General features: G+C 38.5%; 1 protein-coding gene and 1 long non-coding RNA gene across 11 annotated transcripts; one reads left to right on the top strand and one right to left on the bottom strand.

Annotated features, from left to right (window-relative positions):
* Positions 1-61318: 61318 nt before the first annotated feature.
* flrt2 (fibronectin leucine rich transmembrane protein 2) lies at positions 61319-130723 on the bottom strand. Of its 9 annotated transcripts, none has more exons than XR_009711364.1 (5): positions 96064-96477; positions 74213-74281; positions 73933-74145; positions 73513-73639; positions 70615-72466 (listed from the first exon to the last, which is right to left on the bottom strand). XR_009711364.1 is itself a non-coding variant. In XM_061270117.1 (4 exons), exon 4 carries the CDS (start codon positions 66323-66325, stop codon positions 64343-64345), a length of 1983 nt encoding a protein of 660 aa, XP_061126101.1. In that variant the 5' UTR covers positions 66326-66757; positions 73933-74156; positions 74213-74281; positions 96064-96334; the 3' UTR covers positions 61319-64342. The 9 variants fall into 9 exon arrangements, 5 of the variants coding, with proteins under 5 accessions (XP_061126101.1, XP_061126100.1, XP_061126102.1 ...); XR_009711366.1 differs by having other exon boundaries at positions 73513-73596; positions 96064-96476; XM_061270117.1 differs by lacking the exons at positions 70615-72466; positions 73513-73639 and adding an exon at positions 61319-66757 and having other exon boundaries at positions 73933-74156; positions 96064-96334.
* LOC133146870 (uncharacterized) lies at positions 112271-126827 on the top strand. Of its 2 annotated transcripts, none has more exons than XR_009711444.1 (5): positions 112271-114731; positions 114839-115021; positions 118788-118882; positions 125600-125677; positions 126753-126827. It is a non-coding gene; the product is annotated as an uncharacterized LOC133146870 (long non-coding RNA). The 2 variants fall into 2 exon arrangements; XR_009711443.1 differs by having other exon boundaries at positions 125835-126827.
* Positions 130724-144179: the final 13456 nt, after the last annotated feature.

The following is a 144179-nucleotide window of genomic DNA, read 5'->3' as shown; positions in this document are numbered from 1 at the left end:
CTAATCTGCTTGAATCATCGCCACGAGTTATGTCACTTATCCTCTTGGTTATGAGATAGTGAGTGATATGCTCACTTTCAACTCATGCGGCTACGCTCGCCGCATATTCCGCAAGTGAAGTTAGTGAAGCTTTCTGCGTGCGATACATCAGTTCTATCTGTCCCCAGCTGAGAAAAATGGAGAGCAGAGGAGAAAGATTGGATTTCGCCTCACTGACGATGTGCCACTACAAAGGCGATATCTCTCCTCCGTGCTTCGATTGCTATCTCTTATGGGACAGACGTGGAATACTGTATGAGACACCTTGCGACCATTTTTGGCTGTATTATTATTATTCCAGTTGAGAGTCGAATGTTGGAAAGACGCGGAATACTCATTTGCTCATTAAGAGTTTCATTGATGGGAATCCGTTTACAATCTTGACAGGAGATTTTATTCTTTTTTGATTGGAGAAACAATTGACAGCAAATCGGTTTTGGCACGACGGTGGACGAAATGTTAAGGAATGGGCAGAGGTGGACGGTTGGAGAAGGTAAGGGTGGAGAGCGGCCGTCACATGCTGAAAACTATTCTTTGAGGACAGTGGATGGGGTGGAGGGGTTGACCGTCCTGGAAAACAAGCAACTCCCAAAATTCACAATGTCCACCACGCCCCTGCTCCAAGGTCATCCATTAGGCCACGCCCTTTAATGCAGTCCATTGCTTTACATTCACTTGTATAATGCTTAATTTAATATCACAAAATTTAAAATGTCTTATTTTTCTTCTTCTATAAAATTAATAAATATCTATATTTATTCTACTTAATTTATTATATATTTATATTTTTTATTATATATATAATACATTTTAAATTTTTACTATATAATAAATATTTAAATTACATATATTTAATATATATTATTTATTGTATATTTATAATATAAATAATACAAACCATTTTTTTTCTATTAAAACATAAAAAACTTGTTTTCGGAAATGCTCCGCACATGTTGCCACCTTCTATGTAAATCCTTTCAAATGATGTTTATCGATTCAGCTAGTTTTGGACCAACGATAATCGATTTTTGCTTGGTGAAACACATTACAGTGGGATTACAGCTCTAATCCAGTTGCCTCATAAAGTTACCATCCTGATTTCTATTTTGATCCCATGTCGACTGCATCGTCTTGTATTTGCCAATCGAGAATGCCATTCAACAATCAATGCACGGCTCATAAAGAACAACACAGATAAGCCAGTCCATTATTGCCATGAGATTCATGTCAAAACCTCTGACCACAAGTACAAAACAAGCTCTGATACTCTTGGCAACATCCGCAAGCTTCAGTTGAACCTGTGTCGGAGTGGTCGGCGAGACTCATTAGCTCCCGCCTCTGTGGTTCATACTGTTTCCCCGCAGGCATTTCCAGCACCATTCACTCAGTGCGATTTCAAAATGCCTATGCAGACTGATGCCTTCCAAACTAAAGTGTGCTCCTTTCTTTAATTAGCACTTTCAAACAAATTTCCCTCTGGCCTCACAGGACCAAAACTCTGCCGAATTAATTATTAACGTCCTTGCTGTCTCCCGCTTTCATTTTCTCTCTCTTTTGAAAGCTGCGATAGTTTCCAAGTTTCTACCTCATTGGATATGAATGCAGGTAGAACATTCGGTGACAGTTCTCGCCTCAGGTGGGCTTTGACAGCAAATGTTTTGTGTGCACAATTATTAATTTTGACCCAGATCAAGCAAATTAATTTATACCCGCAAATATTTGGAGGATCTGAAACCCACTACTACCGTATTTTCCGCACTATAAGGCGCACCTAAAAACTTCCAATTTTCTCAAAAGCCGACAGTGCGTCTTATATATATTGACCAATATGGATTTGTGGATGATGACTAATTTATTAAAGTAAGCTTTACGTGTTTATTTTGAGGGATATTAACGTTTGAGCAATGTTGAATTATTGATATACTGTTATTGTTTTCACTATTTCGAGTGTTACTATATTGTGATTGCATTAACATTTGAGCAAAGTTGAGTTATTTATTCTATGCGCCTTATAATCCGGTGCACCTTACATATGAATGAAGTTTTCAAATGGGCCCTTCATTGAAGGTGCGCCTTATAATCCGGTGCGCCTTATAGTGCGGAAAATACGGCAATTTGTTTTTCTGTGTTTCGCATTCTCTGTAATTTCTTTCATTTGTGGTTAAATATATAGTGGAAACTGAATGAGTTCCTCCAGGAAAATTCCCTCAGGTGTGGAATATAATGTCATATCTCTCTTTGTATCTGTCAATGACAGACTGTCATAAAAAGAAGCTAAAGTGAGGCCACCGACTTGAAAGGGAATGGATTCGAGGCACAATACGGTTGAAGAGATAAACTTGAAAGGGGGAGAAATGAACCTTTTTCCTCCTTTAGCCTTGGCTAGCCCCCCATGACAGACGTGAGGGAATAACAAAGGCTCACTATGACCACTGCTTTCACATGAGTATGTCAAACACACCACCTCTTGAATCCATTATCATGTACATGGGCATAATCTCATCACCCGTTGTGCATGAGGCCTTTTTTAATTTAGTTGTAAAATTTGACAAACTGAGTATCTCCAAAGAAAACAATGGGAGCCCATAGAGAGTAATAAAAGCAGGGTTGAATTTGAACATATTTTATTGCCTTTTTTTCTAATTCTTGGAATTGTCAACGTGACACTGATTTAATTTTGTGTCTGTTAATACTAACAACATAATTATGCCGAACGTACACGCTGAATTGCTTTAAGTGATCACATTAAATAAAAAAAGTCTTTGATATGCTAATAATGTTTCTCATTAAAACTCACTTCTCATGTCCTCTGCGCATCCAAAATGGTTTATTGTTCATTTGTGTTAAAAAAATGCCCCCTGTTGGTTATCTTTTTTTTTTTTGTGATTGTGTTTGAAAGCAATTAGAAGTGATATTATAATGTTAACGGCGAAAGTTTATATATTTCAAACCAGTTTTGTCATTCACATAAAACATAAGTATACAATTGTAAATAAATCAGATGCATTTTGAAATATTTAAAAAAATAAATATTAAGGTTCAAATATTCCATATAAAAACAAGTATTGATATCAACTGAGACATGTTGAGGTATTTGCATATGCATTTAATTTGCAGAGGCTTGAAGTCATTCCAGCAGGGAGTGAACTCTTATTCCTTTTAGCCTCAAAGCTCAATAAAGATTCATCATTCAAATCATCCCCTTGGAGAAAAACTGTTAAATCACAAGAATGAGTCAGATTAAATTCACTCTCATTTTACATTTACCCAAAATTGACCTTAACTGGAATGACTTGACAAAGCTTGTGAATAGTGTAAAAGTATCTTTTCTTAGCAACGCTGTCCTGTTCTGCAAAAAAAAAAATATTACTGGAGCAAATCTGTTTATTAAAAAATGACAATTGTTTAAAAGACAATTGAATGCCCCAAAACTTTTGAATTTTGGAAACAACCAAACATGCTCCCAAAGTCAATAACTCTGGAAAAAAAAAACCTTTTCTCAATCCAACAAATTTACTCAACCACAGATGGAAAATTAAATAAATTATGTAGGATCAATTTTGATCCACACAATGTTTTAAATGTAAACATAAAACATAAAATGATAATTGAGAGTCCAACTCCACTTATAATAACCATCTGTAAAGTCATTAGTTTTCGTATTTGTTGAGTCTTTTTTTTTTCCACTGGTGCTCTGGTTGTCATGAGCACTTTTGACATTTGTCTTGGATTGTCAAACCATCTGTGAATTTGATTAGATTACCTCTTGGAATTCAAATTCAGCCTCCAAGGTAGGGAGATTATCTACCATTGAGCTTTAGCTGCATTCTACCCATTTTTTCCTCTAGTTTGGCACATAAAAACATAAAAATACAACCAAACTCACTTTCATACGCTGAGCTGGTCTTTGATGCTAACTTAAATTGGACATGGCAGTAGAAAGTCATCGATTATTTCCTGGGTTGATAAAGGTGTAGCTTGAATGTGAAGAGAAAATGGATTTTGCCCGCTAATCTCTCTTATATCACCATTTCGATGATTTACTCTGAAAGATGTGAGCGTAATCTGCTGGTGGAGCTGTGCTGCTCTCCGTCAGGCGAGGTGTTCTCTTTGATGCCGTACCAATAAGGAACTTTTGACTCACAGGCTTTTTTGCTCAGCACAGAATGTGTCATATTTCCAACCCCCCAAAGATGTGAAAATAATGTAATTGCTTACTCCATCCATGCTGCTGGCTACATGTGGATGTGAAGAATGTGCTTTTGGTTTGACGATGGAGGTCAAGAGTCTTTGCCTGCCAAATGTGGTTCTTGGGACATGACCAAGATGTCTCCCTGGCCAGGTGTTCTGTGCATGTCAAACCAGGAAGAGTCCCGAGAGCAGACCTGGAACAGACTGGAGCTAATATGTCTGACAGCTGGCCTGGGCCTTAGGTGGGACTGGGGAGCTGGCCGAAGACAGGGCCGTCTGTCCATCCGGCCTCCATAGCCACTTATTTTGATATTTGTTAATTTTATATTTGATGTTAGACCGCATAAAATATTTCGGACACATGCGGCATTCGATTTTTTAATCTGTGACTATGTGCATTAGGTCTGCTGACAAAAGTCGGAGCAATCCTTTCATTTAGCACCGTCATCCATGACATAATCATAAAACTGCTCTATGTTTCATGTGAAGCGCAATATGCACTCTACTTAATTAAATGAATTGCAAGGCTGACCACTTGGATGCTTGCTTTTCAGCCTTTTTATTACAGGCTTCGGTAAATTAATTGGGTGAATCCCCTCATTCCACTCGGTTGGCTACAGTGACAGTCAAAGGGAGATTAAAAAATATCATTGGATCTTGTCTGATGCAGAAATGCTTGTGCTGTGATTTGTTCATGAAAATAACTCAGCCTTTTACTGTTATAGCCATAAAACATATTTGTCAATCAGATTCCTCTTTTAAACCTCAAATCAGGATTTTCGTTAGCCTCCTACAAGTCACGACGAGGGGCAAGTCTTGTCTTTCAAGGGTGTTTTTATTCTTCCCTCACAGAGCCGTCTCCTCTACATTCACTTCCTTGCGTTCCTCTTCCCAAACGCAATACTTGCTGGGGTGCCTTTAAGGGCAGTAGGAGAAATCAACGCTAACAATAAATACATCCAACCTAGTTTAAAAATGACCAGAAAAATCACCATGACGACGATTGCGAACACGCAGAAAGATAATAAATAAATGGAACATCACTGATATATCGGTGAGTCTGTTGAAACTCTCACATATGGCCCAAAATGCTTTTTAATCTTTTATGCACGTTAAGCCCCTTTTAGTTTCGCTCAGTTCAGACTTTCAGACAAGGGCACCTTGAAAATAGGCCAAGATGGGTTAAAATCAAGAGAAGCCATCTTTCCGTTTGAGTAACAGCGGCTTTTCTCCATAAACAAACGGCAGAGTTAGAGGTGACTGGCTGATCGCTGCCCCTTGAAATGTATTGTACAATCAGTGAAGCTTGGTGTCGAAAGATCAACCTGCAATATTTCAGGCCAGCTTATACAGGCAGGGACATCATATCAAGCTTCAGATCAGAGGGTTCAATAATGGCTTCACCTCATCTTCTCAGAATGATGTGGCAGAGATGGAAAGAAAATCTTGGCCTTTAAACTTTGAGGATACACATGGCCAAGAAGATTTTTTTTTATTATTGAAAGACCACAGAAATAGAAGGTAAGAACTCTCACATTGCATTGATGTCATTTGAGCCATTTCTTACTCAAGTCTTGTCTTTCAAGGGTGTTTTTTTTTTATTTTCCAACTTCTTTCACATACAGAGCCGTCTCCTCTATTCAGAGTCAAATCTCACTTAGTTCTGACATTTTAAAATGCTACAGCGTGGAGGGAAATGGGGAAAAATACAAAATCTCTTCTTAGGTCTGCTTCCTAAGCAAAAAAAAAAAAAAAAGTAGTCCCCACTACTTCATGATTAATAGTCTGAAAATGACTTGAAAGTAAAATTCATTTTCATACCGCTGTAAGAAGGAAATTGGTTAACAAGCCTGGACCTCTATAAACTAACATGCTGTCTTGTAGGACATTGCAAGATATAAAAGTGCACAGGCAGGCAAAGACGCATTGATGTACAACACAATCAATGTCCAGTCAACATACTCCAACACCCATTGATGCAATGTGCTTCAATTTGTAGGACTTTAATTGCTTTTCCTTTTCTACTCTTCTCCTATCTACTGATGACATCCTTCCCTTGTGTATGTTTTTGTTTTGTCATTTACTTATGTTCCTGGAAATTTCCCTCAGGATTAATTAATCTATTTATCTACTGTATGTTTGTGATTAAGTGTTTGTGCGTGTCTTGCTGGTTGCAGATTATTGGCTGCTGCTTCAGGTTTACAAATTCAACTAAATGTTTGCTCAATTTTAATCAGCCAAATGTCTATCCTTGTAATAAGTATGAATACAAACGAAAATATATTTGCTGATTTAGTTTTGGAGTTCGTTCTTTAGAAATGAAGCATGGCTAGATGATTTAAATGAATCGATTAATCGACGACAAATTGATTATTAAATTAATTGCCTTGTACGGTGAACATCAATCTTGTTTGAATTTGCATAACTGTTGTCTAGTTTAAAAAGTTCAACAATATTTTTTTATACACTTTAATGCAATTAAAATTGTATCCAATTATTCGATTGATTGATGGAATAATCCATTCTAAAAAGATTCACACCTAAGCATAACCCATATTTTCTATTTTATTTTTTAACCATATGAGCTGACTGAGTTTTTACTTCTACTGTAAATGTTACTGTTGAAAACATTCGACATCCATATAATAAATTTGTTCTTCCTATTTTCTCCTGAAATGTGAGATGGAATTTCTGGACCATGTTTCTATTTAACATTCTGCAGTGTACTCAATGCTTGAACCCATATCTGACTTTGAGCTTGTATAAGGCCACGCAGAGTCATTTCAACTCAATTTATGTGCGACTTTGTCTGATTCCTGTCTTTGTATACGTCAGACATTTTTTTTCCGGGTAGGTTAGAAACCTGTCATAAGCCTAAAGAGGAATTATATAATTTCCTTCAGACTCCTACACGTTGCTTTGAAAGGTAGAGCATGTGAGAGAGATGGAATGTGTTTGATGGTGCAAACTGTTGAAATTCAAGTTATCTGTCTCGACTTATCCAGGCTAGTGGAAAAGAGCCAGGTGACTAAATGTGAGAGATCAAAGTTCTCGTCACGCATGTGCTGTGTGGAAGCCTGAGCGGGTAGTTACCAAGACTCAGGATTTGTGTCCATCAACATAAGCCTTCAGCTGCTTTCGTAGCTCATAGCCGACTTCTGTAAACAGACATTTGCTCTTTCTATATGTTACGATACTATTTGAATCTACAATTTATTGCTTTATGGATCATGACCTTTGAGGTCAACTTGTCCGGGAGACCCAAATTGTAGCAGAAAAGTTTTTTTTTAAAGAACAGCTGCTGTCCAAATTATAATGGATGGAAGAGATTAAGGAAGGATCTTACTTTAGAAGTGGGAATAAAAAAAAAAAAGTAATGGAAGACAATCTATGGGCTGCAGAACAAACAACAACCAATTCTCCTCATTCTCAAAGTGCATGAAAATGATATCCCCCACCTCCAAAAACTATACACATGGATTCAACTCTCTGCTAAGCTCAGGGAATTTGAGCCCACTGTGTGAGAAGGAGGAATAGGCTAGAAAGAAAGACGAAAAAATAAAAAAAACCTCCCCATAGCCTGCCTGACTAAATGATGGTGTTGGGATTATTGGGGGCCACCAGTTCACTGAAGCAGAAAATGGGAATATGCTTGTGAGGGCACACCCCGTTTACTCCAACGGGCTCCCGGAGAGACAGATGAGGCAACCTCAGCAAAACATTCCTGCTGAATAAAAACTACGCCTGAGCTGCGAAGGAACGTACTAAAGCTAATTACAATTCATCACCGCCATTTATGCATTGCAACACCTTACTGAATCCTGATTTATTACCCCCCCCCCTCAAATATGTTTAAAAGGAATGAATTGACAAGAATGAAAACTAATCACGTGTATTATAGGGCAGTAATTATTTTCCTCACTCCATCTTGGATGTGTGCCTGCTCCTGTCTCTGTTCTCCAACAGAACACCAATAATTGTCTTTGGTTTGTACAATAGAAGTTATAATTAGCTTCCCTCCAACTGCCAACCGTCTCACAAAGGGAGAATATAATAATTCACTAATTTCATTATAACATTTCTTTTTTTTTTTTAGCCCCTGAGTTACTCGTATTCAAAAAAGTTTTATCCCAGGTCGCTTTAAAACGATTAGAGTGAAGTACAAAGACGCTAATGTGCTCACGGTTAGCTAAAATGGAAAATAAGCAACAGTTTGCATTCATCCATGAAAACGCGTTGTTTGAAAACAAATATTGTCTACATATCCAAAAATGGGTGGTTGTCATCCAGGTGTCTATCATCTTTGGCAGAGGCAAATTCCCTCAGGATGAGGCACACAAGTTCAAACGCCCGCAGCAACAAAAGAATAAAAGAACCTAAAGCGTTTTGGATTGCCGCAGAGGAAAACCACGCTCCCCAGCTTCATTAGTTTACTGTTCTAATGATAAAAGGTGTTAAGTCCTCATCATCCTCCCCGCTGATGCCTCCGGGCAGTCTCGGCATGACTATTTTATTTCCATCAGCTTCAAAATCCTGTCTGCCTCACCCTTAAGCTCCCATCCAGGGTATGAAACCTGAAAGAGCAATCTGCAATTATCGATTTTCACGTGTTTACATTCATCACTGATTCAGAGCACATGTAGCCTACATCATATTTTCACTCTAAATGACTGAGAGCCGACAAGGAAGGAGGACAATTTTGTGACAACAAAGACTTTGCATCAGATATTTAAGCAGATTGTCAGTTTGGTTCTTGGTGATAAAAAAAAAAAAAAGAATAGCGAAACATTTCTGCACCGTTGTGAACATTTAATTTGCTATCGTGGAGCAGGAAGACAAAGATTATCACAATTAGTTCTCTAGTCCAAATTGCCATGTAGGTAATTTGTTCCGTGTTTCTGATATAACTCATTAGGTTTCTCCTAATTTAACACTCCAACTAATGGTAAGAGAAACGACAACTAAAGTGCTGTTGAACGCTTCGACAAATCACTGTGTGTATATATATGTGTGTGTGTTGTATTTTAACCTTGCATGGGCAGTTGTATAGACAAATAGCTATTACAAGCAGACTTTATTTTAAATTGTAAAATGTACAAATACAGTTTGTGCATTCAACTTAATGTTTTGCCCAATCTTGCATAATTTTGATTTTCGTTGTTACCGCCAGTTTGCAATACTGGAGAGGCAAGTGCCCCACCAGATCCAGCAGGTATAGCGGCAATGAAAAGGCTTGCTATTCCTATTGTTATCATTTCTTTCTCAAGGTTTATATTCCACTGAGACTCTTTCGATATAGCCTTATTTTCTCAAAAGGCGCTTCTTTGTATTGCACACTAACCAAGAACTCAAATGACCTGTCCAACCTTTTTTATTTTATTTTACTGCAATCATTTCTATTTGAAAAAGCCTAGAAACTCGGTCCTGTGATTTGATGTTATTTCCATGCACCAGAATTTTCTTCTTGTTGACCACAAATCAGATCATGTAATCTTTCCTTATGGTGTTCCCCAGGGATCCATTCCTGTTCCTCTTCTGTTTCATATCCTGACCACTTAAGCCCACTTCAAGATCTCTTCTAGTGTATTAGCAATGTCCGGCACTGGCTAATTGAGAACGATCTTGTGGATTTAAGCAAAGTAACATATCTGATTAACTTTTATTTCTGAAAAAAAAGGTTCATGCATTCAACTTGTTTACTGAAATACTTTTTTTCTTTTATCAAGCACTTCAAAAACATCAACTTATTCAAAATACTGCAGCTGTAATTATATCAAAAGGTACGAGGCCAGTTTAAAAGTCTCTGAATTGGCTTCCGGCTAAGAACAGAATAGTTTCATTGAAATGTAATCTCTTCTCACTTAGTTGCCATTGACATTACCCAGTTTGAAACCACGATTGGTATGATTCCGCCGCTCAAGGTTAGGATATCACGGACAATGATGGCGGACGTTTCTGCAATAGCAAAACTCAAGTAGTAAAATCTACTTTCCATTAACCGTAATTTTCCACACCTACACTGGCGCTTCCTTTTGAATTGCACAGTAAACACCGTAACTGTTCTTTGCGGACTCCATAAGTATGGCCAGGGGGATTTGTGAGACGTACACATATTTGCCCCCTCCCTCTCCAGATACATATTTTCCAACTCAGTTCGCATTCTTTTATACACCGTCGGCAGCGGATAGGTCCATGACGTCAAAAACAATGGATGAAATCAGGATTTAGAACTACCTGGGGAAATGTTCTTGTGTGGGCGCGACAATAATGTGTGATCACGGACATAGCCTCACTACTGCAATGCTATTTGATCGCTACTTTCTAACTAAAATTAAGGTAGGCGTATAAACTTTTTTTATTTACCGTATTTTCCGCACTATAAGGCGCACTGGATTATAAGGCGCACCTTCAATGAATAGCCCATTTTAAAACGTTGTCCATATATAAGATATATACATTTGGCCCGCGGGCCGGACTTTGGACATACCTGCTGTAGTGGCTCAATATTGGTGGCGCACCTGATTATAAGGTGCACTGTCGGCTTTTGAGAAAATTTGAGGTTTTTCGGTGCGCCTTATAGTGCGGAAAATATGGTAATCAATCTGTGGTTTAGAAACATTTGTTGTAATGTAGTTAGTTGGTTTGTCTGCGTTTCACAAAGTGCATTATAGATAGCACAGTGTCCTTTTCGACTTTGTTCAGGAGTCACGTGCTTTAATTCTCATAAGTTCTGGTCTCCTCCAGGTGTTGGAGCATCCTGCTCAAACAGCGGATTACAAACATAAATCAAATCCACTGATACTTTTTCTTGATTTCTTTGAGTGACAGATACACTAAATCTTAGTGAGGGTAAAAAAAAAAACATACGAGATCATTGTTGAATCTAGAATGGCTGTGCCGCAGTGGTCCCTATACATCATAGTAAATAATTCACAGAAGTAAAGCTAGCTTCCTCAGGCAAGCACACGCTTGGGACAATATGTGCTTCATCATCCTCAGTGTGAAGGTCCCCTTAAAAGGTATAACATTGACCTATGGCGGCCATTTTGGGCACACATTGTTACAGGATGCCCATTACTCCAAATCCTCTACACGTCGTGTTGTATTGGGTGACAAAAGTGACGGCGAAATGCGATTATGTACGTTAGCTATCCCTCTGTTGATAATTTGTAAAAGTCTCAGGTGATTTAAAGGTCTACCCATTGAAACCCCATCATGTCCTTACTGTTATTTTTATCACAACCTTCCATCGAGGAAGAGGTGATTCCAAAGTAAGATGGATTTTCAAGGCTGTCGGAATCAAGATGAAACATCCTAAGTGTGTGCACACCGACTTTTGACCCAGATTGGATGACAGTGGAACATATTTTAAATACCGTATTTTTCGGACTATAAGTTGCTAAGTATTATAATCATTTTGCATATGAAACAACTTTTCTGTATGTTTTGAACCCGCTAGGCATGAATCATTAGAAATGTGACAGCGTTTTTGCTTTTGCTTGTGCAAACAGACTCCAAAAGTGTCAGAGTGAGAACCCGTTGCCTTTCTGTTCGCAATGAAACGAAAGCCAGCCATGTGCACATCACTGCTTCTTTCGGTGATAAGGCCAGAAGTGTTTTTTTGTTTGGTAGTGTGCTGTGATATTTTGCCTAAGTTGCTGTGTAGCACTCAGAGTATGGTTATTGACTTGTTCAATCAGGCATACTGGTTGGTGAGCGATCGCATCATGACCCGAGTTTGCCCTATGGTTTCTTGGTGATGTGGTTTTTGGTTGTCAGGGTAACCGTGAAAGCAAAAATGTCAAGTTTGGAATTGAATGCATCGAACGGGCAAAAGTCTGCACTTATATTTTACGAAGAAAATACTAACATAAGGAGTAAAGCAACATAGTTCTGCTTTTTGGGGTTTATAAAAAATTGATTAACGCTATGGATAAAACATTTGGACTTCTTTAAACATGATAATTTAAAGAAGATCAGAAATAAAGTCACCATCAGTCACATATGAGTTCATGACACTTGAGTTCAGGGTGTTGATCTTTAATATGTTTTTGTTTTTATAAGGCCGCCACGGAAGAATAGTATTGATGGGCATAAAAATGATTGATTGACAATCAAACTCCCACAAAGCTTCATTCATATTCTGATGTTACCTGCTGACGGGCGAAATAAATGTGCCAATTTATTATCCAAATAATAAATAAATTTTTAATCTCTTAGGGGAAATTTAATTTTCACTCTGCTATATACAGTATACACATTTCATCACATTTTGAAAAAAATCTTAAATAGATGGATCTGGTATGATGACAAATTACAGATGGCAAATATAAATTAAAAAAAAATATTTACAACTTTGGCACAGTTTTGATGAGACTCCACACTTTTGCGCCCTTTTTCATCATATCATTGTATTCCAGATGCCAAAATAACAATGGAAGCTCGAGAAAGTCTCAGGGCCAAAGTTGATTTCATTTGGGTTGGGTGCGTACTCATGAAGAATGATCTTTTCTCAATCACATTACCGCGAGGAAGAGGACGCTGCGAGGGGTTGTCATGGGGGCAGTTTCAATAGTGAAGCATCATTTTTAATTCAGGTGCCCTAGACTTATTTTATAAGCTCTCGGGCTTGCTGCTGAGTAAACATTTTTAAAATTGAAGTTGAGAAAAGCCCCTCTGGTTTTGGACATAAAAAATGCATCAGCTGTGAGAATGGAAAGCCGTATATCATTCCTTAAAACCCGCTTAACACTCCACATAACATACCGGTTCTTGGCGGGTGTAAAGCCGATTCAATCTGTACATCAAATTTATGATTCACACCTTTGCCTACATAAATAACTGGATTTCTTTTGTGTTATTTACCTCACCATTTGCAAGGTGAAATAACTTTATGCTTTACTCCTTCGATCTTTTCACAGACATAAACTGCTTGACTTCTATTGATTTGTCCAATAGCAACCTGTGCTGTGGCCTCGCACCAAAGCCCACATGCTGCTTGAGTGATGACACCCTCAGCCGACTGCCCCCGATATCAAACATAGTGGATGTGCTCAGCCGTAAAATGCCACCTTTTGTGTTTTAGTCCAAACATTGGAGACCACACGCTCACACACAAATACATGGTGGGTAAGAATTTGTTGTCAAAGGGTGATGTGCTGTGAGCTACTTGTCTCCATTTCTTGTTTGGTTGAAGTCAGGGCAAGTCAATGTGTTTGGACTGGGGGCGTAACGATACATCTATTTAATCGATGTATTGTGTGTCTGCCCCGCATCGGACGGCGCCGGACAACATCGTTGTTAGCGATGGATTGTATGGATAGAATTAAGAAATTGATTTCAAATTCCTCAAGCGCTTATTTTCAAATTTATCTTTGAATATTATTTTCAATCAACTATTTTTTTCAGATCAATTTGATAAAAAGGGTAGATATTGGAAATATTAAATGTTACAGTATATCACAGTAAGTTCCTCTGCAAATATTTCAAAAATTAAAACTTATTTTTAATATTAACAATTTTTATCGAATGTACAAAACAAAAAAATAGAACACAATTGAAAGAAAGAAAGATCATTGTTATAAATTAGCGATCAAGTTCGATATAATCAACAAATTGATTTTCAACTCAAAATTCCTCAAGCGCTCATTTTCAAATTCATGTTTGAATATTATTTTCAATCATTTTTTTTCGTTTCAGATACATCTGATAAAAAGGGTGGATATTGAAAGTATCAAATGTTACAGTATATCACAGTAACTTCCTCTGCAAATATTTTTATCAAATGTACAAAAAAGAAAATAGAACAAAATTGAAAGAAAGAAATTGTTACAAAATCCCTGTAAGACTCTCGTTGTTTGTTCACTACCTCCCAGTGGTATTCCAATACTCCCATCTACTTATTCATTGTTTACCTGGGGGAGAACACCATTTATTTTTGGTGTCAGAGCAACTACAAGGTTAGTGTTCCCCCGAGGGGAAGCTCACCGTCCCACATTTTGAAAATCCCGTATTAGTGCATTTTGCTATAACAAATGCCCGTATTAGGTATTACTCATAAAACCAATAGAAAACTGATTCCCTATGATGTCATCTCTTTCCCTTCCCTATATCTCTATTTTTCCGATTATTTCTGAATTGTAAAAAAAACACATTATAGTGCACAGGCCCAACGCCAGTGTAATCTCAAACCGGCCAGGAAGTGATATTTTAACTTTACAACAACCGTAAAGGTTAAGCTAGACTTGATTTTGCTGAAACATCCAGCAAAGCCAAGGACACGCTCTCCTTTTGGAGCTTAGCTTTGAGCTGACTTTCAGCTGACACCAGCGTGCCAGTGATCCATGGCAGTGATAACTTGTGGCTGTTTTGACAGGAGGGGACCAAGATTGTTCTGCGTGTGAGGGTGTGAGGGCCAGTCGGTCATTGGAGCTGGGGGGATTCATCACTGCATGCTGGCTATTGATTTACAGCCAAGTGCAGATCTATCTCCCCCCCCCCCCCCCTCCTCTACCTCCTCGCCCGAGCTTTGTGGCCTCTGTTTGATTCCTCGAAGTGGCATTGGGCTCCGTAGGACCTTCTAATCCCCACAGCTCATTTACTATAACCCTCTGTTGTTGTAAAACTGTGATTGCTTTGTAATAACAAGTGCACATTGTGAGCTAGGCCAATGCGTATTTGCAGCAGTAACAATTAATTTTCTTCCCCCCCCCACCCGTTTTATTCCTTTGACGACTTTGAATTATGACACGATAACTCAGCTCAGTGCCATGCAAAAGTATGTTCTGCCTCGGGGGAAATATTTCTAGATAGTGTTGGAAAAGAAACTTCACTGTGTGTGGTGTTGTGTGTTGATATCGGAACATACACACAATACCACCAAAACTAGTAAATTTTTTGTTGTCTTCATATCACAGATAATGTGTGTACTGGGGCTTATATTTTGTTGCATACCCTTTGGAATATTAATAAAATATAAATACATTTACATATCAATAAATCATAAGAGTACATTCTAATCAAGAAAAGTCATTACTCATGTCTCCTTTCTTGTGGAAAAAATGAGTAGGGGGCTATTAATGATGAATAGAACCCACATGTGGCCTCTTATACTTGACTGACCAAAATCTGTCAGTTTATGCCACCAGCAGTTTGGAAGAAGACCTTGAGGGATGAAAAAAACTCCATCCATTATTTTTCATGGCACTTCAATATGGTGCAGTACTGCGAACAGTGCTCATGTGCAAATACGATATGAATTATTGTTAGTTTGATCTGCGAGGGATTTTTCCATTCAGTCAGATAATGGAACTTTGTGTTCTGACACTATGACCCCTGGAAATGTCAATATTTATATTTTTAATCATATATTTAGTGGTTGGATGGTTTTCATTTTCAATAATAATAATCTGGAAATACAGTGGTGGATAAGACACAGGGCTTTTATTGAGGCTCGTTTGGGTATTTTAAAAAGGAAAAGCTCCTGTTAAACTTTGTAAATGAGACCTTGAGCCTTTTTTTGTGCATTTTGTTATGATAAGCAATGATGACACAGAGGCCATTTCCAACTCTACCATTTAGCACTTTAAAACAACCATTGCTGCATACAATTAGCTGGACATAGAATCAAATTTAATCATACAATAATAGACTGTTCGAAAAAATATCAGTTAGTGAAATTCAAGATATTCAGGCCATCCAGGCCTTGATTTCCTAAAAGCAAAACAGTGGAACTTAGATCTCACTGTCATCTACATAGCAGTGGAAAGATATTCCTTGTTTTCTTAAGATGGAACCAACAAGCAGCAAATGGAATGAAAACAGCAGGGGCCCCAAAATTGAACCCTGTGGAACACCAGATGACAGTGAGGCATAGCGGGACTCCAAGGCTAACACAAAAACTACTGTCTCATTACGGGTCATGGTCTGGACCCATAAAATACAAAAACTGGTGAGTTTTCAAGCATGTTTCGACCCCTTCAATGAGAATCACAATAAATGCACCAGTTCCAAAAGCGCCTTAGCACAATCTGGTACTCAGGCCCTAAATATTGGTAGGACATGTAGTTCATGTCTGAAAATATAGTTGGATGGCCCAACTTTGGTTACAAACCAAAGCTTTGTTCTGTCACCTGTCAGATAGAATTACTGCATTATCAGTTGCCCAGTGAGGTGACTGCGGGGGACCTGGGCCGCGTAGGCGCCAAGTACGTAGCCACGACGTCTTATGGAAACGTCAGGGGGCCGAGTAAACCTGCTGTTAGGTCTTGTAGAGACACTTGTACAGGTCCATGATCACACTCATGTTATGGCTATAATCCAGAATGACACTTTAAAAAGAACACATTGGCTCTATTAGTGTGGTCCTATGGCCTGCTGATGGTGATCCCTCATAGGCTTGGCAGTGAGGAAAACAACTTTAATCAGTGTCTCACAGGTACTCTAGTCGCCAGAGATACTTCACGAAAGAAAGCGGACCAAAGGACTAATGGTGTCCCGTTGCGCTAGTTGGCCTCTACGATTCGTTTCACTTCCAATATTCTGATTTATCGAGTTGAAAGAGAAAAAAAATGAAATGAAAATTGGTTACAACATGTTTTGGAGGGAATGGTGTCACGTTGGAACAATTTTTGGATTTGTTTTGTCATGTATAACAATTGCTGTGCTTTGTAGTTTTAAACTTTGGAAACTTGTTCAAACTACTAAAAATAAATTATATGAAGAATATTTCATTTTTTTTTCATTTTTTAAATGTGAAATAGTTACTGTAAGGGTTGCCAGATTGTAAAAAAAAATATTTTACACAGGCTCGCACATTTTTTTTAGGCCTCACTGTTAGGGGCTGAACATAAAAACAATTGAAATTATATATTTATCTTAAAACGTATTATTTTCATATTGTTAAAATATATTCAGATTATTTATTAGTTTATTAAATTACCAATATTATTTTGAAACATCTGTGCTATGAATAAATGGCAGAAAAGAATTTGATGCTCAGAATCTCGCCTGCCTGGCTAATTTTTAACAGAATGGGAATTCTGTTTAATTTTATTTTTATCATTATTATCATTATTATTATTGTGAAATTATTATTATTATTATCCATGTCAAAGCTTTTTTTAATAGTAATTTAAAAGCCTTTAGTCCTATAAAATCTCATGATAGATTTTGTAACCCCCCTTTTTTTTTCAGCTATTTTATTTCGCAAAAAATAGTACAAAAAATAGTCAGCTCCAAATCCCTAACCAGAATAATATGGATGTACTCAATTATGCTTTTACAGCAATACAGTTTTACAGTTTAAATTTTAAACTACACAATATATGTCTTTAAAAAAAAAAAAAAACTCAATCAAGGATTCTTCTTGGCACCAAAGTGTGGAAGCTCTCGTTTTATTTTGGTGAGAATTACAACTTGACATCTGTATCTTAACTGAAAAGAAAGAAAGGAATCTATACCTCTCTTTTCTGACATCCTATTAAACCTAATCCACATTTAAATGACGTTCGAAAAAGCTCATCCAACACTCAATTATTCCTTCATTCAAAGTAACATTTAAACAAAGCATCGGAAGGTCTTTTTTTTTTCTTTTTCTTTCTACTGCGGTTGTAATAGATTCCATTTAATCAGCCTGTAAAAGCTTGCCGAACCTCAGTTTCTTATCTGACGATTTTATAAGATAGAATTATCTTTTATTGGATGTTGATGATGTTAGCTGTCCGGGGCAGGGCAACGAGAGGTAGACCGCGGGAGGGGAAGTAATGCGGAGAGAAAATGAGAAAGATTTAAATGAGAAAGGGTGAAATGAAGAGCAGCGGAGTATTAAATCTGGAGATCAGGACTCTGTGTGGACAGTTATGTGAAATCGACGTTCTAGCTGGACAGCACACAGAGGTGCTTTGTGCTCCGCTGGGCTTGGGACTCTCAAATGTTCAGGGTCATTGCTGCCTGGTATGACTCAGCACTTCCTGTTGTCTTGACTTGGGGGTTTTAGAAGGCCATTTCCCTGTCTTGAGAAGCCTGGACAACAACCACAGAGCTTCCAAAAAACACATTTTGAGTTTAGGACAAGTCAATCATAGTTCACAAGTGTAGGGAAAGCCTAAAAATATATATTTTTTTTCCCACTTATTGCTTTTAAAAAAGATAATACTTTTACTTAAGTATAGCATGAAACCACTTTCAAATGATCAATTTTAGAAATAAATTTCAAATCAATTTAATTTATTTTTCCCATTATACTGGATTTTATTCATCTCAGTATTGATTAGGTAATCAAAACTAAAAATGAAACATAATAATCATGAAATAATACAACTAATAATAAAATAGAATTTATTAGAAATGAATTAGAAAATAGAATTACATGTTAAATAAATATGCTGTATTAAAAAAAATACAGCAAAAAGCTGACAGTGGAGCCAAAAAATGCACAGATGGTTGGAGTGAATTTGCACTGACTGTGCAACCGCAGTTGTGATGAAGAAATGGAGGACAGGTCTTGAGTTTCACAATGTTCAATTGACAGCAGAATAGCAGCAGCAGAGAGAGCAGGCATTTTTAAATGGGACCGTTTGAGTGATTGGTCAAGTGTGTCATCTGGTGATTGAAGGAAGCAAATGGGAAATGGAAAACATCTTTGAGAAAATTCTGCGGAATATATTCCGTGAAAGATTTTCTAAAAACGTTTGATGCACATCATGATAGATAAAGGCAATATTATTCACTTTATTCTAAATAGTGAAGGAAAAGCACAGGCCCTTTTTCAACAAACCATCAGAGGAGACACTTGTAATTAAAAAGTACTCCTTAAAAAAAAAAAAAAAAAACACGCCTGAAGCCAACCTATCTGTTTAAGCATTCTATTCTGATCTTTTCCTCTAGATTGGTAATTGGAGATGACTTCTTTTTTTTCCAGGTTCCTTTATTTGCATGCATTACTTTGACCTTCCTTGAACCTCAAACTAGAACGTCATGATTAAAGAAACCACAAGTCAGAGGAAAAGTAAGGACACGTAGACAGAAAATGCACACAATGGTTTTCACTGAACTTTAAGTACCGTATTTTCCACACTATAAGGCGCACCGGATTATAAGGTGCACCTTCAATGAATGGCCCATTTTAAAACTTTGTCCATATATAAGGCGCACCGGATTATAAGGCGCACCTTCAATGAATGAATTTTAAAACTTTGTCCATATATGAGATATATACATTTGTACACGCTAGCTGTAGTCGCTCAATATTGGTCCATATATAAGGCGTACCGGATTATAAGGCGCACTGTCGGTTTTTGAGAAAATTGGAGGTTTTTCGGTGCGCCTTATAGTGCGGAAAATATGGTATTTGTAATTTGGTAGGGAAAAGTCATCATTATTGATCACGTGACACTCACGGTTGTATCTTATTTGCTGCATTTGTCATTCACAGAAAAAAAACAAAAAGCAATGACAAGTCTGGCTAGACAATTTTTTGGATGCCATGGGCATACAGTACAAAACATCCTTTCAAGCAATCAATACAAACAAAACACCCCATCTTCTTCCCATTCCTGTTTGTCTATCTCCTCAACTCGAGTCGAAAATTGCATAGTTTCAACTAAACAATGACTTGAAGTTGCCAGTTGTCCCATTGAACAGAACTATAATTATCGAACGCTCCATCTGGTCATGTGGTATCCCGTGCCAGGAGTGTGCCTCCTGCTGTCTGCTGCGTGAGCAACGCCAAACAGAGTTAAGCTTCTCAAATGAGGTCAAAGGAATGGACTTGGCACCTCTCAAGATACAGCTTGGACATTGACGTTTCAAATCGTAAGCATGTTGGCCAAATAACTCTAGTCCCTTAGCTCATGCTGCAATTAATCTAATTTGTTGTGATTTGGAGATATTTGGAGCTCCAAGCTTGAGTGTTTGACTAAGAGTAAGCATATGCGGCGTGGAGAAAATGTTAATGCAAGTGCAATTAGGAGCAAATTCAGAGGGAGGGATTGATCGTAGAGACAAACAAGTAGAGAAGGCAAACGCAGCATGTACTCTAATATATGTATATTGGCAACCTTAACTCTATGACATGCTTCTTCTGGGAATTGTGATTTCCGACATCATGAGACAAGCCGAACGGTTGTTGTTTTTCCGCGTTTCTATTCAACAACTGAAGGTGACGCAATCTTAAGTGTTATTGTTGTTTATCCTTCAGATCATTTTTTTTTCCCCACACATCTATTTTGACCTGAAAAAACCCGCACACAGATACGACTTTGGGTAGCCCTTCCTCACTCTGCATGAAAGTCAGTGTTGTTCCTCAGTCAGTCATTCACTGACTGTTTAAACAAGCAACCTCTGTACAAACATGTTAATCCACCTACTTCATCCTTATTCCAACCAACGGTCTCTTGCCACAGTTTGCTTCTTCTGCACTCCTTGTTTGTCTCATGAGCACGTGCATAGCATCAGCACTATTTAGAAGGCTCTTTACGCTAACATGGCCTTTTTCCATATTCAAGGGAGGTGAGCATCAGATAACACTGCTGAGACTGAGAAAATGGTTGATTACAATTGAAATAATCGTGTCATGAGGTCAGTGGAGGATTTTGTTGTTATTGAATGTTTTCTCCTGATAATGATGAGTAAACATGCAGGGATATTTCATGAAGATTACCGTATTTTCCGGACTATAAGGCACACCTTCAATGAATGGCCCATTTTAAAACTTTGTCCTTATATAAGGCGCACCGGACTGTAAGGCGGACCATTAATGCATCATGTCAGACTTTTAATCCAAATCAAATCATTCTCCATTTTATCTTTTTGATTTCAACTTCAGACGCAACAAATTACTTTATAATCACACAATAATTATCCATAGTCTTTTTGATTCATGATTCAGAGTCTTCAGCGGGCCACTTATGATTGATTTCATGACAATGCTTCAGGCCAGTTTAGATTTAGGAATTTGGTCCATATATAAGGCGCAGCGTACTATAAGGCGCACTGTCGGCTCTTGAGAATATTTTAGGTTTTTAACTGCCCCTTATAGTCCAGAAAATACGGTAATTCCCTGAGGGCTTTTAGGCTGTTTTCCTTCTGGTTTTATGTGAGTCAATCAATCAATCAATCAATCAATCAATCAATCAATCAATCAATCAATCAATCAATCAATCAATCAATCCCCTGCACACTGTGATATTGATCATTGGGTCAATGTTATATGTGCTGTAGTTTCAAAGGCTCAATTTTAAGAGAGGTTGACTTCAAAATACAGCAACCATTGATTTTTACATGTCCGACCACTAGCCCGTTGAATGATGATGACCTCTGCAGGACTTGAGACTTTTTACAAGTCGGCACAAATGTGATTAAAGTCAAATCGACTAGCTGCTGATGATATTATTGATATTTTTTTTTCAGTCCAGTGCTATACTTAAAAAAAACTAACATGTGCTTGCTGTGGTGTTTTAAACCAGAGCAATTAAAAAAAAAAATCCTTTTGTTCAGTGTGATTTTCTTATGACAATTTGCTGCTAATTATAAAGAAAAATCATATCCATAAATGTATTGACACCATTCATAAATCACAATTCTTTTTCCACGCTAACCCGTTCTGCTTTTACCAAGGGAAGCTGAGCGACGATAGATTTGAGTTTGTGTTGTGGGTGTTGACGCTTTGAGGCTAAAATTCCCACCGTTGTGTAGGAGGGTCACAAGCCAGATTTAAGAGGAGCAGTGACTGATAGGAATATCAGTCTTCTAGTTCACAGTATAACTGCGTGGGTTTCTCTCAGTGTTTAAAAAAAAAAAACAACCTTTGGTCAGACATCGACTGCCTACTTGGCAGAGTCTTTCACACCATATGAAAAATGAGGGTAAAAGAAATTTCTAACATGAGGGAGGAGGAAGTTGTCACGGAACGGAGGCGAGTTTGTCAATAAAGAATAGCGAAGCTCCCAACTGTGTGACCTTGTAGTCATTTCTGCTGTGGTTTGAGTTTCTGCAGTGGCTGCCACCGAAGACAATCATTAAAAATAGGCAGTCCCTGACATATTATATCCAGCCATATCAAGAAAAAAAATATTATTAACAATAAAGGCAACAGCTTCCTCGGCAAAGTCCTCCATTGATACTCAAGTGCAATTAACCGGTAACTGTTTTTCGGACATATTTCAAATGACAAGCAAATTTGTTACCTGTGAAATTATGAGGTGTTTCAAAAGGTAGTTGTGTTCTTTAATTATCTGTCAGTGGAGGGTGTTTAATTTATTGTTAGAGGTAAGGGATATTTTGTAGCGAGCCGTCCTTGAGAAACATGATTACATTTGCTTATGTGAGCCGCATGCAATTAACCTTTCAGCATTGAATATGGCAACGTTCTGCCGGCTTCATACACTGTCATCTTTTTCTCATCAGACATGCTGATGTCACACTGCCATCTTGCCTTGCCTCATTTGCATGTGAATTATTAAAGCTCAATAATGATATTTTGAGCAACCTTTCTCTGAACTAGATGCATTATTTACAAAAAAACTACGAGAGGCTTGATTAAATAGTATTACGATGAGATGAAGTCAATGTGGTCTCACAGAATTTAGCAGGAAAATATTTGAATGTACAAAAAAAACACAAATACTGCTACGCGCTCAACATTACTCGATTCCTGCAATATTTATTAAATTCTTCATCAATAACAACAAACAAGAATCTCATTGAAGTATTTTATGAAAACAACAGATTATATCTGTAATCCCTGTGTATCTACTGGATGTTTACAATACATTTTGATAATCCTGCATGTTTCTCCTCGCATATATTAGAGAGACCTGTAAATGAACCGGTAGGATCCTTTTTCTTGAATCCCCACCCCACTAAATTAGCTTTAGGCTACTCACTTTAGCATACACGTTGCTAAGTGTTAACACATTGCAAAATGTTAACGCTAACATGACATGACAAGTGTTTTGTCATGAACGAGAGACCTGTAAATGAACCGGTAGAATCTTCCGTCTTGAATCCTCACCACACTGGTTACTAAATTAGTATTAGGCTACCGTATTTTCCGCACTATAAGGCGCACCTAAAAACCTCCAATTTTCTTAAAAGCCAGCAGGGGCCTTATAATCAGGTGCACCTTATATATGGACCAATATTGAGCCAGGGGTGTCCAAAGTCCGGCCCACAGGCCAAATGTATATATCTTCTTCCACCTCAGAAATATCTCCAAACTCCGCCCCACACTTACCCTGACGGATGCTGAGAAACTTGTCCACGCCTTTGTCTCCTCAAGGATAGACTATTGTAACGCACTCCTCATCGGGATCCCTAGCAAGAGCCTCCAGAGGCTTCAGTACATTCAAAACAGCGCTGCTAGGATCCTGATGGGGGTGCGGAAAAGCAATCACATCACACCCATCCTCCGTTCTCTGCACTGGCTCCCCATCAAATTCCGAATTGATTATAAGATCGCCCTCCTCACTCACCATTGTATCCTTGGACATGCTCCCCCATACCTCAAAGAACTCCTTGCCCCAAAACCTGCCACCCGAAGCCTCCGCTCATCCAATTCACACCTTCTCCACGTTCCTAAAACCAAGCTGCGCACCATGGGCGACCGAGCCTTCTGCTATACAGCCCCTACACTGTGGAACTCCCTCCCCGACCACCTAAGAGCACCCCAATCCACTGACTCTTTCAAAACTGGACTTAAAACTCACCTTTTTACCTTAGCATTTCCGTAATTTTTCCTCATATCTTGGTTGTCGTCCAGTTGTTCTAAACTTGTCCTTGTTTTGTTTTCTTGTTTTTTTATCTGCCATGTAGCACTTTGAGATTCCCCCAAATGTAAAGTGCGTTATAAATATAATTTATTATTATTATTATTATTATTATTATTATCTTAGATATGGACAAAGTTTTAAAATGGGCCATTCATAGAAGGTGCGCCTTATAATCCGGTGCGCCTTATATATGGACAAAGTTTTAAAATGGGCCATTCATTGAAGGTGCGCCTTATAATCCGGTGCACCTTATAGTGCGGAAAATACGGTACTCACTCTACTCACGCTGCTAAATTTCAACGCCAACATGACATGCCAAAACACTTTAGCAGGTGAACAGCAAAACTAAATGCTCATCCATTTTGACTCCTTCATACTTGTAGGATGACAAAGTAAACGTTATACTGAAGCTCGAGTTTGAATTTAGAAATCTAAAAGTGTCTGTTGGTTCACAAGGTGGTGTATGCTTTACTTTGTTTGTCCCAAGCTGTCAGTGAACGAAATTTTATGTCACGTACACTACCACCAAACTTGAACGAAAGTGAATTCTTATCACAGCCATTATTACATTTTATTTTTCAGATATTGCTCCTTTTTGTGCCCCTTTTATACTTCAACGCCAGGTATGGGCTCGGCAACCAACCCCAATTTCTGACACAATTACCCCTTCGGACCCCGTGTCGTCTCTGATATTTGGCTGTCCTAAATTTTACGAGCCCTTCAGGCCAAACCGCATCAAGTGTCTGACGTATCTTAGAGAAGCCCATTCCCAGACAACAGTGGCAAGATAAAAGACAAATGAAGAATAATTGACTCACAGCTCTCGGCCAAAGGGATTAGTTTGACTGAACTCCAGGGATCTCTTCCACTTTCCTCGCTCTCAATCTTTGTCTCCCTCTCTCCATCTGTCTCCCAACAATATCCCCCGTTCACCATTGGGGCTCTCGGGCACTGAGCAACACCCAGTGTTCATTAAAAGCCAACAGAAAGAAAAAAGTTATTAAAGACATCAATAAACGTCATTAGAATCAGAAGGGAAGGCGGTGACCTCATTTGAAAAGGCAACTCCGAGTTTGACGGCGGGATTGCCCTGTTCTTCTGTTGCCTTCTTTTGTTCTCCTCGCTTTTTCAACACCACGGGCGTCTTGCATGCTTCAACAACAGATGCACACAAAGGAAGAATGCAAGTGAAAGAAAAAGGAACATCTGACACAAATAAATAGAATTCAAGCTCATCTACAGAGAGGAAGAACAACTTCTTCTGAACTAGTTCTTTCTTTTTTTTCCGAGAGTAAGAAACCTTAACAATGGATGTTTTAACCATCTTAAACTGTTCTGAACTCAGATTTTTTGTAAAAAAAAGAAAAAAAAAGACAAATTACAAATTGGATTTCAGCTCACTGATGGGCGAATGTTTGCAAAGGTAGAAAATGTTGCCTTCTCGTCAGGGTTCATTCTCCACACTTCACACTCTCCAGACACCTCTGTTGTATATTTAGTTCCAGACGAGTAAGAGTTTGAAGATCTTGTTTAACAAAAAGGCATTTGGAGAAAATGCTCATTTAAATGTTGACATTTCCAAGAATCAGCCTGTTAACGAGGAGCCGTACACCTCAGTCTTCACGGGGTCATGAGGGAGACGGAATAAATCCCACCGGACATCCGAGTTAATTGTCATTAATCATAGAGATAAACTACTTGCGCTCACTTTCACATTTACAGGCAGTTAAGTGGGCGATTACCCAAATTGCACACGCATGGTCAGTAGCCAGGAAAAAACAAAACAAAAAAAAGACAAATGAAAACCACAGCCAATTAGACTTCAAATCATATCAGATTTCTATTATTCAGCATTATTATCCAGAGAGACCAAACTGCAGTGGCAAATGTGTAGAACCGTCCTACAAAAATGAAAATATTAAATCGGTGTGATAATTGGTCGTACTCAAACTAATTGACATCATCAGATGTCCAAGCTGACACGAGGAATAGCATTAGCATAACATGGCTTGTCAGTCAAAATAATATATGGAAGGAAATATGGTCCTGTGTTTTTATACCCTATTTTCCAGGTGAGTGCATTTACGGGATAAATACATGCCCTTTTCTCAGTAGCCCAGTGCCAAGAAACACAAGCATTAATAATCCGACTCAATAAGATTTTCTAGCTCCATCATGCAAAACCAAATATGAGTGTTCAGTGCTTGGTATTCATATAAAATATGCTACAGAGGAAATGAAACTCCTATTTACAAAACAAAATAAGGCAGGTAGTGACTGAGGTAGGATGCTAATAAAACACCAGACAAGCATCCACACGCTTGACATGAGCAAGTTGACTGAAGGATGGCAGCCTTGCGTGTCTCTGTTCCATGCTGTCAAACCTGCCGATCATTCAGGCAGAAGGTGCTTTGGAGAGTCTTCATGAGAAGACTGCACATCTTCCATCAATCAAATATTTTGATTTGTTTCTGAGACAGTGTAAAAATAGTTCTGGTGTTTGTGCATGGAAAGTATTAATTCATATTTCCAATATAAGTACAAAACACAAGGGGGGGGAAATTAAACAAAATTAACCATAACAACGAATGACTGCATTTTAGATCTCTGTCATTTCTGACTTTATATTTATCGTACATTGTCTATGTCGTATGTAACTAACTTAATTTTTGCACTACCGTATTTTCTGCACTATAAGCCGCTACTTTTTGCACAAATTTGCAGTTCAATCCAGTGTGATTTATCTATGGATTTCATGACAAACAATATTGCATGATTTGCCCATATTCTCTTACATATGGGAATTAAACGTTAAAACACCTTCAGCTTATAGTCCAGTGCGTCTTATATACGAACAAGCTGGTGCGATTTATATTTAGGTGCGGCTTATAGTCCAGAAATTACGGTAATTGATCATACATGGTGTCATTTTAAAATTTCTCTGCCTTGCATACATTTTTTCCATTCCATATATAAAATGGCAGCAATTCTTATAAATGCACACACCCTTCTCCATCTCACCATCAACCATTAGAAAGCATTAATTGTGTAGTCTTTCTTGCTAAATGTTCCAAGTGGCCTCACGTTTACCCCCCTTCCCTCCCTTCGCTTTCAGCACTGGTACACCGTGTCGTCTCTCTTCGGGGGTGAAGCCCATCTGTGTTCTAGACAAAATAGAAAATCAGTGTTGAGTACCTTGCCTGCATGCATGGTCCAGGTTGAAGGGGATCAATGTAAGGGGTGTGGATGAGTGACTAAAATGAGCATTGATTGCCAGGAAGCAGCACACCGCCAATAGAGAGGGGGAGGGGGGGCAAGGGTACACGGTACCCACTGGGCTTCTCTGATCTCCCACTTGATGCCAACACTGTGAAATTGTGTCCTACAAAACCACTTACATTGGTGTTTTTGGTGTGAAATCATAACTGGATAGCAGAAACAAATCCATTGGATTCCAACATGCAAAAATTACAATTCAACAAGAGCCGTTAAACATGTCGCATGGGTTCTAACAAGCTCCCCTGTTTTTTTTTCCATGGATTCCAAAGAAGCTTGCGATACATTCTATACCCCCTGTGTGCTATTCTAGAGTGGCGAATCTCATTATTTCTCCCCCCTGCTGATTTTTAGGACATCACTCGTGCTTAAAAGACATTTAAACCCGTAGCATTGGGGGTTTACTTGCTAAATGGGAACAAACGTGACCCAGAGCTGCTATTTGTACAACTGTAGCACCTAATTAGGCTTGAATATAAAATCATGCCAATGATTAATAGATTATCCGATATGACCTATCGCCAACTCTGCGGATTTGCCATTGGCACAATGCTATCTAAACAGAGTAAAAACAAGATAACAGATTGAAGATTGCTTTGCCTTCACAAAGCTTCTTTATTTTCAGGGCCACTATCACAGCCTCACCGCCTCCATGTGCTCGCTGGAATGTAACTTGTGTTATGAAAGGATTTTCACTCACTATTAAGGTTAAGGTAAAGCTTGTTGCGTAAACCGCTGTGTGCTGGTCGATTTAACACCCGGTGTTGCGTTGTGTGCCAAAGCATGAGTGCTGGTGCATGCTGCTGGTGCGGTGGTACTTATACCGAAAAGCTTCAGCGGTTTAAAAGAAACTGTAGGTGCATAGTTACAGTGCATTTTTTGCCTTCATGGCTTATCAAGACAATAAAATGTGATTGAATGTGTTCTTCACTGCATGGGGTATGCACTCAAGGTGCAATTGATTCTGAAGAAAACCCAGCCCGGGATAGAAATTGAAATGTTCACAGTAAATAAATCTTAGTGGTTGTCAGGATTAATGTGCATTTTTTTTTCAAGGTCAAGTCAAAGTTATTAGTTTAGTGAATAATATTTGATATATTTTTTTTTAAATATTTTCACTTCCACAATTTCTCCATTCGATCAACTATTTTAAGTCACAGAGAATTTCATCTGCATACACAAAATATACAAAATAAAGTTAATTAATTTAATTAATTTATCAATTATGTGTATTAATTTTGCGTGACTCTTAAATCTTATTTGATGCAACCAATCTGATGAGATCATTTCAAACTACTGGAAACTCAACAAAAATAGCTCCATTCATGTGTTCCCATAATGCCAATCTTTCTTTTTTTGGTGCAGAGCTACTTGGTCAGATTTTATTGACACAAAATAAACTCAAAACAACAAACCTGACATGAAGCTACATGGCACAACAGCAATAATGAACCAACACGACTGAACAAAAGCAAAAATAAAAACGAGCCACACCTCCGCAAGCAATCGATGGCTGGAGGAACCTGATTCACACAAAGACGCAAAGCTGACCAGACCGTGACACAAAATACAACAAAATTAAATCTGATCAGTCAACAAAAACCCCGATCATGACAAATATAGTTTCTTCAAAGCTTTTAAACTGATCAATATTTTTCCCAAACAACAGCAGATACTTCCAGAGTCAATCCTCTGTATTATCTTCCAATCATTTTGATTCTGGCTTTTATTTCTCTTCTCTCACTGTGTGGCAGCACCGCTGTGCTGAAACAGTCCGAGCACATCAAGCATGCAGCATGAATACTTTATAAAGGCAATAAAACATGTATTTATGGCGGCTGCAATTACGGCAAGTCGTTCCCCTATGAAATTCCTTGCTTAAAATCCGGAATATTACCACCATGTCGACTAATTTGTCTTTTATTATAAATGAACAGTGACGATCAGCTGTGGTGCTTTTATTGATTTTTTTTTTTACGTCATGTTGGGGAGGTCTGACCTCGTTTTGATCTTTATAGGACGCATAAGCATAGTAGAGAATGTAGGAATCTGCTGCAGCTGTCAGCATCTTTACATGCTCCACAAAAAGCTTTTAGAGCTGTGTGTAACACGTGTGAGGTTATTAAACAGAATATAAAGTTTGCACTGGAAAGGATTTTTATGAGAGGGAAAATGCTAATTGTATCGTGTAATATATATTTTTTAAGATCGAACTTTTATAGCGGCCTATAACTGATTTTGTGTCAATTTGATATATACTGTATATGCTGATTATTGGCTATATAATGATACGATATAATTAGATTGAAAATGAGCCTTAAAGCAGAATTTGTGGCCATTAAATGAATTGTGTTTTGTTTCTTTGAAAGTTTTCTCCATTACCTCAGAAACTATAACTTTGATAATCGATCATCGAAATACACAATAAGAAACATGGGATCGCTGCCTCAGGGAGCATATTTGTTTTGCTTCTGTTATTGATTTTAAGGTTTTTTTTTCCAACCACAACTTGTATTGGAAAACAAACACAAGTAACCTCACAGGACCTTATCAACAACAACAAAAGAAATTCACAAACTAAGCTGTCTGATGTTTTCAACAAGTTAATGGAGAATTTGAGATATTAAAAAAAAAAAAAAATGGAGACAGGAAGCACCGTGTGAGAAATGTGTTGAAAGCATCTGAATGAAAACAGCAACGACACAGGTGAGAAATAAAAGGCAAAGCACCTTAAGAAAATTGCAAATGCGGGAGAAGGGATTCAGTTTAAAGAAAAAATAAAATAATGCAAACCTAAATGACGCATTTGACTCAAGACCAAAATAGGCTTTTTAAAATATAAAGATCTGTATCACACTTATATTCTTGATAAGATAAATACATTTAATGAATATATTGTATAAATATATATATAAAGTATAAAATAATATAATATATATATACATTTATACATATATATTCTGATGTAAAAAATGAACACTTTTTTAGAATTCATCTAATTAAATTGTGACAATGTGAGTTTTGTCCTTTCGGAAGATTGTCCTTCAGTTTGGGCATAATTAGTGGGAGAAAACAATTGAGGCACATCAATGTCAAAAAAGTAATAAAACCTCCCCTAGTAAAGAGAAATAAAGGATTTAATTTTGCAGAAACATCATTTGCTGAGGTGTATTCCCAATTCCACACTTTATCATGTGGGAGGATTATGAGTGCAATGTACAGCCCATTGCTTTCTAATAACATCTTCTAATCTCTTTCCAGGAGGGGGTCGCTGAGGTTGTCCACTCAAAAAAACATTGCAACTTTTCACCTTCAATAGAGCATCGCCGTCCCCCCTCCCGCTCCTGTTTCACTTTCTAACTGGGAGTGAAGGAGCACGAACCCTTCGCCATTGGAGAAATTGGATAGGGTTGACCCGGTGCTCACGTCGAGATGAGGAGCCCAATTTTATCCATTACACTGTCATCTTGAATTAACTGTAAAACGCCAACGACCTCCGTATCAAACCTCTGCTGCCTCACTGTCAGCATACAGTAGTTCTCTATTTGCTCCAAAGTTCGCCCAGCTCCCGATCTCTATACATGTGCGACTTGAATAGCCATTGAAAATATGTTAGCATCTTTTCTCCTTTAGTGTCATATGTTAAGCCACCCTTTCATTGGGCTAATAACTAAAAACCCGACCTATCCTACCCAGCGACATTTAATCTCCGAGCCTTCTCAGGGGTTACTTTGTGTGTTTCATTCTCATTGCTTTCATTCCTTATTACGCTGATCTGTCCATTAGAAGTTTAGCCTACTCGCATTTGTATTCATCATTTTTTCCATTTCGCCGACAGTCTCACCATGATGCCGCATAATTGCTTGTGAGCGTAAAAGATGTTTTTTTTTTTTCTCGATTAGAATGGGATTCATTTTGTCGTATAGACAGCCAGTCATTGATTTAATACTTGGCTTTCGTCCGGGGGAGTTGAAGGTTCAGCCATATTGGAGAAGGCTGCCAGTTGGCAATGTGTTCACCTCCTGATTGCACATTCTCCCAGGTTTAGTGCCGGTTTATGGAGCGTGATATGAAATAAACCTTCCCTGGTCCACCCAACAAAGATTGGTGGGACAACGAGCTCTCAACTCTGGGAGCTCCGCAGTCATGGATGACAGGTTCTGGAGATGTGTTTAAGGGAAGATGGGATGGCACAGGTAAGTGGGGCCATGCTAATTTATAAAAACTAAATACAGTATGTTAATGGGATAGCAAGAGTGGATAAGCAGTATTAAAACTACAAACAAGATTTGAAGGTACCCTTGCATCACTAATCTTTCTCTACTTGTACCGTATTTTCCGGACTATAAGGCGCACCTTTGATGAATGGCCCATTTTAAAACTTTGTCCTTATATATAAGGCGCACCGGACTATAAGGCGCACCATTAATGCATCATGTCAGATTTTTAATCCAAATCAAATCATTCTCCATTTGATCTTTTTTATTTCAACTTCAGGCGCAACAAATTACTTTATAATCACAAAATAATGATCCATAGTCTTTTTGATTCTTGATTCAGTCTTCAGCGGGCCACTTATGATTGATTTCATTACACAATGCTTCGGGCCAGTTTAAATTTAGGAATTTGGTCCATATATAAGGCACGCCGGACTATAAGGCGCACTGTCGGCTTTTGAGAAAATTTTAGGTTTTTACATGCCCCTTATAGTCTGGAAAATACGGTAGTCTCCGCCCAAAACTAGGCACTGTGACCGTCGGAAATATCCGTAAAATTCTCCCTAGCGGCCATTTTACAGTATATCTGGGTCGTTTGAACCGTGTGACAGCAGGGAGTCCTCCCGACCCGTCGACGATTAACTTTCGTAGCATTAATTCTTCCTCTAGGTGTAAGCCTTCCATTTATTTCTGTCCGATATAAAAAGCTTTAATGGACAAGAATTTCAAAGTAAACCTTGATCATAACAAGTGCGATTACTATTTATAGCGTCACTTTCACCCCTCCCAACCCGCATTTTAATGTCAACCTCTTAATTTATAGTTAATAATAAAAGCCGCTGAGACGAAAAGCATTCAAAATGCAAATTATTAACTGACCCCCCAGCCCCCTTCCATCTCATACACACACATAAAAACACACAAGTCAATTTACCACAGCCGCATTTTTAGCCTTGATTAGATAGAGATCAATTTGCAAAATCAATTTGAAGCGATTCAAACCACTAAAGCCAAAAGTCAAAATGCTTATCAAGGCATTATTTATTAAACGCACGTTATAGAAAATATTTGCCGTTTATACGTTTCCCTATTCCAACACACCTGATTCCGAGATCAGCAAGCTCTGCACAACCCTGATTATAATAATTAATCCTGATCATTTGAATCACAACACTGAATAAACCACAATCATTAAACTTTGCTGTTTTGATTTCACATGAGTCACACTTTGATAAGTTCACACACGAAACTATCAACGTCCTTTCAGAAAGTTGCGTCAAATCAACGTCACCTTACATTTTTTGCAGTTGGGATGAGACTCAGTCACTTAGCAACTTATCATGACCTTGCCTCCCATTTTAGCATGCATGAGCAATCTGCATCCCCGATTTTCTTATTGGCCATCTCTCGCTCTCATCCATGCATGAGCAACCTAAAGATTTCCTGCTCGGGTCAATCATATGGAATTGGAAACTGATCAAGTGTGACAAGCAGCTTTCCTCACTGACCGGATTTGAGAATGTTTCACCTGAGCCGGGTGCGGTCACCTCGGGCAAGCGCAATAAACTCTGAGGTTAGCAAAGTGATTCCTTCCGTTGCTCCCAAGGAAGTACATTGAAGTGATCTGCATGTAGATTAAAGCCAGAGGCATGCATTGAGAACTTTAGCCTTGGTCTTTTAGCATTCATTGCCACAACAGGGCTCAGACAGAGTTTGGGAAACAGAGCCAAAAAAAAAAATGCTAGGCCTCTCTAATAGTTAAGAACATGTTTTTGGGAGAAATCTTCAAAGCTAAGGTTTCTTAAACATAACCAAAATGTGTCCCAAATATTTGTTTTTATTGGGTCACATACTTCCAAAATAAAATGTTATTGATCATACAACATCCAGGTACATTTCTCTTTTTTTTAATTAATTCATTCCACGATAATTAGTTTATATGTAGTACCAAATAAAATAACAGCTAGCATCATCTACTTCTAATCTGGATGTCCTACAGCTTTTCAGAGCCGGATTTCAGCTCTACATTACATTCTTCTATTAAGTCATTGTTGAATTATTAATAAAGTTGCAGTAATTATCCCCGTGCTGAAATGGCAACATCGTTGTGTATGTGTGGTCAGCAACGGAAGATGGATGATCGGACGTATCACCGCCATACACAAAATCAGCTCTAATCAGCTGCGTCATTGACATTTTGGAGCGGTGTGGGATTAAAAATATAACTCTTTTCAAGTGAAAGTAAAATGTCAATACACATAGGAGCCTGATTACAGCCTCCTAGTTACCGTATTTGCCGCACTATAAAGCGCACCTAAAAACAAGTGCGCTTTATAATCCGGTGTGCCTTATATATGGACCAATATGGATTCGTGGATGAGGACTAATTTATTAAAGTAAGCTTTACGTGTTTATTTTGTGCGTTGTGTGATATTAACGTTTGAGCAACGTTGAGTTATTGATATATTATTATTGTTTTCACTATTTCGAGTGTTACTCTATTGTGTTTGCATTAACGTTTGAGCAACATTGAGTTTTTTATTCTATGCACCTTATAATCCGGTGCGTTTTATATATGAACAAAGTTTTAAAATTCATTGAAGGTGCGCCTTATAATCCAGTGCGCCTTATAGTGAGGAAAATACGGTACTGTTGCTAGCGTTTTAACATTCTATTTTACCACAACATATCTGCCCTAATGTTCTTTGAGAGACAATATCAAACATCAGCGTGCAGAACACAAAAATGACCTTTTTTATTATCAAACTCACAACGTATGGTGAGGATGATCATGTTCTCATCAAAATATGCAGATGAACTACATATCAAACACATTGCCAGATGTTCACATCCAATCCAAGAGTCTATTAACTTGTAAATGAGCAACATTATCACTATTGTCACGGGAAAGGCTTGTCGAGTCACGGCAAGATATTTTTCCATCCCTAGTAGGTACTTGCTTTAGTTTGTGTGTGTGTAGGACCATCCGTTATGATCTGTCTAGTGATATTCCCGACATCAATAGTCTGATTCTTATTGACTGTGCAGACCTGATGGACCTTTGTAGCATTATTAGAAAATTAGAAAGATATTCCACATGGGGACACCCAGCAAAAGGTCAAAAACTTCACAACTTGAAAGGCCACCTGTCTAGTTTTGATGTACCTCAGATGGATGATCCATCTTATTACTGCAAACATTGTTGCGCTTTTCTTTCATAACACATTATTTAGAAAAACTTGTTGTGACTTGAATGCTGCACAGCTGGTATTTGATGAAGAAGTGTCACATCATTCCCGTTTGCTTCGTTGACAAACAAGGAGAAGAGGATGCCCGTGTAATAGTTATTAAACAGCGCAAAGTTTTAAATGTATTCATATTGTATTCAGTTCATGTCCCTTATGTGAGGCATTGCGATTCTTATATACCGTATTTTCAGCACTATAAGGCGCACCTTCAATGAATGACCCATTTTAAAACTTTGTCCATATATGAAAATTGGAGGTTTTTAGGTGCACCTTATAGTGCGCAAAATACGGTAGATGTGAACAAGGCAAAGTCAATAACCGGTTTTTTTCCGTCGATAACCGGAAGTGGGGACAGCAGAAAGAAAAATGAACGAAAGCCACAAAATGAACAAAACCGGAATAATATTCCGGCTGCCCAAGTAAATGTAAACACCCACAAAAATCTGAAATTATGAACCATAAAGTCGTCCGTGCCAATTAATCACAATTATGTTCTGTATTTATATCGGGGCAAACTTGTATTTTAGTACTTCCATAACTGTGACTAGTGATTAAATGATTTTTTTTTCTTTAGAAAATGGTGTTTGCAGCAGACATCAATGCAGAGATGATAAAATGAGACCAATTAAATGTTGACTCGCTCGTCTGCGGCTGCTATCACAGTTTGAGTAGCTTGCTGAGCAAATGGAACGCTGATGTTTTATTCATAATATCAGCTGAACTTTGGCCTGGTTGAAGCTTGCTTGAAATGAAAACGGAACACGTTAGCCATTTATTGCATGTTAGGACAAGACATGGCACTCAAACACTACAACGACTTTTTTTTTTTTTTTTTAAATTGGAACAAAATTGCAAGTGGACCATCTTGATGCCAATCTTCGAAAGAGGTTCACCGTAATGTCCTAACCCCACATGGGAGTCATAAAAAAAAATAAAAAAAGCAGCATTTCATGGCAAGATCCATATGGAGCCTTTCTGCCATGTTTATAGTGCATGCTGAGATATGACTCATGTTTTGGTGAGTCAGATCAGATGTTTCTGTCAAATTGTTTATTGATTATCTTTGCATTAACTGTCACTACAAACAAACAAACAAACAAATTAAACAAAAACAAACAAGTGAGTCATGCGCTGGAAAATCTAAATTACTGCAGTGGAGTAAAAAAACCCCCCTGAAATCCTTCATAGAAAATATTCTCAATTTTTAGTTAAATTATAGGAATAAATACATTGATTTAAAATTTGTTTGTATGGTTCAGTCAAGGAACACAAACTTGGGACAACTTGTTTTAGAATGATGCCAGAATCAAGATGAATGATTAATGGTGTTTTGGTTACAACGCCTATAAGCACTGTGAGGTTAATTATTTGTAATTGAGATTTTTCCTAAAGGCATAGAAAGAAAAAAAAAGAAACAATAATAAATTCAGCCCACTACCCCAAGTCCCCTGGCTTAATAAGCTTGCCTGATGAAATTGGACTACTTCAGCTTTTAGTTCATTTATGACCAAATCAAGGGCTCAGACATGAACAAGATCAAACTCATTTTTGAGCATGATTCATTTTGATATTTGCTTCCAGACACAAAAACAAAAATTATTTACTCCCTAAATTTAATAGATAACAACACAGGCACGGACAGCTAAATGATTTTCTTGCTGGGACTTGAATCTAATCAGCACAAAATGGAGAAGTCCGAGTGGTGTAAAAAGTAATCATTGACTTCCTTGTAATTTTGCTTCATGGATGTTGTTGAAGACAGTCCAAACAATATAACACATGGTTGACGGTGTCGACCAAATTTGTGAAATCCATCCGTTGTCCTAGCTGCCAATTGCTCCAGGTTCCCCCGAACATTCCAGGACTAATGATGCCCGATGAGACTTGAAACTGGCCCCGGTTCCAAACAGAGTCAGCCAACTCGGAATCAGTCTTGAGATAGTACTAATTTGCTCATCCATTTGTAATTCTTGCACTATTTCTACATTATTGGACACCCAGGACTGGTCGCCAGACCAATCCCAGCCTGTATACAAACGACAGACATTCAAATCAACCCTATAGGCAATTTGAAGTTAATCTAGATCCAAACTGTTTTGTTTGTTGGAAACAAAATTGCGATTATGTCAGTAATTGTTTTCATCCTTCTTCAAATCACAGATTCTGGAAAGTATATTTTAGTGAGTATTTTTTTTCTCCTGAGGGCTAGAAAAAAAATTCATTCATTCTGAGAAATGTTCAACAACTGTCTTTTCAGCTGGGAGACATGGGGAGGGCAAATTTCTTTCCTTTGCAGTCACTTAAATCTTCAAAAATTGCTGTTATTTCCCCTTTTTTTCTTTTCCCAATTAGATCGGTGCTGCTTCCCATTGTTTGCAAAAGCATGTGTGGGCACTGTGATTTCAACACGGGATTTGTTGAAGTGCTCAAAATGGACTCCATCTGCATCTCTGCGGCACGCTTGCTTCAGCCTACACGGCATTCCATTCCAGCTTTTAAAACATCAAAGTCAAATTCCAGCCGAGCCAAGTGGTTCGAACTGCAAGCTCCCTTCTGTCTAATTGCGATGTGGTTTATAAAAAAAAAAAAAAAAAAAAAGGGTGGGGGGGTGAAGCTGCCCAGATTAGATTGTGCAGCAGGAAGGAGAGTTGCTGCAACATGAGGGAAGGCGAGACAAAGAGAGACTCAAGTAGGATGACAAGATGGGAGGTTGGTCGTGAAAGCTCAACAGAGGGGAGGATACGCTGCGCCAAACCTGCTCCCGACTGCAGCCAGCATTTCATCCTATTGTCCCCCCCTACTTTTTTTCAATGAGCTTTCCCAGTCACACTCCATTGCCTAGATGAAGCTTTGGGCCACTAGTTTGGAGATGATAAAATGCTATTTGAGAATAGCCAAGTGCCATGTTTGCCAAACTTACCAGAGTTTGTTTAGTCGGTGTTGTCACGTTTGAGCACACAAGAGTGTAATTTCCTTTTTTTAGAATGTTCTGGCATTTGGTAAATTCTGATTTATTAAGGCTAGCGGAGCGTAGACTATAATAATACTGGATCTGCTGATGGAATCCATGAAGCATATATTTTGGAATTCAGGATTAGTAATGTGATCGGCTGGCGACCAGTTCGGGGTTTACTTACTGGCCCAAATCAGTTGGGATAGGCTCAAGCGAGACTCGAGAGGATGAAGCGATTCAGATAATAGATGGATGCATGGATTAGTGAGCATCTTTCATAATTGTATTAAATGAATGACTCTTGTTTGATCCGGATGAAAGTAGTTTTATAATTCATACTGGTAGCCTTTTAAATGTGTGACATATTTCTCCTGTTGTCAACACTGAATATCAATTAAATAGAGATGAATGAATATGAATATTAGCCAAGTACTTGTGAATTTTAGCCACAATACTTCAAAAATAAATTAAAATAAACAAAAAAATCTGACACTATTAGACATTTCAAATGCACAGGTGGTATGAAGACTATAAAAATCGTTTTATTAGGGTAAGAACAGTTTTCCACTTTGCTGCCACATTCTTGTAATTGATGTTTAGCTTTATTGAGTTTAGCTGATGACAAATTGCAAGATGGCTTTCTAAACATGACTTGATCTGGTTTCCTAGCAACATCTGTCACGTCATTTTTGTGCATTTGCTGTTAACTTGTATCATTGATTCATACCACACATTCCTTTTACACCTTTATTGATTTGACTGTGACATGAGAGCTGGGTTAGATTGGCAATACAAATTGCCACCTAAGTACTTTCTACTTTTGGAATAATATAATAGAATGCAACTTTTTCACATCCATAATACCTTCTGGCTTCCAATAACTCATGCTTGCTAACTTTTTTTTTAATAGACTTTCATTATCACGTGAGTAAGTGAATGTGCACATACAAAAAGTATGACCCAAAGTAAAAATGACACTGCCATGCATTACCTACTAAAAAAAAAAGTCTCATCAAGTTAAAATGCATGACTGCTTTTTTCCAATCTGGCTATTATGATCTCATAAAATACAATCTTGAGAACCAAGCATGAAGAGCAACTGATGGGGATAAACATGATTACCATATGGAAAATATTACACCCACCCAGGATTGGCATTCAAGCATCATAAAAGTCTTTCTTACATTTGTTATTATACTTTGATGTTAAAATGTCCTGGCAGGAAACTACTCCTTCAAAAGTTGACCATTGGGGTATTAGCTGTGCGACCTCTGCCAACAGAAGGACAAAGCTCAGGAAAGGCCAGCCAGCATTTTCCGAAATGTCACCTCCGTCACGCTGTAGATTTACTGGCACCAACGAGAACAGAATAGGACGCTATTAGCATATACATCTCAGCCTCTGCATGTCCGCCATGATTTAATTAGCACAAAGTCCTCAAACCACACATGCGTAGCCACTCAGTGCCTCCCCTTCCACATCATCACCACCGACTAATTTATTCATGATGTACTTGATCTGTATTAGACAGAATGATTAATGTCAGTGAGAACATTTGTAAGCTTTGTTGATGAACTTTGTTTGGTCTTGGACATATACCCCATTTGCTTCTATTCATTCAATATTTATAAAGGTATTAATTATGTATATAGTCATGGGAACAAAAAGTTAAAAGACTAACCTTGTTTCCTGTTCATTTTAAATGACAGGTCAACATTTGTTTGGGACAATATGTTAATTACTTGACAATCATCGTCACTCATTATTGTAACCTCGCTTCAGTCACTGCTAATTTACCGCTACCGCTATTTTAGTCATTCATCTTCCGAGCCACTTATTCTCACGATGTACCGTATTTTCCGCGCTATAAGGCACACCTAGAAACCTCCAATTTTCTCAAAAGCCGACAGTGTGCCTTATAATCCGGTGTGCTTTATGTTTGGACCAATATTGAGCCACTACGGCAGGCGTGTCCTAATATATGGATTTATACGTATATGGACAACGTTTTAGAATGGGCCATTCATTGAAGGTGCGCCTTATAATCGGGTGCGCCTTATAGTGCGGAAAATACGGTACATAATTCGACACGTTTACTAATGATGACAATCGTACCAAACGTTGTGTTTGGATGACGTTTTCCACTTTGACATTTCCAGCAATCCTTCTGGGAACCAGAAATGAAACAGCGCCATATTAGATTATTTCGACTCTTATTAGAGAAACTGTTGATCATCCAAGTCGGTGTTTGGAGGGAATTACAATTCACAGCCAGCAGCTATTATTTTCTTTCCATTTCTGTGAATACCGAGCCCCGGTGTGCTGCCTACTTGGCCGGGGGCCACGTATGATATGGCCTTGAATGAGCTTTGTAATGTCAGTCATTTTCTAACTCTTCTCACCCTCACCCCAACCCCCCTGCAAAAAAAACAACCTTAGTCTAAATGCCTTGTTGGAAATAAGGTAAGGTGTTTTAGACATAAAAGAATGCTATTACCGGGTTGGCAGCAAGCCAGGTGGTGCCTTTCATACAAATACGCTTGTGTGGAGGTAACAGGTGTGCATTAAGCTTATTTGAAGCAGATAAACAGTTTAAATTAGGCTGTGTCTGTTATCTTGATACCATAAAGAAAAAAAAAAGGCTAGACAAGCGATATAATTTGAAATGACACACGATCCTAGACTGACTACAAATCTTGGCGGAAATTCAATTCAAACAAAGAATTGCTACGAAAACTTGATTTAAAGTTAAAAACAACAAATACAATTAATTTATTAGAAGAAACTAGGCAAAGAAAAGCAATGTGACGTAAATAAAAATAACTTGTATGTCTGCATTAGTCTCTGTAAAATCACTAAAATTATGATATGGCATTTGCAATTTATTATAGACTTAATGAAAATGAAATCACGTCATGATTGCATAGCAAAAATAATAAAAATAATCAAATTTTATGTGGCAGTATTCCATATTAAAGGGTAATAAAAAGCATTATTTAATGTTATATCAAAAAGTTGAATACTAGGAATATTATAAAAGCTAATGCTGTTAAAGAAACTGAAAATTACCTTCCTATTTGTTATTTTTCATAAAACATCCTTTGTTTCTATTCGAAGTGCAAACCTTTCCCGAGACACAACCAAACATTATTCCAACAGAGACTTGTACCACTTAGCAAGATCTTCATTATGTAATTTAAAAAGATGACAGTGGACCACTTATGAATATGTTTTATATTCCTCGAGTTTTCTTTCAACCTTCAATGTCTCTTTCTTTTTGCTCAAACTGTCCAAGTTTTCAAATCGGCGGCTCCACGGCCAATCGCATTGTAATTTTATATTCCTCGAGTTTTCTTTCAACCTTCAATGTCTCTTTCTTTTTGCTCAAACTGTCCAAGTTTTCAAATCGGTGGCTCCACGGCCAATCGCATTGTAAAGACAAGTTGATATGGTAAAAGCTTTCTTTTTTTTTTTTTTTTTTTTTTTTTAAATCAAAACATTCCAATGAAAGGACAGGAAAACACATGCAGGGCTCAGTGAAAATAGGCCACTTCAGAGACGATGACCTTTCCTTCGATGGCCGCTATAGTTGTCAGACTCCATTGTCAAACAGCCTCGTTGAGCCATTGAAGCGAGTGAAAAGAATATATTTTGGCATCCTTTATTTATTTTACCCTGAATGTGTCCAATCAAAATGTTATTCAAATCGTTGTAATCATCCTTGTTGTGAGCATCCGTCGTGACTATACACACACAGAATATAGAAGAATGCAAAAACAATTTCAAGTGTTCAGCATTCTGGGTAATATATTCATATTCATTACACCGTAGTTCTTTCAGTTGTGTATTTCAGTTCCGAGTTGAAGAGCTCTCACGTATCATCTTGTCCTCGTCTGCCAAATAATTACGTTTCGGTTTCCCACTAAACGCAAATCTCAAATTATATCCTGCCATTTATTTAAAATAAAAAAATGAGAGTATAGTATCTAAGAACACTAAAACCAAAAGGGATTATCGCAAAACACCATTATACGGCGGTGAAAGTCGATTTATTCTTTTTTTAATCCTATCAATACATATATTTAATTAATAATCCACTTGCTTTAATCCATAACTAAATGTCTCCTCTGCTTTAAGGATGAATGTTCCAATCCCTCCATAATACCCATCCTTAATTATAACACAATTCCATATCTGTCAGTGATTAAGAGAGAGAGAAAATAAAAATCTGGTTGTAAACATTCGTATCAGCACGACACCTCAAGTGTTCCATTTTCCGCCCTTCAAACAAAGCGGTTCTCTGGCAACGGCACTAATGAACACCTCCTAGCCGCAATTTTATTTTTAACCTTGGCTTTTTGTCATGTGTTGTGTATTGCACGAAATACTTATTTGGTGTGCGTGCAAAATAAACAAACGGTACGCGGTGAAACGGGATATTCAAAGTACTGTAAGATCTTCATGATTAAAACAGACTTGTCAAGTCCAAATCTCAAATGACACGAAAGAAAAACAACTTCTCTCTCAACATCAAGTTTCATAACTAGGCTGCAATAATAGCAGGAAATACTTTTTTTTTTTTCTGTTCATTCTAAAGCTTGTCTTTTCACCTTCATGCTGTCAGCCTTACCACTTCTCTGACCTCCAGTTTATTATTCTTGAGTCCCAGAGTGGTTGGGGGAAAAAAACCCCAGCTGGGAGACACTGAAGGAGACAGCCTTGATGTTGAGCAAGACAGTATCCCTGCACGAACGTTAAAAAAAAAAAATCTACTTGGCAGTTTATAGTTGCTTTAACGTGCTGTGGGTTTATTATCTTCATAAGATTTCTCGAGATGACACCAAGTTAAATAGAATCTTTAGCAAACCTATACGGGTCATCTGTGGCTATGTGCGATAGCATCAATGCTGCAGTCATGACACCACTGGGACGACTGGGCCGGTTGTCGGATCTGACTGGGCTAATCTGCCAGCGCGAGTGACGCTATCAGCAAGCACATCTTTGCTGAGAATGAGATCTCTCTTTCGCTCGACCTTCACCAGATCCGTATCACACTTGCACAAAGTGTTGTGAAGAGGGCGGTGGGTCGGTAAACGTAGAGTGAACAAAGGTGACTGGAATGTTGTTGTTTTTTTTAACTTTTTAATTACATTTTATTTATTTATTAAAATTTATTAAATCTTATTAGATTTTTTTATTAAAAAATAGTTTTTATTAAAAAATATATATTTCTTTTAATAAAGACTCTAAATTGCTAAATATTGTTTAGCAGTAGGTTTTTGTTCATCACATATGCTGAAAAGCTGGCTGACTGGAATATATATATATATATATATATATATATATATATATATATATATATATATATATATATATATATATATATATATATATATATATATATATATATATATATATATATATATATATATATATATATTTTTTAGCTACATTTTATTTAAATCTATCAAAATTTATTAAATCTTAATTTTTTTTATTAAAAAATATTTTTACTATTAAAAAGAAATAAAAAATTAATAAAGACCTTCTATACATTGTTTAGCAGTGGGTTTTTGTTCATTACATTCGCTGGAAAGTTGGAAAATTGATTTACTGGGCACAAACCAGGATTTCAAAACAGTTCATTTTGGATTTTGTGGGAGGGGTCACCATCAATATGATGTGTCTACGCTGCTCTCCCAAATGTTCCACGGTTACTAAAATCCTCTTTCAGATACAAGCTGCCGTGATGTTTCATGCACAAGACCATCACCATGGCAACGGAAAGCCAGAGGACTGCTGTCAAGTGGGCTTACAGATCCAAACAGCATGGCCATTATGGAACTCGTTGCTTGTTTGAAGTGAACTCACCACGAAAAAAAAAAAAAGAATGTTGTGCTGATGAGAATATTTCGTGTCCCATATCCACTCTTTAGTTTTGCAGGTTTTTTTTTTTTACACTTGGAAAATGGAAACTAACCATGCAGATGCAAACAGGTCTGAAATTGTTTTCTCCGTACACACAGACAGTATTTCATCCGCACCATAATTTATCTGTCGCCGTAAGCATAGCTTTTTACTAAACGTAATTGTTCCTTTGCATTCCATTCACTCAAGCAATACAAAATTTGTTACAGCAATCAAGAAACGTTGGTGGGAGTACATCACTGTCATGGAATGCATAAAAATGTCATGTGAGATTTATTAGAATGTTGCAATCCACCGCTGTCGTGTAAATTGGGCGACTACAATTTCACCGGGTGGGTCCAGAATTGAAGCTTTTGTCCAGGATAAGTGATTGAGTGAAAATTATGGACGCCAAATAAAACCACATGAGTTCAAACTATTTCGCGGAGCGTCCATAAAACTGTTCCTTTCATAGGACCAGTTTTGCTGCGCTACCATTTCAGATGAGCACTATCCCATAAATCCACTTTACGGCAATTTGAGCTCTTTCATCACAAGGAGGTTCTAATTTATGTGCCAAATGTTTTAATTAGTTAAAAACTATAGATAATGTCAAATTTAATAGGCTTAAAAACTACATTTTATTGATAAAATAAATTAATTGCATTAACACAGTATACTGATTTATACCGAGAAGAGGGAACCTCAACAAAATGCAGAGATCCACTAAATTCAATTGTTGTTATTGCACATTAATGACAAGCGGGATCGCAGAGACGCTAATTCACTCAGTCGTGGGAGGAATTATTGCACATCCAATAACAATATTTATCAGCCAGCCTGCTGTTTCATGTCATCTGTGAAAACAACAAAATAGATTTTGGTTCCGTACATCCATCAGAGGCAACAGATGCAACACAATTGTCTGGTGTCATACAAATCATCCATGCGGGATAGTAGTAATAGTTAGATGATTGCTTTTAGCAATGGATTGAACATCACTTTAGTTTATGGTAATAAGAATCAGACATGTCTAAAAGTAGATGCAGGAAGTTGGAATTGCTAAACATCTGAGGTCATTTTGGATGGATGGATGGATGGATGGATGGATGGATGGATGGATGGATGGATGGATGGATGGATGGATGGATGGATGGATGGACGGACGGACGGATTGTCCTGTTTTACCGATAATAATCAATATAAAAAGTATTGGGGGAAACATACAAAATTGTTCTCCCGATAAAAATCAATTTCATGAGTCACCTCCAAAATGGAATTAAAAGTTATCGAGAGAAACATACAAAATTGGGAACATGTTTCAATACCTCTGTCTTGTATTTCTCCGATTTCATTTTAAAATTCATTATCAAAGTGACAAAGAGAGATTTTTGGTTCTTTGAAATGATCTATGAGACACAGCGAACACAAAGGCCAGCGTGACCCAGCACCTTTATCACGTCTTTTACAAAATCCATTCGCAACTCTCTTGAGAATCCATTGACAGCAGAATGACGAACCATAGCAGAAGTATCTTGATTTAAAAAAGGCCTTATTTTCAGTTATATCACCCAACCTGGACTGCATGTCCCAGGGATTCAACTTCAATAAGACCTAAGCACAAGGCTGTCTTTTCTTCTCAAACCAAACAAAGCTACTTCCAGTCCTGAACATTGCATGGAAGCAAACGGGTGACATAGGATTCCTTCCAAACAAGAGATAACTAAAAATCTGTGGCAATCAGCATATCAGATCACTCGCAGTGTGTCGAGCTATCAGCTCTTAACCAGATAATTATACACAAGGCAGAATGGGAGACACAAGGCAATAATCTGAATGATCAGAATTCAGGATCAGGCAACTGAGAAGTAGGTCACAAAATTATTTTGGGTCAAAGTCAAAATCAGTTAACTCAAATGATGATTGGTCTTGATGTTTGATTCAACTCCATCATTAGTTGAAATAAATTTTGTGTTCATCAAAATAGATTTAGTCAGGATTATGGATCTCAGGTGACTTTGGAGAAAAAGTTGGTTTATTAAATTCTTGTGAACATCTACCGTATTTTTAGTGGCTGGGACCAGGAGTGGCCAAACTGGGAAAATTCCAGTGGGCTGGGACTGCACTTCACCAAAATTCACAAAAATTCAATGCACGTTTGGAAACAAAACAATTGTAAAAAAAAAAAAAAAACCATTTATCGCAGCGAATTTAATACAAATTAATTTGAACGACAAAAGCAATAGTTTTGCTGTTTATGTATTTTAACAAAAATTCAATACATGTCTGAAAATATCTCAGTGAATTTAATTCCAATTAATTGTAACAAAAGCAATATTTTTGCTCTATGTATTTTAACCTACTTCCTGCCATTGACGAGAATAGACGTCAAACATCACTTTACACTAGGCTGGCAGTGAATGAGTTAAAAGTGGACATGACTCATAACACTTCTAAAACACATTTACATACAGACCTCACAGAGATTGCTTCCACAATAGCAAGATGATGTTCCAATCCTAAATAGAAATTCTGATATTGAAAATAGCACACTTTTCAAAAATGCCCTCAGTTATGTTACTGCAAATAGCCCCGGAACAATCAGGCCGTGTAACACAGACACATCTATCCTGCCTACAGCGAGGTGTGTGCTGTTATCACTTTCGGGAGGATAAACAATGTTAGTGAGAATACTAATCTTGGTGCACCGGCTCAGAGCATCTCCTCCATTTCCAAGGTATAAATAGCATAATTAGCCACGGGAGGGGAAAACACAAATGCCACTTATCGCTCTATCCGTTGCACAGTTCCTGCATTCCTTGCGTGCATTTTTTACCCCATCCTCTTTTTTTATGACGATATTTGAGGCCGGAGGGAAATTTAAAGATATGGAATCGGGAATGCAAACGGAATATTGGGTGGAATGAAATTCCGATTTACACAGAGTTAATATTTTGCAGGTTTGGTAGGGCTGTGTGAGGTCTTTTACTATTCAGATGAACGCTTGCAAAACAAGAGGAAGCCCATATATGGGATTAGTTGATATTTTGTGCTTCTCTCTGACACACACACACACACATACAGAGTGAGTCCTGTTGCAGAGGTCAACAAAGCAGATGTTGTTCACTGATGTTGAGAAGAGGCAGCGGGACAGCTGGCCAGCAACACTCAGCCAGAGGGCATTTCCAGAGAGAGCCATGATATTTGAAGACAAATATTGTCCCAATTGCATGCAATCAGGGTTCAGAAATAGGACACATTTGGCATGTTTTTGCAAATTAAAAATAAAGACAGTCAGAATGTCACTTTTGTGAAGTTTAAAGTCACACTAAGAACAACAAAAACACAAAACTAGTTTTTCAATGTGATCTGTTGCTGCTACTATGAAAATACATTTTAAGAATATTACTCAGTTCATTCATCCTGATTTTTTTAAGAATTCTCTATGAATTTTAGATGGTGGATCACATTTTTCCACAGGTTTGACACACCCTTCTATATTAAAGGGACTACAATTTTTGCATGAATTAACTGTGGCTAATCCAACTTTTGGGAAGTCTGAAAAAAGTAATAAAATTTAAATAAATTGAAAAATGAATACATTTAAATCATTTGAAAAGATATGAATAAAAACAGAGCAATTTTTTGGAGTGAACAACTCGCAAACTATAAATGTCAAAAATGTATATTTTAAAGTCGGACCAAAATAATCTACTGTTTTAGCCCAAAAATAGAAGTTGTATTGCTACATCAGGACCTTGATCAATATAAATTTGATGGATTTTATTTTTAATTTGCAAGGGTATTTTTAGTTTGCAAAAAAAAGCATAAACAAATGACAAAATAATTTCTGCCCATAGTTGACAAACTATTCCTGGGCCCTGTTTTGTGCCCTCAGAATGGCTTCATTTGAATTCGCCTTTCTCCAAATATGTCCATAAAAACAAGGCATCAGCTCCGGCACCCACATTTAAATGCAAAATTTCCGTCAGTATTCCTGCTGCGGAGCTCGGTTTACTATGATAAATCTGATAGTGTGCAGCTCTGTACCTTGAAATCCATTATGCATGAGACCAAACACTCAATGTTTAGTAGTGCTGCTTTTCAAACTGCCACTAAACCTCAGAGTGGCTCTCACAGATGCCCTCCAATGAAAATTACAATTTAACCTTGTCAACATGTCAATAGGAAGATACTAGGCGTGAACCAACATCTTGGTTTAAAACATATAAATAATTATCTTATTTCTAGAGGTATGGTGTGTGTCATAGCAACACTGGAATCTCGGTTTCCATATTTGATTTGAGATGAGGCGGGAAGATGAATGAGAAAAAATTATTAGTTATGGAACATTTAAGATTTTTTCTGAAATATATGTCAAATGACTATTTAATCCAGATCTTTTATTTAAATTGAAAAGAATTCCAAACTCTTAATTTAAGACGTTCACGATTGCGTTTTGCAATGCAGAGCAACAGTTTGCACTTCTTTTGCATCATTCTGTAGCCTTCTAATCTTTCACAACATGCAGATTAAATTTCATGCCTCTCTAAATCAGGAACCTTCATCCTAACGTGCACATGTTTATTTTGTGAAAATGAGGCATGTTTCCACGATCAAACATATTTTATTTTATGACTGCTACACACTAAACTGTGAATATAACTTTAAATGACTGCCTGGTCCAGATATACACAAACCCAAGTGGAATCATTAAATTACACTGCCAATGGAAAAAAAAAAAAAAAGATTGCGCAATAGGCATGTGAATTCCCAGTTCCAAATAAATGATCAAACTGAAACTTGGCCCTGTGTTACCATTTCAAATGATATTGCTACATATGTAAACTGCAGTTTTCATACGGTTTTAATTGTGCAATCTTTTATTCATGAAGTTAAGATTATACAATTCCCAGTCTTTAAATATCACATGCTATCAAGTCCAGATGTCTCAATGTGATCTTTGGGACCAGTAGATAAACTATGGTGCATTATATAATAAAAGCAATCACAGAAGAATTTATTGCTCGCTATTAAATTTGAGATCAAATCTGACTGTCTAAAGCTTTTTTTTTTTTTAATATATAATGAATTACTGTCAATTAATGTTACATTCAATCGCCCTTGTTTCACGAGCTGCACGTTACGTAATAAATGCACAAATACAAACGCTTGTGAAAAATGACTGTGAAAGGTCTGCTACTGAGATTAATTGTGTGTGCGTGTGTGTAAGACCCTACACTTCCTATAAAAAATGAATTTCTATGAAGATGGACTACAAGCCAGCAGGGAAACAGAGTAATTATGATGTGGTAGGAAGCAAAGTGAGAGCCGTCTTTAAGAAGTAGCCCTCTGGCCATCAGATACTCAAGTATGCTTTATTGCATCACATAGCCAATTACATTGTGTGACACTGAATGATTTATTGCTCCAACGTAAGACCTTTCTTTACAGGCAGTCGGAAATGAGTGGGCGGCGGCATTGTATGCTTTTAGATTAAGTCTTTTTCCCATTTGACATGCGGCGTTTAGCTTTTGGTGTATTTGAAAGTCTGTAATCAGCTTACAAGTGGAAATATGGATACAAACATGTTGAAATACACGATGACGGTTGGTAAGATACTGGAAAAAAAAAACTTGAATAGACACCAACCAGCCACAACAATATGGCCGCTTGCACAATATAATGATATTCAGTGTTCCCATATATAAAACCTGCCGCGACCTTTCCACACTCCTAATTTGTGGAATGAAACCTTGTCTGTCTCAGGAACCGTATAGGAATTATTTTTGCGGGGGTTTATTGTGTATTTGATTACCGTTTTTTCCACATTATAAGGCGCACCTAAAAACCTCCAATATTTTCAAAAGCCGACAATGCGCCTTATAATCAGGTGCGCCTTATATATGGACCAATATTGAGCCACTACAGCAGGTGTGTCCAAAGTCCGGCCCGCGGGCCAAATGTATATATCTTACATATGGCCAAAATTTTAAAATGGGCCATTCATTGAAGGTGCGCCTTATAGTGGGGAAAATACAGTACTGTAACTGATAACCTCACTTTTCAGTCCTTTAGTGGGTGTGAGGAGGCAAGTAAAACACAAACACTACATTGTCAGCTCATGGCACTGACTATAAAAATATTTGGGTCAAAAATAACCCATTTGACTCAACTTTGTACAAAACAACACAAACAAGTGAACTTTCTTGTGGCCCATCTTAATATGATTCATATTCGGAGTCAAGACTTTTAAGTTAAAAGCAAAATCTTGTTCAATGTTAAGAGAACCGCATGTTTTCAGATTTGTTGAGTTACGGCCGCTGAGGGATCAAAGTCGGCTACCTGGAATACTTGAGTAGAACACACGGTAAGCAAAAACATGTGAACTGACAGGAGGGGTGCAGCGAGACGGACTCGAATCCCGAAAGCACGTTAAGGCATTCCCGGACGTTAAGTGTTTTCTTAATCTACCGCACGACAGGGACTTTAAGATAAGTGCACATGTTGCCTCTGAAGTTATATTCACATCTGGTTTTAGGGTTGTTGGAATATGTAATTCGTGACTATTAAATAAACCGAAGACAACATAATCAGTGAAAAAAAAAACTTTGACTTTGTTTACAGAGCTGACCTGTCTGCCGCAATGGCAACAATTTCCGGCGAATACTTCGAAGTCAGCTGGCATAGATAAAGTTAAAAGTACTTTCAAAGCAGATCCCCCTGATATTTTAAAAGTTGCACCGGTGTAACAGAAAGATTTCCTAATGAGGTTCTTATTGATTAAGAGTTAGCATCACAGTTCTAAGCTTGCTTTAAAATCACGGCCATGCTGATTCATGTCCTTCTCGCAGAAGTTCATCCTTGCCTTAATGCTTCTTTGTTCACTACTATATTGCTGTTTCTGTCACTTGCTTAAAATCTATGGAGCAATATCACTCACTTGGAATAGGCTCATCCAAGTGTCAGGCTTTGTGGATCCATAACCCGATATGGCAGAGAATGGAAAAGGAGAACACGGAGAGGTTAACTCATAAACCTACACCAGGGGTGTCAAACTCATTTTTTTCACGGGCCGCGTTGTAGTCATAGCTTCTTTCGGAGGGCCATTATGATAAATGTATAAGCACCTCATATTATATACAGTAAAAACTACAAAACAAACTTACAAATAACTCATTTTCAAATCAGACGACTAATAACTGGTCAAATATTTAAAATAAAAAAGAAAATTTGTCTTCGCGGGCCAAATAAAATGATCTGGCGGGCCATATCTGGCCCCCAGGCCTTGAGTTTGACACCTGCGACCTACACTTTCATTTTGGTTGATAATTCTCAGCACGCATGTTAAAGATAATCAATTGCACAAATTGTGTTAAAATAGTCCTTAAAAGGTGTTTACCAGCTGGGATATCTCAAGTTGACCTTGAATATTTCCTTTGACACTTGCAATAATCCATATAGTTTAAGACTGCCTGTGAAAATACCCACTTGAGGGATATGAGTTGTGCCTGCAGCGAGTATCAACTTCCATTATTATTTCAGCAACAGCATTTTAAAAAAAAAAACACCAGCTGTTATACCCTGAAAATGTTTTCGGTCAACCTTTCGAGTTCTCTACCCGCACTGATTGCAACACGTTTTGCATGATTATTGCAATCATCTCTCGCTATGTGCTTACACTTGGTCCAGATGGCTAGCTTGGGCCATGTTCATTTTGCTACATTGGCAACTAACAAGGTGTCGTTCTGCCTCCAAATGACCACTTTGCTTTTGGGAACTATCAGTGGATCCAATAGTGAACAATAGTTGCACAATACTATTACAAGCCTATCATTAATCTTATGTGCAATACAAATTTTCATATTATTATGATAATATGGAGATATACTTTGGATTTGCAATAAATCAGCTTTTTATTGATGAATATTTTGAGATCCATTGATCCATTTTCTATACAGTTTAGGGGTTGCTGGTGAGCTGGAGCTAATCCCAGCTAACTTTAGGCAAGGAGGCAAGAACCAACCAGTCATGGACCTTCGCCACCATTTTGGCAAAAACTGAAAGACCCAAAAACAGGGAAGCAAGTGGGCAATGCAGGAATGCTCAAAAAAGTAATTTATGTCAGTTCCCAACATTTTTTGCCGGTTACATGTCAGACAATATTTTCACGGACCGGGCTTTATATAAGAATATAAATAAGTAATACATTTACAATAAAACTGCATAAAAATAAAACTTACCATTAAGTATCTGCTCCGTCGCTTTGCGGGCTCGACTGGGGAAACGTTACGTGACTGGGACGAGCGTCTTTTGGGTACCAAATGACCCACGGACCGGTACCGGTCCACGTCCCTGTAGTTGGGGACTTCTGTTCTAAAGAACAAAATAGCACCAAGGGGCTGAGATGCATCATAAACTAATAAATCCCAGAGAAGACATTTAAAGTAACAAATCAAAAACTGATCAGGGGCTTAAATGCAAATGGAAATAAAAAACATCATCAACAGAAGCAGCAAACACAATGAAACAACCAAACCAATGAAAACAGGAACCAAAGAACTAAATAATGCACCAATGAGGATCACCTGGACAAGATGGCGGCGATTCTGATTGGACGACACTTGAGGACAGGTAAATAAAAAAAGTAACATATGAACCAAACAACTTAAGACAAAACCAAATATAATTCAAACAACAAAAACCGCAGTTCATAATGTTTTTTTTTTTTACTAAAATAGTGAAAAAAACCTCCAGCCGACCCAAAAGCAATTTCCAGTAACATATGATTCACCATAAAACTGGAATAAGCACTTGAATGGATCCATACAGATGACAGCAGCTTTCACAGCTGGTGGCTTTTCATAATCTGCTAGTGTCAACCGAGCATCCTCAGATCCTTTTTTTCTCCAGCACAACAGCTCAAATTGCCCCGTGGAATGCTTATTTTCAGACCTCAGAGCACAGGCCAGACAATATGTGTCCTTTTCAAAGGGTATCAGGGATTGGCAGGGCCATGATCTCTTCTACTCACGGGTCTTTTGTGATTCCCTAGAGGGGATGAGGCCAGGCAAACTCCCTGGCGCCATTCTGCTCTTTCACCCAGTCAACCTTCATTAGCCTCTGCGGGGTAACGTTCCTTTCGCTCTAAAGTCCCAATTTTTTCAGATTTAATGAAAAAAAAAAAAGGACAAATGTGTGGAGAATGACTCAGCTGTAACATAAATTCAAATTTTATATTGTTATCGCCTGTGAAATGACAACAGCTGATAGTGGAAACATAATATTTTTGATTTATGAAGAAAGTTATCAGGCCAGATCTCAGTTTAGCAACTGTTTTTATAATCCGAATAAATGTGATGAATGTGTTTGAAATGTGATGAGAGTCCCTTTAATAAAGGTGCCCTTCATACAGTTTGATATAATACAGATTCTTGCCAACAGGTCTGTGCCAAGTATTGCAACAATGTTGTAGCACAAGAGTCACACGAATACAATTTCAGGCAAAAAAAATATCCCTGTGATGAAAAACACAAATTTTATGTGCAAGATGAAAAGAAATGAGCTTTTTTTTTTAACATGCAACTATCTCTAAAGACTACAACAACAATGATCAATCTCATTGAGCATTTAAGTATTTCTACAAGGCATTGTATGCCTAAAATGGGATGTTATGATCAATATCAGTCAATGCCGTGCATCGATAGTCCGTGCTAATTCAGCACGGACCGAGTGATCGGTCATACTGATAGATGAGGACCTCGGAAGTCAACTTGTGGGGCAGTGTGATGTTGTAGCCACGAGAAAAGGACATTTTAACATTTTAAACAAGTCATATGTTGTCAGATTGAATAGATATAGGAAAAAAAAGTTAAGAATTGACAAGAATGTGTTTTTTCATGTGCAGAATGATAGTCAGTGTATGCTTGAATGCAGATGTGGTTTAAAAGGTGGAATCTGTCAACACTTGGCTATAAGTAAAGGCCAATCTTTTCAAGCTATTATGTCGAAGTTAACAAGTCTATAGTCAAACATGCTGACTGACAAAACCTTAAAAAAAAAGTCAGATTGTCTAGATATGTACAGAAGCCAGGAAAACAAACATTTCAATCAAATAAATTCAACACAGGAATAAATCAAACATATTTTCAACCTCTAATAAAACATTTTTCAGATGCAATCATAAATGTTCACTTTGTTGTAGTTCAAAAAAATCAGTAAATTGCTCTGCTGTATTTTTGTTATTATTCATCTTGGGTGGTATTTTCATGATTTGACTGAATGAAAAATACAGGGTTACTTCACCAAGAAAAAATGCATCCAATACAAATCAAATGATTCAGTTTAAGTGCATTTTGCTCCTCCTATTCATCAGCTGGTGCGGTCGAAATGTCTGATACTGCTGTGCGATGCACATCGAGGCAGAGGCTAGCATTGACCCGTTCGGTGTAGGCGTACATTTCATGCCTGCCCAGTTTAGGGGCTAATGGGAGCAGTTAGCATCTCTCATGTGGCTCGCTCAATGATCGAATACCATTAATTCCACTGCGAATCATTTTGTATCCAAATCACTGATTAGAGTCAAATTGAGCATGCTCTAATGGCTTGACGAGAATTTTTTTTTTACACCCTTAATACTTAATACAGGGTTTGTGATTGTTTGTTATTAATTTGTTTTATTTATAGGTTTTCTACAATCGCAATGCTGCGTAAAATAATATTGAATTGATAAGTAATAGTTTTGGGGAGCAGAGAATTTTATAAAAGTGAATGTTAATCGCATTATTAATAGATTTTATTTAACATGGCCATTTCCAGAGGATTCTGGAAAATACTAAAAATATATATATGTTGTATTTTCAAGGTTAAAAATAAAAATATGAAAGCCATGGTTGATTTTTCCTACTTCTTTTCGAACTGTATTGTTTGTTTTTGTTGTTTGTTTTTATTGTTTTTTACTCTTTAAATCGTGTTCAAAATAAAGATTCATTCATTCATTTATTCAGTAGCCCAAATTAGCTACAGTATTTTTCATCTAAGGGTTAAAAGGGGATAAAAGGATTGGGCTGAGAATAGAACCTTGGGGGACACCATTTGGAAATGGTGCAATTAGAAAGAAAGCTGATGCCCGCAAATTCAACACACCGGTGCGATAACTGAGCATTTTCAATCCAAACTGAATGCTAGAAATGTGATTACTGGACACAAACGCTTCAAGTAGGCGTCCTCTGTTTTTGTTCGTTACTCTAACGCTTGAGTGGTCGGTGCGCTGCATGCGTTCAATCCACACAGTCACAAAAATTGGCTCGCATGGAGTTGACAACAAAAGGGTCTGCTTGAACCGTGCAGGAGGATGATGATATTTACATGGCCGCCCCCCCCCCCCTGCGGACATGTGGATGCAGAAAGGTCAAATTATTGGTGGAAAATGTTTTGAAATGATCTTGGTCTTGAAAATCTGGCATTTGAACAGTGGTGGGTGGACTGTATATATTACCTAGGCAAAGCACAAACATACGAGTGAAAAAGGTTATGTTTTAGCTTTGATGCTAAGCTTATTATTTTGGAATGGCGGAACACTCACAATTGCAGTTTTTTTTAAACTCTCTACAGAGACATTTTTTTCCTAAATACCATTTTAGTTTTTTTTTTGCAAGTGTTGGCAGTCATATATTTGATTTTCACTTAATGCTTTCGATTTTGTCAGCATGCTGTGCAAATTGCACCAAGCCGATTCTCATTTTTCTGTCAAAAACAGATCCCCCGCATGCGGCAGGCTTCCCTCCTGTTGGGGCAACAACCTTGAAAAAAAAAAAATACACTTACAAATTCTTCAATGTATTCAGCCGCAGCCGGGTTTCGTACAATGGCAGCATGTGTTGGTCTGAGCTCCAGCCCGCGGGATTCTTGGACTACATTATGTATGCGTGTCCTCTAAGATGACAAAGATGGCATGATGCCCCTGTCTGTCAGACCCTGTGCTGCATTCCAATGGCCATTAATTGAGCACCTGCCCATCATCTCATCCCTGATTGATGACATAATTAGAATCGGGTCTGTTTGATGGAGAAGCCTGGCAAACACTTTTGTCTGTTGGCCCTTGTGAGGATGTGAAGCCCAGGTCCCAGGAGGTTTGCTCTGTCACTAACCTTGCTTTAGCATGCGGAGGAGCGCGCCTACGCCTGCATGTGCTTTCTCCGTGTGTGCATGTGCGGAGCCCCTCCTTAACAATGAACACAGTTTCAAGCTTGGGGAAGCTGATTAAATTAAAGTGCCTTGCAGGCAATCATGCCAAGGTCAAAGGGATGCTGTGCAAACTGCTTTTGGCACCAACTTTCCTCAGTTGTGTTGAGACGTTTATCAGCAGATGTGTGTGGTTTGGGCTTAGCGGCAGCCGAGTGGCCGAGGAACACGCGCGATTGAATTGTCATTGTTAATTTTGTTGCTTGCGTGTCAGCGAGAAAATTAACCTTCAACAATGGATTAGTTTATTTATTTTTCTTTCGTCTTCTCGCAGCCGTGGCCAAATGAGGATTTTCAAATATTGTGTCCCGAATGTAATCAAACTAATTCAGGTGAAGATTAGCTCAAAAACTTTGCACTAGTGATGAATCTACTTCAATGAATAGCTGATTTTTTTTTTAATGAAAATCGAGCATCATCTCAAAGCCAAATAAGAACCACAAGCAAATTCATTTAAAAACCGAGTACTAAGAACATGGCAATTGTACATGACACCTTCGATTAAATAGAAACCCAGTGAATAAAACAGATATTCCCTTGATGTCTCACTGGTTGTAGCCTTTGTAAAGGCCAAAACTAACAAGGTTATGTTGTGAATGCATGGAAACACTAATTTAGGGTTTGATGAGTCCAGATGGAAATTGTGGCCAGAGAATATCAAACACTGCTATGAATGGCGTAAGCCAAATAAAACACAACGTACTGGAAACATTGCGCTCTGCTGTTGTTGGGATGATTCCATATAGCAGGCAGGCCTGGGGAGATTCTGGGAAAGGGGAGTTGGATCCATTCAGCAAAATAAAGACAAATGAAGTTGACCAAGCGTGCTCGGTGGAGGTTAAAGACGATAAACATGGATTCTGAAACTGTACAGCTGGTTTCTAGACTGGTTCAAGTCAGGATTTATGGAAAATGTTGACAAATTCATGGACGTGCAAGCAGCTTTGGGATTATCCAGTATTGGTGTTTATATTTTGCTTCAGTGTCATGGGATTAGTTCAAATGCATGGATGCAATCTTACAAATTCAAGTTGTCAAGATGGAAATTGAAGTTTGGTTGACAGCAAGCTCCGCCTTCCCCCTCCCAAAAATAAAAGCATCCAGTGTTTCTGTCCCACGCCGGTTCTGAAGATGAACATAAAAATTAAATAATAAATTAATTATAATATGCGTGCGGCTCATGGCAATCTTAATTCACAACAGCTGCATCTGCTTGATCCGTCATTATACTACTTGGCCCTACTGGAATAACAAAGTAATGGGATTTTCTGTGTGCACTGTAGCCCCCTCTACAAAAAAAAAAAAAAAAAAAAATGATTACCGTATTTTCCGGACTATAAGGTGCACCAGACTATAAGGCGCACCATTAATGCATCATGTCAGATTTTTAATCCAAATCAAATCATTCTCCATTTTATCTTTTTTATTTCAACTTCAAATGCAACAAATTATAATCACAAAATAATAATCCATAGTCTTTTTGATTCATAATTCATAGTTTTATAGTCTGGAAAATACGGTATGCATTTTGTTTGCAACTACTGACGATCAAATAGCCCCGATCGACCAATCAACAGCTGGTTCTGTTCGTCTGGGATGGACTCAGCGTCGGAGCACCCCAAGCCAAGCTTCAGCGCTATCATACGGTTAGCGTCGGAACATCACTGGGGTACGCAGCGTACACTTAATTGGCAGTTCGAGACTCTGCTGGGCTGTCTGTGTTCCAAGTCATTAACATGTAATGTGCACTCAGGACATGGGCCCCATAAGAAATAGTCTTTCCTGCATAACATTTAAACAGCTTTGGGCCATAGTTTTCCCAGCTGTGAGACAAAAGAGTTTCTGCTTTGTGTCTAAGGGGGTACTGGTTTTGCCCGATGAACTGTCACCACCTTTTCACCACGAGACCGTTCCTCAGCACAATCTCTGAGGATCTTGTTCTCATTTCGACTGCCCCTGTTTTTTGTCTTTGCCACTTCTCGCCAAGCACAAAGAGCGAGTGATCGGAGATTGAAAGCAGGCTAGTTGTTAACACACAGTAGCTGTTTAATTCAACGATAAAAAATAAACATAGAATATCAAGTGAAATATTTAAGTGATGATGTGAATTTTAACTATGGATAGTTCTCTGGGCTTCTTTTATTTGAAGGGTTTATATCCCTTAAAAATTGCCGCGGACTACCAACAATCTGCGGTTATAGAGATTCAACTCAAAGTAGAGCATTCACAGGTCTTCAGAAGAAATAAAAATAAAACAAGGCAGCACACGAACAACCCAGACAGTAAGCACTCAGCAGACGCTGGCCGAACAGCAAAACATTTGAGGGCTCTTTAATAGCAATCATTTGCACTTCATTACTCTGGAAGCTATACAACTACAAGAGCAAAGCCTTTGCCGAAAATATCCAAGGATACTTGAAATAATGAAGGTCTAATACTACATAACAAAGAAGATGGGTCGGTGTTTTCTATGTCTTCATTTTCAATCAAATGGTCAGATAATTAGCAAGGTCTGCCAAAACTGGATTCCAATCCTGATCATTTGAATGAGGTATGTCAAAATGCCGGCATAGAAAACATGCAGGAGAGAACCGGAGTTGCCTACCCATGAAGTACCATATTCATATTGTTCTTCTTTGTGACATAAAATAAACCTGACACTCACTTATTTGACCTTCTCACCATGTTGTATGAAATATTAAAAGTTTTTTTTTTCTTACCCTCTGTAGCAGGAGCTTAAGTTACGATCATTACATGGAGTCTCTGGATGGTGCACCAGATGTGACTCCTCATAAGAAGCCATTTTCTGCCAATTCCTGGTCACCTGCTTCACCTTCTTGCCTTCACTATTCATCACCATCTTCATTCATTATAGGTCGTACCCAGGCGGTGAGTCTCGTCTCAAGGTCACAGCTGCTCTGTCCCGCCAGGAATTGTGACTCCTCTGACCCACTGGCTCAACATATGGTGGAGTGACCAAGCTCTCGGAGGTCCAGAGACAGGAAGTTAAACTTTAATCCGGTCAGTTTTTAGGTAATTTGTTCCAAGTTTCTCTGATAGGAGGCACAAATACAAATATTTCAAGACTACCTCACAGCGAGAGCTGTGGATTTATTGCAAAGTTATTTTAAGAGGCCTTTATCTCAGTGCACTTGCATAAACATTGACCAGACAGCTCGTCCGACTTGCTTTTGTGTAAGATTAATATTTTAACATTCAGAAAATTCAAAGAACTGTTTTTAGTAGCAGGAATCATTGTTGGGTAAGTAAGCCAAGACAATGAAACGGCGTTGTTTAGATCGGGACCAAATACATCCTCAATGGGCAAGTGTTGGATAAAATATGAATTGATAAAAAGAAAAATCTTTATTCTTGTTGCTGGAATAATAATTGGAAATTAAATAAAATCTTCCCCTTCATATCTTTAACCACTTACAATGGAAAAGCTATCTTAAAAAAAACATTTTTACAGACTGATGAATCATCAGCTGACACGTCATGGAAAAATTTAATTACATCGAGAGCATCCATCTGAAAATACTTTTGGATTGTTGCCTATAATTAATATTGCATGAGTAAGTCAATTTTTTTAATCAAGTAAATTAATTCACTTAAGGATACTGTACAATCTAAAGTACTTTACAAAAGCAGCTGCATGGTATTTGGAAGGAAAATTTAATGATTTATTTGTTGTATAAAATGGTGATCTACTGTATTGCATCATACTCGCTAGTATAAAACCTTTTCTGAAAAAAGCAAAAACCATTGGAAAAACAATTTGCTGTTTGTAATTATCAAGCAGCGAGTGCATGTCCAAACAAAGTTTCATTTCAAGTGGCACCAATTTGTTCTTTTGATTGTGTTAACACCTGTAAATGCCTTATAGGTCTGAAAATCTTTCAGGCGGTAACACAACAGCTCTCAGTGTAAAAGTCATTTTGTTACCAATTAAAACTAAGTACAGCTGGCGACTCACTTTTATGCATTGTAAAAAAGCAAACAGTGTTTTGGGGACAAGTTTGGAAACATGAGTTTGCAAACATTTCAAAAGTCAGCGGCTAGTGCGTTCAAACTATTAATATATATTATTCAACACAAAAAGAGCTATTTCCTTCCGCTTTTCAATTGTTTCATGTAAATTATTTACAACGTTGTTGTCAAAGCGACTCCGTTTCACACCGATCCCCGAACATGAACTCCTGTGCTAGTAATTAGTCATGTCACTCAAACATTCAGTAGCAATGCGGTAAACAAACTGAAAAATGATTCAAAGCAAAAACAAAACCCCGTAGTCTACAATTTTGCAGACTAGAAACGGATAATGGTTCGAAGGCCATGTTGTTTATAAATGTCTCCGACACTGTTGTCATGAATACCAGCTTTCAAAATATTGCATAAGTGCATAAAACGGAAAAAGCTTCTCTTCATTTTTATGTAAGCTAAGAGCAAGGTGATACCGATTGGATTGACTTAATGTTCGCGGCATTTGCCGTTGACAGCAAATGGACAGAGAACCGCAGTGACCTAGTCGTGACATCCATTAGCCTAGCGGTGAAACCTGTGTTCACGCTATAATTAAAGGCTGCTCAGCCCCGCTATAAAATGTGACGAACAACAGAGTTAATCTTTTAAAGCAGCCACTTCACTATTTAGTCTATCAGATGTCCACGTTTGAAAATATGGAATTGCATCGTTTGATTTTTCAGCTGACACCTGTTCCTAGAACATTTCAAAAGCGGAAAAATCACATTTCATCACGTAATGCGAGATGGGATTTGAAAAACATTGTCGCTCTCGCTTAGATAAAATAGAAGGCTCATTAAAGGGAAGATACTGGCATTAATGTGTGATGCTAGCAGATGTGTAGCTCATGATCAATTCTCTCTAACGTTTGACAATTTAAACGTTACAAAATTAAAAGAGAGCATGTCTCTGAAATATTACACTTGAAAATCGGGGAAATGAAGATACCGTATTGGCCCAAATATAAGAGTTTTTTTTCATTGAAATAAAACTGAAAAAGGGGGGGGGGGTCATCTTACATTCTGGGTCTAGACAAAGGCTTTTGAAAAAGAGGGGGTCGTCTTATATTCGGGCCAATACGGTAGTATGATGAAACGTGTGACACAATTTGATTTGAATGTCAAACAATTTGGACTTTATTACTGTGTTAGCGTCCTGTTTCTGGGATTCAGTGGGCTCGTATTGTTTTTTTTTTATATATATAGTTTAGGAAGAATGGAATAGGCTTACTGTCGGATTTAGTTGTGCCATAAGAGTACAATGTTGGGGTGGCCTGGATTTTCTCCAGCTTTGTGCTAAGCTGTGGTGGCTACACTAATATTTCTTGAGCATCCCTTGCAACAGAAAAAAAAAAGAAATTAATTCTCTGACCCATCATAGGTAGGCTTACACCGGCACAGAATACAAAATGGTAATAGGGAATGGTTCTCTGAATAAAACGGGAATGAGCGCTCAAATCCAATGGCTCTTTTATTTCAAAAAACAAAACAAAAAAACTTCACTTAAGTATGTACAGTTTGTGCAAAAACATTTAAAGGTTTCAAGGACTTTACATTGTAAGTTCAACCTCAAGGCACATACATGGAACAACATCAACATTTCAAGATGAGAACAGAAATTCTTAACTTTGGTTCCGAAGAAACATCTCTGTGTGGGTTTTCTAACGTGATCAATGTGTCGCCATTTTACATGCGCTGTAAAAAAATTTTGCAGCTAAAATCCATTTTCATAGATGCTCTCTATCACAACCACTGGGTGAACGATTGCTATAAAATATATTTGTAACGTCAAATGAACAAAATTAAAGGTAATGAAGGTACAACATGCAAATTTGTGTTACTTGCTGATAAATATTTGCAGTGAAAGATTTGCCAACAGGAAGTGTCGTTAAAAACAAAACAAAAAAAAAAATACCCAATCAATCAGGAAAAAAATAATAATAATAAAACAACACAAACCGACACTAGCAGTCAATTTGCATTCCATTTCGTTTAATTCCATTTGTCTCAGCATTATGTTAAATGCGTTAACCGTGAATTAAATGAGGAGTAACGCTTTCTGCAAAACAACCACTAAAATGCTTCCCTAGCCTGGTTGAATCATTAACCACACCGCGTAGGAGCGCTGAAAGGTCTGGCAGTGTGGATGAAAAGTCTCATTAGCGCGTGTGAGTATGTGTGTTAGCGGCGTTGTTCCTATTGGCACCGTTATTGTCACCACCAAGGCCGAGTAAATGTGCTATCATTCGGGCATTCTTGTTGCTGTCTCCTTAAATCTCATCCTGTATATATATTTAATTCATCAATCCTGCATAAAAAGGTAAGGCAAATATGTCCGTGGGAGAAACCATATGAAAAAAAAAATATATGGAAATGTTCTTTAAGCTTGTGTGCAGGATATTACGGTGAGTGGGTGCAGCATGTAGAGCAAACCACACAATGAATTTGTTGGTTCAGTGCTTTGTCAGCTGTTTTACGATTGGTAAAGCAGGGTAGGTCACAGGAACACTTGGTACGTCTTCTGGGTGCGCTGATATGTTATTAGTAGAAAAAAGTTCAACATAAAGTGGAGAGGCTCTGATAACCACAGAAGATTGGGGAAAAAATAAAGCAAAATAATCTGACTGGTAATTTAAGTGTGGATTGTGCTATTTTTTTTTAGTTTATAATAATGGCGCTCGATTCTGGATTTAGCCATGATTAAAATGATCATCCTTGATTTGATACAAGGCAAGAAATTGCTTTGGTTGAATGAGAAATGTACATAAAAGCACTCAATGATATCGTAAATATTTAATAATGGAGATGTCCTGCAGTTTGCTACTCTATTGCTGGATTTCAAATACTATAATCCATCAACTATAGAGGTTTTTTTTTCTTTCAATAGTGGGTGAAGTTTTTGGGGCCTCACAAAGAGTTAACATGCCCAGCGTGAGTTAGGTGCAGCCGAGTGAAAGTAAAATGTGCATATTTTCTTTTTTGGGAGGATTATAGGGAAAGAGTTGGTTGGGGGTGGGAACTCTTTAAGCTTGGCCCCCTCAAAATAAAATGTCAAATCAAATAGAGTCTTCTTAAGAAGTGCATAATGAAGACCTCTCGCTGGCACATGGCATGCAAAGCGCTGCTGCCTCAGTCCGTGAGCTGAAGGGCAAGGAAACTACTTTAATTGAGCACATGCTGGGATCTGAGATATTGGAACAGGGACAAGGAGGCCAGGGAAGTAGAAGATGGCGGGTGAGACACATTCATTCCTCCCACCATGAAATCCGTAGGTCCAAAACAAAACATTTCAGGAACGTAATTCAAAATAATGAGCACTTATAAGTGCAATTGTTGAGTTACTTGCTAATTTTCAAAATGTATGAATAAATTATTACAGGCTGTCTTTGGAATGCTCATCACATTGAAAAGCCCACTCAGACAAACCACAATAGTGAAAATCCATATTTTCGCCACAAAGCACGGAAGACACAATTAGTTTAAAATGATTCCACGTCATTAAAGAAAACCCCAATGAGCAATAACATAACAATGCTGTCTGAAAAGAGTAATGTCATCTGGGTTGTGAAATTTGAGGGGATGGTAGTGAGCTGTGTGTTACAAGCCCCCCCCCCCCCCCCCTCCCGGTCTGCAGCATGCCCTTAGTTTCACACTATGCTGAAAAAAACTGCCCCCTTGTGGCCTCACTTGCTAAAACAATATGAAAGACATGAAGGTTGGGGGGGGGGGGCACTAAGCACATTCATACACTGCATCGAGAGTAATCATTCTTTGTTGCTTATGTTCATGTTAATCAAGTTGTGTCTTAGTGTGCAGAAGATGACAAATCCTATTTCAGAGTTTTCCAAAAAGCGCCTCTTAACCGAGGCTCATCTTGGCTCGGTTATAATAAACAAATTGAGCACAGACGCTTTTAAGAGTTAAAAGCACTTTTGGGATTTTTCTGATAGGAAACAATCCAATCACACTTTTTCTACAATCGCTCACAAGTGCCGCTATTGTTTCCATGGGAGGGGTAAGCATAAAAAAGGCAATTTTGTTTTATTTTTGCTTCTGTGGTTAGCAAAGTATCCCAGCCCTCAAAGTGCCCAACATTTTCCAAAGCTGACAGAATTTGCCAGAAGCTACACCCAGGTTGCCGTGATTGTACAAATCCGTGTTCGTGTACAGTATTGACCATTTTAACAACTTTGAAAACCCTGCTGTTTATCAAAAAAAAAAAAAAACACTTGGGACTCCTTTTCCTATGAATAAAAAAGATAGCAGAGAATCCCACATTATTATCCACAGTATAAATTACATCATAGACAGAACTTGGAAATATATTGTACAGTTATATGTCACTATATATATATTTTTTAGATATATTTTTCTGTTATTGTCTACACAAACTGTGTGTGTGTTGTGTACATATTGTCAATCGTTTTTTTGGGGGGGGGAGTCTGTGGGTGCGCCACTGCGATATTTTACCACGCCATTACGTGTGGCAAAACTCCGTACTCGGCACGTTGCTGCTCTTGCAGTAGGCTAAGCTATTGTTACTGAGGTGACAGTCTCTAAATCCAATCCCCCCATTGGGTGTATAGATAGGCTGAATACGGAAATCTCCTTTGAGCAGCTGCTCGTTGTTCAGCGCCACTATCTGGAAACTGGTTTCAGTCATTTCAAGAATGGAGTTATCCTTCTTGGTTCCAGCTTCGCAGTAGTCATCTTTTCTACGACCTCGGTTGTATTTCCACTTGGTCGAAGATGACCGGCTCTTCCGGTGCATGTGCCAACAAAACAGGCTGAGTAGTGTTATTAAGATGATCAGTACCGCCCCGCCTATGATGCCAGCCATTAACAATGTGGAATTAATACTCTCCTTTGGAGTTTGGCCTGAACCAGGAGATTTAGTCGGCAAGGCTGACTTGGTCCTGGCCTCGGAGCATATTGTATCCTCCCCGGGCCTGTAGGAGTTATGGATGTCCAAAACGTGTACGCAGATCCGGTACACAGACCGGGGCTCCAAATTGGTGAGGCTGATACGCCGTTGTCCCCCGCTCACAGTCCGTTCCTGCATCCCTTCATTTATTTGGCTTTGGCCCCGTTTAACCCAAGTGACTTTGTAGGCCGTGACGGTGAAATAAGAAGCCCAGCTCACCTCTATATTCGAAGAGTTAACCACATGGAAGGAAATCTGAAGGGGATCCTCGTAAGGAGGTAAAGGCCCGGGAGGATTGTGATAGATTGGAGGAACGGGTGGAGAAGGCGAATCGAAGTAGTCGGGGATGGATGTGGTTATAAGAGCGGAGATCATGGTGGTGAGAGGGGTGGTCGTGGGCGGAGGGGGAGGTGTAGAACGAAGTGTGGGCCACGGCGGTTGGTTGGTATCGACTGGACATTCGATAATATCCAACGTGAGTTCACGGATTGCCATGCCGCGCACCCAGTCGGGACTCTGACACACGAAGCCTCGGGCGTTTATGGAGGAAGGCAATGACTTGAGCCACACCACCACCCATTTCACTGCACAGTCACAGCGCCACGGGTTATTTCGTACGATGAGATGCCTTAAGCTTGACAGGCTGTCAAATACACCCTGGGTAAGAGTCTGAAGTTGGTTGCTGGAAATATCCAGCTTTTCCAGTCTATTTAACTCTGCAAACGCAGCTATCGGGATCTGGTCTATCTGGTTCTCCTGCAGGCTGAGTTTGGCCAACGACTGGCTCGGTAAAAGGGGAGGAGGGAAGGTGAGCGAGTTACGGGCCAGTGCCAGTTCTCGGAGATTGACCAGTTCCTGGAAGGTGCCCGGCGCGATTCCCTCATCGGTCAGCAGGTTCCCGTCCAGCAGGAGGCGCTGTAGACGCGTCACATTCTGGAAGGCCTCCTCTGCGATGTTAGCGATTCGATTCTCATCCAAACGTAGCTCCTTCAAATCCTCCGGGAGACCGATGGGAACGCTGCTTAAGTGGTTCTTGGTGAGGAAGAGGAGTTTGAGGCTTAGTGCCTCCCTAAAGGCCCCTTCTTCCACCCCCACTGTGGAGATGGAGTTGTCATCAAGGTGCAACTCCTCTAATCGAGTCAACTGTGCTAGGGCTGCCCTGGAGATTGTTTGAATATTGTTCTCTTGGAGATGCAGTACTCTGGTGTTTTTGGGCAGATTGATGGGAAACTCATCCAGCTGGTTGCCATAGAGAAACACGGTCTCCACAGAAGCCAGATTGTGAAGTTCCAAAGGAAAGCCAGCATTGTTGATCTGGTTGTTATGTAGGTAAAGTACATTGTAGCCCTCCTGTATCCCAAGAGGCACAGATGTCAGGCTGCGTTCGTTGCAGTACACAAATGATTTGTCGCAACGACACTCTTCTGGGCAAGAGGCACCAGGGCTGAATTGCATTTGAAGGCTAAGAATTACAGTCAACCAAAATTGTACGAATGAAGTCCAATCCTTATTCCAGGGTCCAGTCAGAAACTCCATAGTTGAAAATAATAATTAAAAATATATATATATATAATAAACAACTGGGAGGGTTTAAAAGAAAGAAAAAATACGTATAAATAATAGAAGAACTCAACAAATATTAAAGTCCACCATGGAGAGTCTGCTAATGATGTCGGTTGCTGGGGAATGATCAGGAAAATTCGGGAGTAATCCTGAACATGCGAGTTCTCCGACGAAGAGCTGTGGTCTCATTAGTGGTGGCCGGTCCTTTGACTGACTCCATCCATACTGAGACGTCACACCACAGCACGACTCTTCACAGGTTGCACCATGCAGAGCTCATCCAGGTCCCGTTTGAAGCCACGCGGCAGAGAATCACCGCAGGCTCCATTGGCCTGTCCGTCACACACTGCTGCTGTTCCCCGACTGGGGTAGAGTCCGAGGAGGGTGACATTTGGAACCAGAGACCTGTGGGAAAACAAAGAAACGCTAGTATTTTCAGGGTGGCCTGGTCACTCCCCACCCCAACCCCCCACAGCAAAACCACATCCAGTTCTTCCTTACTCATGCACACAAGAATATTCTTTCAAACTGACTTTCAACGATATAGAACACAATCATTGTTCATCCCCGTGTCAATTTATTCACTATGTGATTGATAAAGAACCATCAGATAAATATTCAGAACAGTTCTTGCATATCCGGTACCACAAACATAAAGGAGGGTTTTGTCCTTTTGCACTCTGAAGCAACACAGATCAACACACACACACACATTTGGATTTGCAGAGTTTTAGCATCGCTGCTTAGTTTTAAAACATTGAAAGAGATAAGTCCAAAATATGGATATAAAAACAAGGCTGCCTTTTTTTTAATCCCACAGCAATGAGGAACACACATGCACACATCTCCGTTGACATAGACAAGTTGTCAAATGGAAAAAGATTGCGAAATAATTTAGTATGTCCACCTTGCAATAAATGATCAATACGGGTTATTTTTCACAGGAGAGGTTTCTAGTCAAGCACAAGGCCACTGCATCACTGAGGAACACGGATCCATTATTCTAAGTTTTATGACCCATCAAACGCCCTCCCCGTATATGATTGAAAGATTCTGGTTGTCATCGGTTGCTTTCAGCCTCAGTGAGGCTCCACCCGGAGTCATTGATGGATAACACACAATTAGGGGAACTATGGGGTGAATGTTAAGAACGTGAATGGCCATCCACGATTTTCTATTTGAGAATCTCCAAACCAATTGGCTGCCTGGTATTAAATAATAATCCTATTATTATTTTAAGCATGGTAGGAAACCTTACTGCTCGATGAAGTGGAAATGATTCAGTTTTTGAGATGCATGTAGAAACAATCCATCTGTGATCTACGTTTGGAAATTGCAACATTTAATCAAATACGCAGTGGGGAGAGTAAGCAACCAAAGTCGGCGATAAAACAGCCGAGGCAATTTCATCCATATTACTGAATCTTAAAAAAAGTTACTAAAAAAACATGAGTTTGATAGATAAATGGATGTTTTTTTTCCATACCCCCCCCCCCCAAAAATAAATATTCCTCCCTCCCATCAGGTTTCTATCCCTCTCTTATTAAATTTCCAGGCTAGTAAGCACATATTCCCACCTCCAGATGAACGCTCTGATACGTGGTCAGGACAATCGGATTAGAAGTGGATTTACGGGGAGAAACGCAATTAAAAGTTGAAAACGGTGAAGGTATTTAAGAGGCGATAAGAGGCGGATCAGGCATACTTCAAAGGTTGCCCAGTGAGTGGTGTTCATTCGGATGGAATATTTCGAAGAGCAGTTGAAAGGCGTGAGGTGCATAGAGAGTGAAAATCTGGACTGGTGCGCTTTCCGATTTTTCACTTCGATTAAATTGACGATTCATTCAAATAAATGATATAAAACGATGTCAATTTTGTTTGGAGATCCAAAGGTCATTTGTTTTCCCTTCTAAGTACGTTTTAAGCACAATAAGTTCCATTTTGAAATAATCAATTTTCCTGATCGTCATGATAACAACGGTACCTTTGCCGAGTCGCTATACGTCCTCAAAGCCGCTTCTGCGTTCAACTTTTCTCCCTCGTCACAATATCCTTCATGCAGTCCTGCAGAATGATCATGCGTAAAGGTCCGTCTGGTGCCACCGGAGCCAGGATGATCCGATCGAGCGTCGAAGCCGCATATTTTACGTCACCACCTCTATCCTGACTTTTCTGCTGTGCGTTTCCAGCTGCTTTAATTCACCGGCGACACAGAGCGAGGACGGCAGGGCGACGATCGCATCTCCCACTGCTCCCCGTCCACTCAAGCAAAACTGCGAGGACGCACTCGTGGAAGTGCCCGCCGCCTGGTTTGTCACGGGCCATGACAGCTGGCTGTGCTCTCTTTTAGTGGGGATCAACTTCCACTTCTCTCGCTCAAGACTTCCCCGTAGTTGTTTTCTTAGATGGATCCAGTTGATAGTGCGACGTGTGCGCTCTTTGCGCCTCTCTCTCTCTCCTCTCTCTCCCCGCTCACTCCATCTCCCCCCGCCCTCTCCGTCCGTCCCTCCCCTCCTCAGAATAAAGAATGCATATCCCCTAGCAGCCCCATAATAACCGAGCCACCTCCCTTTTGCCCTCACACTGCAGAAAATAGTTTGTCTCTCAACTACAATTGGCGCAAACAATACCTTAACCATGACGCGCATCTGAATTTTACCACCAAAATCCTCTTCATGGCTTTTCTATAGATCAATTTATCCGATTTTCCAAACTTTTTCAGGGTAATCAATCTTATTCAAAGATATCTTCACTGCCATACATGCCTCATTCTGTATAAACATATACTTCCGATTTAAGACATTGATTTATTGCATAAATCAAAAAATAATTTATCAAGTCGATCGATCTATCCCTGACACGAGAGAGAAGCGGGGTTTACAATAATATGATATTCCCTCAACACTTTGCCTTTTATTCTAGACGTCCGTACCCCTAATGCCACTACAACTTGTTAAACAAGCTGACATTAGCTTTGGCTGACTTCCACACTGCCGGGGACTATTAAGAAATACAGAGGATCTAAAGTGTCGGAAAAGCTCAATACTGATCTGATGAACTGAGGGAGAGCTACTGGTCCACAGTTTAGAAGGCACAAATGCTTTTGGCCCTGTGTACTGCCACTAGAATTTCTTATTCATGTGGTGACCATGGGGGCTGCACTTTGAGTTGCCCTTTCATTAATTTGCCCAAATATATATTTACTAACCCATAAAAAAAATCTTCAGAAAACATTGATGTTTTACTAGTCAATTGTTTAGTCAATTTTAAGGTGAGCCAGTGCCCCCGGGGGCCCCCCCTTAGCTCCGCCAGTGTGTGCAGCGTAAACTCAAAAATATTTTTTTTTCAAACTTTATAATGCTGTCAATATTTATTATATTTAACCCAAAAATGTCAAACCTTGAAAAAAAGCACTGTTGGTTTTACAATATTATTTTTATATTTATATATTATTTATTTTTATATGCTTATCTAGGTTCTTACATTCCAGATTTAAGACAATACTCATTTTTTTTTTTTATGTTTGCACATTGTCTAGATAAAAGCATTGAGAAAAACGTTCATGTTTTTCAAGCGGAACGTAAACGAAGCAACGTGTAATCTTTCAGCCCAAAGTGGTAAAGTCAACTTGAGGGCATGTGTGGCTTGTGTGTGCGCGCCATTCAGCCATTCATCATCTTTGGTGGAAGAGAAATTAACTTGTGCATTAAGTTCAGAGTAAGTTCACTTACAGTACATGAAAAACATCTTTTACGTTCTTCTATCACATCTGTGACGTCAACCATGGTAAACGTTTTGGTGCCCGTGTTATTATCGATGTTCTAGGCTATGTTCGTGACGTTAACGGTGAACTCTTGAGGGAGATGTTGAACTCTTGAGTCAGACCCATTTATGTTGGGAAAGTTCATTTTTCTACACTAATTAGTTCAAAGTTAAGTTCACACATTTTAAAATCAGCTAGGTCGGCCCATAATTCATAATACAACATTTTGTTATTATTTTTTTAATGAGGAATTAATTCTCCTGGATGCCTAACAAATTCAGGAGCGCTTGAAGAAAATTCAAAAACTGTGCACAGCTTCCAGAATGTGTATCCACAAAAATGTCTGCCAGTCAATCAAATGCACGAATTTTAAAACGGAGTACGAAAGAAATCTTACGCAAAAGTCAATCGAGTGTCTACTACACCGTCAGTGTCTTCCACAATTCAGAAGAATGCAGAGCACAGCTTTTGTTTATGTACACACACATACACACACACACACCCAACAAGGCATCTTTTAATCGCTTTCAAATCCTCAGGGGTCACCCCCGTGTGGGGGCGATTTACAAAAGGGAAACACACTTGTCTAAACATTTCAAGGCATCACATCGTGTTGTTGAACAGTCTGGAAAAGCCGCTCAGTTATGCCGAGCAAATATGTAATGGCTTCATCTGACGAGTGTAAACATATACAGCGGTGTCATTTTAATGCTATTCACCTTGGAATTTGTGTGCGGCACTTATAAATGACGTGACCTGTGTCCAAAAAGTTAATGGAGCGCCATTTACTTCATTCAGAGTTTGACAGTTCTGAGTACAAAAATAGATCCAGATGACTTTCCCTGACTCTTCAAGTGTACAAATTCCTTCCTCTCTTAAATCATATTTAATTAATACAAATCCTATGGGTTTTTTTTTCAGGTGTTTATATTATTTTTTTTATTTAGGTCAGTCTCTGTGTATCATGTTTAATTCCAGCTGTCAAGCTAAATTCAATTTCCTCACAAAAAGAAGCTCCCGCATGCCTGCATGAATTATTGATAGCATACATTTAGAGGAAACTATTTTTATTTTTTCCTTGATGGACACGTTTGCAGTTGGGTTTCTTTGTCGTGTGAATAAAATGGACCTTGAACGCCATTTTTTTATTTTGGATAACTAACACAATTATATCATATATTCCTGACAATGGTTATATTTAAATTTATAAGCAGATTTTTGACAGCATTCTTAATTATTGAGTTGTTTTTAAGGACGTGCGAGAACCACAAACATTTTTTTTTTTTTAAGTCAATATGTAATTTCATTGGAAATTCCCTTTCTTTCCCGCGCCTGGAGAGCGTTGGCGTGGCATATTTACTCTGCATGCTTCTGCACCTTGATAAAACTGCAGATACATAATAAGCCTACACACATGAAACTACTGACGTCCGTCTACTCTGCTCCAAATTGTTAGCAGAGAAAAAAGGGGGGAAAAGTCATTTTAGATATGCAGATATGTTTATCCCTCATTTAAATTCATTAGTTCCCGAGGGACATCATTAGCTTATCACATTCCTCTCTGCTTTCATTTACATCTGGACATTGCGAAGCACTTCAAAAGGTGCCAACCAAATTAGTGTTACAAGAAAAGTAGAAACCCCTGCAAGAGTTTCTTTTTTTTTCTGCGCTAACTGTCTAAAATCATGACAGGACTGCAAACTGCTTCTCACATTCCTAAAACATGCATGCATTGAGGATTCAAAATTGCCTTTGGGTGTGGATATTTTTTTTCACTTGAAGTCGATCGATGTGTTCATTAATTTCTAAGGCGATGTAATTACGTTTACCCTCATCGATTAGGATTATTCAAGCATCTAATGTCACATGTTTCCCCAGAAGACAGCACTATATTTTACTCATGAAGACTGATTATCTTTATGGCACTCTTAAAAATGAAAACAACTGGTTCATGAAGCAAATTTGAAGCTTCATTTAGTACTCGGACAATCGCCAGAATTCACTACTGCTATCAGCTCCCTACACTGGTGGGCTTTTTCCAAATACTAAAAACAACTATAACTGCAGTTTTGTAGAATTTCTTACTAACCAGTCTTGTGATGCAGTTTTAGGCCATTCTGAAGGCTGAATCTGGGTCATTGCATGGAATGATAGTCAAGGCAGTCTGTGAGTTATAATGCAAGATAAATTCCTGGCAGAATTCTGCTCTATGTTGAAGCCAGCCTGTAAAAAGTCTTGACAACAAGCAAGCCCCTGTAGTTCTGTAGCAAGGAGGGGTGAGGGATGGGAAACACACTGGGGGAGGAGTTGGTGTGGTAGTTTCGGAGAAAAAGCCAATGGAGCTGAAATGGCTTAAAATGGGGGACAGGAAGAGACGATTGTGGATTACTGGCATTTTTGACATGAGGTGCTAAAGTCTTCCTTGTCTTGCTAAGATTTATTACATAATCTGGCTGGCTACTTAGCAACACATGCAGTAATTGTCAGGCAACACGGATACATTGGCCATTTGGTTTTACATCCCAGCAAACAAAATAAACCTCAACTGATCCATCGACAGACGGGTCATTTGAATGCTGAAGCGTTGTCCAATTTTGAAAGGAAATCTTTCATTTTAATATTACCGTATTTTCCACACCCTGAGGCGCACCTAAAAACCTCCAATTTTCTCAAAAGCCGGCAGTGCGCCTTATAATCAGGTGCGCCTTATGTATGGACTAATATTGAGCCACTACAGCAGGCGTGTCCAAAGTCCGACCCGCGGGCCAAATGTATATATCTTATACGTATATGGACAAAGTTTTAAAATGGGCCATTCATTGAAGGTGCGCCTTACAATCCGGTGCGCCTTATAGTGCGGAAAATACGGTAATGTGACATCAAGGGGCAATAAACATAACTTTCAGCTGTCTAGTCATCTTTTCAAGCAAACTAATTACAGGAATTTCATGTAAATGCACATGGGCGGAGCTAGTGGTGGCCATGGGCCCTCTTTGGCCACCCCTAAAAGATTTTGATACTTTCCTGCCATTTTAAAATTGATTCTAACGGCATATTTGAAGACGTTTAAATGCAAACTGTCTGAAGTAAAGATTGTCTTATTCTTAGAATGAAGAGGGATTTTGAATTGTGAAAAATTAAGTGAAGTAAAGTTCCAGAAAAAAATGTATTTTAAGTTTGTAGCAGACTTTTTTTTTGGTATATTCCAAATGTGCATAATACATTTGTAATCACTGCAATCAGCATGAAGTACCACATTCCGGAGACTGTGGTGAAGCTACGTTCATTATTTTAAGCAGAGAGGGTAGTAATTTTCATTACAAAAGGGAGCCTCACAATCTGGATATCGAAAAATGCAAATACTGAAAGACTCATAATAAAAGTCTGTTTTGACTACCTGAATGAAAAAGAGCTCCATTTCCGACGCTATGAAAAGATTTATGGGCCATTCTGGGTCTGAGTGGCGACACTGACAGAACAACTGGTGTAAAACAAAACAGGAATTTTCAAACATTGTGCAACACCTGGAAACAAAAAAAAAAGTATTGTGAAGACTAAAGTGCAATTTAAGAACGGAAAGACCTCATTTTTCATTTAGGCTCTTTTTCATTTCTTTTCAGATGATGCTTAATGGCTCGACATTTTTCAAATGTCTAATCACGGCGCTTAGGTGGAATGTCGTCATTTTACCTATATTTAGCAGACGAAGCGTAAGAAAAACGCACAAGAATGAAAAATGAGACTCTCGTTCCTTATTTGGTGAAAGTACAGAATGATACACGATGTTACTGAGAAGTCAGGATGGACTAAAACTCACAATAGACAATCTAGATGAGGAGGAGGTAAATAGACAGATGCCAGGAAGGAGCAGGTCTTTGGGTCACGAGAAAGACGGGCCTGATTCCACCTCCTATCCCCTTAGCTTTTCTTTTGTTTGAAGTCACATCTGGGCTCAATTTCCTCTCCTGACTGGAGTAAAGAGGAAGTCTTCTGGGTGGGTGGAAGGGCGACTGCTGCCTTCCAGGCTTCACTGTACAAAAACTGTAATCTATGAGTCATTTCACTCAGAAGCTGAATAAACGCAGGCTTTGACTCACTTGCATTTATCAGACTCAATTCGCGTTGGAGAAGGCTCAGATGTTCGTAAGGGTGAAATGAGGTTGGGACTGGAAAAACAAAACGACAAAACAATAGGTGCTGTAGTTGAAGATGATTTTTTTCCCGGTCAAATTAAAAAAAAAAAAAAGATAAGAATCACAAATATGACAGGTGACACAATGGTGCAAAGTTCTGTGTGATGTCATGGCGCTTTAAAGCTACAGACAGCTGCCTGTTCTTAGAACACCAATCTATGTTTATCATCAGCTTTCCCCCTTCCAACTAATTAACCGAGGCCCAAAAAAAAAAACATTCCCCGCAGCCCCTTCAACCTTTTCTCTTCTGACACCTTCTCCTCACTGTTGATTTATTATTGCATGATTTCAAATTAGTTCTGAGAGGCGAAACGCTCGCAGCAGTTTACACTCACATGACTCGAGAGGCTTATTAATTGCTCCATTAGCAAAAATTGCAAATGATGCAGCAAAGAATGCGATTTAAATTCCCATGTTTACTTTTAATTCCGAGTCTTGCATTTAAAATTCCTGTAGTCAATATCATCATGCCTGTGGTTGGATTATCCATTACAGACTGATCTGCTGAGGTTATTCATTTTATTATATTTTATTCAAATAGCAATTCAGCCTTCGAGTTTCTCGGCGGTAGCAACGTCTTGGGTTGAGGGTAGCAGTACGTTACACCTCTCTAAGTCCCCACGTTGACGCTTAGATTGAAAAATCCCGTGTTGCGAGATGAGACAGGAAGTCGGATAAATCCATATTACATCAGCAACCAGGTGAAAGCGCCTCCCAACAGACAGCTACGAATACAATGAATCTTTCCGACACGGCTAAGCTATAGTGTTTAATCTTTTTTTCTGCTGATGGCACTACTTGTCTTTTCTTTTTTGGGGGTGTCATAATTCAAACGTCTGATCTCAGGCTTTGGTTTCTTTCCTGTCGTTAATTCATCATCATCATCATGGTGATTTCTTTTGTTATTTCATCGAGTCACAATCAGCTCCGCAGTATTAACCCTGGCAACTTGTCTGTAACTTAATGCTTTGCGGTATTAGAACTTGGCCTTGCGTACGTTAGCTCGTTTGGAATTGCGCTCACGCGTCGAAATTTAACTCCTCCTGAAACGGAATGCCCCGCGGATACCGATTTTCGTCTTTTTAACTTTTCTTTACAGGATCCTTCAGTCCTGCTTACGATGAGCGTGAAAGAAAAACAAAAACAAAGTTCTGTAAATGACACTTATGACCCATATGGTTTTACTGAGGCAGTTAGCCTTGTCGCAACAATCTGCGGTTCCATCTGGTCACCGTGGTGGACTTAAACGCATCACACACACACACACACACACTTTTTGTTTTCCACCTAATACCACAGCACATCGTCTCAATTTGGATACAGCCTGACAAAACATCCTCAGGCTGTGTGAGAATTAACGCTCCTCTCGGGGTGCCTCTGATGACTCAAAACAGCCTTGTCTCCAATCTTGTGAGGAGGAGGCAGAACAAAGAGTGTGGGAGGACAAGAAGGGGAGTCAAGGGGATGACTTGGGTGTGAGCGACAATGTAAAAGCAAATCGATTGAAATAGCATCCCTTTTCAATGCTCATCTCCCAGATGAGCACAAGTCGGCGTTTTCTGTCGTGATCAGGTGGCACGAGGCCCAAACCAGACGTCTGCAACCGTGCGCGGATTCATTCAAAAGCATTTTTGTAAACCAATCACATATGGCTATTATCTTCCCTCTGGACGCTAGTCATGACTCAGCGTTAGGGGATTGGTCCTGCAGATGGCATTGTTTTTCTTTCTTTTTAGAGGTATTTTATATTTAATACAGAGAAGAGGTTCAAAAATCAAAAAGTTCTTCCGATTTGGGAATAAAGTAGGCACTTTGAGATGGACAGAAAAGTGAAGTGTTTTTGAAAAACACCATCTCGTGCCTCCTAAGATATTATTTTTAAATATAAGGAGTTGTTCTTGTTTAACACTTGTGTGGCATTTCAGAATATTAAAAAAAAAATGAATCTGACTAAAATATTGCTTGTAGTCAGAAGTCTTATGATTAAGAGGTGGAGCGCTGTTTGGAAACTGCTTCATCTGGTTCTCTGGGGTGCCACATAAATACACAACTGATTAGAATTATAATAATTATAAAATTAAATAAATGTATTATAGAAAAATAACTAAAACTAAAATAATAAATACATACAAATAAAATAAATAATAAAATAAAAATAAAAATGTATTATTATAGAAAAAAACACTATTTCTATGCCAATAAAACTTCAAATTAACTGTCGTGAAGTCAAAATCATTGCTCTTGTTCAAAGTTCATTTTTGGTACGCCTATGCAGGCAGCTAATGCACAAGTGCATTCACAATTCAAAGTAAAAGTTCAAAGTAACAAAACTGAGCACAAGACATGAAGCAGCAAACACAATGAACCAACCAAAAGAGAAAAAAAAAAAGGTGAAGAGAACTAAATAGAGTATGGGATTAGGTTGATGAGCACAGGTGAAAAAAAAAAAAAACAAATACGACAAAACCTGAATCACAAAAACACGACAAACTTGACACATAACCAAATATAATCCAAACAAAAAAAGCAGACGGCATTTTCAAAAATTAGGCTCAACCTTTCAAGCTTCTTTACTATTTTTTGTAGAAATTAACACATTTTGCAAAGCAACAAATCGTGGTTAGTGGCTCACCTATCTTAATTTTCCAGGAACAGATAACTTCACACTTGCTCCCAAAAACTTCAATAATAAGTAAAAAGCTGCTGATCTTTTGTTTTTTCATTCCTCTTCTCTCGCTATCTTTGCTCTTAACTCGGCACAAAGCAGATTAATTGCGCGATAGGAACAAGCTAGTGCACCTGTCTGATACCATGTCACAATAAGATGAATGCGTCACCGTGTTGGTCTTGATCAGTTCTATATAAAGGCCCAGTGCCCAGAATAACATCTCTAAAACAATGGGAGAACTTGACACCAATGCCGGTGCAATATGAAGAATTGAGAAATAGGAACCAAAGTTACATTTTGAATATCCTGTCAGGCTGCTGGATTGGGTTGTCATGTCAACACAGCACAGTGGGAAAGAAGCATCAAACAGACAGAAAAAAACTAATGGATGGTGAGTTAGGGCACTTCATTTAGAGTTTTGCAATGAACAAAAGCATTATAATTATTAAGTACATTATTAACTCAATCATTGCTATTTATGGCTATAGATGTCCAAGTTCTACCGTATTTTCCGGACTATAAGGTCCGGTGCGCCTTATATATGGACTCAATTCCTCAATTTAAACTGGCCTGGAGCATTGTGTCATGAAATCAATCATAAGTGGCCCGCTGAAGACTATGAATCAAAAAGACTATGGATCATTATTTTGTGATTATAAAGTAATTTGTTGCGTCTGAAGTTGAACTAAAAAAGATAAAATGGAGAATGATTTGATTTGGATTCAAAATCTGACATGATGCATTAATGGTGCGCCTTATAGTCCGGTGCGCCTTATATAAGGACAACGTTTTAAAATGGGCCATTCATTGAAGGTGCGCCTTATAGTCTGGAAAATACGGTAATTTAATTGGCTTGGCAGTGGATGAGTTAACATATATTCAAGATTGATTTCATTTTGAGGGATTTGTCACTTTGGATTTCCTCGAACGGTAATATTGGAATTTTTTTGGGTGGCTGCCTTGATCTACATCAGAGCCATTGAAATTCAACAAGTTCTCGCCGTCTTTCACGCTCTTTGACTACTGCTTCATATACTATCGGATGCTAAATCAGTTTAGTCAGATGGGCCTCTATAAGGTTTAATACTTCCCGTGTCGCTGCAGTTAACTAAAACCTTGTCTAATATTGCGGTTTTGTTATCCTGAATGCCCTTTCCTGATCCTACCCTGAAAACAGATGTTAACTCCCCATACATTACCCACTTATTTAGGATGTGGTAGTCCTGTTTTTGATTAAACGCAATCATGATGTATGTAATTTTGACACTAAACACCATTTGTCATAGCAAGTGACTTGTTTGACACAACCTTGGGATGGAGCATGTGGTACTGTCAAAAAATCCAGAGCACGGGCCAGTTATGCTCCTTTCAACTGACATCCACACTGACGTGTGATGGTTAAACAAATAGACTGGAGGCAGAACATTGCACACACTGTAACAGACGGGTTTGTATCTCACCCCTCTGAGAGTGGCTGTTTTTTTTTTTTTTCTTCCCCCCCGCACAGAGAACCTCTTTGTTCTCCCGCCGACCTTCATCCAGACACTTTTATTTGACAGCGAGGTGTGCCCTGAAACAGCCCATTGGAGCTGATGTCCCTATGCAGCCGCCAGGGATGGTGATTACGACTGTCATAAAGAAGCCCTGACTCCATCTCCTTGGTGCATAACCATCGGAAAAACAATCGCGGGCACAAAAAAATGCAACCGGAATGACTAAAATTCACCCGGTCCTGTTATTCAACTGTTATGGCAACTAAGAACTATTGGGGGAATTTCTCATGAGTATCTACTGTCCCTTGGGTATTTGATATCTTTGATGGGGAGTCTTGAAAATGCCTCAAGAGACGTTGTCGGAATGCACAGACTGCACATGGAAGCATTTTAGACGCCTGCAATCGGTTGGCCGCTAGAGAGATGCAAGATGAAACATTGCTCAATGTCCTCTTCAATGTATCTCTTGAAAGGAGAGTGTTAACACATGTTCCATTCCCAGACTATCTTGCCATGTGTGTGTTTGGAGACGCAGTATACCGAGTCCCGTGTCATAGCGATGGGTTGTGTAGAAATACGCCCTCTGAGACTTCAGCGCTGGCTTACGTCCAACTTTGCTGATAGGCTAACAAGAAGAACTTGTTCTTATCAATGGTGAGCTTTATTTCTGCTGTAAACACGCACCATGGTACGTTTAAAAGTGAATCATCAACAGATAAAGAAGAGATGGTCACTGAGACACCCATCGTTTGGATTAAGTCACAGCCACGTCTACAAATATTTGATTTACCGTATTTTCCGCACTATAAGGCACACCTAAAAACCTCCAATTTTCTCAAAAGCCGACAGAGTGCCTTATAATCAGGTCCGCTTTATTTAAGGACCCATATTGAGCCACTACAGCAGGCGTGTCCAAAGTCCGGCCCGCGGGCCAAATGTATATACTATCTTATATATGGGCAAAGTTTTAAAATGGGCTATTCATTGAAGGTGCGCCTTATAATACGGTGCGCCTTATAGTGCAGAAAATACGGTATATAGAAGTAAATAAAAACAGGCTAAGGAGCAACCTGTAGAAAGAAATACAGACACAAACAAAAATATAAAGTATGATTATCAACAAAATAGTCCCAAAACCAAGATATATACACAACTTATCCAATTTAGTAAACTTTTGGCAACAACATTCAGATATGTACTGCACAGATAACATTGTCATGGTAACATTATCAGAGTGACTCAGTCTGATTCAGCCTAAGCGAGATGATGATGATTAAGAGGTTGAAGGTCTCTGGTATCATTGTTTTGGACTCATAAAAATGTAGCTACCAAAACACAAGACATCCGGGCGGAGGATGGAGAGAAGATCATTAAGGAATCCAGACGCACCAATAAAAACATTATGAATACAGGGAAATATTTTGAATTAAGTATAAATACGATTCTGATGATTCCGTGCCCTACAAAGAGCTACTTTAGCTGGAAAGAATTTTCCTAAATGTGTAAGTTAGCAGCAAAAGTTTTCGGAATGGTTGTTGTGAGCCTCCATGATCCTAACCACAAAGTTGTCACCCCCATCTGAATGCTTCTCCCTCCGGCTCTTAAATGTCACCAGTTTATAGATGTGCTTTGCCGTGTTTGCTTATTATTTGCATGCATGGGATTAAAGAGCCAGTTTTCGAATGTTTGTTTTTTTTCTTTTTAATACATTGGCGACAGTGACAGCAAATAAAAGGTGTCATTCACTAAGCTGTAAACATTCGGTACAACAGCTCTGCCATGAATTTGACTTTTATGAACCTTATTATTTCCTTGTCTTTGGTCATTGTTGACACTCTCGGAAAGGCAATACGCTTATTTATTGTTATCACAAAGCTTGTAGTGGGTACTTTGGTTTACTGGACTACAATATGTGAGAAATTCTTTATTAGAATTTACAGCTGTCGTTTACCTGAAAAGGGAATTGACCTCCCCACCCTCCAAAATCTCACGATAAATAATCGAACCTATTTTTAAAGTCTAACAATAACAGTTTTGAACTTTAAAGGGATTTTAAGGGCCTGCTTGTTTCTCAAATGCCCGCTAGGTCACTGTGTTGATTGTCCTTGGCTGGCTTACTGTGTCCTGTATCTAAAACAGGGTCGCATCTGATCCGGCCCTCAATGACAAAAAAACAAAAACAGACAAATAGTTTTGTCAAGCTCCGATAAGGGTCAGTGAATGCAGCACATGACAAAGGGGGATTGACCAGACTAAACGTCATGGAAAGTGTCAGAAGGAAGGAAGGTGTTTTAAATGTATATTGATATCATGATAGCTCAAAATACGTGCGTATGTAGAAAAGATAAAAACAGCGACATCTCAAAGAACAACAACAACAATAAAAATATAATTTGAGCAGTGGCGGCTCTAAAATATTTTACCGAGGGTGGCAAAGGGGTGGCCGTATTTTTTTCTTGAGGCAGAATTATACGCAGAGTTATTATTTTAGTGGATGCTTCAAGATAAAATAAGGTAAGCAATATTGGTACGTCAACACCTGGACTTTTTAGCAGAATAAAACTGTAAATAATTTAATAGAGTAAGTGTGTGCGGGTAAAGGGGGGAAATAATTGGCAATAATTCTCAGTAGTTGCAACACCCAAAATAACTGACTACAACTAGACATCCAATGCATTATTTAATTCACCTATTGATTGGTGGAGCTTGAAGACTACTCGTCTCAGAATTGCATTATGGAGAGAGGTGCTTACTAAATGTCATCTCAGAATAAAAGCTTCTCATCTGTAGCAAATGTAACATTTTCCGGATGGATGAGAGATTAATTGGGGATGTATATGTGGTGAATAATAACCATGGGGGTGCACAGGGATAGATAATGATCATCATAGATTGTATTAGTCACAGTTGTGAATGGTGAAGCAATCCGTTTGCCCCAACAAGTAAACACTGTGTGTACAGTTTATGGCAAATGCATCCCCCACACGTTACAGAGACTAAAGGCATTGCTCATGGTGTGTGTCATAATTACACCAAAGAGTCAGGTCTCTACGGAGGCAAGGTGTTAAATGTTTTTCTACAAACAGATCATTATTCTTGGAAAAGACTAAAAGCTTGTAGCATGAGTTCAAAACACTCGGGAGGTTTTTGCTGTGTACGCAGAAGTTGCTCTTTGCCTTCAAGTCAAGATGCCTTCATATCTAGAAGCGCTTTGCACAGATTTTCATCTTCTTCTCAGATACATAGTTTCACCTCTGTCCCTACACACACAGACTTCATCAAGTTACAGAATTTATCTGTCATCTGATCAATTCCACTGGACTGATAGTACCGTAGTTTCCGCACTATAAAGCGCAACGGATTATAAGGCGCACCTTCAATGAATGGCCCATTTTAAAACTTTGTTCATATATAAAGCGCACCGGATTATATGGCGCATAGAATAAATAACTCAACGTTGCTCAAATGTTAATGCAATCACAATATAGTAATAGTGAAAACAATAACAATATATCAATAACTCAACGTTGCTCAAACGTTAATATCACACAACACACAAATTAAACACGTAAAGCTTACTTGAATAAATTAGTCCTCATCCATGAATCCATATTGGTCCATATATAAGGCGCACCAGATTATAAAGCGCACTGTCGGCTTTTGAGAAAATTTGAGGTTTTTAGGTGCGCCTTATAGTGCGGAAAATACGGTAATCAAAGAGTACAATTGACATGAAACAAAACCTGACAAATTAGAATTAGCATCTAAAATGATGCCAAGAATCTAAAAAAAAAAAATAAATCCCTTTAGTCCTTCTAGGCCTGAGGAAAATAATGGAGCAAAATGACACACCGTTTTGGAAAAGGTGGCTAATTGATTCATACAGCACAAACCTTTATGATCAAAATCCACTCTGTATTCAATGAGATGAAGACTTTCGAAAATGGTTGTATAAACGAGGACGGCACTAAGCAGTGCCATCAACATCATCATTAGTGTAACTTCAAACATCCATGCTCCTGCATTAATGTTGTATAATTGGGCTAAGAGGCTTTAAAACTACTGATATGGTGAAGGTAGAATATCTTTAGAATCACCGATGTGATGTCCTTCCATTTAGCTACGAGTGGGATTTCAATGTAATCCTCCACATTTGCTTGGATTGCTCCAAAGTGGACATGCCTTATTGAATATGACACACTACAGAGAGGTGGAAAGATTATGTAGGAGAGTAATGGAGCGGTGGAGGACTGTATGCCTCAGCCCACATCCCCTTTACCTGCATAGTTAAGCCAGGAGGAGGACAAGGTAAAGATGTAACCACATAAAAGCACGCTTTTTGGAAAGTAGGACATTGGTATCTAAGAATTCTTATAACTTTGAACTTTTTTGAAGCATTTATGAGGTATGTTGAGTAATAGTTGAGACTGGGTAAAATCAGTCTAAGGTTTTTGTATGTGTGTATACGTTTGTGTATTTGTATTGTGTACATATACTGTATACTCTATATAAAAGGGTCGGGTTAAAAAAAAAATCGAATTGATCTCCCGTGACGTTCTTCTGGCGAGTCATATTGATAATTAAGGGTAAATAAAAGTGAATCAAAAATTCGAATCAATTTGGGCCATCTACCATAGAATTGAATGGATTTAAAAAACAACAACAACAACAACAGAATATATATATATATATATATATATATATATATATATATATATATATATATATATATATATAAAAGTTTTGAGCACGTGACAACAATATCTCTTACTGCCAGTGCAAGAATTGTACAAACCCTTTTTTTGGATATCACATGTTTACTTTGCTGAAACACAAAAATACCAACAAAAGTGATTAAAATCTAAAAATCTAATGAATCACTAATGGAAAAAGAACACACACCGTCTTAATCATACTCCATTCACAGCAAAATGTTATCAGGAGTAAAAATAAATTGTGGTTTTTGAGACATATTCAGGTACATCCTGTGCTAGGATAATTAACCGCTAAGTGAGACAAACCAAAGGAGGAAAATAACAACCATAATGAGGAGGTTAAGTACATTTGCAATAGAAATGGTCTCTCCATAGTGTGTTCAAGCTTTTATGAAGGCAAATTGTCACCCCTTTAATGTGTGCGCTGCTTCTGGGAAAAACTTCATTCCCCCTCCCTTGAAACAGTTTAGTGATCTTGTGCGGGCAAGTCAATAAATAGGAGCACATAACTCTTTTTACCCCCCCCCCCCCCCCCTCCCTCTTCCTTAACTCAGCTTTGGCAGCAACCTTCCTCTGTGCATGCTCCAATTTCAGAGCGACAGAGGTGATCTTTCCTCTGGCTTCCTTTAGATGGAGACCGCTGGGCCGTTTACACTGCAGAGTGCGAATGAGGGATTTCTAATGACTCTACTCTCTGATCATCTTCCAATCGTGGCCGAGCCCTCTCGCCAAGGACCTTCCGAATTGACGCAACTACTCATCAAGCAGTCCCCATAATTCTGGGGCAAGAGCCTCTGAAACCAGGAAGCCCAGCTATGCGAAATGTTAGCAGATGTGTTTTTTTTTCTTAAATTATTTTTTAAATTATATTAGCATTATTTTCAAACATGATTGCTGTGTGCATATGTGTATTTATGAGAACATCATTTTATGGAAACACAAAAAAACATAAAGTACTGAGGAAACAACGAAAATCAGATTTTATATTTGAATTGTAATCAAAAATGATCCTTTAGGATTAAATAAATCATCTAAAAAATACTTGAATACAGCCTATATCCCAAATAATTGCATTATTAATGAAACCTCAAAGCTATCTATTTTTTATAGACTTGCAAGTGAGTGGGATGTCTTCTTTCCTTTCCCGACAACTTCACTCATAAAAAAAAAAAAGATAAAAAAGATATTAAAATGTATCTCTCACCATGACCCCATGATTTCACAATTCCCTTATAATGGAATTCAAATCAATCGGGCAAAAAACCGATGGGGAAAATAAGTTTCTGACCTTTTAATATGCTAGTTAAATAAATCTAGTTTTACCAACAAGAAATCCGCTTCAAAGTATTATAACAGTGAGTCCAATTTCATCATTTAGATGGAATAAAAACATCTGCCAAAAGAGAAATAATAAATATGTCGATCCTGGTACTGGATAAGATACACAATTTTCTTTTTCCCATTTTTCATGTGACCAAACATTCTGCAATGACTTGACAGGAGTTTTGTTTTCCAGATTCATCTTTTTTTTTTTATTACTCACTGATAAATTCACTAATGGTGTAGTGGTTCATTTGTTTGTGTGTTCAATTCCTACACTACTATGATGGGAGTATGAGTTTCCCGTAACCAGTCCAGAGTGCAGCTGGAATATGTTGTAGCCTTCCCACAGTTTTGAACAAGATAAGCAGTTTAGAAAATTGATTCATGACCCAGTTTCTATCTATACAAGTTAGGAGTGTGACCAACAATAACAACCAGTTAGCTGTCTATGGGTTTAGCTGTAGTACCGTATCCCAACTGGATTATGAGCAGTCTCAATGAACACGTCTATTTTGGCAAATTTGTATAATTAAATAGGACGGACTGGTTTATAAGGTGCACATTAAGTACAGCAAACATCGTAATTTCTAGACTGTAAGACACATCGGAGTATAAGCCGCAGCAGCTAAAATAAGTGGAATATCCTGTTTTGTCCATATGTAAACCGCACCGGATTATAAAGTCCAGGTGTTTGAAATTAAAAAGGTTCCTTTGTATTACCTGCATTACCAAAACAAATCCTCTTACAATATCATAAAAACCAGGAAAAATCCATAGATAAAATAAACTAGACTATAAATCGCAGGGTTCAAAGCTTGTGCAAAAAGTAGCGGCTTATAGTCCGGAAAATACGGCAAGTCAAAGTTTATTCAATTTCAATTTGACATCCATACATAAGATGTACCTGGTTCTAAAGTGCACTGTTGATTTTTATAGTCTGAAAAATACTGCATTGATTCACAGTTGTTAATTTACCACAGCTTGTTTAGATACTCCTATTATTATTATAATCAATCACTGGATTTCTTAGACATCAGCCTGCCATTGATTTTGATTGACATTGAGGTTATTAGTTTTACATAGTTTACACAGAAGTCAGATTCACATTTCATTTACATCCACATGTGACTGAAGTCTAATTCCGGTATAAAGACGTCTAATTTTATGCGTTTCCCCTTATTGTTTTGTTGGCAGTAAATTCCAAAAACAAAAGCTGCTGCTGCTTTTTGTTCCTAGTTCCAAATGACTGTTTTCATTAAGATAAATGTTCCCCAAGAGTAATTTTTGTTGTGTGCACTCAAACAGTACTATTGTCATACCATGTTAGTTTCATCAGACCTAGAATAGTACACTTTAAAGCCACATTTCCTAAGCAATTATTTCAACATTAATATAAAGCCACACGCCTCAGAGCATGCCTTAATGCCAATTGGGGCAACATGTCAGATGATGGAACTGAGCCAACGCAGAAATGAGCTGAATTAAAAGAAAGGTCACGGACGATTTTACCATCTGAAAAGTAAGTTTACAAACGTGCAAAACAATTGAAAACGGTGGGCAAAAAAAAAAAAAAATCGGTTACTTACTCCAATTTCCTTGCGCTCAGCTTCCCTTTAAAGTCTCGAACTGGCTGAATCACATATGGTCATTAAACCACCTCTATCAATACTGCTCATCCTTTCTAACCCAACTCACAAAAACACAGCATCATTAAAAAGCAATGCTGCATTCTTCCCCTTTATGGTGCAACACCATTGAAATTTCAGTAAAGAAAACCAAACTCCACTTAAGAGTGAATTTTCAATACACACACAAACACATGCACACACAATCCAATCTTGATTGATCAAGTGCGAGATCCCCTTGATGATAAATAAAACGATATAAACAGAAGAATACCCCTTGGCTGCCCAGCTATTTGTGCTTGTGAACAAGCTAATTTAAAAAAACTTTATTTTGCACTTTTATACAATTTGCATGTTCATTTAAACAATCTTGTTAATAACCAATCATTTTGTTGTGGTTCTCAAAAGGCAATTATAGGATTTGTCACTATTTCCATTGATGGGTGCATTGTAATATATAGCAGGGGTGTCAAAATAAAGGCACGGGGGCCCAATTCGGCCCACCACATCATTTTATGTGGCCCGCGAAGACAAATTGTGCATTCAATTCAACACCAAAACTGCAAGCCCACGGGCCCATGGGTCCTATAACAATATCTTGAGAAATATTCTTTAGATCTATATTCACATTTTATAGCTTAATAAAGCCCTTACCTGATTAAACACATCCAACAAAACAAGGAGTACCAAATGAATATGAGGCGATATATACCATTTGACAGTGAAGCATGATGTCATTGCATCTTTACTTGATGCTGTGCTTTGTTCCATATTCATGAGGAGCTTTTGTCATTAGACTTTCAAAGAATACGCCAGAGGGAAGTTGCCCAATACGACCATTTGCAATCCTCTTTACTTTGGAACGAGACCGAATCCTAACGTTTTCAAGCCTGTGTAGAGAAAGCCACAGAGCAAACCATCGCAAAATGACCCACACATTGGAATCTTCCAATTGGCTGCAAACGAGCAACAGTCGGAAGCAAATGCAATGCTGATTTGCCCAGAGGCTTGAAATGGAAACCTGTGCCGGAATAGTGGCGCACACTCAAAGAGACTGTGTCGCCTTGCATTTGATTAGGTAAAGCAATGGAAACAATGTTTTATTTCTGTATCTCTCTCTCTCTCTCTCTCTCTCTCTCTCACACGTCCTCAGGGCCACAGTGAGTAGTTGTCAAGCTGAGCACGCACAAGCAGATATGGCTCGACTTCACTGTGTCAAGTTGCTTTCTCATCTCGCATATTTTCTCACGGTTAGCAAAATATGGATATAATAAAAAAACAAAAACAAGTGTCAACATTCTGCTTACACGCAGATATGGAAGTCTGAGTAGAGATGTTCCAGTGTCTGACCTATACGGTGAAAATCAAAATGCCCTTGAACTCATTTGACCTAAATTTAGGGCAAAATATTTACCGTATTTTCGGCACTATAAGGCGCACCTAAAAACCTCCAATTTTCTCAAAAGCCGACAGCGCACCTTACAATCCGGTGCGCCTTATTAATGGACCAATATGGATTTGTGGATGAGGACTAATTTATTAAAGTAAGCTTTGCGTGTTTATTTTGTGTGTTGTGTGATATTAACGTTTGAGCAACGTTGAGTTATTGATATATTGTTATTGATTTCACTATTTTGAGTGTTACTATATTGTGATTGCATTAACGTTTGAGCAACGTTGAGTTATTTCTTCTACGCGCCTTATAATCCGGTGCTCCTTAAATATGGACAAAGTTTTAAAATGGGTCATTCATTGAAGGTGCGCCTTATAATCTGGTGCCCCTTATAGTGCGGAAAAGACGGTATCCCAAAGTCCGTGACCTTAAATATTCGATTTTAAATCAAGTAATCAATCAGTTGATGTAGTAATTCAGATTGCTTTCAGTATTTTTTTTCTCATTCATCACCCACTGAGTACCCACTGAGTAGTGACAACCCTTGTTTGCAGGAACTGCAGGTGGCATGAGGGACATCAGTTCCCTACGGCGCTACGTACGGCAGAAGAGCAAATGTGAGCGCTGCATCCAGACATAACTGGATAAAAGCTGCCGGTGGGGTGGAGGCAAAAGTGGAAACGCGTCCAGGATCTAATAAGACTCCTTCCCACACCAATGTTGACTGAAACAAAACGAGGCCTCGACTCATGATGCAGGTAAATCAGTCTCTGTTGAGCCTAAATTATTATTACGTTACATTCCATCACGTTCCTAATCCTACAATATTGCTTCGTTCACTGAATTTAAAAATTCTCTTCACTATCCGTTGTATAGTCTGCACAGACAGCTAATTTAAAAAGTGTAATATCCTGACTTTGTTCCAAAACACCCTAAGGAAGTAAAAACAAACCAAAAGGGACAGAAAAGTAGATCTAAAAGATTTTGTCTTCTTGCAGAGTTTTGGGCTATCATATAACAGCCTGTGTGTTTTATTTGGTGATGGTCAAATAAAGAATAGCAGTGTGGGAAGGCAGACAGTGGTCTAAAAGCCTTCATCCATCCCTGAGTCATGTTTCACTAACCGGCATCGGGTCTTCCTTTAATGTACACCAGATGCCCTTGCAGGAAGAAGAAAAAAAAAAAAAAGAACATCCCTTCCTTGCACCTCCACTGAATCAAAGAACACCGATAATTGATTCCCGAGTTGCGTATGTATTTTGTTCTGTTTGCTATCTTTCATTTCCACGTGGAGCTTTGACGAAAAACCTCCACAACTCATCAACTTTCACCGAGCGCCTGGTTTTTCCGGTGGGATGCAAAGTACAAGGGAATATATATGCACGAACCTCGTTTTGTCTGATGTGACATTTTCAAACAGATGCCCTATCTTGCCATTGTTGTTTGGGGGTATTACATTTCAACGCGACTTCTCAACACAAACACGTTGCACCGTGTGAGATCCTCGTCTATTTTTTGTTGTCGTCTGATTTCGAGATGTTTTGTATCTAGTGTTTGTCAATTTTTCAACAGGTCATCTGCCCCAGAAAAAAAAACATCTAACTCACACTTCAATAAAGATTCTTTCATGTTTCCTGTAAATGGATGTAGTCAGAAAAAAAAAATCAGATATGGGCATTGAATCAAACGGTTCTCATTATATATTCCGATTCCCGATGTCGCAACAAGAATATAATCATGACTGAGTGTTTACATAATGAAAATTCTGTAAACATGAACATTGCAACTTAATTAAATTACCAAAAAAATATATTGTAATATTGTATTGTAATTATGTAAAACATGAATATTGTAAAAATTGAAAAATTGTAATTTAATTAAATTACAAAAAAAATATTCTAATGTATTTATGTAAAACATGGAAATTCTTTCATGTTTCCTGTAAATTGATGTAGTCAGAAAAAAAAAAAATCAAAGCATTGAATCAAACTGTACAAGAAAGTTTTCTCATTATATATTCCAATTCCCGGTGTTGCAACAACAATATAATCATGACTTAGTGTTTACATAATGAATACAAACATAATAAATGTGTGGGGCTTTAAATGATTAATTGCTATTTGCTCTAGTTTGGGCATGACCTGATTAATTTCTGTCATTAACCCTGACCAAACACAAGACATGCTCATGCACAAGCCATATTCATCTTTTGCCCGACGCCAGAAAGGATTTTTCAAAAGGCCCACACAGATTGGAGATGTTTCTGCCCTTGTAAATAAAGCCGTAAATGCACATAAATGAAATCGACTAGACAATAGCTTTCCCGGTGGAATAGATTCAAGCTTGTAAACGGATGAGAAGGCAGAAAGAGAAAACAATAGGTCTTAAATAATCTAGGCCAGTCAAATGGGAAGTGGGTGTGGCCCAAAAAAATGAACAGCGTAGTTCTCGCTCCAGGCCAGGTCTACGAGAAGGTCATGTGAAAGTGGAATGTGGTTCTGCTGGATTCTTGCCTGTGGCTATGTTCCGTCAAGAAAGCTTATTTTTCCTAAAACAAAGCAAAAACTGTATACCACCTGGGGAAGATTATCCCTTTCTGCATAAATATCGTGGTGATTATTTTGAAAAATTTTGGTTTTTCAAATGTGTCAAAAGGTGTTGCCACTGGGTAGAATATATATATTTTTTTTATTGTTTCAGCTAAGTTCAGTGGGTACAAAGAGAGTGAGTGGGTGGGCGGAGAAGTCGGACGAGCAATTACTGTATAATTACTGTGAATCTTTAGAGACGGGAGGAATGCATCATTCAGCGTGCACCTGATAGCAAGCACATAAGCGAGTGACGTGTAATAAAATAAGGGCGTAGCGTGCCAAAGTCTTGATGCACAAGGAATAGACACGACCACACACACACAGGAGAAAAACAAAACAAAAACGTCAGTTTGACTGACAATTGTATCAGCTATAAATAAAGTAGTACTTTGTACTAAAGTGTTATATAAGAAATAAAATCATATCGTACCCCAAGACTATTTCATTTTTTGATATCATCCTGAAGGCTTATTAAATATGAAGCTTAATAAAAAAAAAAAAGAAAAAAGAAACAGGAAGTCCGGGGAGTTGCATAATGCCTTTGTGGTGTTTAGTTTAAAAATGAAGTTGTCGTTTTGTTTGGATATTGCAACAGTAACTAAAAAAGATGATGTCACACTGTCTGGTGAGGAAGAGCGTGTCAAGTAAAGGCCAGACGGAGCGGATTAACAAGAGGAAAGAGTAAAAATGACTAATATTTCTTATGTTTACATTGATAAAATGGATTTTAGATGATCCAGATTGGAATCAGATACTTTTTCTATCAAGTTCGATGGCAAGAAATAACTGCGAGTTAGGCTGTAGGTGGTGTGAAATCTGATTCAAATCAAATTTCCGACTCAGCCTACGTATCTAAATCTGATTTTTAACTGTCCTTTACGTCACTCACGGGATATAACGCAGAACACATGACAATGAAATCATAACTGCAGCACAAAGAGAACATTCTCCAGATCGGCTGACTTTTTTTTTTCAGACCTTGCAAATGTGAATATTGCACATTTGGAATGTTACAAATAAAACTTAACGATTTATCTTTTGGATAACTGGCGACCAGCCAGCAAAATGATGACAAGTAAAATCGTGAAAAACTCAAAGAAAAAGACTCGAGCACCGCTGCTGCACCATGAAACATGTTTGTACAAAATAATCCTCCTCGTCTCGGAGGCTTCCTGTGCTTTGATGTGAACGTGTGAGAAGATACATCTTCAATCTTATTCTAATCCAATCAATGTTCTGGAAACATGGTAACATGAGTCACTAAATACATTAGTACCACCGCGGTAATTCCGACAGCCTTCAAAGTTTTCTTGTAAATGACAATTTAAAAAATATATATATTTGAGAGAAAAATTGTGTTTTCATGAGGTGGTGTGAAGGAGACGTGGAAGATGAGGACGGAGACCTGTGCGGAATTGGAAATGTGTCGGCATCATGGAGTCGGTTGAAAGTTCAGTGTGGTTGAAGCTGGAAAATCAACAAGTTAGTCTCTGCTGTACTCCTGCTGGCAGCTGGTCTGGATAGAGTTCACCAGGGCTTGTTGGGCCTCTTTCAGAAAGTTCCAAAGCAAACACGAATGGCCTCGCTCGCAGCCTATAAAACTTCCATGTCAAACCTACATCGTCAAACAGTGCCTAGTACTTCAAAAAATGCTATCAAAAATATACTGTAATCATTTTGGGAAAGGTTTGTGGAATTATGGTAACTGTGATGTAGTTCTGTATCTACCCCCCCCCCCCCCCCCCCCATAGATATTCAAAAACACCACGCCTGTTAAATCATTCAAAACAAAACCTGCTGCCTGTCAAATAACTTATCTCCTCGCAATGAAGAAGCTAAGCTCGCTAAAGTCCAGCCAGTCTTAGAACTTGCACGGTATGCAGGGCGTGGTTTGCCAAGAATAGCAGCGGGATCCATAATAAGACCTCTTTCATAGTCCAGATGTGATGGCAAATGACCAGATTGTTCAAACTCACAGTCCTTGCCGTTCATACAATACCCCATAATTTCCACGGCGCTGTCGGGCCTCACAGACATGAGGAATAACTGACTGAGTGCTCACCTATGGGTTAATCATGTCAGTAAAGTCCCTTGCATTGAGACTAAAATGATCCTCAAGCCAAACAACTTAAGTTTAACTTGGGTCTAATTGCAGCTCTGCAAACAGAACCGTTTAGTCAACCGAAAGGAGTTCACTTAAGATGTCGATTGTTTTTACAGTGTAACAGTAGATCGACTCAGACTCATTTAACATGCTTTTTTTTCAAATATCCATAATTAGTTTCTATGTGCTACAGAAGTGCGGACCTGCAAATGTGGTAAATTTTTGACTGGCAAATAAATATATTCCAAAGTACTCACAATTACTTGCAAATACATTTGAGCATACTCGCAAATACGTTATTATGTCCATGTTTTTCCCATAATGCCACGGGGGTATGCCCAATTAATTCAATCCTGTGTGTAGCCTACAAGTACCGTATTTTCTGCACTATAAGGCGCACCTAAAAACCTCCAATTTTCTCAAAAGCCGCCTTATAATCAGGAGCGCCTTATATATGGACCAATATTGAGCCACTACAGCAGGCGTGTCCAAAGTCCGGCCCGCGGGCCAAATGTAGATATCTTATATATGGACAAAGTTTTAAAATGGTTTGAAGGTGCGCCTTATAATCCGGTGCGCCTTATAGTGCGGAAAATACGGTATGTTCAGAAATATTCGCAAGTATGTTCAAGCATATTTACAAGTACACGTTCGAACAGATTTGGAGGTACGTTCAATAAACCTTAACATATATAGGAAATCAAAGTAACACTTGATGTTTCATTATGAGGTATTGACTAGTTGTCAAGCTGTGCATTGTTTCCGCCTCCTCAATCAACCGCTTCTAAATTTGAGTTTGAAAACCGCATCAAACACGTCAGTGAAATCAGCACGAATAGCTAAGGAAGTCATTTGAAAATGTTTGTTGTCGTTTCATTAGATTGGAAATCAGCTCAGAAATATGCATGTCTAATTTCCTCCTTTGGCCACCCAGTGTTTGATTACCTGCCACGTTAGGAAAAGTGAAACGTGCCATTTTCGTGTCTTCAACAAAACGAACATGCTTGTTTTTATAAAGCCAGAATTGTTGGAGAAAAAATTACAGGAGTCAGAATGGGATCGGAAGATTCGAATTGTTGATTAGTCTTTTCAAATTTTGGTGATGAGCTGGGGTGTATTTGTCATAGCTAATGTACTGTGACCCGTATGTCAGAGATGCGACTCGGAGAATCTGATTAATGACCAACACGGTAAATATTATCTCATTATTTTCGAAGTACTACCACAGACGGATAATCACAAACGAGTCACGAGTGGAAGATTATTGAATAAAAACAGCAGGCGGTGGAATTCATCACAAATCAGGGAGTCTGGTGCTACATTTCCTTTTTTTTTTAAAATCTTTTCTACATGTTATTCTCATCTCACGTTCAAATTGACTCTAATCTAATGATTGGAACTCAAATAGCCAGGTATTATCTTCCTTAAAATATACACTTAAAGCATTCTTTCGGAACTACTGAATTATGTTTGTTTTAAAAGCAGCGGGAGGAATTCTGCTACCTCTGCACCACTTTTCCACACGTATATTTATACATGCACATAAAATATTAACTTTTTTTCTTCTACATACACTTAATACCAATTAACCCTCATTCTACCGTTTGCCTATAATTAACTTATTGTTGGTATTTCAGAATTTTTTTTTAAGCCCTTGTGGTACACGTAGAGAAAAAAAAATGAGAACAAGCTTCTCCTTGTGCAGGGTCCCCCCCCCCCCCCCCCAGTTGGCTTGGGACCCGTTTCTAACCCAACCAGTCACCCCCTCCTCACCCTTGCAATACTCCTCTGCTTGTTCACCACTCTCCTGTTCCCTGACTACATGTCTGAGCACGGTCTTCGGGTCATGTCCAGCGCCAGACAATGTCTGATTCATGCATTCAGACTTTAGCTGATTCCAAACTATTTCAGCTTGGGGCTAGTTAATGGATTGATTCAATATCCTCCAAGCAGACTGATCAATTTCAGTCTACTGGAAGGAGGTCCAAAAAAATGAATAATTGAAAAGGTACACAAAATAACTGGATTTTAAATTCCGGATCGTCTTCTCTTGCGATCTTTAACTAGCATTCCATGTCAAGTTAGAACAAAGACGCACTTTGTTGTATGTTTTTCTTTTTTTTCATCAAATTATTCATCTTCATGCAGCACAGGTTTTTTCAGGGGGGGGGGGGGACTTAGAGTATTTTCCAAAAGCCTAATTTGACGCTTCAAATGACTTCACATGCCTACTTGAAAAACATTACATATACTTAATTAAAGCTAAACATTCAACCAATGCATCAAAGATTCTTAGTGGGGCAGACGTTTCAAATTAGATCAGCAATTTCAATTAAACTGCTAATTAGGGAAAAATAATGACTTAATAAGTGACTGGACTGCAGCTACCATCACAATCTAGTATATAAATTTCAATAAAGCATCCTTTACAAAAACATTTGCTTCACTGGACAGGTTAGATGATGCTTGATCTCATTTAATCGGAATATGTTGAGGGGAAAAAAAAGTCACAGCTTGCTTTTTGCTCATGATCTATTTTTCCAATATTGTTTTTCCAATTATTTTTCATTGTGTTTTTATGAGAAGGTATTAACTAGCTAAAAGCCAAAGCCATAATAAAACCTTCAGTGACCTCAATGCATTCATTAAGGAACTGACGGGTCATGTGATCATAATGATAACGTTAGCCGTTGCTATTCCCTGTACACTGTAATGTTTACTCGTTAATCATGTCCATTGGCAGTGGTGAGTTGCTGGTAAGTGAATATTGTAAATGGAGGTTATTGGGCCACCTCTTGCCGGCAAAAAAAAAAAAAAAAAAAAACTTTTGATCACAGGCGCGTTGTTATTTTCCCCGAGAAGAATTGTGTGTTTACCTGCAAGAGCAATGGAGCACTTCACACCCATTTAAATAATGGGACCATTCCAAGATAATTGCTGCTGTTTCACCCCAGACATTTTTAAAGTTATAGCGTGAAAATGCATCGCAATTACCTGAAATTGTTTTTCACGCTGAGAGTTGATGGCAGATTTATGAATCTCAACTTAAAATCCCTAATTATTCCCCCCCCCCATCATTGTAGATAACCACCATGAAAGGATGCGAGTATTCTCTTACGTCTTGTAAACGAAAAAAAAAAAGTGTGTGCTCAACCTTTTATATTTTAGGCCACTTATTAAAATCATCAGTGAGTGTTTTTAAAGCGAGCTTCAGAGAGACGTCAAGCGGAAGGTTGACAAGACAAGTGCAGCGGGTCACTAAACAACAAGCAGGGAGCAGGAAAGAAACAAGGCAATCATAAATAATGCATGAAATAAAAAAAAGGTCCCACTTTGAAGCATCCACAGCAGCTTTCAGCTCTCTCTCTCTTTCTTTCTCTTTCAACTTTGCACACTTTCTTCAGACATCCTCCAAACTCAGCAGGAGAGTGAGACTGATTGGTTTAATTATGTGTGCTGTGATTAAGCGGGAACACTCATCAATATAGATCCTGAGATGGAACGCGATGAGGATTAGAAAGATTCTCTATCAGGTACCGGAAAGTTTCATTTAGACAAGTCATTTGCATGCATGCGAGTTATAAACCAATTGCGGAGTCTAATGAGATCCATTTGAAGAGAGGGATCAATATTCCATTACAGAGATAAAAAGTTTGATTGACGCAAAAATATAAGGTTTCGTTATTATTTTACGACTTGAGAATCAAAAGTTTTGTCACAAAAACTACTGTAATTACCGTAAAACTTTGTCTATATAATCTGACTGTCATTTTCATTTCATCTAAATTGTGGCCTGTTTCTTTTCATACACACTGCAAGACATTTTAAAGATGGGACACTTACCATCTTTGGACAACTTGTGGTCATAGCAGAGAAGAAGCGTGGCAAACACAAGCTTTGCCAGGTCACCCTCGCATCCCGGGACTACTCCCACATACGAGGTTGTTAAATTCTAAGCACATATGGGGAGGTCGGCTGGTTTGCTAGCGTGGAAAAACGAAAGTAGCAGTCAAGTCAGGCCCTGGAAGGAAAAGGAGACAGACAACACGCAAAGACGGCTTCTTCCCCTTCCTCCTCGCTGTCTCTCATGTAACTTAACCCCTGAGGTGCCTTGGTGAGTAGACACAAACAGAACCAGTTCCAGACCTGTCCTACACCAGCCTCTCCCCTTTTTTTTTTGACTCACTATTTTCTCTTCTACATTTTTTTTTTGGTATCATCTAACTCCTGAAAATGCGCGGGCCTGCGATGAGCTCACCGTGGCTTCATGTTTCAGAGCTCTACTGGAATGCAAGGGGCAGCCACACAGAGAGGTAGAGGTGCTGGCGGGGTTAAAGGTTACAAGGATAGTGTGGAGGAACATAGTCAAGAGGGGTCTGTCTCATAGGGTCGTTTTGCGCTGGGGGTCGAGGCGGGTGGGGGAGGGGGGAGTCGGAGGGGCTTGCTGTGCTGAGAACAAAACAGGAGTTAAAGGGGTCACAGACAGCGGATGTCGTGGGGCCAAAGTACATTTGACAGCACTTGGGGCTGTGGACTTGAGAAATAGTTAGACACTTAGAATTCCCCTAAGTGCCAGATTTATTGCTCACTCAGCGTTTCGGGTGTTCGCCTCAAGGAATAGTCTTTTGGGAAGTGAGCACTAGTCATACTTTATTTTGTATACACTGACGTGTGCTACGGAATCATGAACTGGTGTCATATTGACGTCGAGGAAAATTCTTTGGGAACAAATAGGGCTCAAAAGTTTTAAACCTATTAAGTAAGATTCGCGTACCTGCATCACTAAACCCAATTTTCATTTTCTTGCAACTTGGACAATTGGAAAAGATTAGCCAACGTCCTGCATTAAGTTACACAAGACTTTTTCATCTATTTTTTGAGACCTCAGCATACTTCAGTTCAGTGAGCATTTAAGGATTAACTCTGAACGTCTGTTTTGCCTTTTCTCTGCCTTTTTTTTTTTTGCTACAGTTATTCCAAAAGAAGGTGCAGTCTCAACAAGAGATGTTATGAGAAGAACATGAGATGGGATGAAATCCCCCCCCCCCCCACTCGACTCAGTCTTGCCACAAATAGCAGGAATGAACTTCAAATGTTTAAATTGTGTATATCAATATTTTAAAAAATTAGCCTTTATCCATAAATGTTTTACAGATTATTTGATTTTATAACACACATCAGAAGTGTCCGTTTAAGTCGCATTTACAACCGTAAAATTTGTCAAGCAATAGTCGGACCATCTTTGTTTCAAAGCTTGAGATTTTTACGAGAAGCAGCATACATCATTTTTCTCTTTTAAAATCAAGATTAATATTTGAAGACTATACAAACTAGCAAATAGTCAAAATTTTGTTTTAGAAAACAGGTTTGACTTGGAAAAATAAAAACTAAATGGAACCTTCATTCTGTCAATGGGAACAGATGGAACAACTAAAAAGGGACATTAATTTTTGCCGCCATTTAGAATGGCCTTGTTGGCAGACTTTAAAAAAAAAAAAAGAATGAGTCATGCTATTTGCTCCACATTTGTCCATTCTGTTGAATTTATTTAATTTTATATCATGAAGTGCTTGCCCCTCAAAAATAAATCATCTGAATCCAGAGACATTTTTTTGGTTGCTGTATGGTGTTCTTAAAACATGTGTGGCATTAAAGTGGCAACCCCCAAAGTGATTTATTTATTTACCCCCCCACATGTGCCAAAATCTCTGGAGGCGTCCATGTCCGGCAAATCGCTCTACTGACATTACCCTCTTATTAAATTTGAATATATGATTCGTCAAAAGTTGTGACACAAAAAAAAACTTTGCGTCTTTTCCTGATCATCGCTACCAGCCTCTGTATATCACAAACACTAAAAAAACTTCCCACTATACTTTAAAATGACTCAACAGCTTTATTTCTGTCAAAGTAATTGTATCTTTCTAGCCGACCACTCTTCTTTTGTACTGCACCTCTTCTCATGCCGTCAGGCATGTGTGGTCTTTATTAAGACAGGAAGCGTGTGAATGAGACTTGCAAGCCAAATCTCAGGAATTCAAATCCTTTTTTTCCCCCCTTGTGGCACTTTTCAAAATTGGTGCCAACTAATTGCTTGCACGGATAACACGGTTCTGTATGAGGTCTTGGTTCCCGAAAAGAAAAAAAGAAAATACAGGATGTGTCGTGTTTGCACGATGAGTACAGGCGAGTATGTTAAACTCTCTGATGGCTTGTTCCCATGGGAACAGCGGCAATAACGAACAGCTTGCTTTTGGTGTTGTTGTTTTGGCAATGTTAGCGCTCCTGGAACCATGACAGGCATCGGGGCTGGTTTGATATGGAAAATCCCGGCCAGGTAAGCCCCAGGAAGAAGTCCCTTACTTCCTTTCGTTATTTGTTCGTACGACTGCTGTGGAATTTCTCTTCGGATTGAGTTTTTGTTACGTATCATGAACTGACAGGCTGAACTTGTTCTTGAGGTTTCCAAAACTCTCAGGTGGATCATGAGATCCGCTTCGGTCGAGCGACCGCAGGTTACTGTTACACGTCCCCCGCACGCTTCGCCGACCAACACTTGGCATCGGTTTTGACCTTTGGGGTCTCGTGGGGAAGTCAACACCAGCTAAGCGAAGGAATTTTGCACAAAATACTGAATGATAAGATCTGTCAGTAGGGTAGTTAACGTCATTAACATATTTGTAATTGTATCCAGACGGAAAATACAGTACCGTATTTTCCGCACTATAAGGTGCACCTAAAAAGCTCCAATTTTCTCAAGTGCGCCTTATATATGGACCAATATGAATTCGTGGATGAGGACTAACTTATTAAAGCTTTCCATGTTTATTTTGTGTGTTGTGTGATATTAACGTTTGAGCAACGTCGAGTTATTGATATATTGTTATTGTTTTCACTAGTTCGAGTGTTACTATATTGTGAGTGCATTAACGTTTGAGCAACGTTGAGTTCTACGCGCCTTATACATGGACAAAGTTTTAAAATGGGCCATTCATTGAAGGTGTGCCTTATAATCAAGTGCGCCTTATAGTGCGGAAAATACGGTAAATCACTAGTGAAGGTGCCATTGCGAATATATTGGCATTTTTATTTTCCAAAATGTTTAAAAGTGAAACTATGAAGCAAAAAAAATAATCATCGTCCAAACATGCATCAAAATCACCATTTTATTTTCCTGTTGTCTTGTCACTGCTAAAGCAAGGGAGTCAGGAAATAAAAATTAAAGTGCACCTTTATTGGCTGAGCGAACATGTCGCTTTATAGTGTTTTCATTCTTGAGTAAAAACACATTCAGTAAAGCCTTCAACCGACTTCTTGCTGAGAGCAAACGTCTACACTCTCGCCTGCCCTCTCGCCAGGGACAGCAGGGTAATTACATCATTTGGAGGCTGGAATGAAAGCACTTTACAAGAGAAAGGACGTGAAATGCTTTATTGCACGCCGAATTGCCAATTAAAAACAACACCTGGAATTCACGGACTTGCTTGCTTAATACAAAACCTCCCCAGCGGCCGAGCCTGAAAACCAGTTGGTCCCTTTCCTCCCGAGAGGCCCCCTTGAGAATGTTTTTCTTTCCATCTTTCGTACAGTTTGACTTTATTTGCCTGTCAACAATGCAGCTTCACATTGGTTTACATAAACCATAAGTCACTCGAGACATGGCATGCTCTTAACCTTATTAATACAGTCCATTTCCTGGCTAGCACATATGGCACAGCTACAACACAAACCAAAGTGAAAATGGTTTTGATGCTCTCCAGTACCAGGCACCACGTAACACACCCAGTCCAGTCCAATCATCCTAGATATATTCCATGCTCCGTGAAAAGAAGCAAAAATATTTATACCAGAATTATCTTATCGTTGGACAAATATTTAAATCATTCTCTACCATCGACGAGTAGAGACGTCAATTTGTAACTGGGCTGGAAATTTATTGGCACTTCATCAGCCTTGGTCGGGTTCTGTCAATGGGAGAAAGATTCTATGGCCCATTGGAAGACAAACTTCCTGAAGATAATTTATGGATTTTTTTTTCTTTTATGATTACAGCCAGTTATTGTCTATATATGAGAGTGGGCTCATTCATACCGTCAGAGCATTTGTTTGTTGTCAGACAGAGACCACCACTCAAGGTCTCGGGTCATTCATTTTGGTATGCGCCGACCGTGATCACACCTGCCCAAACAAACTGGTTGAATTCAGCTAAACTAAATAAGACAGATGTGAAAAGCAAGGTTGTTCTTTTGCATAACCATGGTGAACAAGATAATAGTAAATGTAGCGTTCGCGGCATGAGGGAATGAATGTGTCACTTTCGTGGCACTGTCTTTAAAACCCGCTGAGTGATTTCACTCGAAACAGCAAAACATTGTCAAGGAAAGTTTGGAGTTTTGTCACACTTAGCAATCGTCACTCTCTGAAGATTGTAAATTATTATAAAATTTGGTGAGGGTTAGCCAACAGGCAATACAAAATACAACTTTGTAAATAAATACAGTGATCCCTCGCTACTTCGCGTTTCGTTTATCGCGGCCTCACTACATCGCAGATTTTTTTTCAAAATTAAAAAACAATTCAAAAGTTAAAATAAAACTTGTAAATTGAGGAAACATATGTCTAAACTTTAGGACAATGTAGCATTGCTCCAAATGTTCCTTTCATTCTTTTAGAAGTCCTTTTTCGCGTGTTAGCACGATCACGAATTAGCATCTTTCCGTTTACTCGTTAGCCTGCCCAGTATTTCTTGTTGGTGACCGTACTTTGCGGATTTCACTTATCGCGGGTGGTTTTTTGGAACCAATTATCCGCGATAAATGAGGGATTACTGTAATGCTGGAATATTATGAGATGTTCTCTTATCCAAGAATGATTTTAGTGAGGCTTGAAAATAAAATTCTTATTCTCTGCTATGGCTAACGCTTCAGTTCCTATTCTCAAGTGCAACCTTCTTTCATGGTCTGACTGCTGATGGTTATATACATCATCACTGATTGGTCGTAATACCGCCCAATGTGCGCCATTTAACAAAAAATAAGCTGCGGGGTAGCAAAAATAAAATCCCAATAAACTACCAAATAAATCTTATAAAAGTGGTGTGAGAAGTTCAAGACATGCCAACTTCTCCAAAATAATCACAAGCATAAAAATAAGTTACACATTTTATTTTCCATCATTGAACATAATAACTGAGGAAACTTTCTTGTGGCTAATGCTGAGATACTTGAAAAAAGCCGTCATCGCAGTGAACTGCACCAATGTGACTTTTAAAATTATTTTATGGATCATTTCAAGAGGAGCTTTTCAACATTATAAAGTAGCAGTGGTAGTGCGTTGTCAGCATTTCCTTCTGAAGAGCAATTTGCAATTTAATGATTTTTTTAAACAATTAGCAACCAGTATCTAGTGTACCGTTATATATAATATATATATAAGAAATTCAACTTTTTCTCAAATTTTATTGAAAACTATCAGTCCTGCTCCAGAATTTCCATCCATTTTCATTTTATAACCACAACCATAAGCCCACACGACCATGACGAAGGTGGTGATGATTCTTTAAAAAGGTACCAGAGCAGAAGTAGCAGCAAACATTTGCGGTATTAGAAAGGAGCCCTCGCTTACTTTGTAAATGTCTTTAGCAGCAAGTGCCATCTTATTACACTGCCACACTCTTCCAGATGCATGGAATATCATTTATGCTACCCGTTCAAAGTCTTACGAAAGCGGATGGAGATCAAAAGAGATGGATCCTCCTTGATAACATGTTTTGCTGCAAATGGGCAAAAAATAAACGAGTCAAGCTTGCCTTCTCTTTGTAGTTGTAGTCAAAGTGGTGCTTGGGAATGGAAAGCAAGCAAGGATAATGGTGCCTTGCAAATATAAAATGTGGCTTGTATGAATTGAAATTAGCCACGCCATTTAACACGTTTTGTGCGATCATTTCCAAAATGGTTTTCAGTTCATTATGCAAAGGCTCCTGGAAACAGATATAATAAAAATGTATATTTTGCTGTAAAACATTGTCTCGACTCAAGGGGATTAAGCTGTTTCATGTATGATTTATGTCAACAGATTAGCGTGATGACTAGTTCTCGGAAACTCTCGCACTCTGCTTTGTAATTGCGGGAAGAGAGGGCTCAAATGAATTGCCGTTATTCTACAGGGGGGGGGGGGGGTTACCTTCCGACATGCTATGTGATGTCTCTATTGACCATGGGATTCTGCTAGCATGTGATCTGCTAGCATTGTCGTTCTCGCGAAGATAGCGTTGTCATTCTTGCTAAGATAAAACTAAAATAAGCCTTGCTGGCACAATTTGCATCAACTCAAACACCCTTGTGTACTGTTCATATTGTTGTTACTCGGCCAGTGTTTGTGGGTCTGATGGACCCGTTACATTTTGTGCCTTTTAATGCCTCACAATCTAACACTTATGTTAAAATACTAAACAGATGTTTATATTTATAACATATCATGTATTCTGATATATGTTCTTCACAGAAAATGAGCCAGTGAGTCTCAGTTTGAAAATTAATTAATTGTATCATTTTTCTTTTAATAAAAAAAAATAAAAACGGGTCCCACAGACCCGAGCACCACACAAGAGTTGAATTGATCAAATGATGCCCACCAGCTACTTTAAGTTGTATAACTAAAACTAGAAATGATTGTCCTTGAATGTCCTGTTTAGTGTACTGCCATGTCAAAATGGCTGTGGACAAAATAGAAATGTTATGGTGGCCCAAGACTTGTGCAGCACACCAAGACACGGTCTCTGTGCCCTCCATGAGCCCTGCAGCTTATGCCAAGATGCATCACTTGGGAATAATATCCATTTTGACCTGCTGAAATATTCATTAGGGCACCTAGGGTGCACCAGAGGGTGGCTATTTAATACCATGGCAAAAATAGTCTTTCTTGAGGTTCGTGTGGTAACTTTTAGGAAAATACTGGTCAAAGCTTTTATGGTTCCGTAATGAGTGAGATGGGATGGATACAAAAAAAATATGAGTGTTAATTCATCTGATAGCTTTTACATTATGTGCCTTGGTAAACAACCTCCAGTAAATTATAATCTTTTTGTTCTCGCATAATTTCTTGACCTCAACTCCCTTGATTGTCTGATTGCCGATGTCTCGTGGCTGCTTGTTGTGCTCATGTTACTTACATCAACCAATTACTTCGGCCAAGATCACAAAAATAGGATTCGGGGAGAAAAAAAAAAAAAAGAGCACTTTGTATATCAAAGACAAAATATAATTGGCTTCCGGGTGTGTAGTTTTGTTGACTTTATCAGTTCCATGTTGTAGTTTGGATTTTACCGCCCACAGCTCCATTGCCTTATTGGTTTAAATCTCATGTCATCGATCAAGCATTTGACATGTGGAGCATTTAGTTTCAAAATAGCCACTTATTTCCCTCAGGAGATGGCAGGGAGAGGAAATATATTGGACTTGATCAGGTATCCAAACAAACCCAAATCAATCAATCAATCAATCAATGAATAATGTCAGCTCGAAACCTCTTCTGTCTCACTTTCACGAGGTTTTTAATCATACGATTTGTTTTCAAAAAATACATGCAATGACGTCGCTTTAATTAAATGGGTTTACAGAGAGGTTAGAGAAAAAAAAATGGAACAGAGATGGAGAGGGGGGGAACTATCAAAAGCTGACAGCCTGATTCATCTCCGTGTGTTTTGGATGCTTTCCATCCACCTGGTGTGTCCTGTTCAAATGTTTCTCTCTTCATTTATTCAGCTGCCTTGTCATCTCTACAGACGCTCCGAAAAAAACACACACACACGCGATAGGTAGTACACACTACACAGTGTAGAGTGCACATAATTTGTCAGAACCGAAAGTAATCCCAGATAGCGCACGCAGCAGGTAGTGAATTGAGCAAAACATAAAGGGAGTGGTTGATATAGTACATTCTTTCTCAAGAGGGAGGATGACTGACACTGGGAAAAACAACTTACCTCAAAGTACACGTGAAGCATCTGAATTTGCAAGCGCAAGTTGCTATGAGGATTAAAATGTTATCCACTACGTTCATACCTCTCTCAAATCCTCCTCCATTCTTAATCCAACGGAACCTCGAAAGCCCCTCAAGTGTTACACTAATCGCAAATTCATCTATTTGTAGATATACTGAAAAATTCACATCATTTTTGCTCAGGCCAAAAATCATTAATATAAAAGTAGCACTTTGGTGCTATCACGTGGTGTCGAAGGGCAATTCTAAACCTTTTGTTGGTGGGATTGTCCTCTCAAAACGGGCTCATTTCAGCAAGGCAAAATATAGGAGGTGAAGTGTATTTATAATTTGAATTACCGTATTTTCCGGACTATAAGGCGCACCTAAAAACTTAAAATTTTCTCAAAAGCCGACAGTACGCCTTATAGTCCACTGCGCCTTATATATGGACCAAATTCCTAAATTTAAACTGGCCCGAAGCATTGTGTCATGAAATCAATCATAAGTCTCCCGCTGAAGACTATGAACCATGAATCAAAAAGACTATGGATCATTATTTTGTGATTATAAAGTAATTTGTTGCGTCTGAAGTTGAAATAAAACAAGATAAAATGGTGAGAGATTTGATTTGGATTAAAAATCTGACATGATGCATTAATGGTGCGCCTTATAGTCTGGTGCGCCTTATATAAGGACAACGTTTTAAAATGGGCCATTCATTGAAGGTGCGCCTTATAGTCCGGTGTGCCTTATAGTCCGGAAAATATGGTAGACTCATGTTTACCCCGATAAAATGCTAATACTATGCTAACATTGCAGGACTACTCAATTTAGCCTAAACACATGATAGGGGAGCATCAGGTACCATCTGCTTTTTAATTATTATAATTCATCTCCCACACTGGAGTGAAAAAACCTGAAAAATGCTCAGGGGGGAACTGTTGTGTAAACTAAAGCCAGTTTTTTCCTGTTCAGGCTAGAAAAGAGAGGGAGAGAGGCCGCATTACACAGTGGCTTGAATGCAGATGGGAATCTTTAAGCTGCAGTTGAAATGTGATTTTAGGTCAGATCCAGATCTCAGAAGACCAATGCCTGTGAAGGGCCTGTTTTTTCTTTCAAACATTATTTTGCCATTTGGCAGTGCGCCTGTCGTCCATAACGCTCCATGTCCCGTTTTTTCACGGCTCGATCGACACACGACCTCACGCCACCCCCTTATCCCCTTCCCTCTTCTCCTCTCCTCCACCAGCACCACCAGCTGTTGAATACATCAGGCGCCAAAATGGCTCCTCAGCTGCCACCAGGGCACCAAGAGAAAAGCCTGACAAGCCGAGCAGCTGCTGGCGTGAAACCGAGCAAGGTCAGACAGACTAAAATTTAGTGCTACCTGCCTAGAGCATGACTTGGCAACGGATTGGATCTCTTCATCGAAGCAAACGACATAGCCCAGGTTATTCTGGCCGACATCTCAAACTCAATTTAAAGGAAAACAATTTGTATTATCTTTCCAATAAACAACAATCAGCTATCGGGTCGTCAAATTTGTCACAATAAATGTCACTCACTGTCTAACGCTAATGTAATTGCCAGTTTTTATAAAAGGATTAGCATAACTTCCAATGAGATCAGTGCAGAATTTGTGACTGAACAATCCTGTTAAGTGCAGAAGATGAGAATTTGGCCGACTGATTCACTATTGCTGCTTCGACACGCTGAATGCTGCCCCGTGGCGCCATCGTGACGCACCCATGTTAGTCTTGAGAGATGGCTGTGTCTAATAAGCCAATCACGGGTGTCAATTTCATGGCGCATATGCTAGGAATGTATTTCATGTCACTTGTCATCCGCAGATCTCAAGAGTTAATTCACCAGTCAGGTTCACTTTGTTCATTTAGTGGATTAAGGATTATCACACTTCTGATGGGGCGTTGCAAAAACACTATAGAAAATAAAGAATATTAAAAGATTATCATTTTTTGATCAGTTTGTGCATCATCAAAAAAATGGACAAAACTCTCCTACGTCGGCCTTTAAATCACTGTGACTAAATGCCAATGATTTTAATAGACCTATTATGTAATAAATAAATGAATAAACACATAAATACATAAAGAAGTAAATGGCATTTACAAATAAAATAAAAAATAAATAAAAATAAACCCTGTCACAAAGATAGATAACTAAATAAATAAATAAATGCATAAAAAAGTAAATAACATTTACAAATAGAAGAGGCAAAATTAATAAAAAATAAACGCCGTCACAAAGATAGGTCACATAATTATTGTGATTTCAGACTATTTTTTTATAACTACAGTTAATATAAAAAAAAAAAGTTGAATACATTTGCTTTAAAAAGTGCCTATATATTTGATAACTCAAAAACAACAAGTGATAGAATTAACATAACACATGTTAATTAATCAATATAATTGTTTAAATGTACATTTACTATATTTATTTTACTGTATAATGGAAGGAGTGACTTCACCGACCCATTCCCACCCACCGACTTCATCCCACTGTTGCTAAGAGGGTGTTTCCTGACAAGTGAGGTCATTTTACCTCTATGTGTTAAGGTTTTAAAGCAAAGGCTTAGGTTGAAATTTTATTGGCAATTGTATAATGTTTCATGCCGGAGCCTGAGAGACTTTGCCTTATGTTTAGCCGGCGGGCCACTTTCAGGAAAAGCTGATGTATTTTGATAGCAGTGAGAGTTGAGGCCGTCAAAGTATCTGCCTGAGGGTAGTTAGCTCTCCTTCTGCATTGCTGACTAGTTACGTAAACTCATGCCACACAACAAAAGTGGTGCTGTGTGGTAACATGTAATTAAGTCAATTGCGTCAGTTATTTTTATTACACTTTTTTTTTTGTGTACTTGAACACCAATGCTGCTATTTGTGATGCATAAACCTTCCCAACGTACCAATGAATGAAGTGATTGACTTTAAAAAAAAAAGTTTCAGTAGTTCGATGTTGAAAGTTTGAACTTCCTCCAATGTGGGAAATATTTAAAAGTTGGACCAGATTCATAGCTTCAAGGAAATATGCTTTTTAAAAAAAAAAAGTTCTGGCAACCCCAGTACCCACAGTCTTTGTTGTGGAGGCAACCAAAAAGTGTTTTTTTTAATGAATTATTACGACACCTGCCCATGAAAACTTTTTTTAAAAACGATTGAAAAACAAAAAGGTAAACATTCTTTTAAAAAGGAAAACTACCAGTATAGTAAAACATATAGCATTTGAATTATTTTATTTCCTTAACCAATGAGAATCGACAATGGAATTGGAATAAATTAGATTCCCACAAATACAATTTTTGCTTAAATACTCCACGGAGGAGAATGTAGCTCCATTATGGTTCTGATCCAGTATTGGCAAACTGAACTCAACTCCTCGGCATTTTCCACTTATAAGTGATACAACAATGATTTAAGAACTGATATAGTTACTCAACAGTTGACAAGTGTTTCAGACGAGTGCTTCAGTAAAATTGCGTGCCTTCTCCCTGAATACAATCTCTGAAGTGTGTTCTTTCAGTTTCCGTGTGACTCTTGACATGTCATCCTCTCCTGCAGCATCGCTCCTCTTCATCTACCTCCTGGCAATGCTCATTAGGGACCATGAGAAAGTGCCCTGTAGGGTTTTCTGTCTCCACATTTTTTTCGCAATAAAGCTCGAGTGTCAGTGTTTGGAGAAACTATTTAAACATCACACTGACAGACAGCATTTCGGCACGCACACAGCATCATGGCTGGTGATGTTTGCGTTCCAGTCCAAATGTCAATAAAATCATGACAATAAAATCGATTCAAATAGCAATAAAATGATCGCATTAAAGGATTCCAATTTGAACACAGCTCACAGTTTCCACCGAATGAAATTGCTATTGTGGCTTTCTAAGTCAATCTTTGACCTTCAGTCATTTAATAAATTTGATATCCAGCCCTTATCATTATACTTCACTACACGTTATATGTACTTTGCATTTGTATACTTGAATAAGCTATTTACCATTAAAAAAAAAGAGAAAAAAGTCACAGCAACTACATTGAAAAAAGTCAAATAAATTATTTTTATTATTTATATTAATAATAATTTAGTCAAAACAGAAACATGCAATTTTAAAAACTCTCAAGGTGAAAAATGATTAACGAACGATTTTGAGCGCTGTCAGTTCTGTAATAGAATAATGGCGCCTTCCCCGCACTGCAGCTCTCAAGGTAGTGCATACAACACTATTGACTAATATAGTTGGAAAGTTCTCAATTGGGAAAAGATATCTAGATTATTCAAAATCAAGTTAAAGTTCAGATATAACTTCTGTAAAATCATTAAAGAAGCGAGTCGATTCAGACATCTATAGTTTTGTTTAGAATCTTGACTCATTTGCATGAATAACGAATCAAACAAATACATTCAAAACCTTTGATTTATTTAAAATATTATTGAAAAATAACATTTCCAAAAGTGCAAAAATGGTCTCTTTCGCTAAAAGACCAAATTGTCTGAAGAGCAGCTTAAGCCACTCGGGTGAACCTGTAAAAAATTAATATATATATATTTTTATATACAAATGCCGCAATAAAGAAATTGCAATTAACAAATAGACACTATTCACCATGCCAACATTCAAGACTGCGCATCGTTACCAAGGAGAAACATTTCTCCATTCCCTCAGTCCGTTGTCAAAGGAAAGGGCTAAATATTTGCTATCAAAACATGGCATGTGCTTTCTCTTGCTGTAATTATATTATCATTTATGAAACAAACTTCACTTTTTGACAGCATAAATATCTATTTGATAAGACTATTTAGTTATTTCAATATAAATGAGCGGCATCACTTAACATAAGTGAGATTCAAAATAACAAAATATATGAGATCCATCATAGCAAATATGCTAAAAATTAAATACACTCGATGTGTCACATGATCTTTGCAACTTTTTACCCGATTCGATTTCAACCTCAACTATTCACCCCCTTTGCAAATGCGTTTACCCTGACCTCATTTCCTATCACCTCCCAAGTCACAGCTCCCCATATCACGAATGGCAAATAAGTGCTGAGACAGGTCAGAGCTGCTGGGGGCGGATGTCAGGCTTCACACGGAGCATCATTACGGACCATTACGGTCAGTCACCCACCGTTTAGCACACAGAGCCCCCGCGTCCTGTATGTGTAACACGATGTGCTATTCCACTCTTACATATGTGGTGGACGCATGCCAACTATACACTGGCAGGCCAAGAAAAATAACCAAGTGGATTGTAAATGCAAATAAGAACTTCCAATTGGGTAGCAATCCTGTTTAATGCTGACCACCCAAGACGGTTAATGTTATAATGTGGACTCACTTCAATTGCTGCCATTTGTAAGGGCGTAAATGAGGTCAGCTGACTAAGTACACGATGAACAGAGAGAAATTCACCGAGATTATAATGGCGTGGTTCATGGGGCTCAAATTCAGAATCTGCGGGAGGAGGTGGAGGCACTGCCCCACCATGAAATATACTTTGAGCCCGCTAGGTGTCTAGCCAGATAATTGACATTTGGGTAGTTTTTGTATTTTTATTTTGCTGACCCCGTAAAATATCCTTGGCCACCTTAAGAGAAAAAAAATTATAGCTCCGCCAGTGCTGTGAACATGAATATAAATTAAAATTATTGTGCATCATTAAACAAAGACCAACCATTTTAATAATCTATAGCTTATTTCCTGTTTTCTTCTGCTCTAAATTGTCCTTATAGAAACTAGAGCATGAATTATGATGCAATACAAACTGGCTTACCAATCATGTGAATTTTGTTCCGGTTTGAATTACACCAGGTATCCTCAAGAATAATTTGCAAGCCACATATTCATGACCCACAAGGTTGTTCTTATCCCCAACGTTGTGGTACTGCAGCCTAGAGATAAAGCTAATATGATCCAATTACTTTGCACTTTAATTCTTGCAAGGTGAATGGCCCAATCATTCATGGTTAATTCCACTGGCTCTTTATTTCTGCCTTGGAGCCAATGTTGATGTAGCCATCAAAAGTCTGTTTGACAAAAAGTCTATCAACAACAGGCTCTGCTTTCCTATTCAAATTCTGGCAATCCTGTTTTCTCACGCATAAAAAATGCTACTTGCAAAATTCACAAATCTGCTGTACTTGTATATTTAATCAAGTCTTTGTGAGATGATTTCTTCCTAGGTGGCATTTTGTTGGAAAAAAAATCATTTTGCATATTTTGCCACCTTACCTTTTGTCCCTATAAATTACCGTATTTTCCGGACTATAAGGCGCACCGAACTATAAGACGCACCTCCAATGAATGGCCCACTTTAAAACTTTGTCCTTATATAAGGCGCACCGGACTGACTATAAGGCGCACCATTAACGCATCATGTCAGATTTTTTATCCAAATCAAATCATTCTCCATTTTATTTTTTATTTTTCAACTTCAGACGCAACAAATTACTTTATAATCACAAAATAATGATCCATAGTATTTTTGATTCATAGTCTTCAGCCGCCCACTTATGATTGATTTCATGACACAATGCTTCGGGCCAGTTTAAATTGAGGATTTTGGTCCATATATAAGGCGCACCGGACTATAAGGCGCACTGTCGGCTTTTGAGAAAATTTGAGATTTTTAGGTGTGCATTATAGTCCGGAAAATACGGGACGATGATGCATGAAATTCATCAAAACATATTTCCATCACCCTTCATTTGCTATGACCTAACACTTAGTGAATGTTAGCGTGCTTGCAACCATTAAAGGGAGGAATGAACACACCGAGGCATTAAACGAAAGGACCAGCTGTACCGTTTTATGCGGGAATGCACATTATTGTCCGTACCACATTGTGAGAGACAATGCCACACATTTGGAATGCCTCTACTAATTCAAAAGTCAAACTACTGCAGGACAGACGCTTCTCGACAACTACAGCCTGGGTTTTATCCAATGGCTGCAAGGAAAGCCGCGTAGGCTGTCACCATGTGGCTGTTTTATGTCAATCAAAGCCGTGCACTCGTGGGTCAGGAACGGGTTAACCTGTCACTGCCTTTGCTTTGCTGTGTTTTCAGCAGCCGGTTGGGAAATTCCAAGTCACTTCAGGGTATGCTGATTTTGGTGAAATCTAATGAAAATAACTAAATGTATTGGTGCTGAACAAGAGACATGGGAACCAGGTAACAGGAACTGGACAAGTAGAGGGGTCAAACTGAAATATGACCTTAAGCTCCATTTCTTCCTTGAGCAAGCCAATGAACCCCAAACTGCTTTTAGGCACAACATAACAGTGGACTCCTCTTACGCTGACATACCTTGCTTTAAGTGTAAACTGAATTTCCCCTTGTGAGACCATTAAGGGAATTCTGTTCTGTGCACAGTAACAGCCACAAGGACAGACTTTTCCTGCTGCAAAGCAGGTGCACAGTAGTGTAAAATTTATGTCGAGAACAACTCGAAAAACGTTAAACCTTCAATCTGGACCCAAGAGTATGTAATGATTTTGAAGCTGCTCACTCAAAAAAAACCTTTAAGTCTAGAAGAGCATTTATGTTTCCATAATCTTTGCTTTGACTCCAATATAATTTGCCTCCAGAGGGTACTCGACTTTAATACCACACTGGTGCCTTGGTGGAATTGTATGCTGGTTCTTATTTCAGACAGGTGCTCTCTATTGTGTTGCACAACCCAGGGAACGTTTAAAATGTTGTTCTCGTTTCATTGAAAGAGAAAGACAAAATTGCAAGATGAACCAACAAAATGGTGGACATAAGATATATATATATTCCGCACTATAAGGCGCACCGGATTATAAGGCGCACCTTCAATGAATGGCCCATTTTAAAACTTTGTCCATGTATAAGATATATACATTTGGCCCGCAGGCCGGACTTTGGGCACGCCTGCTGTAGTGGCTCAATATTGGTCCATATATATATATAAGGCGCACCTGATTATAAGGCGCACTGTCGGCTTTTGAGGAAATTAGAGGTTTTCAGGTGCACCTTATAGTCGGGAAAATACGTTGTTGTTTTTTTTTTTGGGGGGGGGGGAATTGTATAAAATTCAGTCCCATTGTACCCCTGAGGATTTCTTTCTTATTGTGCTGTGGTAACCTGGTTGGTCATCACTCCATTTCATATTGAATAATAAAAATGGAAACAATTCCAGAGTAGTCATTCCACATTTCACTTGTACAGCTAATACATTTTCTCTCTCCATGTATGTTATTTCCTATAAATGACAAGGATATCCTGTCAGTGGCAAGGGAAAAAGTTTTACTTTATTACTGAACTACCCACACGGAAACATGAATAATTCCGAGGGAGGTCAGCAATTTGTCAGAGCGCCAAAATTTAAAACTCAGAGGCATGAACAGCTGTGCGTACAGTATATGTCAGGCTGTGTTATAAAATAGAACATCTCAAAACGCCGTGGGATCAATTCTGGTTACACACGGCTCTACACTTATCCTTTCTATGTGGTGGTTGCCTTTGTCTAGGCTCAAAAGCTTCTGAGTGGTAGAGTCACTAAGAATGTAGAGCAAGAGTGAGCGGAAGGTATCAACTTATGCATAAAACAGAGAGCGACAGCATGCTTGGATTATTTTCGATGGAACACACATTGCCCGCTTCCGATTCGGCTCGGTTGAGTTATCTTTTATCTGCTGTACACAGACAACAATATAACACTTACATATATATCAATTCCACGCCTGAGTCAAGCCGCCTGACATTTTGTAGACATGAGATAAAACAAGACCTTTTCCAAAGTCATCGTGTAACAGGTGACATATCTCAGAAATGCAGTGGTCTTGTTTCAACTTGTGTTTTTTTTCCTGTGTGTGTAGTTTTGTGTGATCCCTTCATCCTGCTAACTCTCCACCTGCACTTTGATGTCCATCCCGTTGCCGTACCTCCTTGAAAATGGAAGGAAGCTGTGATGGTGCTATCAGCAAACAACATGCGTTTTGGCTTGGCCTCCCCCCCTGCTCTGTTTGGAGCTCACACTCAAAAAAATACTCTTAATTTTGTGACATTTACACCAGCACACCTGAGTTATGGATTCTCCTAAAATGTCAAGGTCGATGGCAAGTGAGTTTGAGTGAGTCATCAGCCAACAAGCAGATACTCGCTTTGCGGGTTTAGTTTCTCGCAAAAATCTGTTATGAAGGTTTGAAGTGCCAGGAGGATAATATTTCACTAATGTGCATGCCCAAACTGCACATAAAGAGCAGATACAAGTCAGCCACACATGGCGCCTCGTATCAGACAGGGTCAGGGTGGATTTCCCTGGTGTCAAAAACAAAGCCCAGGGGCCAGATACGTTCCGCCACATCATTTTATGTGGCCCGCGAAGACAAATTGTGCATCAAATTCGTGTGTCATTACTAGAATTGCAAATTGTCTTCACTTTTAATAATATATATATATATTTTTAAATATTTGACCAGTTTTTACTTGTCTGATTTGAGTTATTAGTTTGTTTTGTAGCTTTTACTGTATATAATATGAGGTGCTCATACATTTATTTGGGTTGACAGTCATAATGGACCTCCGAAAGAAGCGATGACTACAATGCGGCCCGCGAAAAAAACGAGTTGGACACCCCTGGTGTATTTGATCAAGAACAGAATTGAAAGAATCAAAATCTCAACCTAATAAAAAATTGTTGTTCGATTCGACGAGTGATACAATCAATTTTAGGCTTGATAGTGGTAACATTTTATTGGTTGTCAAACATTGTTTCGTTATTTTAACGCTTAGGCCAAAGCAATATCGAAGATCAAAGTATGACTCAGGCACCATTTTGTGGCATATTGTTGCCAAGGAGTTGTTAACGTCATTGTGTAGTTGCCTTGGCGCAATCATAATGCATCTGCAGGCAATTATACACGCTTTTATTATTTGCAGGTTTTCAATTTTTATGTCAGCAGGGTTCGGTCACTATCCTTGCGAATGACAGGAGAGCATTGTAAAGGCTTAATTCTATTCAATTGTGGTTGTGTGAGGGGAAACCATTGTATTTAATATGCGATGACAGATCATTTCAAAGGATAAATTATATTTCTGCAGATGAGGGTTCATTGCAGTCCCATGCACAGGAACTTAACACAATTCCTCTGTCATAACATCGAGTGTGGCAATCCCCATTACACCCAATTAAGAAAATATGACATGTCCGCCACCGCATATTCTCCAAAACACGAGGTATCTTAATGTCCTTAAGTGCCACATTTTTTTATTTGTCTTCTTCTTGGTAATGAGATGTTTTGAAACATTCACCAGATGGGAAATATGTGGGAGGAACTCACTTGGAAAAAGGACCAATCGGAAGCGCACATGAATGCCGAGAGGCCACAATAGAGGTTGCGTAGGAAAAAAATAACGAGCTCTTTTCATGTTGTTTTGCGTCATCTTGCTCCCTTTCGCCTTTTCTAGGTCATAAATTCACAGTTTTTCTAAGATACGACCCTGTAAAGATAATCAGATGCGTATAATCTTTGACCAGCTAAGGTGAGTATTCTACTCATTAAAGAAAAACCCTAATAATGAATATTTAAGACCTTTAAAATTTTAATATATTTTCTATTTTGTATTATCCTTGATTTTTTTTCTTTCAGATAGGCACATTTAGGACACGTTTGGAAGTAGCAACAGTGGGTGCATAGCAACATCTTCCATCTCCACCCCAATGCTGAGTGATTAAAGAGCAACTTCTCCTACTTAATAAGTGACTAATCCTCATGCCCTTTTGCTCTGTCAGTTCAAACAGATGACCCAGCAAGCCCGGGAGATTCATCAAGGTAAGATCGCTTTGCTTTTTCTTGTTGGTTCAACAAGGAGTCCTCCAGAATCATCTTTTGTTTTATGTAAAAATAAAGATGGAGAGCAGAGACCGTGAGTGACCTACATAACACTGTCCAATAAAGTCTGCTTTTTTTTTGACTGAATAAAAAAAATGATTTATTTTTCCAGATTCAAATAATTTTCACTGGACAACAACAATAAACTTCAAGTAAATTTAAATGAGAAACAAAAATATTTTTTAAAAGAAAGTTGCAGCTATTATTTTTCTTCCATTATTAAAAAAATATTTGTTTCATGACAGCCACATTCCTAATTATTCATATCCCTAAAAAAGCCTTTAATAAAACCCTTGCCAAGAGAAAAAATATTTGCAACTATAAATGGAAAATTCAAAATTTTGGACATTAAGACAGTTAGCTGAGAGCAAATTGAAGCAGAAGGAAACAGGAGAAACAAACAAAGCAGTGGTAGTAAACTTCAATCTTGCAGAAGTACTAAACACTTGAAAGCACAAACACAATGGAGCAGAGAACACGGTGAGTTTGTCCTTAATGAATACATAGACGGCGAGTTCACTAGAGATGGAGAACCACTGAGGTGGATCTATCATTGAGTGCAGATGGCGGGGAATGGATGAATCTGAAACTACAAAAGATGTTGAAAATGGAAAATGTATTTCATAAACTGAATCATAACAATTGCCACTCTTTTCTACAATGCAGATGATGAAGTGGCCAATAATGGCGGTAACGTTTTTATCGGAGTTGTTGTAAATAAACTCCACATCAATAAAGACATTACGCATAAAATATTTGGAAATATATATTTTTTCCCCAACAAGACAAACAATAATGCCAGTAACCACCATTCAAATAAAAATGTGACCTGTTTTATGTCACGACTCTCTGAATGATTCCACTAATGGCAAAAAAAATCACGTATGAAACTTAACATGTAAGAGTTGCGTTTCTGGTACTAATCCAAATTAGGACATGTTTGTTTTGGCAGAGGTCTACTGAACATTACCGAGTTTCCAGTTACCATATTTCATGTTATGGCAACAATTTACCGCGCTAGGCTCCAGAAGGAAATTTCATCATTGAATTCCGAGTACACATCACTTTATGTTCCATTGTCAATAAGCAAGCTTGTTATGTTACGTGAATGGAGCCCATGAGAATTTCAGTTAAAAAAGGAAACCAAAGTAAGTCTTGATTGTCCCACAGATCGAGTTTCAGCGACCTCTCCCGCATCTAAAGCCCTCTCTTAAATCACTTGGTGTGATATGAATCCCATTCTCGGTTGTTTACATTATCCCCCATGTCAGACGGTGCCACCAGCCTTTCACACCTGTCCTGTCACGTCCTCGGCTCGAAACTGTGATACATTTTCCAAGAGCAACAGAGAAGCCTTTGTGTGTGTGGGTGAGAGAGCAGATTAATCCACAGACATTGACATAAATTTAAAAAAAAATGTGCAAAGCCTACGAGATGGCAATGGCCTACACAAAAGGACACACTTAGTGAGCTCTCAATCCATCAGAGCGGTGGATTATGGAGCTGGTAGGTGTGTCTGAAAGCAGAGGGGAACATTCCATTGCTGTAAGGAGTGATAAATGAGGGACAAATGAGGAGGAGAAGCTCTTAGCACTTCAGACTCAACACTCTCCCGGTGGAGACACATATGTGCCGCCGCCACCTGAGTGCCGTGCTCTCTCGTTCTCGAGAAACTTTAGACATAGCAAAAAAAGTTCTTTGTCTCCATAGCAAGCACATGTGAGTCATGTATCAATCAACATGTATGGAGCAGAAGATGAACCATTTTTTTTCTTTAAATGGCGCCATATTTTGTTCAAAAGTAAAAATCAGCGGCCTCACCATGTTGAAATACTTTTCGGCAGGGGCGTAGAAAGAATCTTGGCGCACAAGGCCTCGGGATATAATAGTTACGGTGTGACGAGCAAAAGTTTTTGGAGGAACATTTGAATGAGGACAGCTTTTGCATGGTGTAATTAGACTTTTTTGTCCAGCCATCCATCACAAATTATTGTGTGGCTGGATGTCCTTTTGGGATGTGGCGGGGGGGGGCGAGGGGGCATTTCGAGCCAGCTTCTCATCAGCAGTGGGAAAAAGTTACAATGAAAGCACGCAAAAGTGGTCAAAATTTATAGGACACTCACACGGTCCTACCAAAAAGTTTTGAAAAATGAGAAATCTGTATCATGTAGGGTTGGCACACAAATACAGCGACTGTAAGACTCCAAACTTTCATCAAGACTCACTGCCATAAAGCTTATTCAAGCTTACTGACCCATTCATCAGTTGAAGGGAATAATATAACATTTGCAATGGACTGTGGATTCATGTCGTCTTAACTTTTCATCTGGCACCTTTCGTGTATAAATTATGAATCAGGCCATATTTTTGGTCGGAGCCCACCAAGCCTAAGGGAATCATATACAAGCACCGACTTGACATACATGCTGCTTTTGGAGGCCAAGCATAACATAGTTAATATACCCCAAAGCAACAAGTTTCATCACAGGCTATGTTTACACGGAGAGCAATTACCTAACTGTTGGCTTGAATAACGCTATACTTGCATTGGATTGTTTACAGGAGGTACTTAGGGGATACAGTCATTCTGTTTACATATTTGATTTTTTTTTTGTGTGTGTTATTGGGTTCCCTATACCAGTGGTCATTCAAAATTGGAGTTTCTTTGCCCCACCAAGTTTTTCTTTTTTTTTTTTTTTTGCATATCAACGTTGCTAAATAAAACTTGTGTCTGTTTTTAGAGTCATTTATTTTGTGTGGATCTGTTTGACTTTATGTTCCTTCCCTATATGCCCTCAGTCAGTATGATTTGTATTTGGCAACTATTTTATTTAAATAGCTTATGAATTCTGCCTAGCAACAAGTTTGGTTCACACTGCAGGTAAATACGAAAGATTATTATTTTTTTGCCCGTAAGCGACCTTATGTTTTTTGAACAGCTAAATTCCGATTACTGTATTTTCCGCACTATAAGGCGCACCTACAAAACCTCAACTTTTCTCAAAAGCCGACAGTGCGCCTTATAATCCGGTGCGCCTTATATATGGACCAATATTGAGCCACTACGGCAGGCGTGTCCAAATATATGCACTTATATATGGACAAAGTTTTAAAATGGACCCATTCATTGAAGTTGCGCCTTATATTGCGGAAAATACGGTATTTGTTTATTCAACTTTTTCAAATCCAACCTAATTCGCTTCCATAAATGGTCCTTGGATTTTTTGCAATGTGACGCATATATCCAAACTATTTGTCATCAAAAGTCCATTTATTTTCCCTGCCTGGTTCTACCTCTCATTTCCTTCAATTAAGCCCACCAACTCACAGGTAAATAACGTGCAAATTAAATGCAAATGTGCTACTTTATACGACACACCCGTTAACTTATCTGCTTGATCATTTTCAACCTTGCTTCGTTTACCTCAGTTTGACACGCACACACTTAACAACTGTCCATTGAATCGAACACTTATTCTTCGCTCGCCCACATACTTGCATTCACACGTATAGAGACTTATCAGCAAGGCACGCACAAGCCTCTTCACCACCAATCCATTTCTCATCGTCCCCACTCAACACCGGAATATCGGGACTAATGGGTGTCATAGCACGCCCACCGCTATTGCAGGAATCAGTGAGTGTAGTAGAAATAAATGCTGTTGTGTGTGTGTGTGTGTGTGTGTGTGTGTGTGTGTGGGAGCAGGTAAAAACACTAACTGAGATAAGAGAGACTGCTGAAACGGATGTGCTGAGAGCTCCATGACGAGAAAAGGATTTCATTGGCGTCACACAGTGCCGGTTAGTTGTCAACACACCTAATGTACAATAAAAACATCAGCCGCCTTTGATTTGGGCTTTTAGTTTTTCCATTTCTTCATGCCTTTTGTCTGAGCTCAAAGTAAGTGCTGGAGGATGGAATGAAAGCAGCTGAGGAGAACGTTAAAAACAGATATTTAAAAAGAACCACTTGTCTGATTGGTCTTCAATGTTAAAAAGTATAAATGTCCTTGAGTGGAGCAGATTTTCTATATATTTTTCTAGACATTATACATATTTGTATATACAAATATTTAATTTTTATATGTATATTTTATAAGAGGTGTTTCTAATTCCCAAGATAAAGTCAACTAAATTGATGACTGATACTTTCTTGGATTTCTATTCATACTTGTATACTAAGTCAGGAAATTGGGGAGAGCCTCTGGAAAGGCTTAATCGTGCGATTTAATTACCTGATTGTTTTATCAGAGTTACTGGAGGCAATTGGACATTGATAGACAAGTAAATCCCCTTTTTGAATAAATAAATAAAATTGAATAAATAAATACCGTAATTTTCGGACTATAAGTCGCACCGCAGTATAAGTCGCACCAGCCATAAAATGCCCAAAAAAGGGAAAAAAAAACAAATATATGTATATAAGTCGCTCCTGAGTATAAGTCGGCCCCCCACCCAAACGATGAAAAAAAACGCGACTTATAGTCCGAAAATTACGGTAAGTAAATAAAAAAGACAAATAAATAAATATAGATCATTGAATATATAACCAAGTAAATACAAAAGACAAACAAATAAATAAATAAATTTGGATGCTTTAAAATGTATTTATGTACAAAAGAAAATAATAGAAAGACAAACCAATTTCTGAAGGGTGAAAGCATAAGATACTTCTTATTTTAAAACGTTTTTTCAAACGAATTCGGATCACAACAGTGAAAGACCTTATTCCTACAGCTGACTTACTAACAAATGCTTTTCATGGATGAATTGCTTGTTTGCTTGACTTGATTGCCAAGGGCCAAACAATGTTGAATTTCCCCTTTTGTCTTTGATAGGCACATGTTCTTATTTTCTGCATAGATGCTTCCATTATAGTTTAAGCTTTATGTCTAATAATGCTTTAAAATGGTGATGCCTGAACTACTTTCTTTCTATAAACAATTTACAAATTTTCCATCACAATTTACTACTTTGCAATATTGGAGAAAGTTTTATAGAAGGGAATATTTTAATTCCATCAATATTACATCTACAGTATACACGGCTTTATTTTTGGGGGCTTACTAGGAGCGGTAAATATCCGGCATTGTCATATTAGTCTCTCTCATTTTCAATGCAGATATTCTTTATAATAGATTCAAAGGTTAGCTTGGCGGCACAGCGTGTTCCACTTGAGACTCTTCGTTAAATTGCCCGGATTCATCAACTTAAGTGATGAGTCTGCATGATGAATGATCCCTCATTAATATCATTATGCTATTACATTGCATCTTGCTCACGCTGCTCTATCAAGAATATATATACGCAGACTATCTTGGTAATTTTTTTTTTTTCGGTGTAGATTTTATCTCTCATTGTGTAATGCACTGTACCCTGGCAGTTTTATTTACTTATTTATTCATGTATTTATTTATTCATTTATTTATTTAAATATATATTATTTCTATTTAAAACTTCATTGTATTTCCTCAATAATTTATCCTCCCCAGATGTCAAGCATTGTGACCTCTCCAGCGACATCTTCCCGCTCTTAACAGATGTTGCAATCCCTGCAGAGCATAATTCGGAAAAACGCCAAATGATTATGGATACAGACAGATTGTGCACATGATATGAAATGCCATCATTGATAAATGGCAACGAGGCGTGCTGCATAAACTAGCAAAGTCATTATAGAGTCCTCTTGGCCCCATAGGGTCAATAGTACAAGGAAGGGTTTAATAAGGGGGGCTGTCGAGATCGGGGCGTCCATCTGTCCACTTTTTCACATATTATGAAAATGGTGTCAGCATATCACACAATTCCAGAATTGGCAAGCCGAACAGTTTCCCTGTATAAAATGACCAAAATATTTTTAACTGTCGTTTCCCCCTCCAATTTCATGCATATGTACCATTTTATGAATAATATTCCTTCCTTTATCCTCACCGCAAAATATATTTCAATTATTTATGACTTTGAGACCCATTTAAGGGATGTGGTTGTATTTATACCAGGTACCATGAGATGATAAAATGTGATCTGGACAGTTTAGCTCCAGTGAAAGATTGATAGCTTGTCAATGTACAAACGCAGCAGTCTTTATATACTGAGAAATTACACGGACAGATAGATGATAGATAATAAAGGAATAGTGACATATAAGTCTGTGTTGAGTTCGGCTAAGTTCACCCACAACAAGATGAATTTGGTTCAGGTCAAACATGAATTGCTAACGACTGGGAGGAGCAAACTAATAGATTTTGAAGCAAATGAGGGAGTGTGGTCATGACTCACTGCTTGCTGCTGTCAATAGAGAAAGATGCAGTGCCTACTGTGACATTCATTAATGTCGTTGTGGTGAAGGTGATTGGTTGCAAAGTGCTGCTGATTCCAGTTTACATCACAGAATCCAAAAATGTGTATGTATTACAGGACTGTCTCAGAAAATTAGAATATTGTGATCAAGTTTTTTTATTTTCTGTAATGCAATTTTAAAAAAACTAAAATTTCATACATTCTGGATTCATAACAAATCAACTAAACTATTGCAAGCCTTGTCTTAATTTAATTTCTAGTTTTTTGATTGCATTACAGAAAATCGAGAACTTTATCACAATATTCAAATTTTCTGAGACAGTCCTGCATAATAGCATTTATTTCTTGCCTAAAACAAATTAAATTATTAGTAAATGTAATATAATTGGTATTTGGTTCCATTTTTCATGTTTTCAGGAAAAAAAAGATAGAAAAAAATAGGTCATTTTTTTAAAAAAGGAATTTTTCAGTCACTCTGAAATGAATGCACATATATATTTTTAAAATATATATTATACAACATTGCAACAGTATTGACTTAGACATAATGTGAGCTTTACAATTTTTTTTATACTGAATTGAATATTCCTTTATATCGTCATTCAAACGGCATATTTGAGAAATATCGTCATATTGACCTCTTTATGTAAAATTAATATTGACTAAAGATGATAAAAATCACAATATATACTCTACTCCTCCTCCTTATTTGTGTGTTTTGAGTTAAAATGGGTATTTGCTGCGAATGGTAAAATGTTTTGAGCTTACAAACCCAAACAAAGCCCTAAAATAGCCCCGCAATTCACAGAATGACCATTACAGCAAAAAGCAACATTGTGTATCACTGATGATCAATATATCTTGCAAAATAGCTTGCAAAGAGACTATATCGAGCAAATCATGCAGGGAGGTGTAATGGATGAAAAGCTGTTAGCCTTGGAAAATATGATTGCCTTCGATGAGCAAAGCAGCTGTGAATTGCATATGTGAGGCATTAAGAACTTGGGTTGAAAAACCTTCAAGAGTACAAACTACATAAGCGTCAAAAAATGGCAAAAGCAATATCGCACTTTATTTTAGAAAATAGAAATAAAAGCTGCAGATGGTTTTGGGCCATAGTGGCAATTCTCTGGCCGTAAACACTGAATACGTTCTGTCTGAATCCAGTCTGGTCTTTAATAACGGAGCACAGATTCAATGCCGCCGCCGCCGCCGCCGCTTTCCTCCTCATCTAATATTCGGACTGAGGTTGTATGACATTCCTCAGGGCATGAGGCTGACATTTGGAAGTAGACTCCTATAGATAGAGTAATAATGTCAGCAGGGCTGTGGGAGTAGTTTTGCCTGTAATAGCGAGTGTAACAACAGATGGGCATTATCTAATGCGGGAAATGATTTAATCTGCAGACGGATATAACCTCAGACTTTATTGATTTTTCTTTTCACCTTTATTGCAAAATACTATGCATACATTAATAAGCAAATTCATCCGCAAAATGTCAGCTGCTATAATAATCATTCGATCGCAAGTCAATCGAAAAACTTATTTAATGTTTTGCTCTATGTTTCTTAATTATCTTCTTTTCCAAGACCTTTTCAAAATAAACTGTCGGTCTTTACCACCAAGATATTGTAATTTTATTATCGAAGCAAATATTTTCTGGTTGGATTCCCTTCCTTACACCAAACACAGTTTCACCTTCGAACTTCCGAACATTCCACGTGTTTCAAATCTGCCTGTATTAAGTTTAGTCATACCCAGAATTACCGTATTTTCCGCACTATAAGGCGCACCTAAAAACCTCCAATTTACTCAAAAGCTGACAGTGCGTTTTATAATCCGGTGCGATTTATATATGGACCAATATTGAGCCACTACAGCAGGCGTATCCAAATATATGTACTTATATATGGACAAAGTTTTAAAATGGGCCATTCATTGAAGGTGCGCCTTATAATCCAGTGCGCTTTATATATGGACAAAGTTTTAAAATGGGCCATTCATTGAAGGTGCGCCTTATAATCCGGTACGCCCTATATATGGACAAAGTTTTAAAATGGACCATTCATTGAAGGTGCACTTTATAATCCGGTGCGCCTTATCGTGCGGAAAATACGCTACTGAATGTTGTATTTCCGTAATTTCTGAACTATAAGTCACTATTTTTCCCCACTCTTTAAATCCTTAAATGTTCATTTAAATACATTATGAGATGAAAATTCTTGTCAATCAAGAAATATTAGCAGCCACTCAACATCAGCGTGAATAGTGCATTGAAAGTGACACTCGGAGTTCAGTGGGAAGCTTGGGGTGCGTTCGGAAATTAAGCGTGTGTTCAGAGAAGCAGAACGTGCTCCCCTGCCTTTAACTATTTCCATCTGTACTGCCTGATGCTCTGAGCGCGCCGTGTCCCCAGTTGGAGCGCCTAGAGCACGCCGAGGCACAGTCAGAGTGAACCGGAGCGCACTCCTACTGCATTTTCAAACGCAACTTTAAATGACCAGTGGCGATAAATCTTTTACCACAGCGACAATGAGAGAGACTGTGCAACGAAGGAGTTCCTTACTAACTGTGAAGAAATGGGTTTTGGTGGTTTTATATAATATGTTCAAGTAGCGTCATTAGAGTTTTCTGTGGCTGCAAACGTGCTCCAATCCTGCCCGGTGTGATCATTTGTAGGAAGACTAGAGAGAGTGTGAAAAATGTCAGAATTTGATCAAAAAGTGAGAAACATGAGGGACCCCATCAGAACGGAATGGGTTGGGAATCCATGTACGTACTGGCATGATGAGCCTCACAAAACTCAGAAGCTCCGTTCCTACATGGCTTATCACAGATGCGATAATGGACCTTGATCAAATTTACCAAAATCACCTTTTGGGCCAACAAGGTCTGCCGTGGTTACCGAAAACACAAAAACTGCCAAATAATTTAGTCTCCAAGCATTTTATACTTGTTGCTAATCGTGCTACAATTCATGTGTAACATTATCGAAGCCCTGCAGATCAGTAGATGTGTGCAAGGTCGATAACCTCTGTGTGGGTGTTCTCATCAATATACTATGCATGTATCCGTGTGTGTGTTTGTGCATCTCTGATAACTCGTAACTAATAAAAGTGTGCATATGTTGCCGTCAGCGTTGTTTGATGGATAGGGTGAAAATATAATTTATTGACATGTCAGACAACATCAGTTATATATCATGCCTTTCTGCCGCTATAGACATTTACAAGCAACACACACATGCACAAATCTACCATACACACTTGTTCAGTGCTTTTAATGTTTGTTCCCAATAGGTGTGACCTTCATCCATTCACTCACTACCTTTTCGCTGAAATGAATACATGTACTTCTTTCGAAAGGACACTTTCCTATCAAAGGCTGGAGAGAACATGAAATGCAGAGAAAATGTCTTGGCAGATAGATTATGTGTGGAATACTGGAGAAGGTTATCAGTCTTCTTGTGGCCTTTCCATTAAAGCATATGACTCAGTTTAAAAGAAAATCTAGCTTGAAAGAATACACTCGGTCCTAAATTACATATGAGGCCATTCAGCTCCTTTTACTTTACTTTACTTACTACAATTCCAAACTATATATATACCGTATTTTCCGCACTATAAGGCGCACCGGATTATAAGGCGCATCTTCAGTGAATGGCCCATTTTAAAATTTTGTCCATAGAAAAAAAAGATATATACATTAGGCCTGCGGGCTGGACTTTGGACACGCCTGCTGTAGTGGGTCAATATTGGTCCATATATAAGGCGCACCTGATTATAAGGCGCACTGTCGGTTTTTGAAAAAATTGGAGGTTTTTAGGTGCGCATTATAGTGCGGATATATTCCAATTTCTTTCTTTGCCTCAGTTGTAGCCTTTGGTTTAATCTCCCACGCTTTACCTGGAAGCTTGTGTTCAACCCAGCATTAACCTTGACAGGTCCATTTTCTTTTGGCACAATAAAGCTCAAATAAAAACAAGGTTGATCCTAATCATAAACAGCCTTCACTTTTGTGGTAAGATTTTACACATGATTTTGAAGTCAGAGGTCACTGATGTTGGATAAGAGCTCACAATGTCTCTTGAGTTCTAACACCAAACTTATCCAGCTATATTTATATGGACCTTACGTTGAGCAAAGAACACATGACTCCATTTTTGTCTCAAAGCACACACACACACACTCTCTAAACAGCCCAAAATTGTTTCACAGCCACAAACCTTCCAACCCTTCGAGCGAAACAGCAGGACGTTTGCCTTGCAAGCTTGCTGATTTCATCAGAGCTATCAGGTGAGTCATTTATCACCAAACTTTGGCAGTGCAGCAGATTAAAATATAGACCGTGCTTTCGTCCCTATTCGAGAAACTTGTCTTGATGATCTGCAAATCATGTGATCATGTCTCAGGAACATGATGAAGTAGTTTTTGGTGCCATTCCTTTCTCCAGGAGGAAGAAAATAGAGCAAGAACCAGGCATTGACCGTGGAGGGAAGAAGAGAGAGCTGTCATGTTATAAAGCTGCAGAAGGTGTTTCGTTTGGGCCTCAAGCTCTCGTCCTCACCACGGTGTCCTCATTAGGGCTAAAATGAGGCTGGTAGCAGTGGGCTGTCTGGAGATCTCAAGGGAGTAATGATGTGGGGCCTGTGGCCAAGGGCCCCAGGGGGGACTTTTGTTGGGGCTGATTCCTTACTACTTATGTAGAAGCTACAGAGGTCACACGCATTTTCATGATGCTCCAATTGCCCTTGGGAGGACAAATGGAGGCAGAGGAGGGAGTGTTTGCCCCCACATTGGTCTCCAAGCCCAACCCACCTCGGCCCACCACAACTATTGCATCTCTTCCCTTTCCCCATAATCATTTCTCCCTCGGTTCTTCCTTCCACCCCCTCGGGTGCATTGGTCCAGTCTCGGTTCAACCCAGATATAATCCTTTAACGCCTTTAAATGATCCAGAGGTTGAGTGCTCCTGCTGGATGCCAACGGGACCTGCTGGGCTCACACCTGCTGAAGCAGGTTAAGATAAATGCCAGTAGCCACTCGGGCATCTGGCCCTGCATTAATATTTAACAGTCCGACTCTCATCTCGTCCACGCTGAAGGTGTGAAGGTGCCAACCCCCCCGAAGACATATCACAGCTTAATATGGAATTGTTCAAACAGGAAAGGAAATGGAAGAGCGGGGATGGCATAGTGAGCATGAAATCTCATGTTAAGTATGTGGCTGTCAAGTAGCAAGGTGAACTTTATTCTGGGAGAAATATGCATAATGTTAAAAAAGCTATTCAGCTCTCATTTATTTACTGATGATATGAGATGACTGATTTGTCATGATGTGCCGAGTTTTATCTTCATGCTTTTCTTTTCAGCGGTGTGACTGTCAGTGTCAAGAACAAAAAAAAAAACATGCCAAGCAAAAACCAGCAAACAATCTAATCTGACAGTTTCAACTTTCATGAGGTCAGTTTGTCTCTCTGAATCACCATATTGCCTAATTTAACAAATTGCCTGAAGAGCCAAGGGGAATTTTGACCTTTCTAACAAGGTTAAATGGTTTACATATTTCCTTCAGAAGATCTATTTGTAACAAGGTTCAGGTGCTGTTGACCTGAAAAGCTACACTTGGTTCTGAGTCCTACTCAACATGTCCCACCAGTTTAACATAAGCAACTGAAACTATACAGTAGATTATTACTGCAGCCAATTTCGGAAAATATGAAACAATATCCACACAAGTATTTACCGTATTTCCCACACTATAAGGCGCACCTAAAAACCTCAAATTTTCTCAAAAGCCGACAGTGCGCCTTATAATCAGGTGCGCCTTATATATGGACCAATACTGAGCCACTACAGCAGGCGTGTCCAAAGTCCAGCCCGCGGGCCAAATATATATATCTTATACATGGACAAAGTTTTAAAATAGCCCTTATTGAAGGAGCGCCTTATAATCCGGTGCGCCTTATATATGGACAAAGTATTAAAATGGGCCATTCACTGAAGGTATGCCTTGTAAGCCGGTGCGCCTTATAGTGCGGAAAATACGGTACTGGTGAAATAGTGAAGTTAGAGTGGAGATTCAAAAAGCTACTACTGAATGGGGAAAATATATATGGATACTCTATTTTAACTATGTTAGCCAGACATCTTGGGGCAAATATTGCTATATAATTCAGAATTTGTCATGATATAACATCCGGGGAAAAAAATAATAAAGCAGTCCACTGTATGAAACCAAAATGTAATTTTGTTTTGTTTTCTGGGGCGGCAATGCACACAAGTGTTTTGTTTATCACAACAAGATGAAGCACCGGAGGAAAATACTCCCCAGCTGCATTTAAGCATGGTGAAGGATACATTTTGTTGTTGGACTCTTTCGCCTTATCAAGGTCGTTGAATCCTTCAATGAAGACTACTAATTCTAGATCTATGATTCAAAGCAGGTTTGGATTGAAGTTAATAACCCCGTACCCAAAGGACACAAACAGGTCTTGAGGATTAACATTTAATGTTTTCAATCTCAGTCCCACTGTAAATGATTGGAAACAGATTAATCGGCAATGTGAGGCTAATAAATCAAGCTGGCATTTTAAAAGAAATAAATAGAAAGGAAAGAATATGAGAAAACTTAGCTACTATAAGAAACATTTTACAGTGTCATTAGTCGAGCAACAAAACATACCGTGACTTTATGACAGCCCAAATTTGAAAATATTCTTTAATCATATAATGTGACGTACCTGTGATTGAATGCCTGGATTCTTAAAAGATAAATATTTGCCATTGGCAGAGAATGAGTTAAAGTAGATACTCAGATTGTCATATTTCTTTTTGTTTTCCTTGTGAGACCGCTTCGCTCATAAACAAAGCAATGAGGCAGTTGTGTTACCAGCAGGGTAAAAGTGGACGCTGTGAGTGCGATTAGACACATTTTACCTCACTACACATCATAACGACACATCATCATAACGTCCGGAATTTTTTCCCCGAGTTTGTTTTTCACCGTGCTTTATCGTGACCTTGAGTTGAAAACGAATGAATCAAAAAGCTGTCGCAGACACTTTAAGCTTCATTAAAAAAAATAAAAAGTAAATTGCTGATGTTGTAAAGTGTTTTTTATCTCCTCCAAGTAACAGCTTCAGTGTGTTCCTCTTAAGCTAATCGCGCATACCTCAAGGGTGTCTTATACTACCACTGTCTCGCTTCTCTCCGTGGCCTGTCATGCAACAGCAATATCAGTTCATCCCATGGTAATGGCTAAGCACCTCAGAGACAGCTCAGATTGAGATCACTCTGAATTATTTATACTCATTCTCCACAAAAGGCCAGGCAGGGGCTCAGCTCCCTCTCGTCAACACAACGCAGTGTCCAGATTGTCATCGAGCCAGTGTCAACAGTCGGGATCCAACTGGACATGTGCATCTAACGCTCAATAGTGGAATAAGGACAATATATATGAAATATGTTTATACCTTAAAATGAAGATAACAGTGTTGTTGGAAAATTGAACTGTTGCCAGGTCAGGATGTGTCTCAACAGAGGAGGTCGTCATATATTTACTTTCTGCGATAGAACACACAGATGGGTGCCGACATCTTAACCTCAACTGGAAACACATCCTAATTTTTTTTTTTATAGTGACGTGACATCAACAGGCTGCAGTAAAATCTTGAGTCTACTCTCCATTCTCCAGGAATACATGTCGATCCAACTTGAGAATATTAAGAAAGTGGTGGCATATGGAGCCTGAAGGCTTATTGGTGTCAAACTCAAGTCCCGGGTGCCAGTTACGGCCCACCACATCATTTTATGTGTCCCGTGAAGACGAATCGTGCATCTAATTCATGTGTCATTATTAAAATTACAAATTGTCTTTACTCTCAAAAATAGAGATATTGCTAGCAATTTTTATTACCATTCATCGTTTGAAAATATTTGAACTAGTCTCTGATTTTCCAAAAATAGGTATTCATGAGTTTGTTATGTAGCCTGTACTGTATATTGAGAGACATATTGCCCCTCCGAAGGAAATCATAACTATGATGCAGCCCCTCGACCTCAGGCTGTGGCACTTCATGTTGCCAGCATGTAGATGTCATGACTCACTGCCCCCCCATACGAGTCTTTCTATTGTCTTGGTGAAAGCCCGCTGTGTCTATATCATGTATGACAGCATGTTTTCCCAATGCGACACCTTCGTCAGCAACTATCGACTCTGCCTGCTACTGCTGACTCTCCCTCTTGGGACAGCGTCAATGTCTTCACCTGACAGGCAGCAATATGCTATACACTCAGCAGTCCTTCAATCAGCCAGATGGTGTCCGCTGTGATATGGCTCCAAAGTTTTTTTTTTTTTTAATCTAGCTAGTTTTTGCATGCATGGAAGAATCCTTACTGAGTAAATACCCATTGTATTAGATGGAGAGATTAGTTGCCCTGATTTTTTTGGGGGGTGGTTCACATTTACATTTTATTGTATTAATTAATTTTTAAATTAATAAATAATAATAAAATAAATATAATATATATATATATATATATATAAATAAAATAATAAATTAATTAAATTACATGGAGCAGTGGCCTTGCTAAATCTTGCCTGACTAAATTTAATCCACATCATTGGAGCATACTAGGATACACTATTGTGTTCACTCATGCATCTCCCATGACTCATTGTTTAAGATAAGTTGAAAATAATAACAGTGACTGCATTTGAAAGTGGGTCATCTTGGAGTTAGGAGATGGGATGGTAATAGGTTTGGGTTATATGTTGACAAAAATATAAAACTTGTTTCAACAGAGATCCTAGTTTGCTGGCTACTGTCAATGTGCCCTTGAGCAAGACGCTGTCCATGGTGCTGCTCTATCAAACTGTCCTTGCTCGCCTTAATGTGTGATTGAGTTCACCATGTGGTGTGCAACAAAATAGATCCCACAGAGTGTAAATTGAATTTCTCCCCGGAGGGAGTATAAATGAGTATAATACATTAAAAATGATAAATAAACACAACACAAACCGGCATACAATTAAGCTAAGAAGCATCTGTTTAATAAGTGAGGGTTAAGATTGGAGTACTCACATGCAAGCAGAGGGAGAACATGCAAATTCCATGCAGAGATGATCAAACAGATCTGCAGATGTGCTATTCCGATTTTCTAACATGCCCAGTCTAGCTCAGTCTTCTCTCCCCCTCAGCTCTTGTTCTTTTATATCCTCTTCTATTTTCCTAGACAGACAGGAGATAAGACATTATCTTTGGAACTGCCATTAAATGGCAATGTAAACCTTGTCAGCCATCATTGTCAATCATTTAGTGTTTATCGTTGAGATGGTATCCGTCAGCACATCAGGGATCAAACAATTTCCGCTCAGCAAGACAGTTCCCTGTAAACAGCAGGCGCCACGCCTGCATAGGTCGTGTTGTGTTTGGCATCAATGAGTCTTTTAAAGTTGTGATCACTGCTCAGGTATTTCCCCGGAGAGGTAATTAAACCTTATGTAGTAGTAAGACGATGCAGGACCTTTGAAAAGCACCCAAGAAGTCTTAGGAAAGCTAAATGGCTTGTTTTGAATGGACACATTATATTGTGTAAGATTACGGCTCCTGAATTTGACTTTACTGACATCGGACATTTTTGCAGAAGTCGACATGGATTTAATCTTTACTAGCTTGTATAGCGCTGAGAAAATATATTTTGATATATTTGGGAAACCTTGCACATTTTTTTCGTGCTTCAGAGCAGTCATGTTGTGCAGGTTGATCAAAATGAACAGAACTTTATCACCAAAAACGGTTTTACATTATCCATATGTCTTATATTTATTGTTGTCATCTAAATAGTTTTGTCACATTTTCTCACCACATTAGAAGAGACATGTATTTTTTTTTTGGACCGATACCCGTACGAGCATTCAAATCTTGTGTAGTCACTGAAAGTAAGTACCGTATTTTCCGCACTAAGGCGCACCGGATTATAAAATACACATTCAATGCATGGCCCATTTTAAAACTTTGTCCAAATATAAGGCGCACCGGATTATAATGGCCACGTTCAATGAATGGCCCATCTTAAAACTTTGTCCATATATAAGTCCATTTATTTGTACACGCCTGCCGTAGTGGCTCAATATTGGTCCATATATGAGGCACACCAGATTATAAGGCACACTGTCGGCTTTTCAGAAAATTGGAGGTTTTTAGGTGGGCCTTATAGTGCGGAGAATACGGTACTGATACCACTGCTACTTTTGATATATCAACCAATAATACGATAACAGATCATTTTAAAAATTCATTACAGTATTCCAAAGTCTCATGGTGAAATTGACCTCTGGAGCAGAATTTTTTTTTTTTTACAGTATTTCTTGGGGCAAAATAAAAACATAGATGTTGAAAAAACTGCTTTATGTGACTTTGGACTGTCCGTGGTGTGCTACACTCGGGGACAAAGACAACCTTCTTTTCCTATGTGGAGAAATAGCTTGAAGGGAAGCAGATGGGAGGGTGGGTTCATAGGAAAATGAGATGGCGACCGCTTGAGCAGGGAGGAAATCAAAGTTTTTTTTGATCAGCATCCAGGACACGCTAAGCAGATCTATGGTTTCGGGGGGTTCCGTGCGAGCAGAATTCCAGAAACACAATCCTGGTAATGTGCAAGCAATTTTTGTCTCCTGGGTAAAACCGAGTTTATTTATTTATAAAAAAAATTGTCTTTAAACTTTTGCTTTCAAATATATATTTTTTTCCTGACAGCCTGGTGTCAGGTTGCGGCTTTTAAAAAATGCTATATATCCTGATGATGCTTCTTAATGTGGCTCTGTCGTGATGGAAACACTGATGCCTCTCTGCTCTCCTGTGCTGTTCAGGGTTGAGCAAACCAAGCAAAGCCAGCACATGTGTGTATGGAAACTAAACTTATGTTCCCATTATATGCCACATAAATCTGGGGACCGTGGAAAAATTGGAAAGGACCCTGGTTGAAGTAAACGCACCTGCAAATGACTAAACTACTTCTCACCGCTCTGTTTATTCTCTTATGTTTGAAGGTCGTGTCTTTAGAGTAACATGAGCACAAGCCATAGTCATATATCACGTCTCATAGATTATGTACACGTTGAACAGGCTATACATGTAACCTTGTAAAGGAGCTGTAGAAAATGTAGCTGCAGGATAAGCTACATGTGAAAGCAGAAATTTATGCAAGCTGGAAGATTGTAAACTTTTTACATTTTATACAATCTCGATGTTAGTATATGATGAACATTCACAATTAATTCTGTTAAATTTGACTTGGATATTTTGTAATTCAATGCAACTGTCATGTGCCCCACCTTAATTAGTAACCTATTTCATAAAGATGACCATATAAATCAATTTCATAATTTATAGGTTTATTTATAACTTTTTTTTTATGTCTTATACTTACATAATGCCAAGGTTGCACAAGCATACAAATAAGGTTAACCAGTTAAATGAAAATGTATGGCTAGAAATAGATTACAATAAATGTAGACAAAATTAAAAATAAATAAATAAATAAAAATAAATTCAACATCATTTTTTTAGGTTAAAAAAGTTTCAAAATGTTTTTTCTGGTATTTTTTTTACTCCAAAGGCGAGAGTTATTGCCAAACGTACAATTAAACAATGACTGTGAAAGGTAACATTAAAAAAGGTTCTGACCATGGGCTGGGGTTCGAGGACTGTTGACTTCATTGATCACGGGGAAACACTTCAGCACAAGACAGAGGAGATGCGGACTATTTAACACGTGAGGATAATCGGGATCAGGTGGACACAATTTGGAATCGGGGTGGAGACTGATGACAGAGGAGGAATCTTTAGGTTGGGGCCTGAACACTCCAAAAAGTTCTGTCAACATGATGAGAAAAATTCAAGAGACTTCAATCCCATAAAGAGTTTCTGCACCTGGTCTTCCAACTACCTTACAAATATTCTGCTGAATGCAAGGACCAAAAAAAAGATTCCTTGCAACAACTCAAAGGTATCTGATTTAAAAATCAAGAAAAAAAAAAATCATAAATTATAAAGGCAATAAGATGCAGATGGGCGTGACTTGGTTTTGGTGCTCTCGGGCAAGTCAGAATCTTAAAACTCTGAAATGAGATTTTAGTGAGAGCAAGTAAAGCATATAGCAGCCATTTGTTTTGCTTGCCGCCAATTGTGGTTTGTCTGACACCGCCTTTGTCTGTCTCATATCTCATGTCCTCAGACACCTCAATGATAAAACGCTCTTGTCCTCGGTGTTTGGTGTTGCATGGGGGGCGGGGTGGATGGATGGATGCATGGATGGATGGACAAATGCATGGATGTAGTGGGTAATTGTGTGTTTTTGCGTATATTGTTCAGCCAGCTCCATCACACCTTAAGTGGCATTTCAGCAAGATACTTGATCAGCCAAATATCATTATGAGCCCCCCCCCCCACCCCCCTCATCCATAATTCACCTGCAAGGGATTTGGCTAAGAATAGCTAGCTCACTATGCCGCAGAACCAGAGACAGAGTGACAGAAGGAAGAGCGATGACAAGACTTTTACAAACCCAAGTTAGTGCGATGTATTTGGAGCATATAGCAGCCTGCCATTATTCTTAATTACCTCACAAAGACAGTGGGTAGGTCATGTTTTCCGTTTTAAGTAGACAAGGGAGTGTGCCAAGTTGTAGCCGTCTCCTCCATCCTCTTCCCCGTTTCATTGTTTCATTTTGCAGCCTTATCGTTCAGGAAACTAACCATTTGTCAGATACAGATGAGTCAACCTCATTTTTTGGTCTTATGGCATTGTTCTGTCCTTCCCCCAATGTCGCTCGGCCCAACCCAAGAGTTCTCGCTCTGATCAGGGAAACCTCATGCACGTGTCCATCTGCAGGATGTTTAGCGCAGTCTGAAGTGTACAGAGGAACTGTTTATCTACACAAATGTGTATTGTATCAAAAGGCCATCACACACACATATACACACACACACGACTGGAAGGATAAAACAGGGAAACACAGTTTAGTCCCTCTGGGCCATTCTTCTGTCCACACAGATGGTCCCTTTTCCGGGGTAGACTTATTTTGCCATTTGAGAGGTCAGCCTCATCACGATTTGTGCTCCAGTTTAAAACTAAAAATATTTTGAGCCTCACATATGTTTTTGTTGCTCATTTGAAAATCCTTTAGAGCAGAATATGGAGTAACTTGACATTAAGTGTGACTGTTTCTTGATGAGTCACTCATTGTAGACTTGTAAGTCATCATTCTACAATGTGCAAATCAGCACGGAAAAGGCCCTTAGTGTTATTCTCACAGTCCAGTAGCAGACATGCTAAATTGTTCGCTATGCTAATGAGATGGTCAAAGGACAGGAAGCTCTTCTTCTGATGCAATAGAGATAAGAACAAAAAAAAATGGTGAAGGTTTTTGTAGGCAATGAGGTCAAAAGGTCAGAGCTTAATACATGCATACCAGGGACATAATGCAACAGCAATGTAATTTGGTTCGGGCTAAATGCCCAGTTGCACTTATCTAGCAGTTCCAAGCTTGATTTGTCTCCTTAGCCCTCACTCTGAGGCCACCATGCATTAAAAGAGGTTCACCAGCTTGGAGGACGCTGATGCCATTATTAGATGTGACTGCATGATAATGAAATGGCGTAATGTGATGTCCGAGCGGTTGACACAACACAAAAGGGCTAAGGCTGGTGAAATTCTTAATCAGCTCAAAATGTCAAGGGCCTTACCTTGGTCTGAATCACAGCCTGCAGGCAGATTAGTCTTCCAAGTTCACACGAGTCTTCAAGGATGGACTTTGTGTTTGGCTCAAAGTTTCTCCGACAGTGGACTTTGTCGCTTTAGTGTCTATTCGCTCTCCTTGACATTCTTTTCTGAAAACTCCAAGGTAAGGAATGAGACATACCGTGAGATACAATAGCTGATGAACATTCGACATTTTTTTTATTTCACGATATATTCAGTCACGACTGCTTTTGATTGAATATGGCATGCGCGGTTCCCGGCAGCTATGAAATATCTATTGAAAAAAAAAAACTTTTTTGTACAATAAAATACACATTTATTCCATGTTATATTTTCATTAATAAATTAGATTTTTGTGATCCTTCACTTCGGGTACACCCGTACATGTAATCTATTACCGTATTTTCCGGACTATAAGGCGCACCTTCAATGAATGGCCCATTTTAAAACTTTGTGCTTATATAAGGCGCACCGGACTAAGGCGCACCATTAATGCATCATGTCTGATTTTTAGTCCAAATCAAATCATTCGCCATTTTATCTTTTTTTTTTCAACTTCAGACACAACAAATGACTTTATAATCACAAAATAATGATCCGTAGTCCTTTTGATTCATGACTCATAGTCTTCAGCGGGCCACTTATGATTGATTTCATGACCCAATGCTTCGGGCCAGTTTAAATTTAGGAATTTGGTCCATATATAAGGTGCACCGGACTATAAGGCGCACTGTCGGCTTTTGAGATAATTTTTGGTTTTTAGGTGCGCCTTATAGTCCGGAAAATACGGTACAAACATGGCGACACACATGCATTTCCTTTTTTTCCCAGTCCTTACCCAGTTTGAATCAGAATACTGCTGAAGACACAGCAAGACTAAGATGGCATGTCACAAATCTTTGAGTATCCCTCTGTTGTTTTTGCATCTCTCTCTCTCTCCCTCCCTTTCACCACCATGTGTTTCTGCTTACAGTTCCACATTCCTTTCTCTCACCCTGATTGGCTGCCAGAGCATCATATCTCTCTGCAACTGCTGGCATTTATGCAGTATCCCATGAAGCCACAATGCATGACCCCTCCCATGCCTGCCTATAGGTACATCTATCTGAGGAAGCTCGATGGTTAACAGATGGTAATGTAATAAGATGACATCTTGACCCCATAGAGTAACTGCCAAACAACGTAGTCTTCACACTGGATGATATGTTAAGTGTGTTCTGGACAGCTTGTCAACAAACACATAAGTGAAGCCAATAATGGGTCCACGCTACGGTTGTTATAACCTCAGCAGGGCAAAGCACATTAATCACGGTTAAGGCAGAGACAATGATGAGGTGTTAGGCGGTGAGCTCCCAAAAAACAATGATGTTTTGAGTCTGACTTGAATGCACAACATACATTGGCAGAGTCTTACAACGCTAATATCCCCGCATTCTCTGCGCAACCCTGATATTAAAATACTTGCAAACCAAGCAGAAAATATATTACCCCCCACGGGTACATCTTCCAATTTCATGTCCTATAAATGACCCGGATTCATTCATCCCTGAGAATCCTTCGGGTGTTATTGACCATTCGGATGACCCATAGATTGCATATTTTCACAGCGCAAAGTATAAAATAAATGTGTAGGTTACATAGCAACATTCACAAAATTAAATAATAATAATAATAAATGAGTGCAATTGAAAAATAAATAAAAAATATTTTTAAGACAGTTGCACAAAGTATAAAATAAATTTGTAGGTTACATAGCAACTCTCACAAAATTAAATAATAATAATAATAATAATAATAATAATGATAATAAAATCAATGCATTTGAAAAATAAATAAAAAATATTTTGACGACAGTAGAAAATGTGGATGATTCAACAAACCACCCATATAGGACAATTATTTGTAAATATATCAATCGGATCAAAACTAGAGATTATTGTTGAAGTCATTTTTGCCTGACCTCAATTTCAAAGTTTGCTCTCACTAACCCAGCTGCTCGCCGATAAAGATGATCAAAATCCCAGATATGTCTCGCGTTTACAATCCCATCTGTAACGCGTCATGATGATGTACAGTGGAACATAAAAGCGACATTCCCATAAAAATAGCTACAACTTTTGCCATTCTCAAAAAGTCAACACCAACATTGGTCAGACACGACTTCCCATATTTGATATTCACTACAAGCTATCGACTTCCTTACTAGGCAGAGCAGGTCCACAGCAAGGTCGATGCATGTGGGCGATCATTTTCACAGTGAATACGAAATCTAAAGGGTGTTCAGAACTCAGAAGATGAGATGGTACATTAAAGTTGCAGTCCCTAAAGACAGGAGGAAGAGGAGATAGTGGGAACGAAACAGGTGTCAGAGCTTCAAAGCAGAAGGATTTTATGAATAATGGGAGATAATGTGACTGCTGTCTCCTACAGGGGGTCCCACCGGCATTGGGTATCATTCTTTATGGACAGCATAATATACTTTTCCCCTTTTGCTTCTTTCTGAGGCAATAAATAATACAAAACTGCACACTGTCTGAAGGGTAAGAATAACAGCACTGTCTTCCTGGAATTTGTAGGTAAAAAGACAGTTTCCCTTGACTAAAAACAGAAATTAGCCAAGGGAAGCAAATAAATATTTGAAATCCTCATATATTTATGTATATCGTATATTATTTTGTCAGGTCCCGTTGCACCAGCGGGTAAATGCGTATTTTTTTTTTTTTTTAGAACTGCTCCATATGTAAAGCACCTTGAGAAGAGTTGGTTATTTATATAAAATTGAAAATGGATTGAATTCAATGTTTTTTTTTTATGCTGACCCTGTGCTCCAGTTTCTACTCACATTTAACATACCGTATTTTCCGGACTATAAGGCGCACCTAAAAACCTAAATTCTTCTCAAAAGCCGTCAGTGCGCCTTATAGTCCGGTGCGCCTTATATATGAACCAAATTCCTAAATTTAAACTGGCCCGTGCATTATGTCATGAAATCAATCACAAGTGGCCCGCTGAAGACTATGAATCATGAATCAAAAAGATTATGGATCATTATTTTGTGATTATAAAGTAATTTGTTGCATCTGAAGTTGAAATAAAAAAGATGAAATGGAGAATGATTTGATTTGGATTAAAAATCTGACATGATGCATTAATGGTGCGCTTTATAGTCCGGTGTGCCTTATATAAGGACAAAGTTTTAAAATGGGCCATTCATTGAAGGTGCGCCTTATAGTCCGGAAAATACGGTATACTTAATTTTGTCCAGGAACTACCACAATTTATTGAAAGCAGGATCATACATTCACCGTCATATAATTCCGTGAGATTTTTTGACAACAGTGACGGTTTTGACAGGCATTTGCTGTAAAAACGCAAAGCCCTTTCCTCATATGTGGATTTTGGCACTCAGTGGCAGGTTTTCTTAAAAAAACAGAAATGAAAATGGTGTCCGTTTGTTTCTTCCCAGTCTAGGCTTCTGTTCCGACGTCCCTCCGCAGCATGACACTGCCACCACCATGCTTCACAGGATGGGTGCTATTAGATGGCTAATGAGCTGTGCCCACTTTCCGTCTGACAACGAGCTTCTTTTTATGGCTGAGTTGCAATTTATATATATTTTTTTTTCAACCTTATGTTGTCTTGAAGAAGGGGACCATGTGTCCTGACTTCCTTCTAACTGCCTTAGTCATTTTGATTGAGAAGCATCACTCATATTAGTTTTTTTTTCCCACCAAGTTTATCCAGCCTATAATTTGTAGGAAAAAGGATGAACGCACAAAAGCCCAAACTGTGGCAGTGATTTCACACATCTGCTCATACATCAATCTTTAAAAGCTAAAACTGTCATGAAGACTTCAAAATTGCGGAAAGAAAATTAATGCATCGGTGAAATGAAATGACGCATCCTTTAGGATCAACTGGGATTCGGTAACAGGAATATTTCAAAAGATGTTGGGATTGAATTTACAACCTTTAGGTTGATACAGATGATTATTAATACCTTTAAGCCAATTTTGTTGTCTCCCAACATCCATCTGGAATTGATTCCACAAAAGTGTGAAATGCCGCTTGAGCCATTATTTCTTTCAACATAAATGATGTCAGCTTTGCTCTATTCCTTTCTGCTCTGTTTCCTTTTATATGCTTATTCAGAGGTCTCAAACATGCACTTCCCTTTCCTCCTTTAGGAGCGATGAGAAGTTTAATTACAAAAACCGAGAGACCATGAAGAACAAGACCACCAGAGGACATGGGCATATGTTGTTTAATATGCGAATCTGCTTGTGGAGATGAAGTATTTGACTTCCTGAGTATGTAGATGATCTTTTTAAAGATCTGAGAAGTGCATATAGATGAGTTAGATACGTTTTGACCAGCTTGTGAATCACTACAGGTGTGAATTCACTTTTCCTGTCACTGGAAGATCGCTTCAGCTTTTTTTTTTTTTTTTTAACCACCCACTGGTTTACGATTCTGCAGGCCCCCTCTCAGTGGATCAGTGTCAGTGTGCAATATATTATCCGTGCCTGTGTACTTCCATCATATTTGGAGTTCTATTGCAACCTGAGTTCAATATACCCGGAGTTTTTCCACATATGGACCAAGACAGATTTTGTTTCTATGTGTACAAGTGTGCTTGAACAAATACAAAGTGTGTTTGTTCGTACACACACATCCATCAGTGTGGGAAAAACCACAGAGGGAAACTGCAGAGCTTTTTTACAAGGTCGGCATCCTACGGAGCGGAACCGTCTGAGGGTGGTAATAATAGTCAGGTCAAGATTCAATTATTTGCCTAGGGATTAACCTTATGGGGTATTTTACACAGGTCAAAGGTTTGAGGACTCTGAACAGAAGACTGTTACAAAGGTTAAAGCCCCTGATGATAAATGTGGAAGACCTCAAAAAGATACTGGAGGTCACACCGGTATACATTCTTGTTGAAAAGATTTTCTTTAGAATACATCTTAGTTCAGTCGGAGGATGTCGGCCATCTTGGATTGGAATAACGGAAATTATTAACAGGAAAGTTGCTTTTTGTGTCTACAATATAAAAAATACATCTAGTTTCTACTCATGTGTTTCTCAACTACCAAATAGTCCTTCTTTCAAATATTCCACGTATTTTTATAGTTGTTAGTGGATTCATACCCAGTCTTTAGAGTGACCAAACTTACAAGGCACATAATTTGTTCTCCGCATTTAACCCAACCTTGAGCAGCAGTGGGTGGAAAGTGAATGCATATTTTGTCAGTGCCTTATCATCCTGCAGCATAACTCAGATGAAGTTACCTTCCCATAGCGCCAATGCGTAGCACATTAAGTAGCTTTTAAATATTTCATAAGCACGGGTAGCTTTATTTAAAACAGCTCCTTGCTATTTAAATGTACACACGCTATGTACAAACAATTCATCCATCGTGTTAATCTGCACAAGGTCATGTGAACTGGAAACCTATCCTGGCTGACATTTGGAAAGCTCACCAGTCAGTCAGCCAGACGAGCAAGACCGAGACTATACACAGTTTATGAGAAACCCGCAAAACCCCCACATGCATTTTCACTTCAGAGTTGATTTGGCAGTTAGCAGCGAAACCACGCATTTCTGCTACATACATTAACACGTGCATTTGCCAAGCAAGCTGTCAGGATCAACCCAAAACTCTGGTTCTCACTGCGAACTGCACAGTTGCACCCTGCTGGCATTGACAACACAGTTTTGGGGAGATGAAAGATGAGACAGACAGAAAAATGAACTTAACAAGAGAATTTTAGATTGAGCAGGCTGGTTGCTGTGTGAATTAATTATTAGTGATGATCCACAGTACCGTATTTTCCGCATTATAAGGCGCACCGGATTATAAGGCGCACCTTCAGTGAATGGCCCAATTCAAAACTTTGTCCATATATAAGGCGCACCGGATTATAAGGCGCACCTTCAATGAATGGCCTATTTAAAACTTTGTCCATAAAATAATATATACATTTGGCCAGCGGGCTGGACTTTGGACACGCCTGCTGTAGTGGCTCAATATTGGTCCATATATAAGGCGCACGATTATGAGGCGCACTGTCGGCTTTTGAGAAAATTGGACGTTTTTAGGTGCGCCTTATAGTGCGGAAAATACGGTATTTATGTGTGAAATTCTGACGCCGGAAATGAATGTGTTGATCAGTCTCAGAAATATAACAGGTCCAGAGCCAGGACTGGTGTGTGTGGGGGGGGGCGACTACCTGCCTGTAAACCAGCTCCACGTCATATTTGTTTTGTCTTTCTATTTCTGTCTCCTTCCTGTCTCTCCTGCTTTCCTTCTCGATGAAGTCTTGGCTGAAGGATGAAAAGAAAAAGCAATAGCTTTTGATCCAGCTGTTGTGTGTTGTTGTTCTGTCAAAGAACATTACCCTAATGATGCAAGCCAAAAATGCTGCAGGCAATCAAAGCTAAATTTATAATATTTAATACAAACTATTAATGTCCAAGCATAAAGTCTGGACAAAATAACTCAATAGCCACAACAATGGTGCTGCTGCCAAGTGTCTCTCTCATCTCATTTTCCCTATTGGACATTTTCTTTCTTCATATTACCCAAAACAGCTTTTTAAGCGGCTTTGATCAAATACATGCTTGAGTATTGCCGTTTCATGTCCGGGAGATAACACCTTCCTGTTATGCAGGGACCAAAAAAAAAAAATTAGATAGCCCTTTGAGCAATTAATTAACTTTACTTTTACAATTTGCTTACTTTAATACATTGTCGGGACTAAAATGTGAGTTGACTTAACAGAGCTAGTCAAAAAGGTGACATGAAAATATGTTGCTATAAAAAGTGGCACACAAAAGCAGCATAAGCTCAAGAGATTTTACGCTTGTAAAACATTTTTCATTATTCACCTTTGTTATAATTCAAAAGAGTAAATCCCGTTGGAAAAATGAAAGTACAAAAATGGCCCACAGAACTAGTTTGACTATTTCACACTTGAACGATACTTGAATAAATGTATTGCTGAGAGGTTTTATATGAAACTGATGAGTGAAGGAGCTTTGTAGGTAAGGAAAAATGCAGAGGTTAAGTGGGGAGCTGCAAGTGGCACACTGTACTGGGTTTCCAAATATTTGGATGGTACCTTTGAGAGATTGTTCCACGTAACCATGAATCCTATCGTGTTTTGACAAAATTGTTGATATACCCTTGCAAAACTACCGTATTTTCCGCACTATAAGGCGCACCTTCAATGAATGGCCCATTTGAAAACTTTGTCCATATATAAGATATATACATTTGGCCCGCGGGCCGGACTTTGGACACGCTTGCTGCAGTGGCTCAATATTGGTCCATATATAAGGCGCACCTGATTATGCGCCTTATAGTGCGGAAAATACGGTATATATACTGATTACCCTGATTGGCCCGGTTATCTTCGTGTATCTGAAAGAGACAGACTTGGAAAAAAAACAATGAAGGATTTTATTTTATGGGATTTCTGACACCCACTAATGTCATTTTATATATGCTTCTCTTGGCTTCAAATGGTAAAAGAAAATTGTATTAAAAAACAACAACAATTCATCAGGAACACTTTCATAGTTTTCATCAACAGGCGACTCGGTCGTCGCAAGCCGAATGGTAAAGATGTCAATTTGGGCGAGTGAGCCCTCAGTGGACAAGAACCAGTGATGTGGCTGCACTTTGTTGAAACTGTAAAATGCCCTATAATTGTATAATTTAAGGTCGGCAATAATCATATATCTTCTTGAAAACGTTGTGGAAGAAATGACTCCCCCCCACAACTAGCATAGAATCCGCTTCCTGTCGGTTACTGAGTTCAACAACACCATATAAAAGTTCTTGAGTGTCCCACAGGAACCCTGCACAGCTCATCAGCCTTTGACAAAGACGACCATAGGAGCTGAGGGAGCGAACATCTAAACGCCGGCGCAATTAAATGACACAAGTCGTTTTAATTTAGTAACCCCCTCTAACCTCACGATGTCAGACAAATAAAATATGTCTGCCATTAATTCCAATTAAAGATTTAATGAAAGCGTCGTCGTCTTGAATAATACGGTGCCGCGGCCACTTTGCGGAAGGCACTTTAAACGCCCACCAGTTCCCTAAATAATGACGGTCCACTGCTTTGTCCAAAGTAGTGGAATTAAGCAAAGCGTTGATCCCATTTAACATATTAAATATATATTTGACTGTACACTTGGCTGTAAGGCAGATGCAACAAATCACATGCAATACAGCTTAGAAAATAAAAACAAATTAAATAAATAAATAAAAAATAAAGTAAAAAAAATACAACAAAGTGTCAAAAATAAACAAATAAATTAGCAAATAAATACAAATAAAGTAAAAAAAAAATACAAAGTGTATGAATTTCTTTGAAATAAAAAATGTACAATAAGCTGCTCTTGACGCTGAACGAAGGGAAAATATACTGTATGTTACATTTTTCACATGGTCGTCATTTGATGATGTGGTTTTGAGCTTTTATAAAAAAAAAAAACCTTCCGATTACTTACTGTCAGATTTAGTTCTCCATTCACAATCTGATACTGTCGCCATGTTTAACATGTGTTGTTAATTCCTTTTTTTTTTTGCTGCACAAATGAGGCTATCACCAATGTATGCCAAACTATAATACCACAGTTCAAACCTCACAGTTAAACAGACTTATTGGGTATTTGGCATAATCTTCATGCAGAGTAGAAACGCTCCAACTCAGGTTTTCCCAGCTGCTTAAATGTCACTTGGTGCAGTCATATTTCGCAATTAAAAATAATATACAACTTATTTTAGCAGATGATGACCACAGTATGTGCTGTTTTGGGAACTTGACTTTTTTATATTTTGTCCTTTCCTGTTGTTGAGTGTTATTATAAGTGTTTTATTTTTATGGTCAGAAGGAATTATTATTGGGAGGCGGGGCTAGAAATTGGCCAGAGTAACGCACATCAGGAGAGCTGTCATTCATTCCACTGTCACTATTTCAAATAAAACTAACATTATTGTCATATTCAATAACAGT

This window comes from Syngnathus typhle, linkage group LG22 (assembly GCF_033458585.1).
Source record: "Syngnathus typhle isolate RoL2023-S1 ecotype Sweden linkage group LG22, RoL_Styp_1.0, whole genome shotgun sequence".
Lineage (NCBI taxonomy): Eukaryota > Metazoa > Chordata > Actinopteri > Syngnathiformes > Syngnathidae > Syngnathus > Syngnathus typhle.
This window is presented reverse-complemented; position numbering and strand designations above follow the sequence as displayed.

What these genes read in the sequence shown, in the direction of transcription:
- flrt2 (XM_061270118.1), bottom strand. Translation starts at nt 66,325, where the DNA reads ATGGAGTTTCTGACTGGACCCTGGAATAAGGATTGGACTTCATTCGTA.